This window comes from Adiantum capillus-veneris, chromosome 5, assembly GCF_014529385.1.
Source record: "Adiantum capillus-veneris isolate H3 chromosome 5, ASM1452938v2, whole genome shotgun sequence".
Lineage (NCBI taxonomy): Eukaryota > Viridiplantae > Streptophyta > Polypodiopsida > Polypodiales > Pteridaceae > Adiantum > Adiantum capillus-veneris.
In genome coordinates, this window is record NC_140935.1 from 95,652,604 (window position 1) to 95,796,782 (window position 144,179).

Here is a 144,179-nt window from a genome sequence, read left to right on the forward strand (position 1 = left end):
CATAAGTTTCAGCATCTACGTCTTCGTCATCGCCGTCGTCATTGACGGAAAGTCATAATTCAATAGTTACAAGATTTTCAGATTTCAGTCCTTAGCATTTTCAATTTTCAGCATGTCTTATCATTGTCCGCATTGTCGCTGACATCGTCAACAAGCCCATTGCACTGTAGAGTTTTGTGCAATTAGTAGTAGGTTGACCTCACCATAGCGAGTGGGGCCTTTGGAGGAAGGTTTGACAACATTTTGGTGTCGTACTCTGGGATATCCCCACGATTTACAGCCATTTCGAAGACTACATTGCTTTAGCTATATAAAAAATTAACAATCTTCAGGTGACTAGCCCTCAAAATTTCTTTCTTGTTTGGTATCATGATTTCTTTTGGATGTAATTGGTTAGATTATCCTCTCTAGTTTTGGCGACTTGTTGAATGCTACAGACTTAGCTTTGTTGGAATGAACAACTGAAAGCTTGCTACAAAAAATACAACATGCGAGCAGGGGCGTTGTCTGTCAGCTTGTGGAATAGGTAGATCGGGGTCTCGCTTTATAGACACCCCTCAGGTAGAGGATCATCTTGGGGCTTTGACTGGATTGCTAAAAGATGGAAGCTCTAGATAAATCCTTGTCTCTATAAAAATGTGGTTCCAAATGTAGGCTCACGATGCTTGCGGACTCCCATGGTGGTTACCTCAGATTGGAACATTGGCTCTGAATTAATGGGTAATGATTGCTAAGAAGATGTAGATTCAGGCCTTTCCCTTTTCAGTAAGAAGCTCATCGCAGAGACTTTTAGTATGATTTTTCTCGTCTACTTACTAGTAATGATGATGGTATTGTGTCTTACAGCCTTATTGGAGGTAAGGCGATAGGATATTACACTAGGAGAGTGATGGAGAATCACCATGTAAACCAGGATTGAAAATACAGTTTTCAATGAGGCCAATGGTAGAAAACAACGGGAGTACTTACCTCTCTTGCATCAGCATTTTCAGTTTTCAACAGTTAGATTCTGTATCACAGCCTCCAAACTTTGCATATCTCACCGTCGCGCAACAGATCCTTGCCGGACGGTCAGATTAGCTATCAGTTGCACATTCAACCCACTATTCGTATTTCAATATCTACGTTTTCGATACATCGTCGTCATCGCTTGTAGAATCAGGCTTCAACAGATACAAGATTTGCAGAGTTCAGGCCTTAGTATTTTCAGTTTTCAGTTTGTCATCATCTTCATCATCGTCGACATCCTCAACAAGTCCACTGCATTGTAGAGGTTCATGCAGTCAATAGTAGGCCGCTCTCGCCATAGAGACCGACCCTCCAAGCCGATGCCAATCCCTTTTGGAAGCAGCTGATATAATTATCATGTAAACTAGGGCTTAAAATGCAGCTTTCAATAAGGCCAATGATAAAAATCAACGGAAACGCTTACCTCCGCTACATCAGTGTTTTCAGTTTTTTTACCAGTTAGATTCCGTAGCGCAACCCCCAAACCTCGTAGACCTGACCTTCTTGCAGCAGATCCTCGCGACATGGTCAATTCAGCCAATGTTTGTAGATTCAGCTCACTGTTCGTAGGTTTCAGCATCTGCATCGCCATCGTTGCATCGTCGTTATTGCCATCGTCACCGACGTAGAGTCAGAGTTCAGCAGTAACAAGATTTGTAGATTTCAGTCCTTAGTATTTTCAGTTTCCAGCCCGTATCATCATCGTTCTCCTCGTCATCAACATCGTCGACAAGTTCTTCCATTGTAGAGATTTGTGCAACTAGTAGTTTTGACTACATGGAAATAACTGACAACCTAAAGGCTAACACAAAGCTTTGTATGACTGTCTTGACAATAGACAAAAGATGAATTAGTCTCACCGTAGGAAGTGGTGTATTCAGAGGAAGGTTTGACAGCATTTTGGTGCAGTACTCTGAGATATCCCCACAATTTACAGTCAGCACGAAGATTGAATTGCTTTATCTATGTACAAAATTAACAACCTTCAGGTGACTTAGTCAACCTCGTAGACCTGACTTCTTGCAGCAGATCCTCACCACATGGTCAGGTCAGCCAGCGTTTGTAGATTCAGCACACTGTTCGTAGGTTTCAGCCTCTGCATCGTCATCGTTGCGACGGCGTCTTTGCGGTCGTCACCGACGTAGAGTCAGAATTCAGTAGTAACAAGATTTGTAGATTTCAATCCTTAGTATTTTCAGTTTCCAGCCCGTATCATCATTGTTCTCCTCGTCGTCAACATCGTCGACAAGCCCATTGCATTGTAGAGATTTGTGCAATCAGTAGTAGATTTGTCTCATCGTAGGGAGTGGTGCCTTCAGAGGAAGGTTTGACAGCATTCTAGTGCGGTACTCTGAGATATCTAGTCATCGCGAAGATTAGATTGCTTTAGCTATGTAAAAAATTAACAGCCTTCAGGTGACTAGTCGAATATCCTTCTTGTTTGGTATCATCATTTCTTTTGGATCGGATGGAGAATCTTCTCTAGTTTTGGCGACTTGTTTAATGCTACAGACTGAGCTTTGTTGGAATGAACAGCTGGAAGCTTGCTACAACAGCATGGGCGTTATCTATCAGCTTGTGGAATAGCTACGCCGGAGTTTTGCTTTGCAGCACCCCTCAGGTAGAGACTCATTTTGGGGTTTTGACTCGATTGCTAAAAGATGGAAGCTCTAGATAAATCCTTGTTTCTGTCAAAGATGTGGTTCCAAATGTAAGCTCACAATGCTTGCGGACTACCGTGGTGGTTACCTCAGGTTGGAATGTTGGCTCTGGATTAATGGCTACTGATCGCTAAGAAGATGTAGATTCAGGCTTTTCCCTTTTCAGCAACAAGCTCTTTGCAGAGACTCTCAATGTGATTTTGCTCGTCTACCTGCTAGTAATGACGATGGCACTGTGTCTTACAGCCTTACTGGAGGTAAGGCGATAAGAGTATTACACTAGGAGAGCGATGGATAAATGAGCAATTCTAGATAATCGACGGCATTAGCGCTGACTTAAAGAACTCAAAACCAGTACAAAAAACACAAATTTGGTACTCAGAATGCAACAAATTTACCATGCAAACCAGAACTGGAAATCCAGTTTTTCAATGAGGCTGATGATAGAAAACAACAAGAGTACTTGTCTCCCTTGCATCAGCATTTTCAATTTTCAGTTTCCAGCAGTTAGATTCCGCACCGTAACCCCCAAACTTCGCATATCTCACCTTTGTGCAGCAGGTCCTCACTGCACGGTTAGATTAGCTATCGTTTGCATATTCAGTCCGCTATTCGCAAATTTCGACATGTGCATTTTCAACACATCGCCGTCACGTCGTCATCATCACTGTTCTCACCGATATAGAGTCTTATAGATTTCAGCCCTTAGCATTTTCAGTTTTCAGCCCGGCTCGTCGTCGTCCTCATCGGTCGTCGACATCGTTGATAAGCCCACTGCATTGTAGAGATTTGTACAACCAATAGTAGACTGCTTTCACCATAGAAAGTGGACCTCCGGAGGAATTCGTATTGCATCTCTCACAACCTATTTTGACATGGTATCGAAGACCTTGATGTCTTGAGAGCCTTGGATGCTCGAGTATAGGCTGATCTGGTGCCATTTTAACTTGGTTGAGAGAGGAGAAGCTTGTTGTTATTTTTTCCAGTGTCTCTTCAATGCAAGGCTGATTTGTGTATATGAGGCTATAGACCCCCACTTATGACTTTCCCATCCTTTCCCTAACCTCACTTTACAGAGGGGAATCTCACGTAGGATTTATGGTACGGAGCATTGATCTCAATTGCTATAGGAATCTCTCAAAATTGAGCCAGATCGGAATCACAGGCCGATGATAGAAATCAACGGAAACACTTATCTCCATTGCATCAGTGTTTTCAATTGTTTTAGCAGTTACATTCTGTAGCACAACCCCCAAATCTCATAGATCTGACCTTCTTGCAGCAAATCCTCATGAGATGGTCAGGTCAGTTAGCATTTGTAGATTCAGCCCGCTGTTCATAGGTTTCAGCATCTGCATCGTCATCGTTACGTCGTCAACATTTCCATCGTCACTAACGTAGAGTCAGAATTTAGTAGTTACAAGATTTGTAGATTTCAGTCCTTAGTATTTTCAGTTTCCAGCCCGTATCATCATCGTTCTCCTCGTCGTCGACATCGTTGACAAGCCAGAGATTTGTGCAATCAATAGTAGGTTGGTCTCACTGTAGGAAGTGGTGCCTTCGGAGGAAGGATTAACAACATTTTGGTGCGGTACTCTGAAATATCCCCACAATTTACAGTCATCGCGAAGATTGAATTGCTTTAGCTATGTAAAAAGTTAACAACCTTCAGGTGACTAGTCCTCTACAGACTCAGCTTTGTTGGAATGAACAGCTAGAAGCTTTCTACAGCAGCATGGGCGTTATCTGTTATCTTGTGGAATAGCTACGCCGGGGTTTCACTTTGCAGGCACCCCTCAGATAGAAACTCATTTTGCGGTTTTGACTCCATTGCTAAAAGATGGAAGCTCTAGATAAATCCTTGTCTCTGTAAAAGATGTGGTTCCAAATGTAGGCTCACAATGCTTGCGGACTCCCGTGGTGGTTACCACAGAGTCGAACATTGGCTCTAGATTAATGGCTATTGATCGCTAAGAAGATGTAGATTAAGGGCCGATGATAGAAATCACAGAAACACTTACCTCCGTTGCATCAGTGTTTTCAGTTTTTTTAGCAGTTAGATTCCGTAGCACAACCCCCAAACCTCGTAGATCTGACCTTCTTGCAGCAGATCCTCGCAACATGGTCAGGTCAGCCAGCGTTTGTAGATTCAGCCCGCTGTTCATAGGTTTCAGCATCTGCATCGTCATCGTTGCGTCGTCGTCATTGCCGTCATCACCAACGTAGAGTCAGAAGTCAGTAGTTACAAGATTTGTAGATTTCAGTCCTTAGTATTTTCAGTTTCCAGTCCGTATCATCATCGTTCTCCTCGTCTCGTCGACATCGTCGACAAGCCCACTGTATTGTAGAGATTTGTGCAATCAGTAGTAGGTTGGTCTCACCGTAGGAAGTGGTGCCTTTGGTGCAGTACTCTGACATATCCCCACAATTTACAGTCATCACGAAGATTGAATTTCTTTAGCTATGTAAAAAATTAACAACCTTCAAGTGACTAGTCCTCTACAAACTCAACTTTGTTGGAATGAATAGCTGGAAGCTTGCTACAACAGCATGGGCGTTATCTGTTAGCTTGTGGAATAGCTACACCGAGGTTTCGCTTTGCAGGCACCCCTCAGATAGAGACTCATTTTGCGGTTTTGACTCGATTTGCTAAAAGATGGAAGCTCTAGATAAATCCTTGTCTCTGTAAAAGATGTGGTTCCAAATGTAGGCTCACAATGCTTGCGGACTCCCGTGGTGGTTACTTCAGATTCGAACATTGGGTCTAGATTAATGGCTATTGATCGCTAAGAAGATGTAGATTCAGGCTTTTCCCTTTCCAGCAACAAGCTCATTGCGAAGACTCTCAATGTAATTTTGCTCGTCTACCTGCTAGTAATGACGATGGTACTATGTCTTACAGCCTTACTGGAGGTAAGGCGATAGGGTATTACACTAGGAGAGTAGTGGAGAAATAAGCAGTTCCAGATAATCGACGACGTCAGCGCTGACTTAAAGAATTGAAAACCTGGTACAAAAATGCAAATTTGGTACTCAAAATGCAACAAATTTACCATGTAAACCAGGACTCGAAATCCAATTTTTCAATGAGGCCGATGATAGAAAACAACAGGAGTACTTGCGTCCCTTGCATTAGCATTTTCAGTTTTCACTTTCCAGCAGTTAGATTCCGCATCGCAATCCCCAAACTTTGCATATCTCACCTTCGCGCAGCAGATCCTCGCCGCACGGTTATATTGGCTATAGTTTGCATATTCAGCCCCCTATTCGTAGATTTCAACATCTGCATTTTCAACGCATCTCCGTCACGTTGTCGTCATTGCCGTCCTCACCGATTTAGAGTCTTGCAGATTTCAGCCCTTAGCATTTTCAGTTTTCAGCCCAGCTTGTCGCCGTCCTCATCGTCATCGACATTGTCGATAAGTCCACTGCATTGTAGAGATTTGTACAATCAATGGTGGACCGCTTTCACCATAGAAGTGGGCCTTTGGAGGAGTTCGTATTGCATCTCTCATACCTATTCTGACATGGTATCAAAGACCTTGGTGTCTTGAGAGCCTTGGATGCTCAAGTATAGACTGATCTGGTGCCATTTTAACTTGGTTGAGAGAGAAGAAGCTTGTTGTTCTTTTTTCCGGTGTTTCAAGGCTGATTTGTGTATATGAGGCTATGGACCCCCCTTATGACTTTCCCATCCTTTACCCTAACCTCACTTTACAGAGGGGAATCTCGCATAGGATTTATGGTATGGAGCATTGATCTCATTTGCTATTCTCAAAAGTTGAGCCAGATCGCAATCACAATGTTATCAGTCATAATTCTTTCTTTGTTTTCAATGCATCTTCCAATGGCTACTCCGACATGGTTTCACAATCTTGGGTGTCTCGATAGCCTTGGGTGCTTGTGTGGAGGGTTAAGAATACATACCATTTTCCTCAAGCACTAGAGGATCCTCTCGACATTGAACCAAATCAGTGTTTATCGGATCAGAAGCCTTTCTTTGTCTTCATCGCATCTTCTACCGCCTATTTTGACATGCTATCACAATTCTTGTTGTCTCGAGATTCTTGGACGCTCAAGTGTTTACTAATATGGTGAGGTATAGACTTGATTCAAAGAGAAGAAGCTTGTTTTTTTTTTACAACGTCTTCTCCAATTTCAGGCTAATTTGGGTATATGGAGGTTATGGACATCCACTTACGACTTCCCCGTCCTTAATACTTGTTTACTCCCACCTCTGTACAAAGAGGAATCTAATAGAGGATTCAAGATATAGAGCACTCTTCTCAAGTATTCGAGGATCCTCTAGAAGGTAACACAAATCAGAGAGTCGGGTTATTCATCTGATCTTAATCCTTTCTTTGTGTTGTTGTATCTCCTACCACCTATTCTAACCTAGTATCACATCCTTGGTGTATCGACAGCTTTGGATACTAGAGTGTGGGCTAATCTGGTACCATTTTCGTCTTGATTGACAGAGAAAAAGCGTGGTTTTTTTTTTTTTGGCATATTCTCCAATTCGGGGCTGATTTGGATATGTAGAGATTGTAGAACCTCGCTTACAACTTTCCCGTCTCTTACCTTTGTTCATTATAATATCCAAGAGTAGATTGATCTGGTTCATGTTTGAACTTGATTGAGAGAGAATAAGCTTATTGTTTTTTTTTGGGTTTTTTTCAAGTCGAAGTTGATTTGAGTACGTGGAGACTGTGAAACCTTCTTTAGAACTTTTCCTATTCATACCTTTGTTTACGGCGATCTCTCTTTTCAAAGGGAAACCTTGTCGAGGATTCAGGATGCTAAACATTGTTCTTGGGTACTAGAGGATATTCTTAAAGTTAAGCCAGGTTGGAGTCGAGGCGCTCACCGAATTAGAAAACTTTCTTTGTCCCCATTGCATTTTCAGATGCCTATTCTGACATGGTATCACAACCCTAGGTGTCTCGACAATTTTCAATGCTGGAGTGTAGGTTCACCTGGCGCTATTTTGGACTTGATTGAGCGAGGAGAATCTTGTCGTTCTTTTTTTTTGTCATTTTCTCCGATACAGGGCTAATCTGCATACGTAAGGCTATGGAATCTCACTCACGACTTTTTCGTCCTTTATCCTTATTGTCTCCGACCTCGCTTTACAGAGGACAACCTCGCTTATGGCTTCTCCATCTTATACCCTCATTGACTCCGACCTCACTTTATAGAGGAGAACCTCACAAGATGCGGAGCATTGTTCTCGACTGTAGAGGATCCTTTCGAAATTGAGCCAACTTGTAGTCAAGGTGTTTGCCAGATCGAAAGTCTTCTTTTTGTCTTCGTTGCATCTTCCACTGCTTCTTCTAACATGGTATGATAGCCCTTAGTGTTTTGATAGTTTTAGACGCTCGAGTGTCAAAACTGAAATATGCTGTTTTTTTTTTGGCATCAGTATACTTCAGGGTTTTGGACAGCTTTGGAGTGCTAAATATTCAGCCATAGACAAGTGTAAATATGCATGTGTGAGCAACTCGACTACTAGTCGATACACACGATGAGTAGGAGACTTATTGCAAGCCATATGCAACTGTTCTTTCCAGGTTTTTTCCAGCTCTGCATAGCTGAGAATTTAGGGAATTCATAATCGTGTGTTGCATTTGGAGGTTGTCTATGTGCAGGTTTGGATTGACACTTAGATGCATACCGATGTACACCAATGGTAGTAGAGACATTTGAGGGGGTTTTGCAAGCATCTTGTGCATGATATTTTCAGCTTTTCATTGCTGGAATTTTACAGATTTTGCAACCATTTTATGGTTATATACGACGCCCGAATGCGGCTCAAGACATAGATAATTTTGTACCTACCTAAACCTTGAAGGGTTTGTAACTGGAAAACTTGCATGTAAAGAGAGACCTCGGCCTAGCCATTCCACAAGTTTACAAGTAACGCCCATGCTCCGACGTTTTTTGTAAAGGAGCCCCAACCATTCGTCAATCTTAGCAAGGTTCGCAGCACCAGGTAGAGAAATAGATCAGCCCTAGTATTTTCTTGTGGAGTAGCTAGCGTTTTTTGGAGTAACCCCAATATTTTTTTACTCAAATCAGCCTAGTGTTTTCAGTAGCAGCATTCAGCCCTAGCGCTTTTACCCTGCATCATCAGGTCAGTCCTACCACTGTGCATCACTGTAAATCACCCCTAGCATTTCCAGTTTTTAGCTCTTCCCTCACTGAATTGCCTTGGATCTAGCCTGGCTAGCCTCTTTTTTTTGTGATTTAGAACTTTGGCAACCCATTGAGCCTCTGCATGACCATTCTTTTGCCATTATTAAGTGCTCCCGTTGATTTCTATCATCAGCCTCGTTAAAAGCCGCGTTTTCAATCCTGGTTTACATGGTCAATATATTGCATTTTGCATGTCAAACCTGCGTCTTTTTTTGCAGCCAGTTGTTCACAAGTACTGCCTAGAATTTCCTATTGGCTGACATCTACAGCTACATATTGAACAATCAATGTTCGCTTTCCCGTAAGTGCTGAAACAATCTCTTCGCTTGCCTTGGAGCTCTCCCAATGCTGGCGATTCTTGTCAGTAAAGTCATGGTTGAGATGACACATTTGATATCGTAGCTATCACACTTGGATGAGGGTGCAACCAAAGTTTTTGTTTATGATTCAAGAACTGAGATCAAACAACTAAAATTCTTTTTGCACATCACAGTGAAGCTCAGCCAATCCTTCCTTGCAAAACTAAATGCTCGTAGACAACAAAAAAACAGCACGCACGCACACACAAACACACACATGCACGCACGTGTGTAAGCACACTCTCCCTCACAGCCTGTGTTCAGGAGCTCCTTAACTTTCCTCGAAGTAGTGTGTGCGTAGACACTTCCTGCCTCACCCGTTCTCTGTCCGCGGAGCAGCGACGAATCGCAGATTTGAAGGTTTTTCACAAAACACAATCATCTAATAAGGAAAAGGCCTTTCACCAGATGCAATCACCTAACAACGGGAGACCTTTCGCTCTATGCTGCTTTCAGAGGTGATTGCTCTCACTTGAAGGTCTGTGGCCTTGCACAAGACGTCTACATGGGTAGCAAAATTTTTGAGGAGATGGTTTCAATAGGTTGAGTATCTACCAGTCGTAATCTCGTCGATTGTATTCCAATGAAGAAAAGTCTTCCCTTCCGAGGCTTTCAAGAAAGAAATTTCCTGCATGAGTTTTTGAGAAAGAGTCTTCCTCTGTTTCTTCTGAAGTCCATGAAAAGGCATGAGTCATTGTCTTTCTCGTAGTTGTTGCTGTTCAAGCTTCTGCAAGACTTGTACTGGAAGTGGACTCGCATGGTTTTCCATTTGCAAGGGATGCGTGGGAAAGCTGTGGGTTGCTTCATTAATGCAAAGCGATGAACTCTCTCATGCTACAATCATGTATGATTGCAACTGGGATTCGCATCTGAACTTTGCAATGCATTCATCACCTCTTTAACATGTCCAACAAGCAAAAGAGAGGCTGGAGAAGTCACCTCTTTACATGCTTTATTTTTTTATTATAAATTTTTTTGGAATGGGAAGAGTGGGAAAGCTCTAGGCTGTTTTGGTCCGATGTGAAAAATATTTTCCTAGGCTGATGTCATCAGGTACAAGGCGAGCACTTTTCCGAAATTCAATCACTTATGCTTACACCTGGCATTGTTGTCGTAGAATATATAAGGCAAGAGTGATGATGCTACGGGCTGTTTCCATCAAATGTAGAGTGATAGGTTCTCTCATATTTTGATTATGTGTGGTTGGATCTGAGCAATAAAGGCAAGAAGCTGTAGACTACCTGCAGCTTTGCATTCACAAGAAGCAGCGTAAGGCTTCTCGAGATAGGCTTCTGTAGAGGATTCCTTCGATTCAGTCCAAGTCCTAACAACTAGTGTCATCGAAACTTTTCAACTCTATTTCTAACTGCACATACTGGTTTGTAGCTACGACTAACATGCACGTAGAAAACAACGGCTTTACACACTGCCCTCTGCACCGCGATGCCGCTCCAGATATAGTTGTGCACGGTCTCCCAACAATGGTCTCAACATATTCAAGCCTTAAATACATCTCTGACGCATGTAGCTGTCATTACCGTTTCCCTTACCACCCTCAAGGCTCTTACACTCATCGAGGTCGGGCAAGCCAGTAAACCTCAAGCAAAAAGTGTTTCATGCTTGTTTGAGGGGGGGGGGGGGGGGGGGGGGGGGGGATAAAGAAAGTTGCCTACGTCTCCTAGTCTCCTAGATATGTTTCTTGTGTCATCTCTTCAAGCTTGGAAGTCGAACATCTTTTCGAGCATTCCAATTGCAAGAATCAAGCACAGCTCCGGATATATAAAGACCTTCTATTCCATTTTTTTGTATAATAGCAAACTGTAAGAGTACTTGCATAGAGGACTTGCACCTGACTGGTTCGAGACTGCCTTTTCGCTGAGGATTAGCATGTATAGGACCAAAAATAGTAGCCACAAATTCTCAGCGAGGCAAGAAAAAGTTACTGACTCCACAAAAGCATATTTTCAATCTATTCTCAAATTTCATGGCAGTAATACACAAATTCTTCAAACTTTGGGCAAAAAATGTAACATGGTTCAAGGGGAGAGAGAGAAATCACTTAAACAACTTCTGACCTTTTTACTTCCCAATAGCAATAACCACCTACAACCAAACAACGTGCAAAAAAACAAAAAACAAAAAGTCGTTTGTACTCTCTCTCTCTCTCTATCTCTTTCTCTCTCTCACATACACACACACACACATTACGGAACACCATGAACAAAGGCAGAAAAAGAAGATGCTGATTAATTTTACTTAAGCGCAGACGAGGTGGGGCTATGAGTGCAGATATCTCTCTCTCTCTCTCTCTCTCTCTCTCTCTCTCTCTCTCTCTCAGTGCAGAGAGATGAGAGCTCAGATTCAGCGCGAGCTTGTACTTGGGGTGATCACATATAAACAGTCTCGGATTGCTCTTCGGTGTCTAGTACGACGGAAGAAGCGGGCCTTTTTCGCCCAGTTGGAACGTGATTTGTATCAGCTCTTTCTGAGTCGAGATTCAGGGGAGGCCTGGCGTTTCTTCCATGAGCACTCCCCCCCTCCAGTGATTACTTCTCCCGAAATTTGGGGTCAGTATGCAGCATCATTATATACAATACCGGGGCAGCCGCCTCTACCAGCCCCCCTAGAGCCATGCCCAGGCCCCAAACACCAGTACCTTCTTTACCCTTGAGATGGTGAAGAAGGCCATTGACAGGATGAAGACTAGGAGAGCATATGATCATGATGGTTCGGTGGCAGAGCACTTGATACATGCTAGAGATTTATTGTCAGAGGTTCTTGCACGGTTGTTTAACCAAGTCATGTGTGAGGGACTGCCCAAGTCTTGGAGTTTATCTACTATTGTACCTCTCTTTAAAGCAGGGGATCCCAAGGTACCAGGGAATTACCATACTATTATGGTAGGGCACACATTAGCACGGTTGTATGCATCTATCCTGGAGCAGCAACTGAGTAAATGGGCAGAAAATGAGGGCATACGAGCAGCAGGACAGGCTGGATTTAGGAGGGGTTTCTCCACCTTGGACCATATTCTTACACTCAGAGCCATTATTGAGGAGCAGGACAGGCTGGATTTAGGAGGGGTTTCTCCACCTTGGACCATATTCTTACACTCAGAGCCATTATTGAGGAGGGTAGGGCACATGGGAGACGGATGTATTGTTGCTTTGTGGATTTCCGTAAAGCATTCGACATAGTACCGAGAGCCAGATTGATGCGCAGGTTACAGGAGTTGAGAGTGCCCACAGAGATCATTTGGGGGATCATGGCTTTATACGGCTCAGTGATTGGCCACGTACGCACTCCTGAGGGGATTTCTGACATTGTGCATTCCACTATTGGTGTGAAGCAGGGGTGTCCTCTGTCCCCTACACTATTTGGTATGTATGTAGATGAGGTTTCTGACTACATGGACAGAGAAGGCGACAGAGGTGCTCAGCTAGCAGGGACATGGATCCCTTTGTTACTATATGATGATGATATTGTGTTGATATCAGAGTCACCAGAGGGCATGCAGAGACAGTTGGATGCATTACATAGCTTTGCGGAGGATATTGGTAAACCAAGGTTATGGTGTTTAACACTACTCCGAAGTGGGTCAGGAGATCGGCACCTACACTCATATATGGTCAGGACACTGTGGAATACACAGATGCATATACATATCTTGGGGTGGTATTCTCAGGACCGGGGTTTGCTCTGAGGAGAGCAGCAGAGACTAGACTGTCTAGAGCATATGCAGCACTGGGAGGGCTAGAGAGGATGTGTTCGCAGGTTCAGTTTTAGGAACCACGAACAAAGCTATGGCTTTTTGATACTTTGGTTACTTCAGCTATGTTTTATGGGGTACAGGTGTGGGGACCATCTGTGGATCATGATAGGTGGAGGAACATGGAGAGGCCCTTGGTATCTATGATCTCTCGGATGATTAGAGCCAAGTCCTCTGTACCACATGCGATTATTCGAGCGGAGCTAGCAGCCCCTCCTATAGAGATTGAGGCTATTACCAGATCCGTGTCCTTTTTGCACAGCCTATGGGATACACGTGGAGGCAGGTACGCTAGATTGGCTCTGGAGTCTTCTAGACAGTTAGCGACGCAGGGAGACACGTCATGTTGGTATGCGCAGATGACCTCTTGGTTTCAGCGGCATGGTTTCAACCTAGATAGACTGCCTCCTTTTCAGTATTCCCTGGATGCACCTTCACTACCAGTCACACGGACGGAGATCAATAGACTTATTCGTCAGGATCTTATACAGTTGGACACAAGGAGGACATGGGTAGAGCCAGTGCAGGAGTTGGGCACGAAGATGGCTTTCTACAAGGAGCATCTTCTCCAACTCTCGGGAGATGGGTTTGTGATTCGTCCGAGCTACATGGACACTTATCTGTCTCATAGTTTGCGATGCGCTATAGGTCAGATCCGCACATCCTCGCACCATTTGGAGATTAAGACGGGCAGATTCAGAGGGATACCACCGGAGAGCAAGATATGTAAATTATGCGGTACAGAGCCAGAGACAGAGTTACATTACATATGCCATTGACTGTATATTATGAGATACGAGGGCACTTCCATTGCTTATTCAGGGAGGGCTTTGGACCCCTAGATAGAGTCATGAAGTATGAGGATCAGAGATGCCTTGGCTTATATCTACTTGAGCTACAGCGGCATAGGGATAGTCTATTGAGGAAACATGGGACACGACAGTCACAGAGACCGATCACAGATTTCTTTGGATCGGGAAAGCCAGGAGAGCAACCACCAGCGCAGAGTTGTGCCCACGTGCATACCAGAGGCACCCTCATTGACACGGCGATTGAGCTTGGGAGATCGAGGCGACCACGACCGAGACACAGGAGCACACTCCATCGACGGAGACTTCAGCAGAGGATAGGGGACATCCTAGCACGACATCCGGAGTGTCATTGAGAACTTACTCTACACTTCATTTTCACTGTCACTACTCACTTCTCACTTTTATTTTTTGCATTCAGTACCTTTGTACTTTTGTATTCAGACATTGTACTAGTTTCACCACTTTGTATCAGCTGGTCTCATAGGCCATTTGGCCTTTTGAAGACGTTAATATATCATATCATATCATATCTCTCAGATAATCACCCCACTTGTGACTCGGCACCTATTTCAAGGGTTTCCATAATGTGGGCTGTTTCCAATGTGGTACTAGATATGCAAGCTCTTACATCAATCTGTCATTCAATCCAGGTCAGCAATATTACCCAAATAGCTTTGTCTAAGGGATCAGAGTAATGGTTTAGCACAAACAATTTAGAAACTTATTTTCCTTTCTCTCTAGGTCAGAATCGAGGTCTAGCAATTAGGGCGTCCTCGCCTCGTAATTGGCCTAATTGGTCGAAGGGTTCGCTGCTAGTCCTTGAACTCTAGCTTGACTACCATGGTAATCTCAATCACCTGCATCTCTGTCATCTCTTGCTATAGTGCAGGAAACACAGCCGCCTCCAATGCGGAGATCGCACTAACTCTCCACTTCATTTGTAGCATTGCAGAAAGCCATAAACTGTCTCCAGCTAATGTGAAGCAAACACATCTCTGCAGATGCAATCACCTGGTGTACGCACTAACTACAGGATATACCGAGCAGGCTGGGCCAAAAAAGCTCTGAACTGTTTTCAGCTGATGCAAAGTGAGCACATCTATCCAGTTACAATCACCTATGCTTTTGGCTTATAGACATGTAGCGCTGCCTTGGTCAACACGCATATCTAGAATGGCATCTCTTGAAGTGCGTTGATTGCGGGATATACCCAACAAGGATAGGGCTGCGAAACTCCAGCTGACTGTTTTCAAAATGCAAAGTGAAAGTATTTCTCCTGATATACACGCTGAATGCAGGATATGCCAAACAAGGGCAGGGCAAAGAAGGTATGGATTGTTTTCAGCTGTTGTAAAACGAACATACCTCTCCATATGCAAGCACCTATGCTTGCTTGAAGTACAATAGTTGTCGTATATGCCCAGCGAAGACAGGACCAGAAAGCTCCAGCCTACAGGAGCAGCTTATTGTAGGCTGGATCTTTTTGGTCCTATAGGCTACACGAATACATCGTGCCCACTAGCAAGGTGATGGGAACTAAGTGGGAAAGCTCTAGGCTGTTTTGGTCCAATGTGAAGACTATTTTCCTAGGCTGATGTCATCATGTTCAAGGCGAGCACTTTTTCCGATATGCAATAACTTATGCTTACACCTGGCATTGTAGTCGTAGAATATATAAGGCATGATGCTACGGCTTGTTTCCATCAAATGTAGAGTGATAGGTTCTCTCATATTTTGAGTATGTGTGGTCGGATCTGAGCAATAGAGGCAAGAAGCTGTAGACTACCTGCAGCTTTGCATTCGCAAGAAGCAGCGTAAGGCTTCTCGAGATAGGCTTTTGTAGAGGATTCCTTCGATTCAGTCCAAGTCCTAACAACCAGTGTCATCGAAACTTTTCAACTCTGTTTCTAACTGCACATACTGGTTTGTAGCTACGACTAACATGCACGTAGAAAACAACGGCTTTACACACTGTCCTCTACACCGCGATGCCGCTCTAGATATTGTTGTGCACGATCTCCCGACAATGGTCTCAACATATTCAAGCCTTAAATACATCTTTGAAGCATGTAGATGTCATTACCATTTCCCTTACCACCCTCGAGGCTCTTACACTGATCGAGGTCGGGCAAGCCAGTAAACCTCAAGCAAAAAAAGTTTCATGCTTGTTGGAGGGGAATAAAGAAAGTTTCCTACGTCTCCCAGTCTCCTAGTTATGTTTCTTGTGTCATCTCTTCAAGCTTGGAAGTCGAACATCTTTTCGAGCATTCCAATTGCAAGAATCAAGCACGGCTCCGGATATATAAAGACCTTCTATTCCATTTTTTTGTATTAATAGCAAACTGTAAGAGTACTTGCATAGAGGACTTGCACCTGACTGGTTCGAGACTGCCTTTTTGCTGAGGATTAGCATGTGTAGGACCAAAGATAGTAGCCACAAATTCTCAGCGAGGCAAGAAAAAGTTACTGACTCCACAAAATCATATTTTCAATCTATTCTCAAATTTCATGGCAGTACTACACAAATTCTTCAAACTTTGGGCAAAAACTGTAACATGGTTCAAGGGGAGAGAGAGAGAGAGAAAACACCTAAACAACTTTTGACCTTTTTACTTCCCAACAACAATAACCACCTACAACCAAACAACGTGCAAAAAAAACAAAAAACAAAAAGTCGTTTCTTCTCTCTCTCTCTCTCTCTCTCTCTCTCTTTCTCTCTCTCTCAGATACACACACACAATATTACGGAACACCATGAACAAAGGCAGCAAAAGAAGATGCTGATGCATTCTATTTAAGCGCAGACGAGGTGGGGCTATGAGTGCAGATGAATCTCTCTCTCTCTCTCTCTCTCTCTCTCTCTCTCTCTCTCTCCCACACACACACACACACACATACATAATCACCCCACTTACGACTTGGCACCTATTTCAAGGGTTTCCATATAGTGGGCTGTTTCCAATGTGGTACTAGATATGCAAGCTCTTACATCCAGCTGTCTTTCAATCCGGATCAGCAATATTACCCAAATAGCTTTGTCAAAGGGATCAACCATGCAAATGTACAGTTTTTTGTCTGATGCAATACTAAATTTCTTCTCATGTTAGTAACATACATTTGGCTCTGGTCCTCTAGACCTGCATAACACCATGCATTAAGCACATTGAAAATTTTGATAGTTACATCTATTGAGAGTTGTCTACTTGGGGAGCCCTTGCCATGCATATCCTCTTAAAGCACGGTCCAGCACAATACGTTTAGAGAAATTGTTGCTCAACGTCCGCTGAAACCATCCCAAAGCTTTCTAGTCCTGTTCCTATACACAAACATAAGAGATACTTACAAGAACGCAAAATTGATAGGTCTATTGTGCCCAGACGTTGCAACACCATACATGCCCCTGCTGCAAACACTCTAACTAGACCCTTTATAGCGGCAAAAAATGCAACACATGACATGCTCAGATGTATGTGGACGTATATAGAGAAATGCGTACAAAAGAACCAACCCAAACACTTTGTGTTACAGTCATGCAAGGTGCCCCCTGCATGAAACATCGATCAAAAGATAAGGCAAGAGTAAGCAAATTACTCTAGACATATATCGAATCAAGTTCTCAAAGAAGATCATGCATACAGAACCATTTCAGAGTAATGGTTTAGCAGAAACAATTTAGAAACTTATTTGCCTTTCTCTCTAGGTCAGAATCGAGGTCTAGCAATTAGGGCGTCCTCGCCTCGTAATTGGCCTAATTGGCCGAAGCGTTCGCTGCTGGTCCTTGGACTCTAGCTTGACTACCATGGTAATCTCAATCACCTGCATCTCTGCCATCTCTTGCTATAGTGCAGGCAACATAGCCGCCTCCAATGCGGAGATCGCACTAACTCTCCACTTCATTTGTAGCATTGCAGAAAGCCATGAACTGTCTCCAGCTAATTTGAAGCGAACACATCTCTACAGATGCAATCACCTGGTGTACGTACTAACTACAGGATATACCGAGCAGGCTGGGGCAAAAAAGCTCTGAACTGTTTTCAGCTGATGCAAAGTGAGCACATCTATCCAATTACAATCACCTATGCTTTTGGCTTATAGACATGTAGCGCTGCCTTGGTCAACACGCATATACAGAATGGCATCTCTTGAAGTGCGTTGATTGCGGGATATACCCAACAGGGATAGGGCTGCGAAACTCCAGCCGACTGTTTTCAAAATGCGGAGTGAAAGTATTTCTCCTAATATACACGTTGAATGCAGGATATGCCAAACAAGGGCAGGGCAAAGAAGGTCTGGATTGTTTTCAGCTGTTGTAAAACGAACATACCTCTCCATATGCAAGCACCTACGCTTGCTTGAAGTGCAATCATTGTCGTATATGCCCAGCGAAGACAGGACCAGAAAGCTCCAGCCTACAGGAGCAGCTTACTGTAGGTGTAGGCTGGAGCTTTCTGGTCCTATAGGCTACACGAATACATCGTGCCCACTAGCAAGGTGATGGGAACTAAGACTTGAAGCAAGGGCTGTATTACCCGAATAGATGCTAGGTTTAGGAAGCTTATGCTCACCTGCACTTTCACTTTCAAAGAGCCCAAACTAAAAATTGCGGTTCCTTTTTTATCTGGAAGGTCCTTTTGGAAAATCGCATCTCCATGAATCTCGGTTTCTTGCACCCAACCATTTGGAGTTGGGAAATTTTGTCCATTGAGCTACTGCTTTTTGCACACCGACATAGATGTTGTCCTTTTTCGACGTGCTACTCTTTGGCGACTGACATGGCTCCAAGAAGTACTCGCTCTTCAAATGTATGAGCACCTGCAACACTTGTGGGCTCCTAGTCTAACCTCAAGATAGGCTGCCTCCTTGGTGCATCATGCTGGTGATAATCTTGGCAAAATCACCCAAGTGGCATTTGACATTCAAATTTAATAGGTCCGGGTCAGTGAGAGGATTCACCCCTCTGATGGAAGCCATGGATCGCACCTTGGATCCCATGCTTCTCATATATATGCAAAGAGCCTCAGTTCCTGACAAAAACATTGCGAACTTGGTATGTGCAGAGGTTGTAAGTCGATGGACCGACCAAAGGCAAAATCCCGTGTTGGAGCTAGGAGAAAGGCCTTTGTTGGGCTTCCATTTACCAACTAAGCAGCACTTCAGCAGACAAGTGAGAGTGCACAAAATGACACAGTGGACTGCATAAGTCCCTATGAAGCAAGTTGTCAGGGAAAGGAATTCTCTTTTGTCAATTACCTCTGCCATGGGTTTGAATAATGTACTTAGGTCATCTTGGTATGTTAGGAGCGGAATCAGCATTGTTAGATGCCATGGGAGGACTGCAGCTAATGGCAATGAAAGGTAAACACATTCCGATTCCAAGAAAAACTTTTGGAAAAGCTGAAAAAACTTGGATTCTGACCATATGAAAAGAGAATATACAAGCAGTGTTCAGATGGTCAGCACAAAGTTTACAAGGTACAGTCCCAAGAAATGTTGAATGCATAGAGAGAACGAAAACAGTAAGCGCATTGGCTGAAGGTCCTACAACACATGAAAACTTCATTGAAGGACAGCTTCACCACATTCATCAAAAGTGCACTATATTAATGAATGCATATATTAAAAAAATATCAACTTGCTCCACACCTACATTTCCCAGATGGAATATGTAACCCAAGACTGGCAAAAGAGTAGGGTCCCATCAATGCCCCCCTTCCCACAGAAAGAGGAGAAAACCATAGAATACCCCTTGACACCTGGTGAGCTTGTATGGTAGCACCTTCAGGCACAGTGACTATCGCCAATCGTAACCAAAGCCGACTTACTAATATCTGCTGTATCCAGAAAAACATCCTCACTAACTTCAGCACCTAAGGCCCAATACCACCATGCAAGGTATATCGTGCCCTTGAGGTCACTTACTACTGATGTTGTTGCAAAGTTTTGAAGCCTATACAAAGTCCACCATTTCACAAACCTTACTGTCCAAAGTGGCACGCAGTTTTCTCAGGCATAATTTGGCTGCAAGAATTGTACTGCAAGCAAAGAAATCGTTAGGCCAAGTAATACAGCATAAGCTTCTACGTTCGGCTGTAATCAGAGAGAAATCAATACAGGGGACAGAAATCGAGCCCAGTTCAATGTATAATAGCCTTCAATAGGTACAAAGCACTACAAGTTCTGGGATCTTGCCAAGTTGCGTTGGCTCGAAAATTACAGGTCTCAAAAGCCAAAACATATTCTGGAGATTGAAGAAAAAGCTATAGAAACAATCCTCAATCTGTGACCCCTTTTGAAGTTCATCCACATGAAAAACGGGCCTCAATGGGCAAAAATAGCTGTAGAACAAATATGTCATGCAAGCAGTGTGACAATGGAATGAGGAAGCCACATTATGCACTAAGCTACCTCCTCATCATGTCACATTTCTAACGTACAGAAAGGAAACGAAACTATCAGTGTTTCTAAGTAGAGCCGCAGTAATGGCTCCAAAACCCACAACGAATAAATATATGCAGGTTTATAAGGAACTTCATGCTGCAATGGCTCCAACCTTGGATCGCTGGCAAAAGCTCTGCTAGTACCACCAACTCTCTCTAAGCTGTATACGTCAAAAGGTCTGTTGGTACCACCAACTCTCTTTATACTGTACATGTCGTTAGATGAATCCAGGCAAGACCAACCATCAATATTAAACCTTGATTGCAACCCCACATTGAAGAGCTAAAATGAGCACACCGTTATCAACGTGGTATTTCATGGATGCCGATCCAGGGAGGGTAACAGTAAGCTCTTTTCCCTCAAGAGCTTTCTCATCCTTTTCGCAAGAAAATGATTGGGTTTTTGATAGTTCAAATCGCGTATTTTGCTGGGCCCTCAATGCATTGTGTGCATGAATTCCCAAAATTGTTATGCGTATTGCAGTCATTCTTTGGCTGTCGTTATGCAAGGTCTTCCCTTGATCGTGGCTCCCACAGCTGGTGAATGCCAGTGTAGTGGCTCAGAGCTGGAGCTTTGAGGATGATCAGCTGGCCGGGAGGGATCCAGCTGCCTTCTTTAAGATCAGTGGCCCGTTGTAAACATTGTTACATCCAGATATAAGGGTTACATCCTCTTCACCTCCCTGGGTTGCACAATCGATGGTCTTTTCTATTATCAAAGTGATTTCTAGACGAGAACAATCACGACAGAGAGGAAAAAAGGATTGCACACATCATGGTGACTGCACTTTTTTTCTTCAGAAGTGGACGAAGTTGATTACTACGATGATTAGACATAATGGTGGTTGTTAGCTATTGAATGGTTGTCATTGATGGGTCTTTGGGTGAAAAACAGTTTCTTGCTGCTATTTCATTAGGGTAACATAGTTGCCCAAGCTTGTTATAAACGGGGTCGCCTTCTTGAAAGGGCAGATTCAAGGGTCTTTTTGGTATCTCTGAGTAGAGCGTGAACATTGTTGATGAAGACTGTGGTTAGACATATTGGAAGCTCAATTAGCTATCAATCATTCTGAGAAACAAATTTGAAACTTCTCTTCTCAAAGTTGTTTCCAATAGTTCTTGGTAGCAGGCCATTTCTTGTTCATCTTTACCCATTTCCCAATATGACGTTTCTACAATATAGCTGCTGTAGAGAAGAGAAGGGTTTTCACCTGTTCTTGTATGTAATTCAGGAGTATCTTTTGAGGGTTAAGAGTGCTTCATTTGCACCTGGCGATTTTATGGGAGTTCCTGGTCCCAACACATGGTGCACTGTTGCGTTTTTAAAAGGCTTGTCTCATGCACCATAAGTGATTTCAGTGTAGCCCATTGACTTGTTTACAAGGAAACATTGGCTTCTCAAGGAAAATGCAGATGGGTGTAGAGGCTGTTTTGTTAATTAATTCTCTCTCTCTCTCTCTCTCTCTCTCTCTCTCTCTCTCTCTCAAGGATTGGTATGTACAAAAGTTGACACAGTTTTGATATAAGTTCCAGGTATGTGGTGAGGCACAATTGTGGGATAGGATGTGGTTTTGATACAAGTTCCAGGTAAAAACCACATCCTCACCACATACCTGGAACTTGTATCAAAACCACATCCTATCCCACAATTGTGCCTCACCACATACCTGGAAACATCCTATCCCACAATTGTGCCTCACCACATACCTGGAACTTGTATCAAAACCACAATTGTGCCTCACCACATACCTGGAACTTGTATCAAAACTGTGTCAACTTTTGTACATACCAATCCTTGCGAGAGAGAGAGAGAGAGAGAGAGAGAGAGCACGCGCTACAGAAGTGAAGCCCCAAAAAACCTCGTTAGTACTGAAGCCGCCGCGTCCCAACAAAAAATAGAAATTTCTTTGCATGCCGTCCACCTCAAAAAATAAACCCCTCCTGCCATATTTTTATTGGCCAAAGTCCCTATGGCGATGGGGACAAATTTCCTCCCCTTAGACCCTGTCTTAACGACAGTGCCAATAAAACACTTCTATATCACCAGATGACCATTCGGCGGGGGTCGAGGGGGGTCCCAAGTAGAAAGTCCAGGTTTTTGTCAGATGTCAGAATTGGATTCTGACTCCACAGACAGCTTATAGCCTGGGTCTATACACGATGTACATGGATAGTTTCATGAAAACAGTCAAGGCAAGCTTTTGACACGGGGGATTCACTCTATATACAAAACAGGATGCCACCTGCGAGAGCGGACAACTTTTATAAAACCTCTATATACGACCCATATTAGGGAGTATGACCCCCCTTTCTACGCTTATACAAAAATCAATGAAGAAAACTATCATACCCCTATCTTACATATAAAATTTAGGTCTCACATGATCTAACGGAGTAAAACTAATCAAAGAGTGTATAGCATAGTGACTGGCAATGTACTAAGGAACCACTTTTATTAAATAATAACTAGATGTACCCTCAATGTGTCTTAGTTTTACTTTTAAACTATGTACCCAATTAGCCTACACTCTGGCTACTCTCCAATTCTAACCCATCCAAAGTTGGTGTAAATCAACCCTTGACCTGCTCAAAATCAGCCCTTATCTATGACCGGCTTGATGCAAAATTTGATGTGTGACCTGAATAAAAATTTTCCTAAATTCATGCGAGTTCTAGTGCACATTGGTGACCAATCATTACAAGTATCAACCCGGGTCAGGTCCCCCCCTCATAAATATGATACCCCCTCCCTTATTTTTCAGCTTGGGAGATAAATTATTGAGGGCCTCCCCGTAACTTATACGCTTATGTAACTTGTAAAAAAACCCCCCTCCCCTGCACTTACGTGGTGCGGTAAGTTTTCCATGGTGAATCCCCCGGGGCTTTTGAAAAGCAGAAAACGACTCGAAGGCTACAAAGCATCAAATTTGACATATGAAGTCAAACTGACGCCAAATGGGCCAAAACTGGATGGGTAGCATCAAAACTATGTAGCGGACAAGCTCATAACTTCAAAAGTGACTAACCAACTCCACAGGCCATCTAGTCATAAAAATCGATGATTTTAGAGTCGATAGAAGCACGAAGTGATGCCAACACGACAAAACTTTACCAAATTAAATTTAAGATTTGTTTTAGATGTATTGAATATGTGTAGGTCATCAAATTGTCAAGTCTTGCAAAAAAAATAACTATTGTAAATAATCGCAATTATTTACTTTTGTGCTTGTTTGGCTTGAAAATGATCTCTTCACCTCACCTATCACTTGTACACATCTATTACATGCCACATTTGAAGTATGAGCCAAAATGATCAAGAAAAACTTGGAAATTGTCAAAAAACGCACCAAAGACTTTTCAATCCAATTTTTAAGTTATCTATATTACATTTTTTGATCCAAATCACCCCATATCTCATACACAGAGTATACATCATGTCTAGAACCAACTTGCAACAAAAAATGCACATTTTGATGAAAAAGTTAATAATTACAATCATTTACTCTCTTGCAACTTTGACCTTATGGGACCAAAGAACATAATGTAACAAGTCCATTGACCAAGTTTGAGCAAGTTTGGATCTCAAAAACTCAAAATGTTAGTATATCTACTGTTTCAAAGACTAAAAACCTAAATCTAACACTATTTCCACCCATTGCACTCAAATGAGCCCACACTTCACTCAGAGCACCTAAATGCTATATGTTTCAAGCCTATGATGTCAAAAATGCAAAAAGTTGAAAAAAATCTCCAGCTGTAAATAATCGCGATTATTTACTTTTGTTATAATTTTTGCCTGAACTGCATGATTTTGATCTCTACATGTTTTTATGCATCTATGCATGCTCCAAAATGGACATCATTTGTCAGCACTTCAGACTCAGGGCATTTCAAAGTGAAATTAGCAGAATTTTCTAACTTTCATACTGTATTCCCCTAATAGGAGCAATGCAAGCTGCCGAGAAGGCCAAGAAAAGGGTGTCCCATAAAGAAAAGTTGCAAGAGCTGCCACCATACCAACTAGACCCAAGTTCAGTAAAGACGGCCAAAGCAACGTACTTGTCAAAAGAATAGTTGGAAGAAAAAAACACCATGGTTTTCACTGGAAGGTTCAAGAGCAAAGAAGGACACCAAGTGGAACTACAAATGCTACCAAGGGAGATATATGATGTAGCTGCCAAGCCAAACACCAAAGAAGCCAACAGAAGGCTAGGCTTAAGGGACTTCTACGACCAAGAACCATGTGGTGTAGATTTCCAAAAATCATATGAACTAATGTCCACAATCAAAGAAGATGGGTCAACCCAAATCACTGACCAACAAGGGAAGAAGGTAGAAGTAGTAGTCACAAAGGAGACAGTGGTCGAGGCACTGAAGATGCCGATTGAAGGTATGACAATGTGGGCCAAAGATAGAAAGACAACAGACACATTTACCAAAGGACTGTTGTTGCCACTTTTTCTGACCTCATCCAAAGGCAAGTGGAAGAACCAACGTGCCTATACCATCAACACTTCCATTTCTTATCAAAGAGACCGCCACGGTACACCACCCCAAATCATGCAGTTGCGACCACCTTCACCCAAGTGTTGAAGTCGACAACCAGGCAGGAAATTGATCATGCACTGTATGTGCTGACAACACTAAAAGGAACAAAGAAAGAAGGCAAAATCACATATCTGGGCGCTCCTGAAGTGCTAATGAGAATAGCATATCATGCTATTGGAATGGCCAATAATGTGCCGCCAGTCCCAGATCATAACACCTGGATTGTATCCACACAACCTTCTCCAAGAACCACGTGTTCATCAAAGAGAGTATATAAGTCAAATGAAGAATCTGCAAAAAGCTCACATGAAGCTCATAGCAGTGAGAGCTCGGACAATGAAGAAAGACGGGCAAGAATTGAAGAGATGAAAAAGAAAGCAGTAGCCGTACACCAAGAAGAACCTCAGCAAAAGAAGGCGAGGTTTGAAAGAGAAAAGCAGACTTATGAAAGAAGCCGCCAAACTGCAGGTGAGGACCCTGAAAGGTGGGTTTCAAGAGATATAAGGGGACCCAGAATCAAGAACCCTACTAGAAAAGGAGCAAAGGATCCCAAGGATTTTCTTGAACGCATGTATACAGAGGCAGAAGCCTTCAAGTTGAAAGAAGATCAAGAAGATGAAAGAAAAGAAAAAGAGGAAGCAATCGAACAATAGAGACAAGTAGAGGCTACTGAACAAGGTGAGTCACATCACGACCAGGGGGATGTGTCTCCAAAACCCACTTCACCCACTACGGAGCAAGCAGACCATCCCATGCCAAGCCCAAATCCTTCACCAATAGCTAAACCCAATGAGGGTGAGGAAGCCAAGGAAAAAGAGCCTGGGCAATAGGCAGCAGCAAGTTTTGAATAGCCAAAAGAAATAGAACAAACTGAGGCAGAACCTTCTACGACCACCTAACCAGAAACAGATGAGGCATCTACTAAGCCTCAAGAAGCCGCAACGTCTCAAGGAGAAGTAGAACCCCCGCCACAACCACAACCACAACACCACCTAAAGATCCACAAACCAAAACGGGAGAAACCTCTATACAGGAGCCCAAAGATTGGGAAACAAAGTACAAAGTCATCATGCAAGTCAATGAATATGCCAAGCAGATGCAGCTGATGACAGAAAAAATGCAAACAGCAGTACTTAGCCGTAGTGCAAAGGCTAGGGAACTTGAACTAGTCATCGATGCTCTACAAGGAGAGCTAGATGATAGGATGAACATAATTTTAGATCTACAAAGACAGATCAAAGAGCTAAAAGATGAAGCAGAACAACACTAGGTTGCAAAAGAGAGGCAGTAGAAAGAAATGAAAGAGCTGGGAGATCTCCTAACCAAGTTATCGGATGCCTGCAAGAGCAAATATCACCAGCTAACAGAAGTAACCAATGAACTTCTAACCACTATTCTATCAGTACAAAAGATCCAAGTCCAGCTCGATGTAGCAAATGCTTCTTTGCAGTACTCTTAGCAAAGGATCAATGATCAGGTAGCCTTTTTTAGATAGATAAGAGAAAATCCTGTTTGTCACTTCAATCAAAGGTACATATGAAGTGTATAAGACTTTGGAAAAGAGAAACAAGGATCTTCAGCTAGAGCACAAGCTAGAACAATCACAAAGATGAGACCTTGCATTGATGCGGGTCCAAAGAGAAGAGAAAATGCTCAAAGAGATAGTCGAATTAAAGAGAGTCAATCAGCTGTTGAGAGAGGGACAACCAAAACACTAGGAAGAAGCAGGTACCTCTGAACAACCAACTGTTGACATACCCTCATTCTTGTTTGCTGAAATGAAAACACAACCGTGAGAAGTGCTAGAAGGAGAACCAGACTTTCAAGTACCACTCACTGAAGCTGAGCAAGTGCCCATGGTCTAGCTTTCTAAAGCTGAGGAAGATTCACTCAAAGAGAAGATTTCCCAAGAAACAGAAACTGAATGGAAAGCAGCAATGGGAGTTGAGAGTTCTCCACTCAATCAATGTAACTCAACTCACTCCCAACCAAATCAATTCACAGTGGCATCAACAATCATCGCCATACCCCTTGATCAAAGTACAGCTACTACAGGTAAAAGAAAGACTATATAAGGATATGCAGGCAAAAGACTCCGAGGATATCCACCCCAAGTGGAGAAAGAGCTGGTTGAACAAGAATTCAAGATATCTGATTTTGTTCACAAGAGCACCTGCAGCCCTCCAAAAAGACCCAACATTCTGTCTTGTACCAAGGGTAAGGACATGGCAAGCATATGAAGCACTAAAAAAGAAGAGGTCGACATGGTTGAACTATCCACGACTACTAGCTCCAGAGCAGGGACCGACAACAAAGGAATACATGGTGAAAACCCTAACGGGCGCCATGACTTTCTTCAAGAGCCTTTCTGACCTCTCATGTGCCATGTTGTACAAGATTTGCAAAATGCTGCTCACCTGCATTCAAGTTTTTCACGAGCCAGAGCAAGCCGGAGAACCATGGATGTCTTTCCTCGAAGTCAATAAGGGTCTCTATTATGACTTAAGAGGCCAACCTTCCAAAAGAAGTCCTTTATGGCTTGTATGCCAGATGCATGTTTTTGCCCTCTAGCAAGATGTTGGCGTTTGAGGAAGCATTCTATACAGGTGTCTTCACTTGGTGAACGAAGATATTTGGGCCAGGGAAGACAAAACTCACATAGCGCTGGAATATGGCCGGAGCGTTAGTGAGGCCAAAAGGCATCACTCTATAAGCAAAGCATCCCCAAGGCGTGATGAAGGTTGCCACTTCATTGAGAATTCCATCCTGGAACGGGAGGGGAAAGTGATCCCTCTTTGTGGCTGCATTGAGAGGTTTATAGTCCACACAGACTCTCCACTTGCCATTCTTCTTTGGTGTGACTACTACTCTCTCCATTATGAGTCTTTGACGGGGTAGATGAAACCTGCCTGTAGCAAATTCCTCACTTCTTTGAGTAGTGCCTCTTGTTGGATTACCCCAAGTCTTCTGAGCTTTTGCACTACAGGTTTACTTCCTTCCCTGAGTTTTATGTGGTGTTGTACTACTGTGATTGGTGTGATCTTATCATAGCCATCAATGAACAATGTAGTGAAGTTACCTAGCATGGAGACATATTCCTTCCTTTCTTCATCGGTTAACTCATTTGAGAGCATCCGATGTAACTTACTTGCATCCTCTAAGGCTTGGTACCTGATGGTTCCTCTCGGTTTGTCGAGGGTGCTTCAGATTGTGTCAATCTTTTTGGGTCTTTAAGGATGACCCCCATCACTTTGATGCTACTGTCACTCTCATTAGTTGTTGTTGTCTCTTCTCCTGAGGCAGACGAATAGTCGCTGGTGGACTCATCTTTTGAAGCCTCCAAGATCATTTTTCGTTGCTTCCCAGTCCTCATGTCGTAGAATATGGACTTCCCTTTAGCGTCCTTCATTTGAATCATCCCGGTACTCCAGTCTTGCTTAGCTTCCAAAGCCATGTGCCAGGGTCCCCCAAGAATGATAGGGTAGCCCTCCCCTTTGTGTGGCATGACAAAGATGTCTACCTCCACTTCTGTATTGAATGCTTTTACTTTGACCGCATTCACAATGCCTACGCATTTCACTCTTACGTTATTTGCCATTTTGGCTCGGCAGGGTGCCGGCCTACTCACCTCTAGACCTAGATGGTGCATCATTTTTTCACTCATGACGCATATTTGCATGCCACCATCTATGTAGATGTTTGAAATTCATTGCCCCTTGATGTGGGCATCCATAGTTGGTAGGATGTCATCGAGATCCCTCCCAGAGATAGCCCTAGCTATCCTTGGCTTGATTTCCTGGTGCTCACTATCTTTGTCCATTGCCTTCTCATCCTTGGTGAAAGGTGGAGTAATTGGGGCCAAGTTATCTTCGAGCCCTGCATCAACACATCCTGAACCAAGTCATAGGGTTTAGCATACTCACCTAGTGATAAATCCACGATGTCTATCTTCAGACGCGGTTTAGCTGCTTGCTTGCTAGACTCGGCTTTCCCTTTCATTTTCTCTTCTCTTTGAGAGGCTTCTTCGTGCCTGGCACGCTTCACTCCCATAGCATCCACTTCTTCTACTTTTGCTTTCCCTTTGTGCTTCTCTCAAACTGGTTCTTCTACCTTTGCCTTCCCTTTAGCTTCCAAGCTAACAACACTCACCGCTTGGTTTACAACAAGTTGGGGGGGGGGGGGGGGGGGGGGGGGGGGGTAGTGGTGGAATAAGAGGTTGCGGTGGTGGTTGTTTTTGTACAGGTGGTCGAAGGATCTGGATCGGTGGAATCGGTCCTGGTTTCCTGGGTGGTGGTGGTCTTCCTCTTGGCGAAGAGATCTGATTCTGTCTCCCTTCTCTATTGAAACTTTGCCTCCTTGGATGTGGGCAGTAGTACATACCATGGCCGTCTTCCCCGCAATTATAGCAGTGATACTCTTGGTTTTTCCTTCGTTGTCCTCTTCCTTGTTCTTCATTTCTGACAGGTGCATCCCCTTGCTGCACCAGATGAACGGATAAACTCTCTAGTTGGGTAGTGATGCAACTCAGCAGGTCTTGCTGCTCTTCTGATGCCTCTTGTGGTTGGGCTCTATGAACGGCTGTTGCAGTCACAAGGGTTAGTTGGACTGAGTGATTCCTCTAACTCATTGACTCTTTCTTGCATACGCAGCTTCTTGTCTTTAAGGCAGTCTACTTCTACTGCCAACTCATATGTTGCAGGAAACCTTCCCTTCACCTTCTCCTTAAGCGGCGACCACAGGCTAGCAATGAAACGGTCCTTCTTTAGGAAATTAGGCGCTCCTTCACCTTCTTCCATTGAGGCAACCCATCTCTCCCATAAGTCCACAAACTTGGACTCGTAAGTGGCATACTCCAGCAGACTTCCCTGCTTCAATTCCGTAAGTAACTGCCATAGCTTCTCCGAAGTTGTACCTCCACCAAACCTCTTCACAAAGGTAGCACATAACACATCCCATGCATTTTTGGTAGCTTGGGGCAAAGCATTGTACCAGGGCTTGGCCTCTACTTTCATCAGTAGAGGAAAAATTCGAAGCCATGAGGCGTCGTCATCCTTGTTGGAAACCACACAAGCGATGTTGAAATCATCCAAAAAGTCGGTGGTGAGATATTCTCCCTTCTTTCCGCTGAACGTGGGGAAAGAAACACTTGCCATGGTAGTAACTCAAGAAATTACAATCTTTTTTTTTTTTATTAATGACAGTAGCGGCTCATAGCGGCTTTTTACAGAGTTGGATGGATAGATTAAAACAAGATAAAGACGAAAACATTGAAGGAGTGGTGGTAATGCAATATGGGGAGAATGATAGGGTTTGGGGAGCTAAAGATTTCTCCTAGCACCGCAGTGCCGAACAAATACACAATCTTCTGTTGGTAGAAGATCTTCCTATCTACATAGATATTCACATGCATATGCTGCAGAAATCTAAACGGGAACGTTGTTGGCCTGTTTTCCATCATGCACAGAGGGTTGAGTACTTACTTATACTCTTACCATTCCGATGTTGATGAGTCGGCATATCCACAGGAGGTCGTCGCCTTTCATGGGCTCTACCTTTCCTTCATCGCTCAGCACGTACGGGGTGATGGCGACGTGTCTGACCACTCCCAGCCTTTTGGCTAGCAGCAACTACAAATAATTACCATAGTCGGCGTGTTGCATGAATTCCACTCCATTCAGCTGGAATTCATCTCTAGCCCACAGGGTTTCACCCGTGGTGGAGAGCTTCATGATAAGTTGTACAGGGAGAGGAGGAAGACCATCTACTCGTCTTCCAAAACAGTGAGAGCAGTATCCGAACCACTCTTCCTTAGGGCATGGGAACCTTCTTACCACTTCTACTTCAGGATTGTCAAAGTGGACTGGTAGTACTCGCGTGCGTCGTGCGAATTGGTAGGCGACCTTCCGCCGCTTAGCCTCGGATGACCTTCTCTTTGGCAAACTAGGTACGACCCGGCTTTCCAAACTTGAAGCACTTGCTTGCTAGACACTTCTTCTTTAGGGGTCATGTGTTTCCAGGCTGGCTTAACCTTTCCTTACCTTTGGCTTGAGAAGCCCCTTTAGGCCATTTTGGAGTAGAGGTTATACCTTTGATTGCAGTTTCATAGGAAAGAGAGGCCTTACCGTTTTCTTTCCTCCTTTGATGTGGATGACTTCCTCGCGTTGAATGTCGATGTAGACGATTTCAGCCCCTTCGCTGCCTTTGTTGTTGGCACTCATTGACAGTGTGTTTTGGTTGACTGCAGTGATAGCACTTCATAGACCTCCCACCTGATGCTCTCAATTTGTGGTTAGAACGAGCAACACGAGATGGGGAGCTTACCTCTTGAATACTGACAACATTGCAGCATGGCAGTAGTATGTCAATGAAGGCGGCTAGTGCCTCCTTAGTCTCCTCCTCTTCCATCCTCCAGTTAGAGAATTCCTTCAGCCATTCATCCATGATTAATGGTATGCGTTACTTTCAGCATTGTAAACTAAAGGTTTCCGAGAAACTCTCCTCAGTGGGGGCACCAAATGATGGGAGCAAAGCGAGAGACGAACCCCGACGGCCTCTAAAACGCTGAGTGCATCGCACGAGCCGGTCACAGTAAAGTGAACAGGGGGCACCACCTAGCTTTGAGCGGCTAGGACGCAGACAACGGTGATTTGAAATATCACGAATTCTACACACACACACACACACACACACAAAGAATAGAGAGAATAGACAGGTGATGAAAACCCTCGGGGGTGTGAGGGAGAATTATTCTCTTGCAATATTTACAGCAACCTTATTTCCGACGAGGTGGCACATCATGGTGATAGAGATATAGAGGGAGAGATAGTGAACCTACTTGGTGCGTTCTCTAGAGATGACTCATTGACATGAAACCTTGCTAACATGAGTGTGTGTGGATCGACCGTTGGAGTCGAGATGTAGATTAGCTTCCTTTACATCATACAATTCCCAAAGCAATCCACTACGCTAAGTCCCCTCTCTTGTGATGCATATGTTGCCAATTCCTCCCACCAAAATACTACCAAGTGTTGATCTCTCATGAACTTGTCCCCCCCTCCCCCGAAAGTGACCTGTCAGTGCCTTTTTATAGGTGTTGGCTGCTTTAGATTAGGATAATCTAGTGTGATTAGGGTAATCTAATCAGGGGAGACAAAGCAAGGTGGTGGGCCCTGGGTGGTTGACCCTTGCTTTGTCTTCGGAAATATTATAAGGAAAACCTCTAGGTGGGCCTTTGTGACCATCACCTAGAGAGATGAGAATTTACAAGTTTGGGATTTTTTACAAGATTTGGTTGAAACTGGGAAAAATGATGATAATAACCTATGGTTTACTGAAGAGGGCGTCATGAACGTGATGCCGGTGAATAGCAGCTTCGTTGGTGCGTCGGTGTAGCGCGTTCGTCACTTTGAGGTCGGTCGAGACATGCCTTCGGCGCCTTTGCTCGTTTTGGTCTCGGTGTTGCGTAATTTACGTCGTCCTCCTTCTTGTCGATGGCGTCGTTGCCGTTGAATCCTTCTTTTTTTTGTATTTTACTGGTGTGTGCGTATATGTGTGTGTGTGTATGTATGTATGAGTGGGAACCGGGGAGGGGGGGGGTATATTATGTATATACATAAATATATATATATATATATATATATATATATATATATATACATATAATTTTATTTTATTTTTTCGGTGACTTATTCCTGGCGATGCAGAGACGGGAGAGAGATGGAGTGAGAGAGAGAGTGTGTGCATGAGCGTGTGTGTGTGTGTGTGTGTGTGTGTGTGTGTGTGTGTGTGTGTGTGTGTGTGTGTGTGTGTGTGTGTGTGTGTGTGTGTGTGTGTGTGTGTGTGTGTGTGTGTGTGTGTGTGTGTGTGTGTGTGTGTGTGTGTAATTACCATGCGCATGGCTCGGGTGCGGCGAGAGAGAGAGAGAGAGAGAGAGAGAGAGAGAGAGAGAGAGCTTGACTGGGCCAGCATGCACTGGGGGTGAGTGGGTGAGGGTGGGGTGTGTGTGTTTGATAGAGAGAGACAGTGTGTGTTGATGCGGCACCTGCACAGGGAAGAAAGAGAGAGTGAGAGGATAGAGAGCGGCTGCCTACGCGATGAGTGGGTGAACAGAGTGCGAGCCAGGGAGAGGACGAGGTGAGTGGCGAGGGAGGGTGCGAAGGGATAGGGTGTGGGTGTGTTTGGCGTTCTTCCACTGCGCCCGCATGGGCTGGGTCCTGGGCGAGGGAGAGCATGGCGTAGGCGGACGCATCCGACAGAGGGCGCAAACGAGGGGGAGGGGTTTTAGTCAACGGAATATTGGGGGGGGGTTAGGAGTTAGAGAGAGAGAGAGAGAGAGAGAGAGAGAGAGAGAGAGAGAGAGAGAGAGAGAGAGAGAGAGAGAGAGAGAGAGAGAGAGAGAGAGAGAGAGAGAGAGAGAGAGAGAGAGAGGGAGGGGAATAAGGGGGAGGGGGGGGGGGGTGTTAGGCTGGTGGTCCGCCAGAGTTGGGGAAGAAAACAGGGGGGGGTATAAGGCCGGAGGGGTGTGGACGAGAGGGGAGATGGGGGTATAATATGGCGGCCCGCTAGGGCTGGGATGTGGATGAGCGAAGAGAGAGAGAGAGAGAGAGAGAGAGAGAGAGAGAGAGAGAGAGAGAGAGAGAGAGAGAGAGAGAGAGAGAGAGAGAGAATATTTGAAAGATAGAGAGAGGGAATATACAATATATGTGACGGCCCGCCGGAGGGTGTGACAGAGGTATCTCATCTTATGCATCCACTGGGCCAGGTGATGCAGCGGTTGGGTAAGTGAGAGAGAGAGAACTAGCGGAGCCGAGCAATAGGAGAGAGAGAGAGTCCATCTTCTAGCGATAATAGAGTGGTGTGGCCAAATTGGTGGCGCCCCGCTAGTGGTTAAACCTAGAGGGGTGGTAAATGGTAAAGAACTTCCCTTTTTTGTTTTCTTTTTCCTTTGGTGATATGCTCTCCCCGTATGGTACTCGTGGTCGCGGTTTCGAAAACCGGTTGTCAGCGCATACAGACAATTACAACAGACGTGAATCCAAAGATAAGAATCATTTTTCCAGAAGCAGAGCCAGTAGTCATGAGCATTCCACTAATCTGAAAGTATATTTTTTCTAGTATTCAAATGGGGCAAAAAGGATGATCTTGATGTTCACATCCAAGCATTTGAGTAGTATGCTGAGCTTAAGGATATTGATGAAGATGAAGGGGAGGGGGGGGGGGGGTATTTTCCCCAAACACTCAAGGAGGCAGCAAGGAAACGGTACTACCATTACCCTTCCTGTCAGCTCAGGTTATACAATAAGCTCATTAACGCTTTGAAATTAGAATATTCAGACAATAGGGGGGATGAAGACATCCTCTATGATCTAGGCAAGGTCAAGCAAGCGAAGTTGTCCGTTAGGAGTTATGTACCAAAAAAAAAGGAACTAACTAGACAACTGCAAGAGCCTCCCTCAGAGAAAAGAATGAGAACTTGATTTTGAATGGATTCAGAAGTAAAAATCTCACGAGCAAGGGGCCCATCACCAACCAAAGAGTTTAATGATTTGATGCAGAGGGCACTGAAACTAGAGCAACAAGCCAAGGAGGAGAAATGGAATAAGAAGAAACATTCTAATGATGGTGAATTGTCCATTGAAGAATTAGAATCCAATATTTGGTGCTCAAAGTGTAGGTCAAGAGATCATAAGTCTGATGAGTGTTCACGGTATACTTATTGTGAAGCCTATGGTCATGTATGGAGCAATTGCGGCATTAAAATCCACCATTTTAAGAAGGGAAAGGATATGTCAATGATTGTACTAAAAAATCCTAAAGCAATCAAGGCAGATGGGTCTAGTTAATGAAGCTAGCACAGGTATTGAGGTACTTGTACTAGCAAGGACATGTACTAGGGGGGCACTGGTAGGAACATAGGTAGAAGAGATTTTTCAAAGCAAAGCCTCAAAGTATGGACACTTTGCAGCCCAGTGCTAGACACTACGAAACCAAAAGCACCTAGCTAAAAGGCACCAGAACCAATTAGGGTAGTGACCAGAAGCAAGGGGGTCATCATTGATGAGATCCCATATGAGAATGAGGGAAAGCAGACTATTGAAACGAGGAAGTGGGAGTAATAGACAACAGTCTGGAAGGCAAAGGGCAAGGAAAAGATAGTGGATGAATGACAAGAACAGCATGAGCTTGCAGCAAAGATCACTCAAAATCTACCTAAGAAAATGCCAGAAGAGCCAGAGTGTTCAAAAGCTCGAACAATTTAGAAGCTACCACCCCACTCTTCAGAAGGCAACAACACTAGAGTGAGAAGACATCATCTAGACCAAATGAGTTCATGGTCACTGTAGTAGAGAGTCTAGTAAATGAAGTATCATTTGAGTTAGTGCACAAGTGTCGCATTAGCCGAGTGCAATTATGCACTTGCGTATTAAGTCTCATGAGCCACTACTAGCCTTGGTTGATTAAGATTTTATTAGAGATAATAAGGGATTTTTTCCTCTATTAGTAGGTTTTTTGGTGAAAATCCCATAGTGATCCACTCCATACTCTTGAATTGAATGCCCCTAAAGCATTTCCAATGTTGGATGTTGGATTAATGCTTGTTGGTTTTTCATTGGTGTATCCATTAGGTTGATTTTTCTAGTTTTTTCACCTCTAATTACTTCCTCTTCAAATCCCCGATCAAATTTAAAATATGTGTATGCATAGAGCTCAATAAGTGATTTTTATTAAGCACTTGAGTTTTTAATTGGGAATCAATTAACCCCTTCATCCATAAGCCCTTTATTCATGCTATGTGTTAGTATGGCATTGGTTGATAGAATATAAAAGCCTTCATTTAAGACTTCCTCATGCAAGCACCCATGTGGGGTGAGGTGTATGGCCCATTTGAATGCAAAGTTCATGGTTGAAACGGTTGACATCCTATTTTTAGATTGTGTAATCAAAGCAGATATGAAACTGGTAGTAAATGGGAATATATTCCTTGGTCAACTCCAAGAGCTACGATTCACAAGGGCCAAGCCCTCTTGCCTCTATCTTTGGACACCAATCAGTCTTGCTAAATAGCTTTTAGCTATGTTGGTTCCATAAGGAACCCTTCCTACGGGCATCCCTACATCCAATAAGCTGTAAGCTCCTCAAAGAGAGGGTCTCACCACCTCATCAAAAGCCATCTTCTACCTAAGAGGTATTTCCCACTACATCCATCCAGAGCTATTTTTTGCACGAGAAAGAGTTCTCGTATTAGAACCAAAGTTTTTAATCAACCAAGGAGAAGTTCACACACATTAAGGTTGCCAGTGTCAGTTATCATTCAAAGAAGCCTATTCCACATTGAGAAGAGCTTCAAAGGGATCATCATATTCAACCAAAGTCAACTATAAAAATTGAATTGCACTACCGACATGATAATCGTGTATAGGTATTGTTCACTTGTCCAAACCGGAGGACAATGTTTGTGTCAGGCTACTTTAAAAAAAAGGTGAATATTTAAACATTTTGTCTTGCAATGAAGCATCACAAAGTGAAAATGCTAAATATATAGTGCACGTCATACAGAAGTTCCATACAAAAGTATGGTGGAGAGTTGGCACTTTGGTCTCTCTAGAAATTATAAAAAACAAAAGTCGTGCCCTGCCCCGTAGGTTTTATGTGTTGACGAAGCAAATGCATAGGCATGGGGAATTGGATACAGATAAAGAACCTTGCAGTGTTGTGGAGTTGAAGTTGTAGTTGTATAGTCAAAACCTCCAACACGAGTCTAGCAATGATGTAGCCACCAACAGGAAGGTGAGCTTGATCATCCCCATGCCGTTGCCCTAAGCTTTCCAGCCTTTCTTTGAATGCGAGCATGGCCAAGTTGGCACTCTTTCTGGTGGTTTAGCATACCAACTACACACTCTGGATGGGCCTCCAGGAGTTTCTGAGAATGTTGTAGATGAGGAAGGGAAGCTCCTCCGTCCACACACCATCCCTCTGGCAATTGAGAACCACAAAATATTCATTCATGGCCACCAGTTTATAGTCCATTGAAGCGCCATGCGCGATCATATCCATGAGGATTGCATTAAAGGGAGGAAGACGCCCCTTGAAGAACAGCTAACACGATGGCAGATCGTAGGAAACGAAGTCTAGTTTGGATGGTTGATGGTGCCGGAGACCAAGGGAAAATCTCTGGAGGAGATCATCCACAAGCTTGATCCTCCTCCTGGTTCTTTCTATCGCGGCCGTGAGGAAACAAACGTATTAACGACATGCAATTATAAAGCGTGAGCTTTTCAACGCAGGAAAGTAAATTATTTCCACGATTAGATCTCGTCGAAGTCATGCCCAAGTGGCCAATTGTGGGTTCAAGAATCCACATAACCACATTAGCCTTACCAAGTAAACATTCTTCAAATCATGAACATTGAAAAGTGAAAGTAAGGTATTGGTAATGGACAATAAAGGCTAGCCATTGAGAAAGGATGTTATTGTTGGTATGTGTGTGTGTGTGTGTGTGTGTGTGTGTGTGTGTGTGTGTGTGTGTGTGTGTGTGTGTGTGTGAGAGAGAGAGAGAGAGAGAGAGAGAGAGAGAGAGAATCATTTTTATACAACATATTGATCTTTGACTCACTTGAAAGGCTTGCAAGTGACCGATACATTGGAGAGACTGGCATATGACGGATGGGCCATTGCTCAAATCCTCTCTTTCAACAAAATGTTGTAAAACAGCAAGAGGGAAAGAAATACGGCCTCCATTCTTCAAACAGGTAGAGTTTCAATTGGCCCACAATTAGGCTCGGGGGGTACATTATGTAATTATGTTAATGTATAACGTGAGTTTGAAAGGAGGGTTTTAAAATGCATAAATTTTAAGCAATTTAATAAAGATACATTAAAATAATGGGTTTTTATATTCAATTTTAAAAAATATCTTAAAATAAGGGGTTATTTTATTCATTCAGACATATTAAAAGAGGGGTTTTTTTAATACCCCACGAATGCACGTTATATAGGGGGGTACTAAACGGTGAACCCCCCAAGCAATTAGGTTTCGGAGTTCTTGGCAACAAAAGCTTTTCACACGTGCTTCACACAAGATAGTAGCAACAGGTTTGCGCCGCATTAGTTCACCCACACACTCCTTAGCATAATATCCAAGGAATGCTTGCACCAAGGCATAATTTATGTCATGATTTGTATGGAAAGGTCCTTTTGTTGATGCTTGCCTATTAGAAAAGACGAAAAAGATCATGAGGAGAAAGACTTAGGTCTTTTTTGTAGCCATATATGAATCTTAAATAATTAAATTAAAAAAGAACTGAAAATCAAGGGTGTGGTCGTGCAAAACATAGTTATCAATTACATATACCTGGCACAACTGTGCCAAATTGGCATAGTTGCAAAAGAATTGCATAGTTATATCAAAGACAAGTAACTGTAAGACAAGTAACTGTAAGCATATATGAATCTTAGATAATTAAAAAAAAAGAACTGAGAACCAAGGGTGTGGTCATGCAAAGCATAGTTATCAATTACATATAACTGGCACAACTATGCCAAAATTGGCATAGTTGCAAAAGGATTGCATAGTTACATGTAAGCATATATGAATCTTCGATAATTTTAAAAAAAGAACTGAGAACCAAGGGTGTAGTCATGCAAAGCATAGTTATCAATTACATATAACTGGCACAACTATGCCATAGTTGCAGAAGAATTGCATAATTACATGTAAGCATATATGAATTGTAGATTAAAAAATAAATAAATTTGATCACCAAGGGTGTGGTCATGCAAAGCATAGTTATCAATTACATATAGCTGTCACGACTATGCCAAAATTGGCGTAGTTGCAGAAGGATTTCATGGTTCTATAACTTCCTTCCAATCAAAAATCGAACTGGAGTGACATTCCATCTTACCAAACTCAACCTCCCAAAGAGATGGCTGTCAATGACCAAAGGAGCAACAACATGCCGACACAAGCAGGCAAGCATAAGAGCGAACAGCTGAGTTTGTTGCAAAAGAGAGACAACAACATAGCTTCCCGAGCAAGAAAATGTGTCACAAACGGGAACGCATGACAATATAAATATACTCAAAGAAATAGAATTTATCACTGAATACTGATGCGAGATGATATAGAGAGAAATAGAGAGAGAGAGAGAGAGAGAGAGAGAGAGCAAGAAAACCCTCACTTAAAAATCCAATAATTCGTTTAGAATTATTTTTGTCGAATAAAGCCAATTTAGAAACAACATGCTAGCGCAAGTCTAAACTATTGAGACCGCCATAGCACTTGGGAGTGCAAAGTTTCTCCGTCGACATCAAACACAGGCCTTTTTTGTGAGCATGAGTACGCCACAAGTGAGACAAAATCGATGACATAAGAGAAGTGAGACAATGTTGAGGCCAATGCAACAACGGCAAATAGAACTAAACATAAGTCATCATGATACCTTGAATAATTCGCAAGCGAACATGTAATGGCCATGTGGACAGCTTTCGGTAATGCAATGTGATGTTCAAGTGCTCAATAACCCAATCCACTTTTCGAGTATGAGTGTTATTCCATCCAATTGAATACCTCAAATGCCTGGCAATTACATTCGGAGAAACAGTCTCTCCTAGCCACAACAGATCATGCCAATCACAACAGATACTAGAAGTAAATTATTGGAAATATAAGTGAGAGGGGTTTTTTCACTCGAGACATTCGAGTACATATATTTATAGTGCGTCATTCAGAGTAATGACCGGAGCAGTGTGAACGGGAATATCTGTAAAGCCACCAAGAACGGGTATTTCTAATGCGTCACATAAGATGGGGGACAAGGAGCATGAAGAAGAAGTATTCGACCATCCAAGAATGGACACCTCTGATGCGTCATAAGATGGGTGACATAGAGCATCGTGCAGGAGACTGTACAGTAAGTTCGGTAGAAAAGGACTAGGTGATGGTATTCCTGATGCGTCACAAGGTGGGTGACGAGGGCATCAAAAAATAATATTCCATAGTCAGGAGGAAATTCTGAACTGTGTTAGAATCGTGCACAAGGATGAGCAAGCACTTGAATGAAGATGGGTTTAGAGGAAACTTTGAGGAAAAATAGATGCTTTTTGAGGAGGCTCTTGTTTTTCGAAAAAGCAGATGCTTTCCCATGAAGAAATCCATAACTGCATTGCATCTGTGCATGGCATGTGGTTGCATCCAGGGACACCTGGCAAGTGCTATATAAGCATTGTTTTCATCTTATAATTTTTATTGAGTGTTGGGGCAAGTTTAGACCATTTCTAAAAAGTGGCTAGCTGCCCACTTAATAAGTGGGCTGCCTCGGATTAATAAAGCATCAAATCATCAGCGCCCCCTCTCCCTCTCTCTTTTTGGCAAAAAGCAAGGCGATCTCTCCTGGTGCCCCTCTGCCTCCCCCATTCTTGTTGGCAAGGCTTCCTCTATTCCTGCCGGTTGCCAGGAGCAATAAAAAGCATTCTCTCTCTCACTCACAGGATACAGAAAGAGCCAGCGCTAGCAAGAGGGACATGCTGCTGCGAATTTCAGCCATGAAGATGTCGTCGCTGGTGATGCCCTTGGTTGCCTAGTGTACCAGATGTCGCCAAGACCCAAGGGGCGAGTTCCATCACGAAAAAGTGCCTATGGAGAGCGTTTCCATCGTGCCAAGTTGCGATTTTTATTTGTTTTCATCCCATAAACATCGTAGACGGGGTTGATCTAGAAGAAGGAACCCGAGAGTACACCTCCTCTGTGTGTAGGATTGGAAGAGCGGATTCTCTTCAACGAGAACTCTTCCGGGGAATTTCTTTTCGTCGAGTTGCATTTCGAGCATCAAGACTTTGTATAGGTAATGATTTTCATGTATGATCTCTGAGTATTTGTTTGCAAGTAAACTTCCTCTTCGTGAGAGAGTAGGAGCAAAGGAAGGCATAAGCCTCTGCAAGAGACAAGCACTCTAAGCAAGTAGAGTCAGATCAGCCCAACGGTTCCGCACCCTGAGCTTGGGAGTAGAGCCAAGGATTGGAGAGAGCTAGTCTCTCGAGTTGTGATCCAGAAGTTGAGATTCCCAAGGAAGGACTTCGTGCCCAAGAAAGTAGAGTTATTTTGGAAGAAGAGGACTTTGGAAACCGAGTCGGGAAGGAGTTGCAAGGATGTCATGCCGTGAGTCTGGAAGGTGAGATCGAGAGGCAAAAACCTTGGTTCTCGAGGATTCAGAATAAGGAACAAAAGTTCCTTGGAATAGGGTTCTACCCAGCAATAAGAAGTTGAGGCTTCAAGGAACCATCGTCTTATTTTAGAATGAACATTGATATACGTTTGGCTCAAGTGCTTGTATAGACTTCTCCTCAGTAATAAAGATACTATTATGGGGGACGAGCCCATCTTCTGGTCTCACTATTGTGTCGATCTTCTCACTCTCTATACCTAAGGCGGCACCTATAGTAGTAAGCAAGTATTGTATCAATCATCTCACTCTCTATACCTAAGGTGGCACCTATAGTAGGAAGCAATGTTAATGGTAGACAGACATCAATTTTCACAACACAAGAGATTTCTTCAACTGATAAGAGGGACCTTCGATAGGTCAATTGCAACTTAAGATAACATAGTTTGATCAAGCAGTACAAATAAAGACAAAGTACACATGTTGCAAGAAACAATAGCAGAAGCCGCCAATTCGCGAAAGTTGACTCTAAGAACAGTCTTAAGCCCATACAGCCTTAAAGCCTCCATAATCATTCCAACATCATCCTAGTAGTTGCAAGGCATAAACAAAGATTCGTCAGCATAGGACTACCCAATGAAGTTGCGACCCGATGGTAATTGTAGGCCATGAAGACAACCATCAGAAGTCAAATGATCCAAATGCATCAACAAAGGGTGCGTGGCAATAACATATAATAGTGCACTAAGAGGATAGTCCTTTAAGAGGCCAAGATTCTGTCAGCTCACCTTTAAGGACCCATGAAGACAAACTGCGAGTATACAAGAAATAAATGACATTGGCTAATTTAGGACCAAACCCAAGACAACATGTTGTAGCTGCAATGTAGTCCCACTGCACATTTTCAATGTTAACTTGCATAAAAAAATACATCCTGCTACGTGTACTTTGCATATTCCATGCCAATTAGCACATTAGCCAAGTTGTCATTGATTTGACGACGAAGTATGAAACCATACCAAGCTTGATGTATTCCTATAAGAAGGTGATCCTTAATCCGGTTCACCAACAACTTAACCAATATCTTATAGATGACGGACATCAATGTAATTGGCCTCCAATGCGAGAATTGCTCACAAAGTGCTTGCTTAGGCAACAATTTAAGCAAACCCTCTTTCCAAGAAGCTGGAAAATGTTGTTTCTCCTATGCCACATTCATCACAAAAAGCAAAGGATCTTTTAGAGTCTCCCAAAAAGAGAGAAAGAACTCCATAGTAAGCCCATCTAAGCCAGGGGATCGCCAACGGCCCAATGAAAGCAACACACAATGCAATTCAGAATTAGTGAAAGGTTCCTCAAGGGATAGTGCATCCTGAAAAGAAATGATTCGAGAGAGCAACGATTGTCATGCTTGACACACTGATGTCGATGCTTGAGGAGGAGCAAATACTTGTTTATAATGCGAGACCATGGCATCACCAAGTTCCTATTTAAATGATGTCCAAGCACACCTGAAGGAAGCTTTACACGCTTAATGTCATCAGAAACCCTAGTGTGATGCAAATGCTTGAAAAATCGCTTCGAAGCACAAAAAGACCATTGATGAGCCCTCGTCTGCCATTTTTCAAGATTTCGTTTATCATCAAGTTGTATGCATACCCAAGCTTCACACAACTCCGATAATTAATATTCATATTTAGATAAAGTCCGCGAGTTAGCCAATTCCTGCAAATGTTGAGAAACCTGCTTAGCATCCTTAGCATTGCCTCGAGTTCAATGTATGTATTGCTTACCATAATATTGAATATCACATTGCACTCGCATAACAAATCGAAACCACGTGTCATCGAGATCAAGATGCATGTGAGCAATCAAGGGGAAAATGAGTCTGCAAATTATATCTCGAAAGACCTCATGAGTAAGATAAGCATTGTTAATATGTAGCAGACTCTTTCAATAAAGAGTCTATCACAAAGCAATTGCTCAAAGTACAAATTCAATAACACAAGGTGATGATCCCTGATAACTGCAAAGTGCAATCCATTGTCATATCACATACGAAGTCCAGATACTGTTGTCTGTTGAGAACATCCCATCTATCCTGTCGTGCACGATATGAGTGATGAGCATTATATTGAAAAGTAAAACCCGAGACATCGACATAAAGAGAACGCCATAAATCAAGCATTTGTGCAAAAGCAAAAAGATATCCCAAGCATATGCAAATTGTGTGTGGTGCTATCATACAAATCAGGAGTATTGTTAAAATCACCACAATGGAGTGCATTGGAGATCCATGGATAAAAAGAAATCTCGCCATAGGAAAGCCCTTTGCCTAGAAGTTGCATATGCATATAAAACTCCAATTTCATAAATCTGAACATTCAACAAACATTGCATAATCATCCAACAACCCTCGGGTCATTTCTCACCAGAATTGGTTGAAGCTCATGGCGAACCAATATCATTACTCTGGAGTAATCCTGCAAACAAGCATACACAATCTAATAATCCGCAAAATAGGAGCACTGACCAGCAAACTCGTGTTGATTATATTCTTGCAAAACAACTATATCAACCTACATGTATTTACATAGTGTCAGGTTAGTTGCCATTTATCAAGCTTACATAACCACTCACATAATACAAGATACAGCTAATGCGATCATGCATGAGAGATCATATGTACAAAGGCAAAAGAACAAGAGGAATTATGTAGGCGTGCCCATGTGCACGTCTACCACATTTGCACAAGGGCCAATCCGTTGATTCATTGCAGAACAAGCTTCCGCAAAATTCAAATGCAAGGTAAAGGCCTCACCAATGAGTATGTCTTCATAAGAATGCATTGATTTTTCCATGCATCGATCAACGTGCGATTATCGTTACATGGAAGTTGCTTGAACGATGCATTCTTATTTGCATGTACAGGTGGAATATAATTACGAGAGGAGAGTGGAGTGCGAATCTTCACCGTCATTTTAGGCACCACCCAAACACTAGAATCGCTAGACCCCACATTTTTACCCTTCAATGCATTGCCATTACCCGGAGTTGCTAAGGCTTGGCTTTCCCTTTTTCCACATTAGGAGTTACATTAACAACCGAGCCTCTATTTTGATTAGCCTCACTGAGAAGTTTACTTATAGAGACAGGGAAGGTGGAGGAGGGGGATTCAAAATGGATTCAAGGCATTCAAATTGTATGTGCCCAAATTTATCACATCAAAAACATGAATTTGCAAACTTCTCCCATTTAAATTTGAATGGGCGCTTGCCCACCCACGTGTCCCCCGAATCAACCATGATGCCTTCTGGTGTAGGTTTGTTAGTGTCCCATAAAATACGGAACCTATTGGTATTTGCATTCAGTTTCGGAGGACATATCACCTTCCCAAGTTGTGCAGCCAACAATGGTAGAAATTGTATCCATGTGTGGGGGAAGTCCACTATTTCCACCCACACTAGCGTGTCAAAGAATAATGGAGATATTTCAAACAATAGATTTCAGGCTTCAATATCCACCAAGAGGACTTCATAAAATCCACGAGCACCAAAGTTAACACCCCTTAACACTAGTTCTGTAATTGAACACTTAAGTGTCCTGATACACTAAAGTGTCTTGTTTTCCTTCCAAGTTTTGGCAATTTATTTTTCAAGCTAAACAGAAGTTTTTTATACCTTGTTTCTACCACAGGTTGGTTATGAGGCAAAGAAAACATTAGATTTTTCTCCATGCCAAAATACAATCCGTATAGATAGAATTCTAGTAAGTTCTAAATCATAAATTTTAGTAAAATTTCAAACTGTTTTGTCAAAAAAATCATAAAATTCTTATATCTTTTTTCAAAGATGGCCTTTTTTATGTTTATAAAAGCTAAGTGTTAGCACTTATTGTTACAGAACAATGGAATGCACTTTAAAGACAAGTTTTCAGTTCACACGCAAATTATAGATATAATTTCATACTTGAGCACGTGCTGAAGAAGAGCATAATTTTGGTCTTTCAAAGATCCCCTCGTGGAATTGAGACTATTCTAGTGTAATTTGACGATTACAAATGACTTTATATGTTGAAACCAAAAAACTACGTACTTTTTGGGCTCCTTAACTTAAATAAATTTCGTTACTTGAACTCTATCTTGATTTTTTTATCGTGCAAAACCTCTTAAAAATCTTGAGTTCTCCATAATAACATTAAAACTAAGGTTTTGGACACCCCAATTGTATATGTACCACGCACTTTGATACATTTAGTTGATCTACATAGAAAATTTGATATTATTTGAAGTTTTGAATGCTTATGTCTCAAGAATGAAAATATCAAAGTTTAATATCAAAGTTCACTTATGCAATTTTGAATATTTTAATCCAATAATTGTTGCATACCAAAGCCCTTCTACTTGCCACCTTAAGTCCTCAATGGAAAGGGTAAGCAATGTATCACTTTCTAAAACTCACAAATACATCAAAAACATATTTTTCTTTGTATAGAACGATATGCGTAAAATGGCTATAGCAAACACAGAACTTTCCATTATTTTATATACCTCCAAGTCAATTATTTCGCACATTAAACTTTCAATTATCTATAGCAAAACTAGGAAAAAGACACCTAAAATTTTCTACAAGGTCGCTTCATTTTTTCTTGAGCTTATAAAGTCGATTTCTTCAAGCCATCGATCGCAATCTTATGAGGGTCAATTTTAAGAGTATAATTGTTGATCATGGTAGATTCTAAAATGCAAGGTTATATTTTTAAAAGACCCTCTAACTAACATATTTAAGCATATCAAAAGGGTTTTCTTAAATAAACCATCTAATGCAAGTAGCATTTAATTTAAATTTGTAAAAAAAGAACACTTAAGTGTCCTGTTTTGGTACCAAACTAGTGTTAAGCACACAAAGAGTCGAACATAAAGCAAGAACACCCTACCCAAGGAGCAAACACCTAGAGAACCAAGCATTGCGAGTAGATTAGAAACTTGTAACTGTATAGAAACCACAAAAATATATACGTCAATCCACAATGGGTTTACAATCAGATTGCACCTTCCACTAGTCTGTACAAAAATACTATAATGAAGTTGATGAAGATGAAGCGTCCACCGATCAGAGACAAGAGCTGAACAATCTTGCTGAAAACTGACTGTGCTGCCTCCAAGAGCTGCAAGCTTCACGTCTTCGTAGGCTGCTCTGCCACAAAGCAGCAGACTCGTGCAGAGGTTGGAATACGTACAGGTTCTATATACCTGCCACACACACACACACACACACACACACACACACACACACACACACTATCCAGCTTGCTGACGAGGGTGACGTGAGCAGCAGCAGGTGCCACGAGCAGAACAGGCCCTCGCGCAGAGTCAGAACAAGCCCTCGTGCAGGGCAGAAGAATGCGCACAGGCTGTCGGGCGCGTGGACAGAGGCTCAGACAACGATTCGCGCAGGGAGAGCAGCTCACACTCACACCACACAAGAGACACACACGCACGCGTGTTCTGTCCTAAGCATCAATATTGAAATGTCTAGAAAATAGAGAACTTTCAAAATACTTTTCACAAGGGCTGTCTGATGAATGAGACCACTGCAATTGCATTACTTACTAAAATATGAAACCATATTACCAATATGTGATAGCAATCAAGGAACTAACCACCATATCATGTACCATCAGTGGGTCAAATGAATAATAACCTCGACCCACAAAACCACATAAAAATCACAATTTACATGAAAGACGTGTGCTTGCACACTCATATACACCTCCTTGGACTGCAAAAATTTAGTGTTAAAGAATGTTTGTTTCTTCGCATAATATGGGTATTGACTAAAACTAGGAAGGGGACTTCATTGTTGTGAACCCATCTTCCAAGTGCTATGGCCAGTATATTAGGTTTGGTCATTGTTATTGCCAAAAATGAGCTGTCAATAGCCTTACCTCATCAACACTCTTATACTGTACAAGAAGTACCTTTACTCTTGCCAGTTGGAAAAATTGAGAGGAATCAAATGGAAAAGAAGAAGCCCCACATATGTGATGCAATCTATTGAACAGCCAATCTTCATGTTTGAACACTTGAATTGGTGTTAAAAATCAATACTCCTGCAAAAATTTAAACGACGACAATGAGTAAACATGAGGGCAGTTCAGAATTGTTCCAACACTCGGAAAAATAAATAGAAAAAAAAAAGAGTGATGGAAACAAACCAAGTGTCGGCATAAATATGGACAGCATAATGATCGCAATAATCTTCAAGCAAAAGCCCGGAACAGCCATGTCCTTCACTCTCAACGACTCTATTGCAAAAGCCATGGCATTAGGACCTGTGGCAGTGGGCAACATGTACGAAAATTGTGACCCCAAGCCTGCTGGAACCATAAGAAATAAAGGGTGCTGGTCTATGGACAGGGCAATCTCTGCCATTAGTGGCACAAATATAGAGGCTGTCGCAGAGTTTGATGTGAACTCTGTCACAATTCCAGTTACAAGCGCAATTGTTGGAGTAATGGCCCAATAGGGCAGACTTTTCAATAAGCTCATCTCCTCTGATATTACGTCTGAGAGACCACTCGCCTTTATACCATCCGCAAGAGCAAAACCTGCAATTACTTTTATCCATTCCCATTAAATAAAAACTGCAAAACCTCTCTCTCTCTCTCTCTCTCATTCATTCATTCATTCATCCCAAAGCAAACCGTAGGGATAAAGATACTCTAATTAGGTGGTGAAATGTAGCTATCTGGATTGTGATCAAGTCTACCAAAGCTTTGTCCACCTTGGGCGATGTAGCGAAAACCACTAAGTCTAGTGTTATATTTCTAACGATATAGAGCATCCCCTATTAAAAAAAACTTATGTAACACCTCACAAAAGCCAAGGAGCTGTAAAACCCCTAGGCCGTGCCTCCAAGATCATTCGCATCCACTCTTAACATTTCCTGATGATGTACCCCAAAAAAGGATGGCAGATCAACGGCACAAACATACTATAAAAGAGGCAAGAGGGGCCCACTCATTGTCCAACTCAAAAGCCAAAGGAAGGTACCAAGATGCACATCTCTATCTGCTTCAAAAATCTTATCTTTGGTGCTTAGAATAGATCGAACCTTCTTAGCACCCTCGATGATCTCAAATGGCGCCTTCCCCGTAGATGTATGCATTGTGTTGTAGGCAAACTCCACCAAGGGAAAATTCTTAAAGAATACGATGATATTGTCGAAAAAGGTGCCCACAAATGAACTGTACTCTCGAAAAATCTTGTCCATCATCCTGTTGAACGTTGAAGGAGTATTTGTGAGACCAAAAGGCATCACCAAATACCTATACAATCCAAAGGACGTACTGAGCGCGGTCTTGTATACATCTCCAAGAGCGATCCTAATCTGATGATAGCCAATTTTCAGTCAATTTTATGGAAACAAGTAGAACCCTATAACTTGTCCAGTATATCATCCATCCTGGGTATTGGAAATTTGTTCTTGACGGTGATTTTATTAATAGTCGTGTAGTCAATGCACATTCTTCATCCTTAGAAAAAACAACACTGGCAAACAGTAAGGTGATGTACTAAGTTAAATTTAACCTTTTCTAGAAGTTCTTTCGCTTGGTTCATAATTTCTTCATTTTGGGCTCTGTTTACTCTGTAAGGTGGCTAGTTCGAAGGCGTACTGCCCAGAATCAAATCAATGGTGTGATCTTTTATACTTGTCGTTCCTTCTCAAGGTTGGACAAATTTGACAAAATTTGACATTTTCTTTTCATCTATCTCATGTAAGAAGATCAAGTAAACAAACAGACTGGATTTCATTAATCTAGAAATGGCCAAAGCCGATACAAGTGGGACTGACTCGCCCTCCAGTTTTACATCAAGTACAATCTCTCTACCCTTTTCATTCTTCAAAATTGCTTTTCTCACCTTGTAATCAACCACAACGTTGTTCTTGTGGAACCGAGGGATACCCACAAGGACATCACACCTCTCCAAAGGCATGTTGTAAAAAGTCCTCATGCCTCATCTGATGTAATTCCAAGTCGAGCTGCCAATTCAATCGAAATGAAGTTGGCCTTGGCTCCTCCCTCAAAGAAGATAAGCGCTTCTTGATCTTGTACTTTGCCCCACACTCTAAAGAGCTCCATACTTTCATCCATTTGATCAGGGTCCGTTCCCACGAAATCTACTACCAAACTTGCTTTTGTCTTTCCTTTCTTTGCTCGCTCCTCCGCTACTCTAGAACTCTCTCGCTTGTCTTCTGGCTGTTCTTTTGGTGCTTTCTTAGGGCACCTAGCTAACACATGCCCGTGTTCCCCACAACCGTAACATTTACCCTCTTTGAAGTATTCAGCTCGTTGCTCCGCCGCAATCGAGGGCTTGAAGGTTTCTTTTTCTATTGGTTTCATTTCCTTTTGTTACACTCCAAGCCTATTATATTGGTATCACACTGAGTGTCCAAGTCTGATACCACTGTAACAGACTTGGACACTCCAAGTCGGAAATCTACCACCACACAAGAGCAAATTCAAAGAACCGAACAAAACTGAGAGAGAGACTGTCACCTGACACATCCAACCCTATGTGTCCGCGGACAAGCTACAACATGACCAGGGTTCAGTTCAGTCAAGTCAGTCTAGGATAGGAAGTGATCTGGCACTTTTGTGAGTCTGTTCGCCGGACCGTGCATGTCCAAACACTTAGAGTAGATGCATATCCTCTGGTTGCACACAGCATGATCATCAGCATTACCATAAAATCCATCAGGATCAATTTCCAGTGCATTAAACCTATTTTCCCTATTTTTCACTTATTTATTAAGTGACTTTTGTTGGAAACTAGGTAGGGAAATTTTGCTAAGATAATATATAAGCAAACTAGAGCTAGCACTTTTTGGCAGAAGAGGCAGCAGGAACACCTTGCTCAACAGGCAACTTCTTAGCAAGACCAACCCATGCAACAACTCTAGTGTTTTCAACATTGCAGAAGGCCTAGCATTTTTGCACTAGATCAGCCAACGTTTTTACACATGCAGATTCCTCGCCGACCAAGCAGAAACCCCAGCATTAGCAGATCCTCCACAACCTGACCATTTTCAGCCTAGCGTTTTTGCATCTGCAAGGCACTTCAGCGTTTCCGCAGATCTTCGCGATGGAACCCCCACAAGCATCAACATTTTCAGTTTTCAACAGTCAGACTCCAGATTGGAACCCAGAACCTCACAGATCTCACCTTCCCGCAACAGTTCCTCACCGCACGGTCAGATTCCGCAAGGTTTACAGATTCAGCCCGGAAAACGCAGATTTCAGCATCTGCATTTTCAGCGCGTCGTCATCGCATCGTCGCCATCGACATCGTCACTGACATAGAGTCAGAATTCAGTAAATAAAGATTTGCAGATTTCAGCCATTAGCATTTTCAGATTTCAGCCCGTCTCGTCGTCGTCCTCATGGTCGGCAAGTCCAAGCATTGTAGAGATTTGTGCAATCGATAGTAGACCGCTCTCGCCATAAAGAGTGGGGCCTTCGGAGGAGGGTTTGACAACATTCTAGTGTCGTATTCTCTTCTCTCTATCTCTCAGTCTCATGCACCTTCATGCACAGTGTTCATTCACTTTGTTTGTGTCCATTGCACTCTCTCACTAAAGGAACGGAAGGCTCTCCCTTCCGTAAGTAAAAGGAACCCTCGAGCACAGTTCGGAGCACTCATCTTGAGCAAAGTTCAACATTCATTCCGCTGCACCTTACATTGGTATCAGAGCTTTGGCAGTGTTCTGTATCACTCAAGGAAAGAACCACAAGAATTGTTTTTGCTTGTTGCGGTCGCACATAACCCAAGTCCACTTGGGCGTGTCGATTCCTAATCTTGTTTTTGAAGAGTGACAAGAAAGAAGGGCTTGTCCAGCCTCCCCTTGTGCCTCTTTTCACTCATTGAGAGCGGACCGTGCAGTTAGCGGCCGGCCAATTGACGTAAGGTGAGAAAAAGCAACCTTGGTGTGAGCGCAAGGCCGCGAAGGGGTGCACCCGCAGAAAAGAGCAGAACTCGGGTGAAGAGAAGATCCTTCCCTAACATAGATTGCAAGCGAAAGAAGAACCTCAAGAACCTCCAGACCCGCAAGAACCTCAAGAACTCAAGAACCCAAAGAACCAAGAACCCCCAAGAACCCAAGTTCCTCGTGAACTTAAGAACCCAAGACCACAAGAACCCACGACTTCAGTGGATGGTCATCACTCGAAGCGGAATGGATACTTCGCTCGAAGAAGAATTTTCCCCGACAGGAGGTTTTTCCGACCCTTCCCCATCTACGCCAAAGATTGCACCAGATACTATGGAGCTTTTTGACAAGATGGTGATGGACATGAAGTTAGAACGCGAAGCACGAAAAGCAGAAAGACAGGCAGAACACAAAGAAAGGATGGCAGCCATAGAGCGTGAGCATGAGCAAGCACGCTTAGAAGCCGAAGAAAGAAAAGCAGAATTTGATTGCGAGAACAAGGCAAGAAAAGAAATGAATGACCGACACATGAAAGAGATGTTGCGACTTTTTTCTCAACTGCAGGCACAGATGCAAGAGATTCGGGAAAAGGAGACTCTCTCAGTCTCTTCTTCTCCAAAGCATGACACACAGGATTTGCATGATGATAAGCATGATGAATTGCATGATAATGATAAGCATGATGATTTACATCATCAAGATGTGATTTCTCACAAGCATGATGTTTTGCACGATAAAGATGATGTGATTGTTCATAAGGATGATGTGTTAGTTGATACTTTCTCTAGTGAAGCTAACCTCATTGCAAATTCGATCAATCACAAAGAACCGATCTTAGCTCTTGAGTCGAGGTCCACAGAACCCCCACAAGAAGATTCGACCAAACACGAAGAACCGATCTTGGCTCTCGAGCCTAGGTCCAAAGAACCCCCACAGGAAGTACTATGTGTTTGCATGATTAGTCAGCACGCATTGTTTGAGTGTTTCATTCGTGATCGTTTCCTGTATTTTAGTCAGCGTCTTTATGTGATCCCTTTCCCAAGGCATGCCAAATTGTACATTGAGCACGATTCACTCATGAATGAGCACGGATGTATGCGGATTTCGCATGAAAAGCTGAAAAGTATGCATTCAAGGAAGTCACATTCCATGTCTCTTCCTTGGCACGACACAATCGTAGAAAGAGCACAAGAAAGTATGAGCACCAAGCATGGGCATTTCCGAGTATACATTCAAGGAAGTCACATTCCATGTCTCTTCCTTGCCACGACACAGTCGTAGAAAGAGCACAAGAAAGTATGAGCACCAAGCATGGGAATTTCCGTTGTGAATTGCCACAAGATTCGATCTCATTGTTTGTGTGTGTGTGTGAAACAGTTTGGCACTCCGTCTATTTGTTCATCTACATTGCATGCACAGTCTTTGAGGAAGACAAGATTTTTTCCAGTCACTTTCATGGAATGGGTATGTTCATGTTTTTGTGTTGAAAGTAGTTTCAGGAATTTTCAGCCTCGGAGATTCTTGAAGAAGGTACTATAGACGAAGTGGAAGCATTGAAGATGACTTTGCGTCGCTTTCGGCACGGCCCAAAGAAGAAGGCATTGCAGACCTTTATGAAGTTCAAGTATCGCACGACCCACACATCAGAGTGGACAGGTGAAGATTCCTTTCCAGGATTCCGAATGTTATTGGCGATCTCCCTCGACACCATACAGTTCGGTACCAGTACCTCACTTTGAAAAGGAGGGGATGTCACGTGACACATCCAACCCTATGTGTCCGTGGACAAGCTACAACATGACCAGGGTTCAGTTCAGTCAAGTCAGTCTAGGATAGGAAGTGATCTGGCACTTTTGTGAGCCTGTTCGCAGACCGTGCATGTCCAGACACTTAGAGTAGATACAGATCCTCTGGTTGCACAAAGCATGATTGTCAGCATTTACCATCAGAATCAGTTTCCAGTGCATTAAACTTATTTTCCCTATTTTTGACATTTTTCACTTCTTTATTAAGTGACTTTTGATGGAAACTAGGTAGAATAATTTTGCTAAGATAATATATAAGCAAACAAGAGCTAGCACTTTCTGGCAGAAGAGGCAGCAGGAGCACCTTGCTCAACAGGCAACTTCTCAGCAAGACCAACCCCCACAACAACTCTAGTGTTTTCAGCATTGCAGAAGGCCTAGCGTTTTTGCACCAGATCAGCCAGCATTTTTGCACATGCAGATTCCCGGCAATAGCAGACCAAGCAGAAACCCCAACGTTAGCAGATTGTCCACAACCTGACCATTTTCAGCCCTAGCGTTTTTGCATCTGCAAGGCACTTCAGCGTTTTTGCAGATCTTCGCGACGGAACCCCCACAAGCATCAGCGTTTTCAATTTTCAGCAGTCAGACTCCACAATAGAACCCTGAACCTCGCCAATCTCACCTTCCCGCAGCAGTTCCTCGTCGCACGGTCAGATTCCGCAAGGTTTACAGATTCAGCCCGGAAAACGCAGACGCGTCGTCGTCGCATCGTCGCCATCGACATCGTCACCGACATAGAGTCAGAATTCAGCAAATAAAGATTTGCACATTTCAACCATTAGCATTTTCAGATTTCAGCCCGTCTCGTCGTCGTCCTCATTGACGTCGACATCGTCGGCAAGTCCAACCATTGCAGAGATTTGTGCAATCAATAGTAGACCGCTCTCGCCATAGAGAGTGGGGCCTTCGGAGGAGGGTTTGACAACTATTTGGTGTCGTATTCTCTTATGTCTATCTCTCAGTCTCATGCACCTTCATGCACAATGTTCATTCACTTTGTTTGTGTCCATTGCACTCTCTCACTAAAGGAACGGAAGGCTCTCCCTTCCGTAAGTAAAAGGAACCTTGAGCACAGTTCAGAGCACTCATCTCTTGAGCAAAGTTCAACATTCATTCCGTTGCACCTTACAGAGACGACACGGCATGGCGTAGTTCCGCGCCTGGAGAGATTGACCCCAAAGACTTGTGTCCCTTTCGGTATTTCTTTATTATTAATCCTTTACGAAGTACAATGTCTGAGGGTCCTGGTCTCAGCAGTACTCCCAAGCTTATCTGCCTGAAATTGAGGCCCTAGCACTTTATCTATATGCCCTAGGCCTTCCAAAAGCAATACATATGAAAAGCTTCAAGTCTAAAAGCATCTGGCCCCCAAAAGCTAGAGCTAGGGCTGCCAGTGCACTATGCGGAAATCCATACAAGTGCCACATCAGCAACGCAATTCATGGAGGTCCGTACGGTCTACCACATCAGCAACAAAATTCGTAGGTCCGTACAGCTGCCATGTCATCCGTCCTTTCCACGCCTTTATTTTAGCCTTTAGTCCCTTGGGCCCCATTGGTAGACAAGACCCATGTCCTTCCATTTTTGGCTTCTCGGATCAATTCTGCAAGTTAATACAACTTCTTCTGCATCTTTCAGTAGGGCTCTAAATCCTCTCCGTCCGGAGTCCTTTAGGTCATGCCATGTCGTCTCTCTCTCTCTCTCTCTCTCTCTCTCTCTCTCTCTCTCTCTCTCTCTCTCTCTCTCTCTCTCTCTCTCTCTCTCTCTCTCTCTCTCTCTCTTTTTTTTTTTTTTTGGAAAAATCAGTGCTGTATATTACTGAGTACAATAAATTCCCCAACAGATGCCAAAATAGCCTGTCACATGGGGTGTACAAGCTGAATGTAAGGATGATAGCCACTAGAGTGACAACTCGACGAGTACAATCTCATGGTGGTCTATGTGATGAGTGGAGGAGAAACCACTGAGGGGGGGCATAATGCCAGATAATCTGACCACCTGTAAGTGTGAAAAAGAGTCGAGCTCGGGCCCAACGCCGAAGAAAGGCAAATCGTCGAACCTCGGCTGCTCGAGATGTACCTGAGGAAGAATCCCACTGCCAAATCAGGGTGTGAATGATGTCCAACCAAATGGCAGTAAGGGTATCCTGAAGGAGCTGTGGAGCCGCACTGAGAATGTGAAGACAACGAGCTCTCCAAATATTCCATAGTGTAATGCTAGTGATGACGGAAAAAACTTCATCACGTGTCTGAGGATCTCCCTGCCATGCGATCTGTGGTAACATAGCCAAAGTCCCTCGCCGATAACCAGTCGAGGTAAGCATAAGAGCTGGATCTGTGTCTGAGCCCTCGTAGAAAAGATGCGGTCCAGGCATCGGCATCAACCATGAGACAGAGCCCTAAGTGAGAAATCCATCCTGAACACCTGCTCTGCTAAGTAAAAAGCAAACTGGTAGCCACACTATATGAGAAGAGGAGCATGACCAAAGACAGTGTGCAGGTGACTCATGTAGTCGCGAAGGACATCGAGCGCATAACGGATCATGACCCATAGTAGCAAGCCAAGTCCCAACTGGAAGTCCTGCATGTGCAATCATTCACATGAAAAAAGAAATACGACGAGCCGCATGTAAATCCCAGATGGCTGACCAAAACTGCTGTAGATAGGCATGGGAGAGACCTGAATGTAACCAGAAACGCATACGAGTGGGCTGCTCTGGGTGCTGTCTCATCAATGCGAATCTTCCAATTCTGACAGTGTACTCAAAAAATGATACATGTGCACCGGTGGGGTTAGAGTGAGGCTAGTGCCACTCTCCTGGGTCCCAATAAAGCTGTGATAAGGCACGACCCTCCCACACCCAAAGCCTCCAAAGGGCGGCATCAGCGGATGCGAAGCTAGGGTCAACACAACGACGCTTCCCGCGAGAGCCAACTACTCGTATGGCCTCCCATCGAGCGCGAGGGTAGACAAGGTGCGGAGAGGTGGTAGCATATGTCAATCTAGCATGAATCCCCTGAGAGGAGTCTGAATCAACTGTGAACAGCATGGTGTCGAAACGAACTAATAAGAGAGTGCTCTGAGCAAAGAGACCTTCCCAGCCACTACGTGGAGGCATCTGAACCGTGCCTCGCATGACTGCATCCCACTAGGAAGGAACGGCGGAGTCAATCTCAAGAAGTCTATCTGTCACCCCGCGACCAATGTCATAATGTTCTGCTATGAAATCTGCATCCAGCATACGCGTCTCATGAAACAACCGCATAGAGGCAGCAGGGCCAGTGTCCCAAGCAGCCCAGTCAATGTGAGTTCCTCTCCAAGCTGACGGGGTGGGTTAACCGAAGAATCAAGAACTGCATCATTCCAAATGAGAGGCTGGCGCTCAATCTCCTCACGACATGAGGGAGGTGAGCGTATGAGAGCTCGTCGCATGGAAACCCAAATCTGAAGGAGTGATCGGATGAAGGGTGAGAGAGTGCGGGTGGTCAAGGGGGCATCCGTAAATAAAAAACGAAACCCTGTATGCCAAGTATGACCATCTCTAGTGCCGAGGCGTGGAGTTGTTGTGCAAAGAGCGGCCTGAAGAAGCATCTTCCAATGTTCTTGGCCGGGAAAAAGACCCCGAACAATAAGCTTGGTAAGAAGGGCGCAACTCTGTAATTCTGGATCAATAACGCCAAGGCCTCCCTCTGACCTAGGTCGAATAATCGTGGACCAGCGAACTCGAGCACGAGTATCAGTAGTCCCATCTGTGCCACTCCATAAAAAGTTCCGCACTAATCTGCGGAGCTGAGCTATCACTCCAGAATGTAGCATCCAACAAGAGGCCGTATACCATACTGTAGCCAGAATGACCTGGTTGACGACCAATGCACGGCCAGCCAACGACAGATGACGTGAAGACCAATGACATAGCTTCCTGCGAATAGACTATAGTACGGGTGCAAACAACTGCTGTAAGGAAACATCAAATCCAACCTGAAAGCCCAGATATCTGCATTTGTGGCCCGGCTGCAACCATGTGAAACCATCAGCTACCCCCCAAATAGGTATGTGATCACTGCCAACCAGTAACCCATAGGATTTATGCCAGTTAATACGTGCACCACTGGCAATGCAAAAAACCCCCAAGGCCTCCCGCATGGCATCAAGCGCTGCTAGCAGATAGTGCAACATCAGCATAGTGTCATCAGCGAGCTCCTGATCGATAAGGTCCGGAGCTGAAGGTACGGGCATGGTCAAGCCATGAAATGCATGACTCTGAGCACGAAGAAAATCTGACATAGTCTCTCCAACAAACAGATACAGATATGCTGCTAAAGGACATCCCTGTCGTACAGATCGAGAGAGCTCAAAACTGCGACTGACACGACCACCAATAGTAATAGCACTGCTGGCAGTCCTAAAGAGAGCAGAAATGCCTACTATCCATCGCGAGGGGAAACCCATCCTGGCTAGTGATCCTTCGAGAAAGTCCCACTCAACACGATCGTATGCTTTCTCGAAGTCAAGAATGAAAAAAGCGAGAGGTTCAGAAGATGATCTGGCCTACTCTACTGCCTCATAAAAAGTGAAGATATTATCCAGTATACATCGATCCATGACAAAGCCTGTCTGAGAAGTATGAATAATATCTGGTAAGAACGGTCGCAAGCGATGGTTGATCAATAACGCTAATATCTTATAGACCGAAGGGAGTAGGGTAATAGGCCTCCACTGGCGGAGCTGAGTGGTATCACCCCCTTTCGGAATAAGAGATATTAGACCTGAGCAAAGATCCGGATGCATATATCTTGATGCAAAGATGTCCTGACAACCGCGAAGCAGTGGTATATGCAATACATCCCAATAAGTCAAAAAGAAAGCTCTAGTGAGGCCATCCTCTCCTGGACAGGAGGATGGATCGAGACTCTCGATAGCAGCATGAAGCTCTGCAAGTGTGAAGGGTGCCAACAAAATGTCGGCCATAGTATCTGTACAACGGCGTCGGGTGTGATGCCAGATCTGCTCACGGGCAAGTAAAACCTCAGTAGTGCATACATCAGCAGTGAACAATGCCTCAAAATAATCTGCAGACATATCAAGAATAACATCAGGATGCATATGAAGTGTCCCCTGAGCATCACACAAAGTCCGGAGGGTGGTGCCAGGAGGGCGCTCTTTGTGCGCGGCGAAGAAGGCTTTATTCATTCGATCAGCTTTAGCTATCCAATGAGATACCGAAGCATGATGAGTGAACTCAGACCTAGCCTCCTGGACGCGACGAATTTCCTCTGTGAGCTCTGTCTGTCTAGCAGCGAGATAAGCATCCTGAGGCGACTCCTCAAGCAAGCGCTGTGTGGAACCAAGAGGAATGTGAACATCAGATTCGCGTACTCTCAACTGTCGATGAATAATAGCAGTCTGATCACGGCAATAAATACTAGACTGAGTAATGCAATGAGCAAGGAACTCGCCAGGGGGACCACAATAAGAAGCACCCGTGGACCATAAGTCACAAATCTGTTGCTGCAAAACTTCAGTGTTGAGAACACTGTCAGGGATGCGGCAGCCCCGTCTCTGTGCAGAGGATCTAGTGAAGGAGATAAACAATGAGATGGGTAAGTGATCTGAGAGGCTGGTCCCTCTCCAAATAGTAGTAAATCCACCTAGAGCAGCTGCCCAAGGGCCAATGTAAAAACGATCAAGTCGCTCTAATAATCTCCCTTGCTATCTCTGAAACCCCCACGAGTAATGAAGTGTAGCAGGGTGATGACCAAAAGAGGGTATGTGCCATGCATCAACACCTTGAATAGCTAGAAGAAATCGATCCCAAGCTGACTGCTCATCGGGAGAAATGGATGATAAAACAGGAGGTGTGATAGATCGCCAATCAGAGTCGCTTTCAACATTGTTGAAGTCGCCTCCAACAACCCAAGAGTCTACGGCAGGTAGAACAGTAGCCAAGGAAGTCCAAAAAGTAGCCCTCTCCCGGGGAGTAGTGGGTGCGTAGACTGACATAAAACCAATGATAGAGTCCTGAATCCGAAGAGACACATAGACTGCTCTGCCAGCGACAAGGGTGCCATGCTGCTGAACTGAGGCCAAGTAACGTGGCCCCACTGAAATGCATACACCGCAACTCTGTCCATGAATGCCCAAAGCAGGCTCCCAAAAAGTGTGAGCGCCGGAGGGCATGAGATTACCAAAGGGAGTGGCAATCTTATGCTCCTATACTAATAATATATCCACAGTGCCTACTACATGAGCGTGTAAATCTCTGCGAAGTAAAAGCTTGCGGGAACCTCTTACTTGAGAAGTCTGTAAACCATTAGCATTCCAAGAAACTACATGTAAATCCATAGTCTGCATGAAAGAATTGGTAAAGCATCTGACTAACTGCGCATCTTCTTGGAGGCAGCTGGGCCATCCAAGGGGTGAGCTTCAGGCGGGAGGAAAGCAACCCTCAAGCCCTCTCTAAAATATGGCGTCTCATTGCACCAACTGCGGACCTCAGCTTGTTTACATTGCATTACCGATGCTGCAGCTTTGACACCCCAAATGCGCATAGACATAGAAAGCACCACATCTGAGGATACATGAATGACCATAGGCAATGAATAGCAAGCATAAACATCACTCCATTCCATAGCACCAATACAGGAAGGGAAGTGTGGAGACAGTACATCCGGAGCGGAAGTAGACAACCATGAATGAAGCTGAGCCATAGATTGGGCATGCACAAAATGTAGAACCTGATCCTCAGACCATTCCTGAGCTGCATGGAATGGAAGGAAAAAGGAATGGGTGGGCTGAGAGCGACTGCCTATTAAAGAGGGAACACAACCTGGCTTGTGATGCATAAGGTAGAGCTGCACCCGCAGTGGTCCTTCTGAGTCACCGCACATTTCGGCCCGATGAGTGCCCCAGGAAGGAGGACAAGAGCTGAGGAAACTGCGTGGGACGTAAGTATGAGCGGCGAAGGGAGGGGGGGGACCAGAAGGTGGTGGGGGGGGAGCAAGGGCGAGAGGGAGAGGAGGAAAAGGGAGAGGTAATAGCGGGGGATGGTCCATCTGCATGGGAATAGGGATCTCGGGAGGAGGGGAAGGAGCGAGCGGGAGAACGGCATGAGAAGGGGGAGCGGGTAGCAGAGGTAAGTGATCCTGTGCTGAAGAAGAAGAATGGCGAGGAGAAGCAAGGGGTAATGGGGTGGTGGAAACTTGAGAGGGAGCAGGAGAGGTAACACTGGGGACTGCATGCGATGGAGGTTGTTGACGAGGACGGAATGAATGGTTACGACCCACTGTCTACCATGCAGTCTCAGTAGGAACTAAAGCGGAGGGAGAGACATGGAGGGTCGAAGCTCGAGGAGCACCTGCAGGCTGTCGAGGTGCTCGTGTAGTAGTAGGAGGAACCGGTTGTTGACACTGACCACGTGGCTGAGCATGAGTGCCAGGAGCCGGCTGTTGTTGTCGCCGATGGCGTGGCAAGGTGGGGCAATCTCGTGCCAAGTGTCCCATCTCGTGACAACGTAAGCACTGCCCTGGGCGGCCAGTGACTACCATTCGGCAAGAGTAGTCTCGATCGCGCACAGCCACAGTAACTGTATCTGGTAATGAAGTATCCCCAAACACCAAAACCTGAATGCGAGGTGGACCAGAGGAGAAGATGCAGGATCCTGGAACTACTGTGCCAAAATGAGCAGCAATCATCTGAAGGAGATGCTCATCAATAAAATGGAGAGGCATATCCGAGAAGGAGAGCGTCAGAGGGAATCTGGGAATAAGGTGTCGACTGTCAAACTCCTCAGTAGTAAACTCGGGATACCACCTCGTCAAGTATATCATCCTGCGATCAAAGAGTATCGGAGACCGAGCAAGGAGAGCTGAGGCAGTGGCGGGATCTGAAAGACGTTCCATGAAGATGCCTCTGCCAAGAAATGTAAGCTCCGAGACCCGTCCCTGAGTAGTACCTAATGCAGTCTGACACCAATCACGTATAGAAGAGCGAGGTGGAGACTGTCCAATCATCCGGCCAACCAAGGCATGTTGTGCCAAGTGTTGTATTTTGGAGTCAATGCGTGTCAACAGGTCGCCAGTACAGTCCACGCGACAGGCAAGTGGTGATGGAGCGCTGTGTGTAGCACTCGAGATCGGCAAAGCCGCCATGAAGAATGGGGTAGACTGGCGAACTGGAAAAGAAGGACCCGAAAGGAATCTTGGACGCTTTCTCTCTCTCTCTCTCTCTTTCTCTCTTTCTCTCTTTCTCTTGCTGGCGGTAGAAGAATGCGCACAACCAGGGTTTGGGGCTGAGGCTGGTTTACGGGATTAGGGTTTCCGGGATTAGGGTTTTTGAGGAATTAGGGTTTGCAGGGCGCGCACAGGCAGCAGCAAGCCAGCAGCAAATTATGCGCGCAGCAAGTCAGTAGCAGAGACGCACGCGAAATCTGACAGGCAGCAGAGCGCGTGCGTTGGTGGCTGATGTTGCGCGCGCAGGCAAGGCAGTAGCAGAGACGCACGCGAAATCTGACAGGCAGCAGAGCGCGTGCGTTGGTGGCTGATGTTGCGCGCGCAGGCAAGGCAGTAGCAGACGCGGCAGGGCTGCAGTAGGTCGCGCGCGACAGGCAGGGCAGGCTTCACGCGATAGGCCGGTCTCTCTCTCTCTCTCTCTCTCTCTCTCTCTCTCTCTCTCTCTCTCTCTCTCTCTCTCTCTCTATATATATATATATATATATATATATATATGGACCTAGGGGAGGACTGAGAGTCAAAAATGTGGGCACTTTGAGCCTTTCACATGGTCCAAAATGTGATATTCCATATTGCGGTGAAAACTCTCCCTGGTAAAAATCTAAGAGCTACATCTGGGTCATCTGTGGAGTGCCTAGTCTATATCCTAAGGGAGTAAGCAGGAAGACCATATCTGTCGGCAAACCGTGAAAAAAGGGGTGTGACCCCGGAAATTGCAAAAGCCATGCAACTGCCCCCCATGTCACAAACCCATCATGGATTCCCATTCTAATTGTCATGATGTGACGTATTCTTTATGTTTGTATTACCTTCCTTGCTTGGTTCTCTTGCAGATACGAAGATGTACTAGATCAGAGACCCTTGTTCTCGAAAGGATGTGCCTCTTTGCCCAAGAGTCGCACCCATTCGACGAATAGCCATGACTCTTCAGCGAATGGCTGCACCTCTACGCCGAATGGTCACGACTCTACAATAGAGGGACACGACTATTGGCCTAGAGTCATGTCTTTTGACCTATGGTTATGTCTCTTCATCGTCTCTCTTCAGATTCTATATAAGAATGCCCTTGTAAAACATTTCAATCAATAACACACTCAACCTCTAAGTCTCTTGTTATCAAGTTCTGTTCAGAGTTCAGTTTTCATCTAAGTTTAAGCAGGAATAGTAAATGTGTTCTTCACAGTGGTATCAGAGCAAAAAAAATTCATGGGCCTCTGGACTTGGCGTCTACCTAACCTCACCGTTGCCTACCCTTCCTACAATCCTCACTTTGTGATTTATATGGCAGCAACAGGAAGATGGTACACACGACTTCTGCGAACCTATGAGGTAACTCGTTATTTAATTTGTTTCATACTATAAATATAACAGACATGGGTATAATGTGTGTGTACGATGTATCCGAAAAAGTATTGCACCGGCCGGTTACACCTATTGGCCATCAGCGCTCCCACACTTTCCAGTAAAAGCACATCAGGATGGGTCGCACCCGTTGGGCAACAGAAGGCACCCCTTTAGTAGCAATTCACCAAGCGTCGGCACTTTTCCCAAGCGACAGCTTTTTGGCAGCGCTTGACGTTTCTTTTTTTCCATTGGCTGAATTGTACGTTGCTTGCGTTTTATTCTTAGGTTGGCTGAACTTTAATATTGCACCTTAACATTTTTAAATTAAGTTACCTCCCCACCCAAAATTGGGGCCCAAAAAGGGGGTGACTTGGTGTTAATTGACCAAACGACAACTTATCAAATGAAGCCAACAAAACAATATATACTAGCGATCCTTGCAGAGAAGCGCTTCAACGCTGGCATTCTTGCGCACACTTCCTCTCGCGGCGAATCACGCGTCCCGGCCTTACACTCCTCATGGATGATGACGCCTACGATGTGTCAATTCCGTACTTGTCGTATGTAGACCATGTACCTGAAGACATCCTTCCAGAAAAATATACCTTCATAAGTTCAAAATAGTCTGAACTCACGAATTATAAGAGGGAATAAAGCACTCATAAAACTATAAAAGCAAGGGACACACGAAAAGAAAAGAAAAACAAAAACAAACAAACAAACAAACTAAATCACTTTGTTTGCTACGAAACACAACTAGATAAAACAAAACATTATGAACTTAAAAATGTTTTTAGAAAAGGCATGTGTAAAATAAGTTGACGCAACTTACTTGGCTTAAAACAAGTACTCAACTTTAAGCAAAAAAAAAAAAAAAAAAAAGGATAAGACATCTTAAAAACTTAATCCTAGAAATCAAACTTCACACAACAACTTATAACGGAACACATTCTTAAGTCCTCAGGTAAGCTAAATATGAAATCGAAAAATGAATACTACTACAAACCTACGAAGAGCAAAGAACCAAACTTGACAATATGTGATCTCAACTTCACCGCTTTTCCAAACAGGAAGAATAAGATTATCACCTTTATCATGCATAGCTTGGACAACAGCTATGACATCCCTACTCACGTCGTCAGTGCCCAAGAGTAGGTGCAGGTTTATATAGAGGCCATTCATGCTTTGAATGTACTCTACAAAACCAACGAGCTGAGTTTCTATCACCCTCCGGAGGTGATGGGCATACTCAACCATGATAAAAGCTAGCAATTGTCAAGCTATAGTGAAAATAATAGAAGCGCTAAAGATCAAAACAACAACATAAGGTGTTATTAAGTCAAACAATAAGTGGGCTTTTTAGCTCCCCACTTCTATTGAATTTACTACTGATTATCTTGAACATTCCAAAGGAAGAAACACTAAAAATAAACTTACTACGATGCAAAAATGAACGAACTTTTTTCATGATTCTTTTGAATGAGTATCCTTTTTCAACTAGTAAAGAAATAAGATGGCAAGATTGAACAACAAAAGTAGATTTACTAGAACAAAGACGAGAAAATCTAAATAGTTGAGAGCAAATGACACCGTACTTAGCTAAAAGAGAAATGTTCGAAGAAATGTGAGGCATGTGGATGATTTTTAGATTGGCATATTCTGGTTCAAGGCGCTTATCATAGATATCTACTTCTAATCCCAAGGGAGTCTGAAAAATCTTAAGGTCTAAAAAGGCACAACAATCACTATTTGTGGTACAGTTAAGTTCACAAAACTCCTTGGGATAAATTCCTCCGCCTACAGAACTCGAATTCAAGTACATAAAATCTTGAAAAGAAGGAACGTCAGGGACAAAAAGAAAATCCTTTTTTGCCTTCGCCGGCTCCTGCACCAAAACATCTTGCCGCCCGTGAGATTATCATCATATTCAATTCACCGGAACTTGACATTATACTCATTCCGAATTCTCCAGAGCCCGAACCTACAAAAATCCCTGCACCCGTACCCATTCCTGCACCCGTTCTTGAGCAGGCAATTCCGGACGTACCCGTGGAGATTCCATCTCCCACATACTCTCCCAAACCTCCTAACCCTCTAGAAAGAGAGTACCTGGTGCACATCTCGCAACGCCGTTTCGGGTTCTAGAGATGGTGAGTTTGGTGGATTACTATCAAGTGTCAACAAGAGGAATTAACCCATTACGAGTTTATCTTAACTCGTTTTCCTTTCCTCGCATACCACATCACGGCATGCTTCGTGGAAAGCGTATCGGAGATCTAGACGGCACATACACTCGTTCCATTTCATTCTGAGGAGATAGTGCCGGACTACACTCCACTAACTCCACAACTCGACGAGATCGAGGATTTCACAGAGGACGACCCGGCATTTGCCAAGTTTGCTGAGCCGCTACACACACCGCCAACTTTGGCTACAGGTTGGTCTGTTCTAGCCTCGCCTCGCTACAAGCTGTGACTTCGCCATGTCGGACACAGGGACAGAGCAGCGACAGGTGGACTGTGCCACACTCTTGGCCGCTATTCAGCAACAATTTGCAGCCCAAGCTTCACGACAGGGCCAGTTCGAACCCATGCTCCAGTCTTTATCAAATGAAATCAAAGCCCTGACACAGCCGACACCTCAGCATGATGTCAGTTCTACTTCATCAATGCGTGCGGCGAAGATCAACCAATGCCAAATCCACCTGATGAGGTGAATAATCCTGAACTTAAATATTTGATTCGATTAATCACAGAATCGAATAAAAAAAAGTGGACATAAAACCCCCAGAGCCTTGTGATGGTCGTCGCAATAAGCGGATGAGGGCTCAATAGATATTCAAAATGGACACTTATTTCAATAACTTGGACGTATCGGAACAAAAAAAAGTTAGCTCTAGCTGCTAGCCTCCTGAAAGACATTGCCTTTCTTAGGTGGCAAAATCGGGTTGCCTTAGGGAAACAAACGCCGACGTGGGAAAAATTTAAGCACGCAATGTGCAAAGCTTTTGTGCCATCAAGTGCTGATTTTCATGCACGCTCCGCGCTGCGCCACTTAAAGCAAGTAGGCTCAATGGCTGCTTACATATCACAGTAGACGACACGGCATGTCGGGTCCCAAACACCATCAAGGGCCCCCTTGCTCTATTGCCAGAGTAAGTACGTGCTTGTGACGGGTGCATCGGAAATGGGATATCCATAGTTGAGAGGAAATCTGAACTGGAAAACAGGAATACGCATAAAGACGCAAGCACAAGAATACAGATGGGTTCTGAGAAGCTTTTCTTAAAAAGCGGAAAATTTGAACGAGTTTTCCGGGAAGAGCAAACGCTTTCCCGCGAGGAATCTATGTCTGCATTGCATTTGTGCATGTGGTTGCATCCAAGGACGCTTGGGAAGTGTTGTGAAAAGCATTGATTTAAACTTATAAGGTTTTATTGAGTTTTTTGGCAGGTTCAGGCCAATTTTAAAATATGTCGGCCGCCCACTTACTTAGAAAATAAAGCAACAAAACCAGCCAGCGAATTCTCTCTCCCTATTTCGGGTAGAGCAGCGCAAAAAAACCAAAAAAAAAAAAAAAAAGGCCACGATTTCTACGCGAGTAGCTATTCGTGCAGTGGCCAAGGAGCTATAAAAGCACCACATGCCCTCACTGAAAAGAGGTTACCAAAGTCAGCAGAAGAAGACTCTACCGCCAAATACCGCACAAGAGATCGCGAGACTACGAAGCACGGAAGTCGCTTATCCCGCGCAAGAGCGACAGGTGTCACGGGGACGTGGCAACTGTTAACTATGTCACGAGGACGTGGCAACTGCTAACTTTAGTTGTTGGTTTCTTTCCAAGGGGTTTTGTTTTGTTTTTGAGACCCTCTTCTTGAAGTAGCAAATGGACGGACATTGCATGGCCAATGTGAACGGTACTTTCACCCGCAAATGGGTAGTGGTCGGCACTGGAATTCGTATGGTAAGAGGATGTCTAGGCTCAGAGCAAGATTATATAGGTCCCCCCGTCGCACTTAGCAAGTTGGTGGATACTAGGAAGTGAACTTTTTTAAGGCGTAAAGTCAAGGTGGGACTACCAACAAAAAGTATCCGACAGTTTGGCCACATTGCACTTTTGGATGCGGTCCCAATGAGGATAGATGGTCAGAAGACCAATGGGAGCCCAACGGAAGCATCTCCTAAAATTTAGGGAACTGCTATTTTGGGCCGTGAAATGTGTTCACGTCATTACCTCCGGTATGACTAGGGGAACATTTTACAACTCTGCCGTGAAGTCAACTGGGCAACCGGTCAGGATATTTTTAAGCGGCGAACCCGAAACGGGAAAATGCTTGTAAATGCACCAAGTGGCAAATTCTCATGCACTTGCCTCTTCCAGAAAAATGGGCGCTGAAATTTAAGCTGGGAGGAGCTCCATTATGCATTTTGTCACAGGTTAAGAGCTATGGAGTGCTTCCTTTCCCTCTCATGTACAATGTGGTGCTAGGAGTGATGCCCTGCACACTACACACTGCTCTCTCTCTCCCCTACGTGCAATTATGTGATGCCCCACAAGAGGGCTCCTCATTTGACTGATATACAACTGTGTGGGTTCATGCTTTTGTGCTGAGGCAAGAGCCTCCTTGAGAAGGAACAGGGGTAGCTAGATGCTACTCCAAAGCAGGCATTGGTGAGGGTCATAACCTCAGCATACAGGTGCAAAATCAGCGCCGTGTATGCACTGTAATTTTACTGTTTTTCAGCCATACGGATGCCAGAACCTTTGGGAATCGTGCCCCACTGACAGAGGACAGTTAGGGGACTGTTTGGGACTGAAAACAGGGCAAAAACCAGTAAATACAGCGTGCTGAATTTACTGTTTTTGGGCAGGAATCAGAGGGTATACGCCAGTAGAAGCGAGTTCCAACAGGGGAATTGGTTTCGCGCAGGTTTAGGGGCTGTTATGCTGCCGAAATTTGGCCAAAACAGGCGGTATCTTGTGGGATACAGTCAAAGGATTCCCAAGACTCTTCTTTGTACTTTACCCTCCTAAAGAATAAAGAAATACCGAAAGGGGCGCCAATTTTGGGGCCTACAGGTTGTCGGTGCCGTGTGTGTGATTTAAGTGTTAAGTCCCGTTACAGGTCTCCTTTGTAAAGTGCTCTGTGTGTGTGTCTAAAGTAAAGAATTTTGGGTGAAAGCCAACGCCTACCTCCCTACGGGCCGGTTTCATGGTTCCATTGCCGGGATATCAATCACTTTTTCCTTAAAGAGTGAGCCTGGATTGTTTAGGGTAAAGACAGAGTGCAGGAACGCGGGGATTACACTATGGTCGACAAGGGGAAGGAAATTATGGAAGAGGGTTCCTCTTCAAAGGACAGGCAGGAGATTCCTATGGTTTTTGAGATTGGCGAGAGCTCACGGCCACGTCAGTCTGTACCTCTTGTCAACGTGAATGTCCCTCCAGTAGTACAGGGCTTTATGATTGGGCAACTTGAGGATGATGCGTTCAAGACTCAGTTAGTTGTCGCGGTGAATGTCTTTTCGCAGCTGGTGCAGAATCCGAGGTTTATGGAATTCTTGCAAGCGCCACCAGTGCAACAGCAAAATAGACAACCTACGCCGCGTACGGAGCTTGTTGATGCTCAAGCCCAGGTACTTCATGTGGCGTAGGAGGAAAGGGAACACTCGCATGTTGCGGAGTCGGGGGCTCCAAAGCAGGTTCCTCCCGTGCTTGAACAGGTGGCTAGAACGCCTATTCCACAGGTTATGCCAGTTCAGCCCGCCACCTTTCAGAGCCAGCATGCTGTCTTGAATGGACAGGGAGCTGGATACCAGGCAATGCACTCAGTTTTTCCACCACCCACGGTACATCCTGGGTATTTCGGGGATGGATCAATGTTCCAAAGTATGGCTGATTATGCGCCTGGAAGTCAGTCGTACATGCTAGGAACAGTGTTCGGGGGTATGCAAGGCATCATGCCAAACCCCATGTATGGTAGTATCGGCATGCAGCAAGGTTTCCACTGCAACCAGGGCCAGTTTGGGGTGCCACAGGGTCATTTTGGCATGGCTGGTTTTTCTGGACAGCACCCAGATATCGCACCTTTGACGCAAAATGTGAATATCCAACACGTGCCGATCATGCCTACTACAGTGCCCACGTTGCAGACCATTCCATATGACAACTTGGGGGCACTAGAGAAGCCGAAGGCTTACAAAGAAGGTGGTGCAGCGGTAAAGTTCAGTACCTTCAGCGGTTTCGAGGATAAGACAAAGGCCCTCACTTTCCTCCAACAGTTTGATACAGCCTATGCGAGAGGGAATTTTACAGAGGCCTCGAAGGTGGGGAAAGCTGCCACTTTCTTAAAGGACAATGCGCTTACATGGTGGACGACTTTGTTAATGCAAGGACACGCACCCGCCACTTGGGTTTACTTCAAGCAAATGTTTGCATCTGCTTGGCTATCAAATGAATTTGAAGCCGACGTCATGACAGATTGGCACCAGCTTACTTCAGCTTCGTGCAAGAGCTTGCTGGAGTACAATAGGAGGTTTTGTAAAGCGTTACTCTTAGTGACCTCCTACAGATTTGTGCCATTGACAGAGCAGATAGAGAAGTACTGTTGTGGGCTGCCTAAAGGGCTTCGCGATTACTGTACAAAGAACAGAGTGGCTACCCTTACTCAACTTATGGAAGTTGCGAACACTGGTCTTGCCTTGTTGAAAGGAGAGGACAGTGGATTTCCGAGCAGTGACAAAGAAGGGCAGCAAAAGAAAAATTCAGGGAAGAAGCCCTTTGTGAAAACGGCTCCTCATGCATCACGGGGTCAGAAAAGGCCACCAAAGACAAGGATTCAGTCGGGACTTCTGGAGCGCAGGCAAAGAAACAGAAAAGGAAGCCTTTTGTGCGCAAGTCGCTCGAGGAAAAGAAGGTCCTAATGGCTGAGAACAAATGCTTTATATGCGAGCAGCCTAGTCACTTTTCTATCAATTGTCCACAAAGGAAAAGGCCAGCTGACTCAGAGGATAAAGAAGATCAGAAAGGCAAGAAGCCAAAACCCACAGCAGGTTTAGTGCCAGACATGGTGGGTGACAGGCCCAGCACTGATGCCAGTGAGTTATACAGGGCATGGGGTAAAGTTAGGGATCAGACGGCACTCATCTTCTTTGATCCAGGTGCCAAAGCCAACTTTATCTCACCAGAGTTAGCTATGAAGCTAGGCATCAGAGCTGAAGAGATGGGGTACACAACAGAGGCAAGGTTGGCATGTCCTGGCCACTCAGAGTGTGTTACTCCCATCATTGGAAAACTACGTTTGCATATTCAGTCGTATGTGGACATTGAAGAGTTTTACATCATGCCGCTGGAAGGTTGTGACGCCTTGTTGGGGATCCCGTGGATGTTCCGAGTGCATGGAGTCTTGGATGCCTACAACAAAAAGACCACTGTACAGCATAGGGGCAAAACTCACATCTTGGATGTAAAGCTTAAAGGAGAGTCAACCCCTATTGTATCTGCTTCTGCTATCACTTCTGTAATAAAGAATCATCTTTCTGTGTACTTGATTTTAGCACGTGATGTCTCAGATAGTGATCAGTCAAATTTATATGTGTTAGATAAAGAAAGGTCAGCATTTTTGCAAAAGTTTAGTGACTATTTTTCTGATTCATTACCATCGCAATTGCCGCCAGAGAGACATGAGGACCATCGGAAGGATTTGGTGCCAGGGTGTAGCCCACCAAATAGACCTCCCTACAGGGTTAGTGTGGCGCAGCAGAAAGAGATTATGGGCCAGGTTGAGGAGTTATTAGAGAAGGGGCTGATTCAGCCTAGTTCTTCACCCTTTTGCTCCCCAGTGCTCCTAGTGCAGAGGAAGGATGGCTCATGGCGCATGTGTATTGATTATCGTACGTTGAATAAGAATACCATCAAGAATAGGTTCTCTATTCCTAGAATTGATGATATTCTCGATCGTTTAGAGGGTGCTGCAATTTTCAGCAGGATAGACCTTAAGAGTGGGTACCATCAGATTCGTATAAGGCCAGAGGATGTGCACAAGACTACGTTTAGAACGACATTTGGTCTTTATGAGTTTTTAGTGATGCCGTTTGGGCTAACAAATGCTCCTGCCACGTTCAACAGAATGATGGACCGGATTTTCCGCTTGCATGAACAGTTTGTTGGAACGTTCTTCGATGACATGATAGTGTATTCGAAGAATGAAGAGGAGCATAGGCGTCACTTGACCATTGTGTTCAAAGAGCTGCGCAGTCAAAGGTTACTTGTCAATCCTAAGAAAAGTGAATTCTTCCTCGAAGAGATCCACTTTCCGGGCCACATAGTCTCAAAGGATGGTGTTAGAATGCATCCCGCAAAGGTCGAAGCTATCAAGACATGGCCAAACTTGAAGACTGTGCACGATGTCAGAAGCTTCTTGGGATTGTGTTCCTACTATAGAAGGTTTATCAGAAATTTTGCAAAGATAGCATCGCCTCTTCACGCATTGCAAAAGAAAGAGGTCACTTTCAGATGGACCCAAAAAGAGATTTCAGCTTTTAGTCTCTTAAAGGAAAAGTTGACTTCACATCCAGTTATTGTCTTGCCAGATCTCAGGAAGTCATTTGTGGTCCAGTGTGACGCGTGTGGCAGTAGCATCGGAGCAGTGCTAATGCAAGACGGACAGGTAGTAGCTTATGAAAGCCGAATTTTGCAAGGGCCAGAGAGGACTATGCAAGTCTATGAGAAAGAGCTCTTGGCCGTGATTCATGCGCTTTCTAGCTGGAAGCACAACCTCTTAGGTGCTGCTGATTTTGTTGTCCAAACAGATCATCAGACCTTGCGATACTTCTTGACACAGTCAAAGTACTCCGAAAGCATATGCGATGGGCAAACATTCTTTCCATGTTCCACTTCCAGATTATACATGTGGAAGGCAAGAAGAATGTTGTGGCTGATGCGTTATCAAGAAAGCCACAAATTTCGGCTGTGTCATTTCCTTATCATCATGAGCTAGATGACATGAAGGAACAGTATACTGTTGATGAAGATTTTGCAAGGATCTTTGAACAGTTACAAGAGGGGCAACATCACGAGCACTACCTCCTCAGAGATGGTTTTATGATGATGCATGGCAGACTTTGTGTCACTAGGCCACTGCGACATAAGGTCATGGAAGAGAGTCATGTCCCACCGTATGCAGGGCATCGTGGCATTGATGCGACAGTTAAAGCGGTAGAGACATTCTTCTATTGGCCTACCTTGAGGAGAGATGTGGATGCCTTTGTGCGAGCATGCATAGTTTGCCAAAAGGTCAAGTTTGATAGGCAAAAGGCACCAGGGTTGTTACAACCACTGCCGATTCCGGATAAGCCATGGGAAAGCATTGCTATGGACTTTATCTTTGTTCTTCCAAGGACACCAACAGGGAATGATGGTATATGGACCATTATCTGCAGGTTCAGCAAGCAGGCCCATTTTATCCCTCTCAGGAAGAAGATAAAATCTGATCAGATGGCACGCTTGTTCATGTACAATGTGTTTAAGTACCATGGTATGCCACAATCGATTATCAATGATCGTGATCCTCGCATGACCAGTTTGTTCTGGAGAGGATTGTTTGAGAACATGGGCACTACGCTCAAGTTCTCGTCTTCGTTTCATCCACAAACTGATGGACAGTCAGAAGAGGCTAATTCTACTGTCTTAGATCCGCTGAAATGCTATGTGTCAGATAATAAGGGCAAGTGGGAACAATATTTGCCTATGCTTGAGTATGCGTACAATAATACAGTGCATTCGTCTACTGGCAAAGCACCTTTTGAGATTGTTGAAGGCGGCAAAAAGGTTCCTCCGATTTTGCATACAAAGGACAAGATCTTTGAGGCAGATCGATATGTTGAGAACATGGATGAGATGTATAAGAAGATTAAAGTTGCCTTGGAGAAGACTGAGGCAAAGCAGAAAAAGGCTGTTGATCGTCACCGTCGTGAATTGCTACTATCACTTGCTGATTGGGTTCTGTTAAGGTTCGAAAAGGCAAGGTTAAAGAAGATGAAGGGCAAGGAACGGTTGTTTCCTAAGCTCAGCATGTGTTACTATGGGCCTTTTCAAGTGCTTGACAAGATCAGCGATGTGGCTTACAGGCTGAAATTGCCTGATGCGTGGAAGATTCATAATGCGTTTCACGTGAGTCTTCTAAGACCCTTCGTGGGTGATGTGTCAGAAGATATGCCAGATGAGGATCAGCCAAAAGTTGAGGAACTTGATGAGATCCTGGTACCTGAGCAAGTTTTGGCACATAAGGACAGAAAAGTTAAAGGACAAGTTGCAAGACGCTATTTGGTGAAGTTCAAGAACTATCCGCCTATGGATGCAAAGTGGATGGAAGAGCATGAACTGTCAGAGTCACCAAATGTATTGCAGCTTTACCTTGAAGCCTTTGGGTTACAGCCTACTTATGCCCCAACCCAACATGTGCAAAGGAGGGGTAATGATAGAGCTAGTACATCAAATATACATATGAATTCAGTGTAATAGATAGAAATGCCAAAAGTATGAAGGCCTCATTAAGTCATTTGTATCTATATGTTATGACCTTTCTTGCGGATACATGCGATGATAAAAGAGTGTTAATAGCACAAGATCATCAGTGGCGTGTATTTATGGTATGCAATCGAGGACGTTTGCGATTTCAAGAGAGGGGTATGTCGCGAGGACGTGGCAACTGTTAACTATGTCACGAGGGCGTGGCAACTGCTAACTTTAGTTGTTGGTTTCCTTCCAAGGGGTTTTGTTTTGTTTTTGAGACCCTCTTCTTGAAGTAGCGAACGGTCGGACATTGCATGGCCAATGTGAACGGTAGTTTCACCCGCAGATGGGTAGTGGTCGGCACTGGAATTCGTATGGTAAGAGGATGTCTAGGCTCAGAGCAAGATCATATAGGTCCCCCCGTCGCACTTAGCAAGTTGGTGGATACTAGGAAGTGAACTCAATTAAGGTGTAAAGTCAAGGTGGGACTACCAACAAAAAGTATCCGACAGTTGGGCCACATTGCACTTTTGGATGCGGTCCCAATGAGGATAGATGGTCAGAAGACCAGTGGGAGCCCAACGGAAGCATCTCCTAAAATTTAGGGAACTGCTATTTTGGGCCGTGAAATGTGTTCGCGTCATTACCTCCGGTATGACTAGGGGAACATTTTACAACTCTGCCGTCAAGTCAACTGGGCAACCGGTCAGGATATTTTTAAGCGGCGAACCCGAAACGGGAAAATGCTTGTAAATGCACCAAGTGGCAAATTCTCATGCACTTGCCTCTTCCAGAAAAATGGGCGCTGAAATTTAAGCTAGGAGGAGCTCCATTATGCATTTTGTTCACAGGTTAAGAGCTATGGAGTGCTTCCTTTCCCTCTCATGTACAGTGTGGTGCTAGGAGTGATGCCCTGCACACTACACACTACTCTCTCTCTCCCCTACGTGCAGTTACGTGATGCCCCACAAGAGGGCTCCTCATTTGACTGATGTACAGCTGTGTGAGTTCATGCTTTTGTGCTGAGGCAAGAGCCTCCTTGAGCAGGAACAGGGGTAGCTAGCCGCTACTCCAAAGCAGGGACTGGTGAGGGTCATAACCTCACCATACAGGTGCAAAATCAGCGCTGTGTATGCGCTGTAATTTTACTGTTTTTCAGCCATGCGAACGTCAGAACCTTTGGGAATCGTGCCCCACTGGCAGAGGACAGTTAGGGGACTGTTTGGGGCTGAAAACAGGGCAAAAACCAGTAAATACAGCGTGCTGAATTTACTGTTTTTGGGCAAGAATCAAAGGGTATACGCCAGTAGAAGCGAGTTCCAACAGGGGAATTGGTTTCGCGCAAGTTTAGGGGCTGTTATGCTGCCGAAATTTGGCCAAAACAGGCGGTATCTTGTGGGATACAGTCAAAGGATTCCTAGGACTCTTCTTTGTACTTTACCCTCCTAAAGAATAAAGAAATACAGAAAGGGGCGCCAATTTTGGGGCCTACAGGTTGTCGGTGCCTGCTCGGAGCATTCTCGCTTTCGAGCCGAGCGTGTGTGTGATTAAGTGTTAATTCCCGTTACAGGTCTCCTTTGTAAAGTGCTCTGTGTGTGTGTCTAAAGTAAAGAATTTCGGGTGAAAGCCAACGCCTACCGCCCTACGGGCAGGTTTCAACAGGTATCTATTGTGGATTCGCGATACGAATTGTTGTCGCATGTTTGCGTGTGTGTTTGCAGGTACTTCATCGCGAAGGAGAAGCGAGAAGGCTTCGGCCTACGCTTGGGAATTCTGGGAACGGAATTCGGAAATTGTCTACAGAGTCTCGACTCCGAGTACAGACGGAAAAAGGATTGAGAGCTCGTCTCTCGGATTTCCCTTACGGGAAGGAACAACCATCGACTCAGAAAATTAGAACGGAGGGGTTTTCTCCAGTTCTTGTGCTTGTAAAAAGATTCTCCCTAATAAAGGATTCTCTTTAAGGGGGAGGACCAGCCCATCTTTTGGTCCCCAGTACTGTGTCGATCTTCTCACTCACTCTCTTTCTCTATTTATTTCTCTCTATATCCTCTAGCTTCACTATTAAGTGATAAATTCTATTTATCTGAGTATATTTTATATTGTTATGCGCTCCCATTTGTGACAGTGGTATCAGAGCATGGTCTCCTCTCTTTTTCTGTAAAGGAGGACGACTCTGGGAAGATACGCGAAGAAGCCATGACAAGCCAAGAGAGAAGTAAGCAGGCGGAACCCTAAGCCCTGCAGGAAAAGCTTGCAAAGTTGGAAAAAAAAAAATTCTCTCTGCAAGAAGTTGACACAAGACTTGGGATTCTTTGAGAAGGCCACAAGAGCATTATGCTCAAGAACCTAGAGAATCCAAGGAGCGGAATGCTCGAGATCCTTCCGAATCTAGAAAATATCCATGAACATCAATCCAGAACCATAGCCAAGAAATCATGTCATTCTGGGAAGGATATGAAGAAGGTCTTTAGACCTTAGAACACTGCGGTCAAGTTTGATACTTTTGACGGAAGGGAAGATGTCCCGAAAGCTACTGCTTTCATTCGACAGTTTGAAGTTGCCTTTGCAAACGGCAATTTCTGAGAAGCGTCAAAGGTGAGACATTGTGACCAAACACCTCAAGGGGATTGCACGTACTTGGTGGTATACTAAAGCTCTACAAGGAACTTACAACAAGACTCGGATTCAATTCGAGGCTGAATTTGAAGTTGCCTTTGCAAACGGCAATTTCTGAGAAGCGTCGAAGGTGAGACATTGTGACCAAGCACCTCAAGGGGATTGCAAGTACTTGGTGGTATACCAAAGCTCTGCAAGGGACTTACAACAAGACTTAAATTCAATTCGAGGCTGAATTTTCTGACAAATTTTTTTCCTCTACGCTTTGAGGAAGGCATCCAAGAAGATTGGGATCGGTTTGCCCAATAGGAACATGAGTGAGTCAAAACAAGTAGTGGTTCACTCTTGCCAAGGTAGCTCCACTCTTGATCCTCTCTGAGGAAGGAAAGATAATGAAATTTAACGAAGGACTTTTGCCCGAATGACTTGGGCATTCCCTATGTGGGAGGACACAAGAGGTTTCATACCCTCTGGACTAACAGCGCAGGATTATGCGCAAGGATAGATACCTAGATTGATTTTTAGGAAGATTATTCTTATCGAATTTGAGAAGACAGAATCAAGTTAACAGAGTCTCCGATAAGGAAACTTTGGACCAGAACAATTGGCCTACCCAAAGCAAAGGCTCCGGGATAAGAACTTACTTTGGTAAGATGGTACACTTTGTCTGCCACAGGAAGATTCACATGAGCTTAATGCTCTCGACATGCCCTATGCGAGAGGACACAAGAGGTTTAATATCCTCAAGACTAATAGCGCAAGTTTATGTGCAAGGGCAAAGACCTAGATTGATTTCAAGGAGGATGATTCTTCTCGGGATTGAGAAGGTAGAATTGAGTTAGCAGATTCTCGGAAAGACGCGAATGATGAGTTCTTACATGGCTCGTAAGTTTAATGAATGGTGAAGGATATCCTCGAGGTACTAGAGGAAGGACATGAACTCGTAAGGTAAGTATTGAATTATGAAATTTTAGTTTAATTTACTTTTTAAGTTCTCTTTTGAGAAAGGACCAACTCAACTCACCATTGAGCAAGATTTGGAATTTGTTCCGGTTTCTCCCCGGCAGTTCAGTTCGACCTCTACAGTTGAGGACAACTGTTTATAAGTGAGAGGGATGTTGCTAAATTGGCTTTATATGACATAAAAATAACTCTAAATGAATTATTGAATTTATAAGCGAGAGGGTTTTCTCGCTTGGAACACCAAGAAAAATAATTCTAAATGAATTATTGGAATTTTAAGTGAGGGTTTTTCTCATTGGAGACATCCGAGTACAGAGTATCCCTAGTGCGTCATTCAAAGTAATGACAGGAGCACTGTGAAAGGGAATACCTGTAAGGCCACCAGGAACGGGTACTTCTGATGCGTCACATCGGATGGGTGACAGAGAGCATCAGAAAGAAGTATCCGACCATCCGAGAATGGACATCTCTGATGCGTCATAGGATGGATGACATAGAGCATCGTGAAGGGGATTGTACCGTAAATTAAGATAGAGAGAGAAGAGAGATACGACACCAGAGACTATTGTAAAACCCTCCTCCAAAGGCCCCACTCTCGTCGGCGAGAGTGGTCTACTATTGATTGCACAATCTGGTACAATGAATGCAAGTGACTCATGCAAGTCTAAGCTATGTCGACGATGACGACGGTGATGACGAAGTAGACCTAAGGGCTGAAATCTGCAATCTTTCTACTGCTGTCCAAAAACGCTATGGGCTGAAATCTGCAAATCTTCTATCTGCTGAATTCTGACTCTATGTCGATGACGACGACGCGCTGAAAACGCAGATGCTGAAATCTGCGTTTTTCGGGCTTAAACTGTAAAGCTTGCGGAAACTGACCGTGCGACGAGGAACTGCTGCGGGAAGGTGAGATCTGCGAGGTTCGGGACTTGATCTGCGAAGTCTAACTGCTGAAAACTGAAAACGCTGGTCCTAGGGCTGATTCTGTCGCGATAGATCTGCAAAAGGCTGAGGTTGCTGGCAGATGCAAAAACGCTAGGGCTGAAAATGGTGTGTCTGTCGCCGCGGTTCTACAAATGCAAAAACGCTAGGCTGATCTACTAGGGTCTTGTCGCCAGGGATCTGCAAGGGCAAAACACTGGCTAATTTGTGGTGTCTGGTCCAAAAACGCTAGCCAAACTGCTGAGGAGCAAAAACGCTGGAGTCCTTGGGTTCTACTGGGGTTCTGTTGAGAAGGTGCCTGTTGAGCATGTGCTCCTGCTGCCTCTTCTGCCATTTAGTGCTAACTTGGGTTTGCTTATATATTAACTTAGCAAAATTGCCCTACCTACTTTTGTTGGAAAGTCACTTAAAAATAATAAGTGAAAACGTCAAAAATAGGGAAAATAGGCTAAATGCACTAGAAAATTCCCTTGATGGAATCTGATGGATTCTGATGAGAATACTGATGATCATGTTGTGTGCAACCAGACAATATGCATCTACACTAAGTGACTGGGCATGCACGATCTACGAATAGACTCACAAAAGTGCCAGATCACTTCTAATCTAGACTGACTAGACTGACTGAACCTTGATCATGGTGTAGCTTGTCCATGGACACATGGGGTTGGATGTGTCACGTGACATCCCCTCCTTTTCAAAGTGAGGTACTGGTACCGAACTGTATGGCGTCGAGGGAGATCACCAATAGTATCCGGAATCCTGGAAGGAAATCTTCGCCAACCCACTCTGATGTGTGGGTCATGCGGTACTTGAACTTCATAAAGGTCTGCAACGCTTGCTTCTTTGGGCCGCGCCGAAAGCGACACAAAGACTTATGAGGCTCCTTCGATGCTTCAACTTCGTCTAGAGTCATACTTCTTCCATCTTCAAGAATCTCCATGGCTGAAAATTCTGTGGGGGAGCAGGAGAGAGAGCCCACTTGCTATTCTATGCAATGAGGGTGAAGGAGAAGAGGAGAGTGGCGCAGAAGAAGCTCACGCAGAGAAAACGTGAGAGAGAGAGAGAGAGCTCGTAGAATTTTTGGGAAAAGCCACGCTAATGACATTTAGGCTTGACCTTTGAGTATATAAGTAAGTGACTAGGGGGCCATTCACACTTGGGCCCCCTCACTTATAAGTCTTTTAACTTATAAGTTAATAAGTACAAGGCACTTAGGCCTTTATTCCCTAACAACCTCCCACCTAAAGGCAATGTACCTTGGGAGATCAAAGAATCAACTAACTATAATACATCAGCTGATCATGCACTTACTCATCCAACACCCATCATCTGTCGGCAATATGCAAACCGCTCTGCTGGAAGACTCTTGGTCAAAAGATCTGCAGGATTGTCATCTGTGTGCACCTTGACAAGTGTAATGCTCTTGTCATCAAGCACACTCCTGATAAAATGATACTTCACCTCTATGTGCTTTGTCTTGGCATGAAAAACAGGATTCCTTGCAAGCATAATAGCACTCTGACTATCACAGTGTAGCACAGGAACCGGTGACTTAATGCCAAGCTCTTCTACCAAACGCATGAGCCACAAAGCTTCTTTACATGCCTCAGTGGCAGCCACATACTCAGCCTCAGTGGTAGACAAAGCAACACATTTTTGCAGTCTAGAAATCCAAGAAACTGCACCTCCTGTGAATGTAAACACATATCCAGAGGTAGACTTCCTGCAATCTGGATGTCCAGCAAAATCTGCATCTGTAAAGCCATGCACAGATGTCTCACTCTTCCCAAAACAAATGCACAAGTCTTTAGTGCCTTTCAAGTATCTCAAGATACACTTCACTGCTTCCCAATGCTTTTTGCCAGGATTGCTCATGTACCTGCTTATCACTCCCACCGCAAATGCAATGTCCGGACGTGTAGCAACCATAGCATACATCAAACTGCCAACGGCTGATGCATAAGGAATCTTGGCCATTTCAGCCCGCATATCATCTGTGTTTGGGCAGTCATGTGCAGTCAGTTTTACATATGGAGGCAGCGGAGTACCAAGTGCCTTTCCCCCATCCATATGAAAACGATGTAGCACCTTATTAACATAATCTCGTTGAGATAGAGACAGACGCCTGTTGGGTCTATCTCGAGAGATACGCATGCCCAAAATATGATTAGCATCACCAAGATCCTTCATGTCAAAGCGATTCTTTAAGCTTTGCTGTAATGCATCCAACTCCGTGACATTGTTACCCGCAATAAGCATGTCATCAACATACAAAATCAGCAATAGAAGAGATCCATCACTTGCCGTTTTGATATACAAACAGTGATCAGAATTACTTCTTTTGTATCCTTGAGACCTCATGAATGTATCAAACTTGTGATACCATGCCCGGGGAGACTGTTTCAAACCATACAAGCTCTTCAAGAGTCTACATACTTTCTTCTCTTGCCCTTTTGACACAAAACCTTCTGGCTGCATCATATAGATAATCTCAAGCAAATCGCCATGCAAAAACGCTGTTTTGACATCCATTTGCTTTAACTCCATATCTTCAGAAGCAACCAGGCCTAAAACAAGACGTAATGTGGCAAGCTTTACAACAGGAGAAAAAATCTCATCAAAGTCAACACCATGCTTTTGCTTGTACCCTTTAGCAACCAAACGTGCCTTGTACTTTGAAGAAGCATCAGATGTGACCTTGGTCTTGTAAACCCATTTACATGGCAGAGCCTTATGCCCTTTAGGCAAATCAACCAAGTCCCATGTATGGTTTTTCTCCAAAGACTGCATTTCCGAAACCATTGCTTTGAACCATTTCTTACTGTCTTCCCGTTGCATAGCCTCTTTATAGCAAGATAGCTCACCACAATCAGTAAGCATGACATAGTCCAAAGACGGTTCATATCTATCGGGGGGCCTTGTCACCCGAGTAGACCTACGCACCCAATGATCCATAACAGGTGGATTTTCAGCCTGTAAATCATCAAAAACAGCAGGCTGTTCAGCCGGTTGCATCGCAACAACGGGCAGTCTAGGAGCATCAACCTGTTCCCCTACCTGTGGTGCATCAATGGCAACTTGTTGGGGCTGATTTTCAACAGCTAATGGCTGATTTTCAGCACCATTTTCAGCATGTAAAGGCTGCTGAACATTGGGCCTTCTTGGCTGTCCATATGTAACATCTTCACGAAAAACAACCCGGCGCACTTCCTCGACCTTTGTGGGCTGTTTGTGCATGTAATTCTCATTGAAGATGACATCATTGCTGCGTATGATTTTCCGTAATGCGGGATCCCATAATCTATACCCCATTTCACCATCCTCACCATATCCTAGGAAAATGCATTTATGAGACTTTGGTTCTAGTTTGGTGCGGAGTTCACTCCGGATGTGAACATAGGCCTCACAACCAAACACTCTTAAATGTGCATATGAGGGTGGCTTGCCAGACCACACCTCCTCAGGCACCTTTCCACCCAAAGCCTTGCTAGGTGAGCGATTAATCAAGTGAATAGCTGTTTGCACAGCTTCTGCCCAAAAACCATGAGGTAATGCAGCATGTGACAGCATACTCCGAACTTTCTCTTGGATAGTCCAGTTCAACCTCTCTGCAACTCCATTCTGAGAGGGATTAAAAGGAGCCGTGAGCTCTCTTTTGATACCTTTAGTAGCACAAAAGTCAATAAATGCTTTTGATACATACTCCCCCCCATTGTCTGAGCGCAAAGACCTAAGCTTCTTGTCAGTTTGATTCTCAACAAACGCAAAAAACTTCTTGAAAGTATCCAAAACATCGCTTTTAGCACGTATTGGATACACCCACACCTTACGTGTAGCATCATCGATAAACGAGACAAAATATTTCTTTCCCCCTAAGGACAACTGTGGCATTTCACATACATCGGAATGCACTAAGTCTAACCTGTCAGACTTCAAAGAAAGAGACCTTTTGTGCGGTGTTTGACTGTGCTTACCATAAATACAGTGCTCACAATGAGAAAAATCAGCATACCTCAAACACGGCAAATAACCACAACGAGACAGAGTTTCCATTCCTCTTTTACTCATGTGTCCCAACCGGCCATGCCACAAAGAAACACTTGGCTACTCGGTTACGGCAACAACATGGTCACGCACACTAGATACATGCAAAGGATACAAAGTGTCCGATTTACAACCCTTGGCTACAATCCGGGCCCCTTTACAAATTTTCCACTTGCTATCACCAAAAGTGGTGTGATAGCCTGCATCATCTAGCTGCCCTGTACTAATCAAACTCTTCTTGAGTTGTGGCACATGGCGCACTTTGTGCAAAACAAAAGTCATACCATCATCAAAGGAAAACTGGACACTGCCAATACCTGCAATGTCACATGCATAGTTGTCTCCCAAATAAACAGTGCCTTGCACCTCACCTGAGTACTGTGTAAACCAATCCCTATGAGGTGTTACATGAAAGGAGGCACCTGAATCGAGAATCCAAGTATGCATGTCCACATCAGAACCCATAGCAAGGGTATGTGCATCCACAGAAGAGGCATTGAGTACATCAGTGCTGCTGTCACTGTCACAACTACTAGCAACATTGATTTCCTCAATCAACACAGTGCTCTTCTTGGCATTTCCCTTGTCCTTTGCATCAGTTTCAGCACCCTTGTTCTTCTCTTTCTTCCACTCATAGCATTCCCGTTTATAATGCCCTTTCTTTCCACAATGATGACACACAACATCTTTCCTACGAGATTTGCTGCGTGCCCTGTCTTTACTGTCAGATTTCTCCCTCTGTTGAGACCTGCCTCTCAAGTGCAAAGCATTAGAAGACCCACCTGTGGTGTTCTTCCTGTTCATCTCTTCCATCAAGAGAGAACTCTCTACATCTGCATACTTAAGTGACGCACTTGAGTTACTAAGAGCTGTCCGGAATACATCCCAACTCTCGGGCAATGTGCATAGCAGAAAAGTAGCTTTGAACTCCTCATCAATCGTGAATTTCAGCTCTGTCAGTTGGCTGAAAATAGAATTGAATTCATTGAGGTGCACTGACATGTGCGTGCCCTCCTTCATACGGAGATCCATAAGCTTCTTAAGCCGATACACTTTACTGGCAGCACTCTGCTGTGCATACAACTCGTCTAAACGCTTCCACATGCCCCATGCTGTCTGTTCATTCTCTACATTGAAGAGTAAATTGTCAGACACCGAAAGCATAATCGTGGAGCGAGCCAACTCGTCCACTTCTTCCCATTCTTCAACCTCCATATCAACCGGTTTCACACCCTGTAACTTAATAGGTTTCGCCTGTTTCTTCTGCAACATCACATTATAACATTGCTTCTTCCATATAGCAAAGTTATGGGCACCTTCAAGCTTGCGAATGTGCAACAAATTGCCACTTTCACTGCTAGAAGCCATTCTGAGTGATTGCAAACACTGAAACCCTGTTTTGCCGACCTAAACACGCCCAAATGTGCGCAATCGAGCAAAAAACAGCTTGCTGTTACAGAAAAACAGAGAGCAAATTTCACGCGAAATCACCCCAAAACGGCGTACATTCACTGCCAAACCCTTACCAAAGGTTTCCACAAGGTGTATACATCATTTTCTTGCTGAAATTCCCTGTTTTAGGGCAAAAATCAGACCTGTAAACACCTGTTTTGCTGAATTTTCAGAACCTCGTTGGTGGAAACACCTGTAAGATTGACTTGTGAGACTTGCCCTAATGAAATTGCATCAAATTGACCCCGAAATTGGTCAATTTCAGCAAAAATAGGCTGCTGTTCGCCAGTTTTTGAAACCCTAATTTTGGGGAAACTGTCACCGGAGGTCGATTCTACACGGTGAGAGGATCCCTTCGCGACAGAGTTGATCGAAAACGGTTGAATATCCTTTCCGCAACGAGCAAGAACAGAATTATGATCTGTGTTGCGAGAATGGCTCTCTTGGAAACCCTAAAGCTCTGATACCACGTGTGGGGGAGCAGGAGAGAGAGCCCACTTGCTATTCTATGCAATGAGGGTGAAGGAGAAGAGGAGAGTGGCGCAGAAGAAGCTCACGCAGAGAAAACGTGAGAGAGAGAGAGAGAGAGCTCGTAGAATTTTTGGGAAAAGCCACGCTAATGACATTTGGGCTTGACCTTTGAGTATATGAGTAAGTGACTAGGGGGCCATTCACACTTGGGCCCCCTCACTTATAAGTCTTTTAACTTATAAGTTAATAAGTACAAGGCACTTAGGCCTTTATTCCCTAACAAATTCTTGAAACCATTTCCAACACAAAACCATGAACATACCCATTCCATATAAAGTGAGTGGAAAAAATATTGGCTTTGCTAAAGACTGTGTATGCAATGTAGATGAACATAGAGACGGAGTGACAACCCGTTCATCAAATACATGTAAACAATGAGATCAAATCTTTCTCTTATGATCTAGAGCAATCAACTGTGGCAAAACACAATGGAAATGCCCACGCTTGGTGCTCATACTTTCATGTGCTCGAGCAGAAACTGTGTCATGCCAAGGAAGAGACATGGAATGTGTCTTCCTGACATACATACTTTTCAGATTTTCATGAAAAATCCGCATACATTCGTGCTCATTCATGAGAGAAACGTACTCAACATACAATATGTCATGCCTAGGAAAAGGGATCACATAACGATGCTGACTAAAATACAGGAAACGATCACGAATGAAACACTCGAACAATGCGTGCGTATCAATCATGCGAACACATAATACTTCCTGTGAGGGTTCCTTGGACCTAGGCTCGAGAGCCAAGATCGATTCTTCTTGAATGATCGAATTGTCCTGTGGGGGTTCTTTGGACCTCGATTTGAGAGCCAAGATCGATTCTTCGGGATTGATCGCATCTACAACAAGGTTAGCTTCGCTAGAAAAAGCATCCACTAACACATCATCCTTGTGAACAATCACATCTTCTTCATGCAAATCATCATGCTTGTCATTGGCATCCAAATCATCATGCTTATCTTTGCCATCCAAATCATCATGCTTATCATCATCATTCAATTCATCATGCTTCTCATAATCATGCAAATTCTGTGTGTCATGCTGCGGAGAAAAAGAGACTGAGAGAGTCTCCTTTTCCTGAATCCTTTCAATCTTGTTAGCAAGAAGAGATGGAGAATGAGCAATGTCCTCTCCATGAATGATAATGGGAGAACCACTGTCGGCATCGAGAGTTACAGTGTTAGCCGAAAATTCATGAGAGCGTCATTATCACGAAACCATCGAATGCCCAAAATCATATCACATCCTGAGAGAGGAGAAACAACAAATCTTCTAGTGAAGGCAGTTTGTTGAATTGCAAACAACACATCAAGGCACTCCTCCGTGATGAGAGCGTCCATACCGGGACGAAAGCTAGAGACCTCGATAGGAGATATCGGACTAACTTCGAGGCGGGCTCTCTCAACAAGAGAGGAATTGATCACACCATGCATACTACCTAGGTCAAACAATATGACAAAACGCTGCCCCGACATACGACCATAACATTTAATATAGAGAATCATCAATGGAAGGATCGGGAGAAACTTGGGGCACACTCGTGTTATCATTAATTGCATTGACAGAGGAAGTGGGTTCTGTGGATTCTTTACATTCATTCGATTCAAGCTTAGGACATGTTCTTTTTATGTGACCCTTAATGTGACAATGAAAACAACGACCTTCCTTAGAATAAGTGCTTTGCTCTTCCGACGTGATGTATCCTCCTATAATTCCTTGTGCTACCTTTTCATCTGGAGTAAGCTTAGGTTTAGCAATTGTGTTAGCGTTACCCTTAATTTCATTGGAAGGATTCTTTTCTGAGAGACATTTGGAAGATTGGTGAGAAGAGTTACTATTCTTACCGTTCTTGCGTTCTGAGAAGTCTGCAAGGTACTTGTGGAAGTCTTGTTCTCCTTAGGCTTTCCCTTGTTGTGCTTCATCTCCTGTGCAAGAGCAATCGCTACCGCCTTGTTGAGATCGATTGGATCGAGAACCTCGACATCGTACTTGATATACTCGTCCAATCCAAAGAGAAAAACCTCTTTACGCTCATCATCCGATTTTCGTAATTGAGTGCCTAGCTGCAAAACACGATTAGAAAAAGACATGACTGGCATACCATTTTTCTTGAGAGAGCGTCAATCGTGCGAGGTACTGAGGTGGCATAAACCGCGCCTTGAGCTTGTCTTGGAAATCAGCCCAATTGAAGGAAAGGGACGTGAATCCGTCAGCTTCCTCTAAGTGCACAGCTAGCTGTGCCTCTTGCCATGCGTGGTACCAATTGATGGCATCACCGATAAGGTACATAGCTGCCGTCAAAACTTTGCTATTTCCTGTCTTCTTAGTTGTCGCAAAATAAGCATAAAATTGATGCAACCAAGAACGAATAACCGTAGCATCCATCTTACCGTCATACTTTTTGAAAGTCAACTTCTCTGTGACTGGATGGTTGGAATCCGCGTCGTGGTGTCATGTGACACATCCCAACCCTATGTGTCCGTGGACAAGCTACACCACAGCAGGGTTCACTCAGTCCAGTCAGTTTAGATTAGCAGTGATCTGGCACTTTTGTGAGTCTCTTCATAGACCGTGCATGCCCAGTCACTTAGCATAGATGCATATCCTCCAGTTGCACACAACATGATCATCGGAATTTCCATCAGAATCCATTAGCATCAGTTAGGGGAATTTTCTAGTGCATTTAGCCTATTTTCCTATTTTTTGTTATTTTCACTTATTATTTTGAAGTGACTTTCCAACAAAAGTAGGTAGGGCAACTTTGCTAAGTTAATATATAAGCAAACCCAAGTTAGCACTTTCTTGCAGAAGAGGCAGCAAGAGCTTCCCGCCCAACTGGCAACTTCTCAGCAGTACCCCCCCTCATGACCCCCTAGCGTTTCCAAGCAGTACAATCGCCACCTTCACCCCATCCCTTGCGTTTCCCCCACAGCATTCAGCATCGCCATAAAATTGCTTTGCCTGGCGTTTGCCCACCATTCAGCCCAACGTTTTTCTTGCAAAAACGCTACACCTTCAGCCAGCATTTTTCTTGCAAAAACGCCAGCAAACCTCAGCCACATCCGCGTTTTTGATTCTCAGTCCTCACCGCAGCAGATGCTCTCAGTCTTCAGCCTATGACACAGTAGAAGATAAGCCCAAGTTGGTTGTAGATGTTCCCCCATTTTCAGCCATAAAAGCGCAGCCAAAACAGTCATTTTCAACCACCGAAACAGTCCCGAAATTCAGCGATTAGAAGATCTCAGATTTCAGCCATCAAGTCGTTCAGCCATCAAGTCGTCGTCGTCATCACCGTCATCGTCAAGGGCATAGTCCCATTGCATATGCATTGTACACCTTTGTGCAATCAAAGTAGACCACTCTCGCCGACGAGAGTGGGGCCTTCGGAGGAGGGTTTTACAACCTCTCAGGTGTCGTATCTCTTCTCTCTCCTTCTCTCAGTCTCATTCACTTGCACGCACAATATCCACTCACTTTGTTCGTGATCATAGCACTCTCCACAAGACGAAAGGCTCTCTTCTTCCCTAAGAACTAAAAGGAACCTTGAGCAATAAAGATCACTAATCTTGAGAAAATACAACATTCATTCCGCTGCACCTTACATTGGTATCAGAGCTTTGGAAGTGTTCTGCATTACTCAAGGAAAGAACCACAAGAATTTCTTTTTGCTTGTTGCGATCGCACGAACCCAAGTTTACTTGGGCGTGGCGATTCCTAATCGTGTTTTGTTGAAGAGTGACAGGAATCCCAAGAAAGAAGGGCTTGTCCAGCCTCCCCTTGTGTCTCTTTTCACTCATTGAGAGCGGACCGTGCACTTAGCGGCCGGCCAATCGACGTGAGGTGGGAAAAAGCAACCTTGGTGTGAGCGCAAGGCCGCCAAGGGGTGCGCCCGCAGAAAGGAGTAGAACTCGGGTGAAGAGAAGATCCTTCTCCGACGCGATTTGCAAGCGAAAGAAAACCTCCACAACCCCAAGAACCTCAAGACTCAAGAACCCAAGATTCTCACGAATCAAGGACCTCAAGAACCTCAAGACCCTCAAGAACCCAAGTTCCTCGCGAGCTTCAGACCCCAAGATCATAGTGCATGGTTGTCACCCGAAGCGGAATGGATACTTCGCTTACAGGTGATGAGCATGAGAGAGGCAACGAAGACTCGTCCCCACCCGGAGATGATTTCTTCAACCCCCCCCCTTCGCCATCTACGCCACCAAGTGCACCAAACCCTACGGAGGCAATGGTCAAGCAGATGATGGCCATGATGGATAGACAGGAAGACAAGCGCCTTGCTTTAGAGCGCGAGAGCCTTGCTCAGGACCGTGAGCGCGACGACAGAATTGCAAAAATGGCCGCAGACCAAGCAGCCAAGGACCGTGAGCGCGACGACAGAATTGCAAGAATGGCAAGCAGCCAAGGACCACGAGTGCGACGAAAGAAACGCAAGATTTGCCGCACAACAAGAAGAAAATCGACTTGCTCTCGAATGCGAGCGCGATGAACGAAATGAACGCAAAACAGAAAGGGACGCTGAGCGAGAAGCTCAAAGGGAGATTCGCAATCAAGAATTTATTTCCCCATTGCTAGCCTCGAAGACCGAACCACCCAAAGATCGTGGGAGTTCGTCGAGTGGCGCAAGCCACGACGCGGATTCCAACCATCCAGTCACAGAAAAGTTGACTTTCAGTAAGTATGACGGTAAGATGGATGCTACAGTTATTCATTCTTGGTTGCATCAATTTAATGCTTATTTTGTGACAACTAAGAAGACAGAAAATAGCAAAGTTTGACGGCAGCTATGTACCTTGCCGGTGATGCCATCAATTGGTACCATGCATGACAAGAGGCACACTTAGCCGCGCACCTAGAGGTAGCCGACGATTTCACGCCCCTCTTTTGTTGGGCTGATTTCCAAGACAAGCTCAAGGCGCGGTTTATGCCACCTCAGTACCTCGCATAATTGAAGGACGATTGGCGCGCTCTCAAGCAAAATGGTATGCCGGTTATGTCTTTTTCTAATTGTGTTTTGCAACTAGGTACCCAACTACACATGTCGGATGATGAACGCAAAGAGGCTTTTCTCTTTGAATTGGACGAGTATATCAAGTACGATGTCAAGGTATTCGATCCAATCGATCTCAATAAGGCGGTAGCGATTGCTCTCGCACAGGAGATGAAGCACAACAAGGGAAAGCCTAAGGAGAACAAGACTTCCACAAGTACCTCACAGACTTCTCAGAACCCTCAGAACGGTTAATACGGTAAGAATGGTAAGAATGATAACTCTTCTAACCAATCTTCCAACAGTATCTCATCAAAGAATTCTTCCAATGAATCTAAGGGTAAGGGTAACACAACTGCTAAACCTAAGCTTACTCCATATGAAAAGGTAGCACAAGGAATTGTAGGAGGATACATCACTTCGGAAGAACAAAGCACTTATTCTAAGGAAGGTCGTTGTTTTCATTGTCACATTAAGGGTCACATAAAAAGAACATGTCCTAAGCTTGAATCAAATGAATCTAAAGAACCCACAGCACCCACTACATCTATCAATGCAATGAATGATAACACGATTGTGCCCAAAGTTTCTCAGGACCCTCCCATTGATGATTCTCTCATTAAATGTTATGGTCGCACGTCGGGGCACCGTTTTGTTATATTGTTTGACCCAGGTAGTATGCATGATGTGATCAGTTCCTCTCTTGTTGAGAGAGCCCGCCTCGAAGTTAGTCCTAGATCTCCTATCGAGGTCTCTGGCTTTCGTCCCGATATGGACGCTCTCATCACGAAGGAGTACCTTGATGTGTTGTTTGCAATTCAACAGACTGCCTTCACTAGAAGATTTGTTGTTTCTCCTCTCTCAGGATGTGATATGATTTTAGGCATGAAATGGTTTCGTGAACTGAACCCTCTCGTTGATTGGGAGGCTAACACTTTAACTCTCAATGCCAAAAGTGATTCTCCTACCATCTTTCATGGAGAGGACATTGTTCATTCTCCATCTCTCATTGCTAATATGCAGGACAAGGTTGAAAGGATTCGGGATAAGGAGACTCTCTCAGTCTCTTTTTCTCCACAACATGACACACAGGGTTTGCATGATTGTGTGAAGCATGATGATGATTTGATTGACCATGATTTGGATGATAAAGACAAGCATGATGATTTGCATGATCAAGATGTGATTTCTCACAAGCATGATGAGTTGCATAAAGAAGATGTGATTGTTCACAAGGATGATGTGTTAGTGGATGCTTTTCCTAGCGAAACTAACCTCGTTGTAGATTCGATCAATCACGAAGATCCGATCTTGGCTTTCGAGTTGAGGTCCAAAGAACCCCACAGGACGATTCGATCCTTCAGGAAGAACCGATCTTGGCTCTCGAGTCTTGGTCCAAAGAGCCATTACAGGAAGTATTATGTGTTCGCATGATTGATACGCACACATTGTTCGAGTGTTTCATTCGTGAAGGTTTCCTGTATTTTAGTCAGCATCGTTATGTGATCCCTTTTACTAGGCATGACATATTGTATGTTGAGCACGTTTCTCTCATGGATGTGCACGAATGTATGCGGATTGTTCATGAAAAGCTGAAAAGTTTGTATGTAAGGAAGTCACATTCCATGTCTCTTCCTTGGCATGACACAGTTTCCGAAAGATCACATGATAGTATGAGTACCAAGCATGGGCATTTCCATTGTGATTTGCCACAGTTGATTGATTTCGATCAAAAAGAAAACATTCGACCGCATTGTTTGCATGTGTTTGATGAACGGGTTGTCACTCCGTCTCTATGTTCATCTACATTGCATACACAGTCTTTAGAGAAGACAATATTTTTTTTCCTTAACTTTACATGGAATAGGTATGTTCATGGTTTTGTGTTGGAAATGGTTTCAGGAATTTTCAACCATGGAGATTCTTGAAGAAGAAAGAAGCATGGCACTTGACGAAGTTGAAGCATCGAAGGAGCCACAGAAGACTTTGTCGCTTTCGGCGCGGCCCAAAGAAGCACGCGTTGCAGACCATTATGAAGTTCAAGTACCGCACGACCCACACATCAGAGTGGGTCGGAGAAGTGTCCCTTCCAGGATTCCGAATGCTATTGGCGATCTCCCTCGACGCCATACAGTTTGGTACCAGTACCTCACTTTGAAAAGGAAGGGATGTCACGTGACACATCCCAACCCTATGTGTCCGTGGACAAGCTACAGCATAACAGGGCTTAGTCAGTCCAGTCAAGTCTAGAATAGAAGTGATCTGACACTTTTGTGAGTCTATTCGTAGACCGTGCATGCCCAGTCACTGTAGATGCATATCCTCTGGTTGCACACAGCATGATCATTAGTATTCCCTTCAGGATCCATCAGATTCAGACAGAAAATTTTCCAGTGCATTTAGCTTATTTTCCCTATTTTTGGTATTTTCACTTATTATTTTTAAGTGACCTTCCAACAAAAGTAGGTAGGGCAATTTTGCTAAGTTAATATATAAGCAAACCCAAGTTAGCACTTTCTGGCAGAAGAGGCAACAGGAGCACATGCTCAACAGGGACCTTCTCAGCAAAACCCCCACAGAACCCCCCAAGTGACCTAGCGTTTTTGCTCCCAAGCAACAGCCTAGCGTTTTTGGATCAGACCACCGCAGATCAGCCAGCGTTTTGCCTTTGCAGATCCCGGCGACAACAGTACCTCATATCAGCCTAGCGTTTTGCATTTGCAGAGCCACGGTGACATAAGCACAGATTTTCAGCCCTAGTGTTTTTGCATCTGCAGCCAACCCTAGCGTTTTGCAGATTCTCCGCGACAAAAAGTCAAGGAACATCAGCGTTTTCAGTTTTCAGCATTTAGTACCCGCAGATCAAGTCCCGAACCTCGCAGACCTCATTTTCCGGCAGTAGTTCCTCGCCGCACAGTCAATTTCCGCAAGGTTTACAGTTTCAGCACGGAAAACGCAGATTTCAGCATCTGCGTTTTCAGCGCGTCGTCGTCGCATCGTCATCATCGACATAGAGTCAGAATTCAGCAGTAGAAAGATTGCAGATTTCAGCCCTTAGGTCGACTTCGTCATCACCGTCGTCATCGTCAACATAGCCTAGACTTGCATCAATCTCATGCATTCCATTTGTACCAGATTGTGCAATCATAAGTAGACCACTCTCGCCAACGAGAGTGGGGCCTTCGGAGGAGGGTTTTACAACGTCTCTGGTGTCGTATCTCTCTTCTCTCTCTACCTCTCAGTCTCATACACTTGCACGCACAGTGTCCATTCACTTTGTTGTGATCATAACACTTTCCATTAAGAACGGAAGGCTCTACCTTCCATAAGAACCAAAAGGAACCTTCAGCACAGTTCGGAGCACTCACCTTGAGCAAAGCGCAAACAATCATTCCGCTGCCCCTAACACCATCCCTCAAAAGTGTAATTGGAAATCTTCACGGGCCAAGACCATGAGTTTGTTTGGTCCGCGGTGAAATAAAACACTAAATAGAAATGGGCTGGCAACAACATGGATAATGGAACTATTTGAAGGACAAACCAAGCCTACTGAATAATCAAACTCCTCTGCTAAGAAATGACTCACAATAGTGCCTACTGTGAGAGGCACCTATGACTAGATCTCCAACGAATCGGTCGACTGCTTAGTTGGCCTCTCCTGGGGCACCTCAGGATCAATCTGCCTGCTGATCCTTGTGGTCTATCTGCCTGTCAAGTTGCTCCAAATCAACCTCTCGATCCAGCCTCTCAAGATGCTTTACCTCCTCAACCCTCTGTTCACTACTTGCAAAAAGCTGCCCCTGACCCTGCCTGTCTCTGTCTCTCTCTCTGCTCATCACTCTGACTATTCTGCTGATGACCCCTCTGATCCCTGTCGTGCAGAGTCCTCCTGCTGGTCTACTGTGGTTAAGATGGTCAGGGTCTCCCAACGATCGATCTGTCTCTACTGTGTCCTCTAGGGAAATCCCTCATCAGATGGCCCATCATATAACATTAAAGACACTAATTTGGTCTGTCGTGATCCATATTCTCTAGAGAATCCGTGGAAGAGGTGCCAACCGCCTTAATAGATGAGACAAATCCCTCAAGCGCATGAAAGGTTTTCCAAAAATATATCCCATTTACATCAACAGATCAGGCAACCTAAATTGTGCAAGTAGCTCTGGGAATTTGGGAAAGCAATTTTTACTAGATATTTCAGGACTTGATATCTCTCCTCAAAAGTAGCCAATGCAAATCCTTATACCACGGAAACAGAAAAATCAATACGCCCGGAAGAGTGACAGGGTAGAAAGTAACCACGGAGAATGGCCATGAGAGTACCTCTACCCAACAAAATGATGTCCTTCACTCAACCACAATCCTCAACAAAATGATGTCCTTCACTCAACCACAATCCTCAATAGCTACTGACAACAATAACCAGAAACTCTCGGGCCATCAGTCCTCGCAGCTACCACTCAAGATTATCCAAAGAGTGTGAAATAATGCAAAGATAATATTTTGCATAAACTAACAGCTTAGCATATAAATGACGAATAAAACTTGAAAGCTCCACTAACCTCCTCCAACAAGCAAAATGATGTTCCAAGGAATGTCTTTGCATTGAGACCAATTCATCAGCTTTTGTTTCATATCCGCTGGGTTGGGAAGCACAAAGAGAAGGATTGCCATCAGGATCTGCCAAAATTGACATACAAGTTATCGAAATGGAAAACATTGACACAGAAGAACTCACTGATTTTTCAAGGAACTTGTAAGAGCACATATTCAAGGATTTGTATCTATCTGCAACACTTACTGTCACGGAGCCATTTGCTGGGTAATCATCAAACAAAGCTGCCCATCCAGAAGCATTGCCAGTTAAGGACTTTGTCATCCAAAGAACTATGAGAACCTGAAATCAATGTAAGGAAAATGTGGCCTCTGTATCTGAGTGTTGAGAGAGAGAGAGAGAGAGAGAGAGAGAGAGAGAGAGAGAGACTTACAAGAAAAATCAACAGTATTGCGATTTGATCCGATGTGATCGGGCCTACAGAGAAGAGAAAAAAAATCAGTGTTAGAAAACACTCCCCTCCTCATTGAACAAAAAAATCCCAATTTTACAAGGAAATGAGCCGCATTACCGAGCCTATCAAGCTCATCTTCCAAGTGAAGAGAATGTAGCGAAGCTGACACAGGCTTCACGGCGGAGGGCGGGCAAAAGAAGATGCATACCAACACCCACAACGCAAGTGTGAGTATAATTGCGAGTGGGACTGCAAACAACATCCACTGCATATAATAAATTACTTTCTCTTTAGGGAAGTCTGTCTCCCAAATGCCAGAAAGAATCAAATTCACAGCGTTTCCAGTGAGTGTAGACATGCCACCAATTGTCACCGATATTGCAACGGATATGGCCACCCCCCTGCAAAAATCAAGCTCTATCTTGAGAGCATCTTCAGCAGCCATATTTGACAGCACATTTGACAGGTGCTTTTCAAGAAACATAGACGATTTCCTCTCAAGTGGATTCAAAGGCCCATCAGGTTCCTGTTGTTGTTCCCACGTGTTCTCAAAGTCACCAGGTGGGTTATTTGCTAAGCTCCCTTCCTGCAACTGAAAGCCTGCATGCACTTTCTGTTGCACCGCAATTGCCATGGGCATGAGCATAGCTGCTGCAGCTGCATTGTCAACCCACATACTGATAAACGCGGAACCGATGCAGAACCCAAAGAGAAGTAAGCGAGGATCACTCCCAAACATAAGCACAATGTGGAGAGCCAGACGCTTGTGAAGGTTATGGAACCGCACTGCATTCGCCAGTATAAAGGAACCGAGTATGAGGAAAATCGTATCGTTTGTATATGATTTTGAGACAGAGCTTGCTGTCTGGATTTCCAGAAGAGGGAAGAGGAAAAGAGGGACAAGAGCGGTGACTGCCAGAGGGACCGCCTCCGAGACCCACCATATAAACATCCATGCCATAGCTGCCAGCATAGACCCACTCTTGCCAGTGTCGTCACCTATGTCTACCGTAATGTAAAGGATAGCAAACACAACAGGACCGACTACAAGGGCAAAGTCCCTGCCGTGTGCTCCTAGAAAGGAGGTGAATTTCTGTAGACATGCAGTTGTAAAAGATTGCAGTCTCCTGATACGCAGGAGAGGCTTGGTTGCATCATCGTCTGCCATATCCATGTTGGCAACAGCTGCTATCTACGATTTTTTTGCTCGGTGGTGAAAAATCTTTTCATAGTGTGGACTGCGCGCTCTCTCTCTCTCTCCCTCTCTCTCTCAAACTCACGGCTTCTTTCACAACCGCAGCCCGGGATTCCGTTGCAACTTGCCAGAACTCAGAAGAGAGACGAGTGTCCGAAAAGTTCTGTACAGAATCTGTACAGAAGCTGATGGGCGAGGTGCGTAGAGACGTGTTGCTTTTGCATTTCAGGGCTAATCACGAGAGAGAGGACAGATAACCATACTTTTGTTTATTGCTCCTCTCAGAGAAAAGAGAGAACTCCTCAATTATGGCCCGATCCGTGTCATATAGACGCATATGCATGCCCGTGACAATGACACTGTGTGATAAGAATATTGTTTTTAGTACTACCAGACCCTCCTCTTTAGGCCTCGTTCCAGCAAAAGGCATGCCCACAGCCTGTCACCATCACATGAATAGCCAAGCAGTTCAAACTTCACACACAAAGCCAAGAGGGTAAATTGAACAACAAATAGACGTTGATAGCATGGCTAAATCCTAGACTTTTTGAGTGGGATGTCCTAAGATCGACGCACGTTTGCTTTTGAAGCTGCAAAAGTACGCGGACGAGCTCTTCTGGTTGATGAGGCTGCTCAGCCGGTAAAACGGACTCAAAGTTTTTGGCAAATGAGCCAATGCCACATCTAAAGTATGTCCTTGCTTGCTACAATTGTCCTCGCAATCTAAACCACCCCTTCTTTGCCACAACCCTCTAAAGTATGTCCTTGCTCGCTACAGTTGTCCTCGCTATCTAAACCACCCCTTCTTTTCCACAACCCATGGGGTGTTGGGCATGGAATCAAGTCTCATTGATCCCAAGTGACAAGCACGCGCAGCACGCAATTGAGGCCATCGAGTAATGCAAACTACTCTCGCGTTGCCCACATAAGTGGCAGAAAAATGAATGGCAAACGCAAGATGAGGTGGAGGTCTCAAGATTTGGTGTGTCCCCCACAATGAACCCCTACCCCAAGGATGAAAGTCCAACACCTTGGCCAATATGCCTAGGTGTGTTTGCTTAACATAGATGTGGGTTCGTGTGGATATGAATCGGAAAAAAAATAGTAGTGAGATAAAAACCAATCTTAAAATCCCAAGGTTAGGTTTTATTCGAGAGGCCAACAATCACGATTAAGCGATGGGCCTATTCTTGCATGGGGATCATTGATCCCATGCACATGAGACAGTGGCAAATAAAGTTGAGGCTACTTAGGTAAAAGCCCCTAATTAAGGGCACTGAGGTGAGGAAGCTCATAGAAAGCGCTATGGTGCCCTAATTTGAGCGGGAGTTGGTTCTAAAGATAGCGGAAGATGTGCCAATCATGATAAGCATGGCGGTTGACGATCCGGCAATGAGCAAGAAAATTTCCAGGAAAGTTTTCAATCAGTGCCAAAAGAGCCCACTTTGGACACAGTTGCACCAGTAAAAGGTCAACACTTGCTAGGATTTGAACCCAAAATTTCGTGAATCATTTGCGCACACGTCACGCTAATTGTCCCAAGACTCACCTGTTTGTGCCTTTGTTAGGGCCCCGCTAGTGCTTTTTTTATGTCCAGCTTTTGGGGGTCGTCCACGTATTCGCACCTTTACGCTAGACCATTAGCACAAGAGAGTTTGGGGTCTTGAGTGGCGGGTACTTGCTGTGATCTACAAGAATCAACTCCAAAAAGGAAAATGAGCGTGCAAGATCTAATCAGATATAGATCAAGCCTTTAAGCTCACAAAGATTGTGGGGGGGGGGGGGGGGGGGGGGGGGGTAACTCACAAGGAGTTGGGCTCATGGGCTTTCTTTCTAAGCCGTCCATTCACCTGGGGATCTACGCACACAAATCCCTACCCTTGATCACATGCTAGAGTCTTTGTTTAGGACCCCAAGCCTTTTAGGCTGGTTACACATTCACCAATGTTGGCTATTTGTTGATTCCACAACCAAGGGTTTCTCAGCACATCGACTTGGGCACCTACTACACATTACACAATGTCGGTTGCAGCTTCATGCCATATCCTACTTGGCATCCATCACACATCCAAAACCGTGAGGGTTTTGGGGCTGCCCAATCTATGGTGGAGCCTTATTTACCCAATCAGCGAGCGCTACTCTAACATGCTTTACTCACTATGGCACTCAAAAGCTTCCATGCAACACCCCCTTGTGGCAGTGTGTAACTTATGCAAGTAAATTCTTGCCCTCCATGTGCAGCTCAAGCCCGTTTTTGTGAATAGGCAGTGTGTAAACACTCTTTATTGTCCAAAGTTGTATCCTATGGGTTTGTGTAGATGCATTCTAAGTTCAATTCCCACGTGGATACTCCACAAAGAAAAATTGTAATTAGTTGGATCAGCATAAAACATATGTATGTAAGCAACTTCTCGAGCTAAGAGAAAAACATTGTGTTATGGGTCATGAACACCCACACATTCATGTGATCTAGCATGGCATGACGCATATGTATGTGCTACAACTTCTTGAACTAGGAAGAAAGTAGTTTATTGTGGGTCTTTAAAATAGGCACCATAGTGAGACCCTTTATTTGTCATGTCAATGGTGTTGGAGATGACTCCAACCTTCTTCATAGTATGGAATTTCCTCTTAGGTGTCTGTGTGGGGGTATGTATGTGTGTGTGAAGGTCATGGTGGTGCAACCACAAATCGGCTTGTTTTGAGGCGCATGCACCAGCTACTAGCCATTTTCAGTTGGTCTCCCTTACCACAAGCAATGGCTTACATGATTTTCCATTGTTACCTTTATTTGTCATTGTGGCAAAAATCAACTCTTCTTAATCTTTGATGAGTGTTAAGCAGCTCTAAGTTTCTAGGGGGAAGTGATTGGGCTATTGTCCCTTATGCGTGCCACCTTCCCTCACCACTCATAGTTGCAGTTGTCCGCTTGCTTTCATTTAATTTGCGATTTTTTCTTTCTTGTTTTTAGTGGTTCCCCCCTCAATGTCTTGGTTGAGCTTCTCTAACAACCCTTTGTTGGGGTAAAGGCGTTGCGCCTTTGCTTGGGGTCGGACGTCCGATGTCCGACCGCCCGCCCATCGTGTGTACATACCCTTATTCTTTGTATATGAAGAATAAGGAGCTCCTCACTCATTACACTTCCTGAGTTTGCTCCACCGACACTCTCGTGCTCCTCCCCTTCCATGCATCGCACCGCAGACACGCACTCACAAGTGGTATCAGAGCTACAGCTTGGCGACAACGGTGGTCTATCAATGACGGCAGAGCTCAAACGGAGCTTGACGCTTCACGGCACCTGATTGGAGTGGTTCAGGGCGGATCGGCACGAATCGAGCAAGATCATGAATCTCGGCACCCCAGCGCGTGCAGCCCCTCTCAAGCATGTGGAGAATCTTGAAGGAATTCGGGACATTTTTGCAAATACAGGGGAAGGAAGCTTCTGGCAGAAGACATTAGGTGCCATCTTGAGATTGAAATTGAGAGGTTGAGGAGAAGCAGGCTTTGAGCAGCTGACAGGCAGCAAAGCTTGGGAGTGTGTGGTGGTGAGGCGCGCACACACACATACACACACAAAAAAGGGGTAGCAGCTCAACATGTGCAAAATCGGGCCAGGACCTCTCGGGCAAGAGCAGCAAGGGCACATTTTGCTAGCAATTGAGCAGTAAGAGAACTAGCTGGCAATACTGGGTGAGAAAATGAGCAGGTGAAGCGGGTAGATCCGAGCTCTTGAAGCAAGGAGCTTGGAAGAGAGAGAGAGAGAGAGAGAGAGAGAGAGAGAGAGAGAGAGAGAGAGAGAGAGAGAGAGAGAGAGAGAGCCTGAGGATAAGAAATCGAGCAGAGCCATGATCGGTTGCAATTCGGGAAGTAGACTCATAGGGGAGCAGCCAGAGGAGCCCGTAGATCTTGTGAGCAAGAGGACGATCGGGTCCCTCTCCCCGCAACGTTGGAGTCACACACACACTCTACTCACGTCAGACTGTCTATAGCTCGCTGTCTATAGCTCGTTGTTATCCTCTGCCACACACAGCCAGTTGATAGGCTCTGCAGGTTTTTGATAGAGAGATCAGTAAAAGTTGACTTTTAAAAAAAATTGACTCACACTGAAAGTGTGTGTGCAAGCCCTTGTTCCCACCTCGATCCTTCGATCTCCTGTCCCCACACACACACGCCCGAGAAAGATTGAGAAAGAGAGAAAGATCTTCTCGGCAAGGGATTGAGAGAGTGCGAGACTTCAGGGATTTCATTAATGTAATCACAATCGTGTGATTACGTCAATAACTCCAGTATTTACACAAGAAAATCACGTGATCACGTTAATTGTTAACGTGACTTTAATTATGACCTGCAAAAACCCATAGAGCCTGTTAGCCCTCTAGGTTTTTGATTTTTCCCTGCGGGGCCCGCCGGGCTTTTTCATTTTTTCGGCGGGCCCGTCGGGAAAATAAAAAAACCCAACGAAAGTACTTATATATAGTAAACAGTGTGCTAACTGCGGTCCTTTAGCTACGCACATCTTTGGGGAGTGTATCCGAGTGCCGGGTATAGTCATCTCCTTGTGAATTGGCCTAAGGTTACAAAGTCACAGGTCCTTTTTTTGGGCCGAACGTGATTCTTAATTCAATAACCACTTCTTTTTTAATTTGTTTACTGACATAAAGGTACGAAACCAAAACGATTGAAAACTTTGAGAGTCATGCTCATTGCGAAGAAGCCATTGGTCCAAATGAGGGCTGTAATTGGTTTTAGAAAATGAGCATATGTAAATGACGAGTCGATAGTCAAGGGTCGGATGTCTTGTACTAGTGTACTAGGCATATAAAGATCCTTGAAGTCTTGCATTTTTCACCATCATAGATTTGAGTTGATTTACACTGTCACTCCACAATATAAGAGCTATAATCCTTAATTGGGTTAAAATAGCTTTTATATAGTAAATTGGTTGCACGGGGGGGCTACAATCCTTCAATGGGTATAAGTAGTCCTCAATTGAGTGATTATATTGAAGATTTATTTGCGTTAGTTCATGCATTGGTTTATACAGAGAGTGCATTATGTATTACGATAGATTATTAGTGCATGAAATGACCAATCATATATTTTATTGCTTTCGTTGGTTTTTTGTAGCAATTGAAATTAGATGTGTCTTATTGTTTGCAAATCAAAGTGGACATATAAATAACCATTATAATAATAATTTCATTGAGAAATTCATAGCATTGTTGTAGTTATTATGCCGTGCATAGACTGTATTGCAATGTGTATGTTTGCGCACAATATAGGTGATCGATATGTGGATTGACTAGCGTGCATTGAAAATCTCATATTGTGCATCATGGTTATTTTCATATTGAATGGTTGTAATATATAATGAAAATAAGAAAAATGTTCCAAAAACTGAACATCTGGTTCTTTTGTCTTCATTTTTAATTTAAAAGCACTAGAGCAAAATGTGGGCACAAGTGGTACGAAGAAGCCAAAGAATAAAAAAGCTCCTGGCAAAGAGTGGGATTATACTCACAACATATGCGGCTGATATATGGAGTGGCAATGTAAATTTTTTCACATCTGGTTCTTTTGTCTTCAGTTTTAATTTAAAAGCAATGGAGCAAAATGTGAGCACAAATGGTACAAAGAAGCCAAAGAATAAAAAAGCTCCTGGCAAAGAGTGGGATTATGCTCACAAAATATGCGGCCGATATATGGAGTGGGCAATGTAAATTTTGTCACACAACAAAATCAGGTTATTAGGGATCATTTTCTGGGTAGCGTTAAAAAGAGTTGTAAGAAATGTGAACATCCTCAGGCACCTGCAGTTGCAAACCGTTTGAGAGAAGAGCTCGCCAAAAAGGGTGGCAAGAGACAACAGATATATAGCTCTATGGCTTCGAGCCAAGAGTTCTCAAAGCCAAATATTAACTCTGTAGATCCTGTAGTGATGCCAACTAACCTTAGAGAACAATCTGCCCATGGAGAGGAAATTACAGGCAGTGTTCCTTTTAAGCGTCACAATGAAGGTAGGCTTGGTCAAATGCATCAAAAATCATTACATCAAAGATTTCGAGTGCAGTCTCTAAAAGAAGCACAAACTACACTCACCAAAGCAATATTCTTTACTGGAAGTGCTTTGGTCATGGTAGATATCAATCATTAGAAGGCTGCTTGAAAGAAAATCAGTGAGTTTGGCCCCAGGATTTTCAACTCCTTCTTATCACACGATATGAAATGTTTCTTGGACAAATGTTACATTGAAATCAAAGAGCGTGTTGGCAAAATAATACTTGGGAATGTTACACTCTCAAGATGTACAATTGTGAGTGATGGTTGGTCAAATGTTCAAAGAAGACCGCTGATCCATGTAATGCTGGTTTGTCCAAAGGGAAACGTTTATAAAGGTGATTGATAGTTTTGGTGCAATTAAAAGTGACAAATACATTTATGAGGTCTTGATTAATGTAATTAAAGAAATTGGCGTTGAACATTTCGTTCAAGTAGTGGACAACGCAAAGAATTGTAAAAATGCCAGTAAATTAATAAAGAAGCGCTTTCCACACATTTTTGCCAATGGTTGTAATACGCACAGCTTAAACTTGGTGCTGAAGGATTGGTACACTAGCGAAGAAACTGCATGGTTCGTCAAAATAATTGATACAGCGCGTCACATTGTGAAATTTATCTTGAAATGACAAATAGTGCTCAATTTGTATAGGATGCGCATGTTAGTGATGTTGAAACTTCCTGCTGAGACTCAGTTCTGCACGCACTTTTATACCTTGGAACCAGTTCTCCGTAATAAATGCGCTGACTAACACATTCAATTGCGCGGCCTTTGATGAATGGCAGCTTGAGCTCAGAAAGAAAAAGTAAAGATAAAATTACATGTCTATGTGGCAATGTAAACAAGGCTTCTTGGTGGAGGAGTGTAATGGATGCATACTATGTAAGGCGCCAAACTTGGGCAAAGTGTGGATGACATGGTAGTCAGTCCAATAGAGTCTTGAACATCCCGAAGAGCTGAAAGAGTCTGTAGTAGAGAAGGAGTGGCGACTATCATTCTCTAGCAAACAGCAAAATTTTTTGGCCAAGTGTTTTAATGCAAGCTGGAAGAGCGCTCATAGTCCACTTGATAGTGTTGCTTACATGCTCGATCCGGAGTATCGGAATATAGATCTGATGTCCAATACAAAGGTGGTAAGCGAGTTTTATCATGTGGTCAACACATTCTACTCCAACGTTCATGACCGAATTGATTGCATCAAAGAAATGAGTGCATTTAGATTAAAAGAAGGTCCTTTTGCGAATGATTTTGTACAGGTAATGGCAAAAGAGAAACCTGCATGGAAGTGGTGGATGATGAATGGTGGAGATCATTACTCTACCTTACGTCCCCTTGCAATGAAAGTACTGGCACAATGTGCAGCAAGCTCAAGTTCAGAGAGAAACTGGAGTATGTACAAATATGTTCATAGCACTATTCGCAACAGACTATTAGCAGACAGAGCGGAAAAATTATTGTATATATTTTGCAATGAAAAGATATTGAATCACATCAAAAGTGCTGGCTACAAGGAGGAAATGCCAACCTGGTTGTATGATTGTCAAAACGAAGACGAAGAAGAGTTCAGTATTGGTGTATCTCAATGCACTATAGACAAAATAGAAGAGAATTTGATAATAGATATGGAGTTTGAATTACAAGGAGAATCACAACACTCAGACTTAGAACCAGATAACAACTTTATAGATTCAATATAGCTTGAGAGTAGAATGAAGATCGTGTCAAAAACCATTGTAAAAGACATTATATTCAAATGTGTTTTGATCATATACAATGCTTCATATTCGCGATTACATAGTTTGTCGATCTCAAATGTGTTGCTCTGAAGCAGCATCTTGTTCACTAAACAAATTTCTAATTGTGATAGGGTATCTTGGCGGGCTTGCTTGAATTTATACTCATTTGCCATGCCAAATATAATATATATGCCTTGTGGAATATCTTGTGAACAGATTGCGCATAGGCTACTATTTTGCATTAAACAAATAAGACAAACAAAGTGATAATAATGACCGCATGTCAATGTATAATATCCACTCCATCCATCAAAATTCTTGTAGCAAATTGGACATTGGGAAGATGAGGATGCATCTGAAGTAGACGAGGGGACCAAATCTGGATGCAGGACAAGGTGGCTAATGTGTGTCCCTTGTACAGGTGTTGGATTCACTCGATGGATCAGATTTTGAACGTCCTGGCTTAAGCGCTGAATCTTTTCTCCATCCGGACCTGCGAGGGTTGGGGTGTTTGGGTGGCTATAGAAAGCCGTGTTATTTTTGCATCTTTCTCTGCTAATTGTGTTATGTAAATATCCTTCTCTCTCTTTAATTGTAGGTTGGCGCCTTCCACTACAATGCCAGCTCATTTCGGGTGAAAGTACATAACTCTTCCTTATATCATGAATGGCAACAGTTGTCTCCTTTGACGAAAAGTCTACTGGTCGCTGTTGCACAAAGTGAACATATAACATTTTTGCAAAATGTAATGCACAATCTGCATTGTGCATGGATGGATGGCCATAAACTTCCAAGTAAATCCTCTCAGCGTTTTCTTTGATCGCATCATGGTTGCACTTTGAAAACTTCCACCTTCCTTTCTTGATATCTGCATCCTCACATGGCCATGTTGTTTTGATCATGTCCTTTGTCACTTCTTTATTGATCTCTTTCCATTGCATGTGGTTTGGATTTGCCCATTTTGAGAGTGGTCGAGTAGTGTGCATCGCTTGCGGTGCCAACATACCGTGTGCTAGACACTTCATGTACAAAAATGCATTAATAGCCTCTTGTTATTGATCATCGGGCACCGATTGGATGCCAATATCTTGTTCTTCATCGGCCATTTTCTATATCAATAACAAGACAAATAGACAAATATTCAATATCATTGGCAAATATATATTCTCACGATTCAACAGTCTCATAGATGCACAAGATAGCAACTTCTCGTCCACTACATAAGACGTTAGAATCCACTAAATCAAACCTCAACTAATGCGACTAATTGAACCATAAGACAAATTTAAAATACCGACAGTCAATACGACAAATTTGAACTGACTAAAGATAATTGACTCAAGGAGGTGAACCACTTCAAACCAGATAATACAGTTTAATAAAAAATAGAACACCCTGGACAAGACAGATGTAAATCATAAAAATGTTTAGATCGGATAAAATGATGGTGCAAGTTCAACAAGGGGACGTTGGACAGGGTTAGGATCAACAATATATTGTAATCTGAATAGCCCTCATAACATCTTTGTCCGGGTGGTGAAAAATAAACTTTTATGGCTGCACTCCAAAAATCTTCCAGCATGTCGATAGATAGCCCAATGCATAAATGTCGCTCACTTTTGTGTATGCATTTGTGCACCGTGGATCGTATAGTTTTGGAGCAATCCATGGTCACTTACCCATCTCTGCATCCCTTGCTCTCTGTGCCTCCAAAATTGTAGATTCCGGCTGTGCGCTTGGATGCAGATAATTAATTGCTACGTGCTTAGCTGGCGTTCTGAGCATCATCCCCCAATCAATGATGTCAATGCGAGGTTTATTTGCACGAGTAAAGTCCAACATTATGTAAAACGATTGCGGGTGCAGGTCACTTTGCACTATCCTGACCGAGTGGACAGTCGCAACGCCATCGATTAAGGCATGACAAATGGCTGGCATCTTCTCGATCATTGCTTTGATCTACGCCATGCTTATCTCTTGTACAGGAAGATTTGCTCTGCAGGCAATGACCTCCAACCATGTTGTATCCTGTGCATGTGTCGTCTGAACAATCCGTGAGCGAATGGTAAGCAGCACATCATGTCGCCCACGGTACCCCCATTGTATGTCAGGACACCGGCAAGGCCGGACTAGACAAGGCAGGGCCGAGCTAGGCCGTGTGGAACGGGGAGTCCAACTAGGGCAAAGGGCCAGGGACATGCCTATATAAAGGGTGGTTGGGTGGTGGACTCTCAGGCTCTAGTCACCCCTGTCTTACATTGGTATCAGAGCATGGTCTATTTTGGGCAAGAGGGCGTGGAGCCACTGAGAGCTTTTTGCATGTGAAGGGCCGCCTGCTAAGGGAGGAGCTGAAAACCCTTGACGCGTGCAGAGCCGCTTGTGCCAAGGAGGGAGGAGACCTCGACCTCCACCATATCTCGTATGGCTTGGCTTGGCGGATGCGCGCTGCCGATCGGGAGCATATCCCGTCACTGTAGAGACGCCCAGGGCGCATCGCATGAGCATATCTCTCTCTCCCTCGCTATTGGACGAGAGCGACTCACACACCCATGAAGTGCATGCAAACACTACCTAGATCAACATAATGTCAATCGAGGACACAGATGACACGATAGGCACACGGAGGAAATCTCTTTAGCTTGTCAAGCTGAGACCATCTTACACATACAACACTCTGGAAGGCCAACTAAACCACAATCAAGAACCTCACTTCTCTCAACTACACCACCTAGCCACATACACACATACGGAAGGTAACTCACCTAATCATGCCAAAATCATATGAAACTTAAGGAACACCATCCCCTCACTAGGATACACCTGTCCCTAAGCTTCTACACTCAAAACCCTCACTCTAAACCCATCTGCAGAAACGCGTAGGATGACAAAACAGAATTTTGAAAGTGCCCGAAACTGAAATTTATGAGTACCTATGCGTAGCTTATGTCGCAACGATTCTATAGACTACTAGCAAGTAGAAAACAGACATCGTTTGATACACTTACGGCCACAAATAGCTTGTAGATGCGTCGGCATGTGCACTTCGTCCCGCGTGGAATGCTTGGCGTTGTCGCGTAGCTCTCCTCGAGCCTACATCAATGGTGCAGTCGGATCTCCAATGTGTTGAGCGAGCCGGGCGTAGCGAGAGGATAAAGCTCATGCTCACTCTCTTTCTCTCTCACACACAATAGACAGCAACGCTAAGTTTTGATTATGATAAAAGTACTCCTTACAAAATGACCTAAGTACCTTATATACTAAGGCTACCTTAGGTTTAACCAAAAATGGGATTGAAAGGGTCAAATGGCTTTGTATTTACAATTTGGAAGTGCCATTGCACCCCGGCTTCTGAAACTAGAATAACTACTCATTACAAATGACATTTATAGCCATAATCCGCAGCATTTCATAACTCGCAAAAGATAAGACTTTGGTACGAAACTTGAGTTATGTTGTGTTGTTGACCCAGCGGTCAACATTCCCCCCTTCCGTGTTCATGTCGTCCCCGACATGACCTGATTGTCGATGGCGATGTGGTCTTTGTTGTCGTTTTGGCTTCATCTGTTGCACTGCTTGTAACTTTGTCGAACCACAACATGAACTATTATCCATTAGAGCTGACGTCTATCATCATAACCATTCATCTTTTGAGATCCTCTGATTACTTTTGTGTCTGCTCTTCTTCATTGGTAACTTCTTTGTTCCTGTGCAATCATGTTGTTAGTGTTGTCTGCAGCTTTGTCATTGTAGGCCATTCTTCGACTCGCCATTGAGGAGAAGTATGCTATGATCTGAAATTGGTGCTCCAATTCATTTGTCAATTGATTTGAGTAGCATTTCCTTATTGTTGATTAGAAGGAATATGTACAAGAGGATGGTGATAGGTGTCTTTAGATTAGGGTCTAAAACCTGGATGACCAAAGGGAAAAAACCCGGAGGGAAAAAAATGCCTTTGGTATACGCTCTTATTGGAGTTGAGCAGTTGAACGTGAAGTAAATGTTCATGAAAGGTGAGTGCTTGGGTGAAACACGGAAAGAGTGCCTGATGTAAGTGCCAATTATGAGACACTCTATATGCATATGAGAAATTTGTCACCAAAAGCATGCAATGTGAAAGAAGGATATGATGGGTGTTTCGAGGAATAAATGTAGCACATGTGACATCAAAAGATGTCTCAATAGCTTCCACCTTTCCAAGATCGAAGGGTTTTCGATGTAGAAGTTTCTCCACTCGTATCTCACTGTGCTCAGTACGTGTGTGTCTTTTTGACCTTCTCCTTCACTTCACCAGACTTAAGTACTTAGACTTCGACTCTTTTGCTCACCTACACCAGCAGGAGCGACACAACGTAAATATGCTCAACTCTTCCAGCTTGAGCAGTACCTAGAATAGCTAAGACGCTAAGACCACAGAGAATATTACTTGAAGCTTTGGGACTAACACCTCACTCATTTTGTGGCTTAGCTACTCGACTCTGACTTGTATGACTTGTCGGTTGTATGTTGACACTGCTTTGTGACAAGTTCTTCGGCTGTTGTAGTGGCTGCTGAGACATACTTCGTGAAGTTTCATCATTTTCCTGTACCTTCTTCTCTTTTAGTGCTCAGGCCTTTCGTCAGTCTTTTCTTCATGTGGATTATGGATTTTTAAAATTTTTTTCTTAATAATAAACAAAGAAAATCTTAAAGCAACTCAACAACAAAAAAAATCATTCAAATAGAAATCTAAATGCTATGTACACTATACACATGTCCCTAGGGGCTCATATATGGATTTTGTCCCCATACTCCTCTGTAACACTACTATGAGGGCATATACTCTAAATTTCGTCAAAAAATTATAACAATAAAACGCAAAAATTCAATGCATCTCACAAAACATTGCCCTCTAATAGTTATAATATTAGGTCCGCATTCAGATTGTGCCTATGCAAGCCTCGTAATGTAGCCCTATTATGCATACACAGTCAATGCATGGAAAAGATTTATGTTGTGCAAGATGTGGGTATAAGCAATTTGCTTATTGGCATTTGTTGGCGAGGCTTCCTATTCTAAGTAATGTAATGGTGTTTGAAGCTCCTGTATCGTTGCTTGATTGAAGCGAATTGCTCTCTTCTAACTGTACTGTAATCGTAGGAAGAATTCAAGCGGCGATGCACTGACAGTAGTTTTGTTGTTCTTCTTTGGGACCCATTTCTTTGTGATTATTGGTTGTTTTGTTGCTGGCTCTCGTTTGGGAACCCATACTTGCCCATGCTCGTTTGTGTTTGAAGAGACTTCTTTGGGATCCACCTTTTTGTTGTGTGAGTCAATAGTGGTCTTTGCTTAAGCCCTTGTACGCTTGGTTGGGGACGGGATTCAGGCTTTGAAAGTTGATACTGTGGTTGTTTTGGAATCCAAATGAATTCCTGACTTTTTTGGTGCTTGAATCAACTTCTTTGGAGCCCAAACCTGAGTTGTGAAAGCTTGCAATTTTGTGATATTCTTGCCTGTTCGTGCATGCTTTCCTTGTTTTTGTTTTGGTGTTGGATCTTGTGATTTTTCATTAGAGATCTTTGTCTTCTTGATCCATATCTGTTTTTGGCCGATCTGGCTTTTTGGTATCCAGATTTTTCGAGCTTTTTGGCTTTGACTTGTTGTCCTGTTCTTTTGACCTGTCATGGTTGTTGTTGAAGGGGTTGGTGATAGTGATGGCCTGAGTTGATGATAGGGGATGTCGTAAGATTCATCACTATCATTACTATCCTCAATAAGGTTGACTTCTTGTACTTTCCCTTGATTTTTTGGCTGGTAGTGGAAAGTTACTGTCTGTTTGCTCGTGGGTGGTAGTTTCTTGGAGGACTTTTCTAGTCCATTGATTAGAGCATTGTTAGCTTGTTGCTCTGGTCGTATTCCTCCTAGGTGAGTCTTTGCATCCTTATTAGGAGCCATGTATGAGGATGCTTGTGGTGGCTGTGTCTTCACGGAGGACTTTGGAATCCACTTTTGATGCACTTTATTCGTGTAGCGATGACATTGATTCCCGGGTTGTTGATCTTCTTGAAGTTTGAAGTGTTCTACATAGTCATAGAACTTGTCGTCTTCTTCATCTTTTGATTCTCCACATTTCTTTGTTTGCTCCTTATGTCGCGAGCTTGTTGATGTCTGGTTTTCTTCATTTTTCTGGATTACACTTACTGCAAAATAAGAAACGACATCATAGCCATTTTCATCACAAAACTTTGTTGTGGGAGCATCCTCCATGGCGCACATGGCCAGAGTAGCCAAGATGTGTTCCCATCCAAAAGGATCTAACTCTTCTTCAGGAAATGGTTCTGGGATATAGTCCTTATCCTCTATAACCCGCTCTAGGATACATTCCTCACGTTTCAAGCTACCACATTGTGAAGCTCCACACATCCACAGTTCTTTAGGCTTACCTAACCAAGCTGGAAGTTCTGATCCTGCTAATGTGGTGGAATCAAACTCCTCAACCAGTGTTCTCGACACATCCCTATAGCCATGGTCCCTCAAGTTTATCTTTGTTATGGTTTCCATATGTCTCAGGTATATATGGTCATAACCCCAATCTTGGACCATTTTCAATTGTCGCTCGAATGGTCTTCGCAGAATGATGTCATAGTTGTTCTTCTTGCCAAAGTCAACAACAACAAAAGTGTGTTCATATTCAATGCCACAAGAAGTAACAAGTACTTTTTCTAGCAGTCCTAGGGGCTTTCCCTTGTGTCCGTCTGCAAGCTGCAGGGTCATTCGTGTGGATATCAAGGCAGGTTTTCCCCATTTTTTCCACACCTCTTTGGTTGCAATGGCCACACCAGCTCCACTGTCAAGGATTGCCATGGTTTTTACACCATTGAATTCCACAGGAAGGGTGGTGTTTCCATCTTCTCTCTCGTAATACTCGCCTACCTTGTTTAATGGAACTGGCCTAGTATTTAGTTGAGGCATTTCAAGCTCTTTGATGCCTTCCTCGATTTGAGTCATTGGGGTTTTTACACCAAATTTCTCTAGACATTTACCCACATTAGCCCACATGTTTGGTCTTATTCTAAGCAACTCGGCTAACATTATTGTACAGGTGACTGGGGTAGATAGAATATCTACTAGCCCCTTTGAATCGATGGCCTGGAGATAGTCTCTTTGATGGGACTGCAACCACATCTGACTTGGTCTCGTACTGTCCCATGTAGGAAGGTAGTGTTCTTAGAGAATGGGGTTGACTATCCATAGATTGTACAGATCCTTTGTCGCCCCAATACGATCGCACGTCTAGATTCATTTGAGATCCAGTCTCAAATTCCTCTATTGGTGGTAGAAACACTCCTCGTTCATCACCAGTCTTGTCTACTCGTCTTCTTGGGTCATCGGCTTCATTGGCCTCTCTGACTTGTTTCCACAATTTGTCAAAACCATCTATCTCTTTACAATCCTCAGGTATAGCTTGGTGAAATCCCTCGGAAGAGTTATCCGTGGTATTCAGTACTATCCTTGGTTCTAATGCTGGGTCTTTGAGGTTTGGTATGTGCTTATGACTAGAATCTGGCTCTTTTAGTTCCTGGTTTGGTGGGATTACTTGTGTCGGCATGACACGGATCACATCCTCAGGTTTTGCAACTGGTGGTTCTAGTAAAGTTTGGGCTGTTTGAATCATTTTCTTGCACATTTCAAACCTTTGCTTTTCTAGTTCCGCATCGGGATATGTCATCCACCTGTGTTCTTGGGTTTGGTTGTTTTTGAGCTACACATCATAGGCTTTCAAGAGGGCATCTAATGTCTCATTAACCTTCTCTGCCAACAAAGATCCTCCTGAACTAGCACTTCTCGGTTTCTCATCCGTGGATGGTTCTTCTAGAGGTTTAACCATCTGTGTAAGAGAAGGTGCCTCCTTTTCCTCATGTTGTTTTATCTTCTCCTGAGCTTCGGTAAGCTTCTCAGCTAGGGATTTTTTCTCTTGTCCCCTGTGTGCTTTCATCCTAGTCTTTCTAGCTTTCCAACTATTTCGTTTGCTCTTGGTTTTCTGACTAGGTGCGTCTGTCTTTGGTCCATCATCTGTCTTTGGACTCGTGTCACTTTCCGTGTTCTTTGTCTCTGGATTCTCATCAGCTTTCTTTTGAGCTTGTGCTCTCGTAACCACTTGAACCGGTACGAAATTTTCATTTTCTGAGCTACTAGGTAGCTGAACAATCCCTAATACATTTGTCATGATTTTCCTGATTTGGTTTGGTTTTTTCGGGCAATCAGGGATCAAATGAGTGATGCCACACTCAAGACAATAGGCATTTACTTCAGTGATCTCCGTATGAGGACATTGTTTGACCAAGTGGTTGTCACGACTTTCGTGACAATCTGTCTCTGGTTGAGGAGATTCTTTTAGCATTTCCTATTGGCTATAAGCAAGCTTTGACCTAGATAAGCCGCTATTTGCAATGAATCGCAATGTCCTTTCGTCCATTTCATACCTTATTTCTTTCGACTGAAACCCAAGAGGTGGAGGTTGTACCGACCTCACCACTCCATGTGTTTCTCTCACATTTTGTTGCTCCGAAGGGTAGTAATCACTTTGGTTGCTATACCACATTGTAGCTGGTACTGGCGTTGGTTTATTTGATGCTTCCATCATTGGCATGTATCTCATGTCTACCTGCATTCTAGCACCTGGCAGCAACGGAGGTTGTTGTCCTAAGACAAGCTGTGGCCTTAAAACTCTTACTGGTCCTGGCGCATTCTGCGTAATGTATCTAAGTGGAGTAGGTGCTGCTGGAACAAGTTGTACATACCTCTCCCTAGCATTTTCCATGCTATAATAGCACTCTTCCCCCGTATGGTTCGTCCATTTTCTCTCAATTTCACACCACTTTGGCTCTCCCGAATCAGACCTTAAAAGAGGAATCAACCTCTTGACCAAGTCGTCGATAAGCTTTTCTTGATCAATAGGTGCCGTTGGCTTGGCAATGGACTCACTTATCTGTGAAACACTGTGCTGAGAGGATGTGTCATCTCCTTGACTCTTTAAGTCCGTTTCTTTGTATGCCTCACAGTTATCCACTAGATAAAGAGCTTCTTTGATCAACTTGTTTAGCGTCATCCTCCTTATCATATGCAGATCCTTCTGAAGGCCCGCATGTCTCATTCCCTGGATAAAGATCAGCATCAGTCGTGCTTGCGTAGGTAATTCCGCTCTCGGACAGAGCTTAACATATCTCTTGAGCCGTAATGATGCTTTGCGTACTGATTCATTCTCTTTCTGTTTGAATCTATGGATTTGCGAGACCGTGTTGTGAGCAATGCCTTTTGGCGAGAATTCTTCAATAAACTCCTCAAACAGCTCATCTAGGGTCTCAAAATCCCATTTTTCCACCGAGTCGAACCATGTAGCTGCATCGTCTTCTAGAGTCAATCCAAATCCCACAAACTGTGTCGCAAAATCTGAAACTTCCTCTGCTCTAATCACTCTTCTAAAAGCCGTTACGTGATCTCTCGGATCTTTATCTCCGGAGTATTTTCTGTTTACCCATTTCTGGACTTGGGATGGTCTAACTCGTCGATTGTATACAAGTCTAACCAGAGACTCTCCCAATCCTTCTCTCGTTATCGCTCTTGAAGGGAATCCTGGTGGCTCTCTTCTTGGGATTCCTATAGGAAGATAGCATCCTTAATCTTTTGAAAAGATTCTTGTAGGTCTCGGCTATACTCATCTGCAGCGAAGATCTTCCCATGTACCTTAAGTAGCAAGGGACTTTTTGATCTTCCCTCAATTACCTCGAAAGGTGCTTTTCCCGTGGAAGTATGTACAATGTTATTGTAAGCATACTCCACTAAGGGTAAGTACTTCTCCCATTGGGATCTTTGATCTACTTCCGTTACTTAGGCTTTTAGTAGATCGAGAATGGTTAGGTTAGCTATTTCACTTTGGCCATCCGTTTGTGGATGATAGGCCGAAGAGAAGTTTAGCCTTGTCCCTAAATTCTCAAAGAGACCCTTCCAGAAATTACTGGTCATTCTAGGATCTCTATCCGACACTATGGACATTGGCAAGCCATGGTACTTGAAAATTTGTGAAATGAAGAGGGTTGCCATTTGATGGGCTTTGATAGTCTTTTTGACAGGTATAAAATGAGCTTGTTTACTGAACCTGTCGACTATCGTCCATATTCTCATATTCCCATGGATAGACTTAGGCAATCCAAAGATAAAATCCATGGATATGCTCTCCCATGGTGAATTAGGGATTGGCAAGGGTTGAAGTAATCCAAGTTGCTTCCCTCTATCAAATTTTGTCTTTTGGCATACCACACATTTAGAAACATACTCTTGTATGTTCACTTTCATGGTAGGCCAATAGAAATATGTTTCAATTCCCTTTAAGGTAGACTGAATCCCTCTATGCCCCGCATAAGGTGGAGCATGAGATTCATACATTACTTTCTCACGTAGTGAGTTAGTAACGCATAGTCTATTGCCATAGAGAAGATAACCATCTTGTAAGGTAAATGGTTCTTCTTTCTTCCCTAATGCAAGGGCTGAAACCACATCTCTAAAATCGGGATCAATAGCGTACTCATCTATCATTGAAGATAGATCATTGTGAGTTGCTATGGAAACCGCATTCACTCTCGGTCGTCTTGAGAGTGCATCAGCTACTTGATTATGCTTGCAAGCAATGTGAGAAATATGAAAATGAAATTGCGAAAGGAAATTTGCCCATCTCATTTGTTTGTCCGAGAGCTTGATCTGCGTCAAGAAGTACTTAAGACTTTGGTGATCCGTTCGCAGAATGAAAGGAGTCCCCAATAAATAGTGCTTCCATGAGTCTAAGGCATGTAGAACTGCAAGGAGTTCCTTTTCGTATATGCCTAGAGCTTGCTCAACAGGGTCGAGCCTTCGACTCTCATAGCCTATGGCGTGCCCTTCTTGGAGCAATAGCTCCAAGGCAATCACCACAAGCATCACATTGGACCTCAAATGGTTTTGAGAGATCCGGTAGTGTAAGCACAGGTTGAGAGATAAGCTTTTGTTTAAGCTTTTCGAAAGCATTGTTCTCCTTAGCTCACCATATATACCTAACGCTTTTCTTTGTTAGGTCATGTAATGGTCCCGCAATTTGTGAGAACTTTTCTATGAAGCGTCTATAGTATGCACACATACCTATAAAGCTTCTTAGTTCATGAAGATTCCTTGGTTTAGGCCATCCTTTTATTACCTCTAACTTTGATGGATCCATTTGGATGCCATCTTGAGAGATAATGTGACCTAAATACTGAATCTCTTGCAAGAAAAATTCCTTTTCTTTCGATTAACATAAAGTTTATTCTTTCTCAAAACTTGAAATATTACCTGGAGGTGTTGCTTGTGTTCATCTAATGAATTAGAGTAGATGATAATATCATCAAAGAATACTCCAGTGAAGGTTCGATGAGGCCTGAACAGCTTCTCCATCAAGCGGTTGAATGTAGCTGGTGCATTGGTCAAGCCAAAAGGCATGACAATGTATTTGTAAAGACCAAATGTGGTGCGAAATGCGGTCTTTACAATGTCTTGATCAACTATCCTTATTTGATGATAGCCACTTTTTAGGTCAATCCTACTGAAGTAGGTCGATCCTTGTAGCTTATCAAATAGGTCTTCTACCCATGGAACGGGAAACCTATTCTTGATAGTGATCCTATTTAGTGCTCTATAGTCGACACACATACGATATGTGCCGTCTTTCTTTTGCACTAATAGCACCGGTGAGAAAAATGGAGATGAGCTAGGCCTAACCATGCCCTTCTCAACTAACTCATGGACTTGCCGCATAATCTCCTCTTGTTGAGCTTGAGAAACTCTATAAGGAGGTTTGTTAGGCGGTGAAATTCTTGGAAGAAGTTCAATTGCATGGTCATCATTGCCTCGTTTAGGAGGTAGCTCACAAGGGATGTCATCAATAAAAACATCTTGAAACCCCTTGAGAAAATTGGATAACTCTAATTCCTTTTGGTTGCTTTTATTTTCTTTTGCTAAAGCATCAGGTTCATTTTGAGAGTCTTTAACAAAAATCATGTACACGGAAATAGAGCTCTTTATTGACTTGTTGAGAGCTGGTGTATATACAATGGGGATAGTGTTACCCATTTCCTTAGCATCTATATACATGTCTTTTTCCCTGAACTTAAAGGAGATTCTCCTTTCAGGAAATTTAACATCGGCAGCCAGGTGGTCAAACCATGGTGCCCCTAGGATTACATCCTCATGCTTGAGAGGAGAGATAAAGAATTCCTCTTTGTCCACATAGCCTTGGACATGAAGCCTCAATTTCCCAATTAAGGGAGTGACTGAAGCTTCTTGCCCCTTGAAGGCACTGTCTGTGGGTAGGACATCTCCCATCTCGTAGGATTGTATGCCTAGCTTAGTGGCTAACTCCATAGATATAAAATTGTGAGTAGAACCAGGGTCAAAGAGAATAAAAGCATCATGTTCTCTTACCTTTTCCCAAGCATGGCATAGAGGAGATCCTTTGTGGTGAGTTTGGTGAGTCTCATCCTCTTGGATTTCAACCAAGGAAGCTCTAGGAGAATCTTGGTGGTTGTTCTTTTGGGGACAAGCACGGTACGCATGCCCTTGTTCGCCGCACTTGAAACACTGGTTATCCTTACGATAACGCTCAAGCTCTTCAGGAGAGAGTTTATTCTTACCTTTGTAAACTCCCTTCTCTTTAGCTTTGTTGGAGTTGCCCTTAGGAGACTTTTGGACATTTTCCTTCCCTTTAGGCTCATTGGAACCCTTGTTTTCCGGGGGCTTATTATTTCTTTTAGCCCCCGTTTGGAAATTGATTCAAGAGGCCACCATAGTATGGTGTATTACCGCCGATATGGTACGTGGCCTTTGGGAGTTGACATACTCAGCCATTTCTTCAGTTAAGCCCGCACAAAATTGTTGCTTTTGCTCTCCAAAATCCAATTTTTTGAAGACAGTGGTTTTGAGTTGTAGGTCCCAAAACTTGTTTACATATTTGTGGATGGATTCATTGGGAGAGCTTTAAGCTTCTCCATTCGGTGAGTACTTTGTCTTTTGCATCGGTGGCCAAAAACTGCTTCATAATGGAAGCTCTTAAAGCTTTCCATGTTGGTGGAGCTTCACCGTTGGCTCGTAGGCTAGACCACCATTGTCTGGCGGACTTTTGAAAGTGCATAGCTACATGGCGTAGCTTAGAGGACTCCATGAAGCCCTCATCTCCAAACGCCGCATCAAATTGCTGGATAAAGGCCAAGACTTTGTCCGTAGCACCAAAGGTACCATCATAGGTAAGGCAAGAAATGCTCTTCCCTCCCTCTTTGAATTTCTTCAACTTGGATGACCTCTTCCATGCGGCATAGGATTTTCTATGGCCTCTTCTTTTTGATGGTTCAAAGGTTGCACCATCACTTTCTTCAGAAGGTGAAGAATTTGAAGAAGGTGGAGAAGAGGGTGACCTCTTTCTTGCCTTTTTCTTGTCTTGATCTTCGTTGTCTTCACCATCACTTTCATAAGAGGAAGAGGATGAAGAAGATGGAGAAGAGGGTGTCCTTTTTCTCGCCTTTTTCTTCTCTTGCTTTTTATCATCCCTCTTTGAGTTATGGCGTGGAGAAGAGTGCGATGGTCTTCTCCGCTTTGGTGGTGATGGAGAGCGTTTAGCCCACCGTCTTCGTGGAGCCATCTCCACCGAGGTGGCGGGAGACTCACTTTTTTCTCGTTGCTTCGGTGGAGGCTCTTGAGTTCTCCTTTGGGAAGGAGATGCATCATCAAGAAGTCAATTCTTGAGCCCTTCGTACGGATTCTCTTCTTCTTCCCGAATCGGAGAGAGACCTCTTTTGGTAGTCTCACAAGGAGGCTTCCTAGGTGTTCTCTCGTCATGGTGATGAGCTTGGAGAATCCCGTGAGCACGGAGCTGTCGTTGCACTTCGCTTTGGAGAGATGGATTGCCCATGGCTTGTTGAAGCCTAGAAACAAGATAGTTAACAAGCATTGAAGCATCATTAGTAGCTTGCTCATGAGTAAAATCAAAGTTATCAACATTAATTTCACTCTCTTTACTATTGTCAGCCATTCTAACAACTTTTAGGTGTAAACATTTTAGGTGTACTTTGGCACTTCAAGCCCTAGTTGCTACTCCTCTTTACCCCTTTTGAAAAAGTACTCAAGCTACTGTACTCACGGCTCGAATACCATTAATGGCAAGGAATAGAAGAGAGGGTCTTTCGACACCAAAACAGCACCGGCTCCTGTCAAGCTTCTAATAGCTCAATAGTGGTTAAGCCGTAGGCAAGCCCCGTAGGACTCCACTATTAAGACCATAGCTCTTGATGGTGATGCCCCGTTAACTGCACGAAGGCAGGCGCACTGCAAGGCTGAAAAATCCCTATTCTACTTACTCACAGGCAATTAATAATACCAACCATTTATAGCTAGCTTGAGGACCTCCCTTCTTGAGCAAGAAAAGAGAAACCTTGTGCTCTGATACCAATGTAACATTTAATGGCCTAATAACTTGTGTGTAGCGGAAATGAGCATGAACATAGTGGGCATTTCATTAGAATAGATTCCTAATGAGAATTACAAGAGTGCTTGGGTGGAGAGAGCAACAAAAAGCATTACACCTAGTTAGATAGCATCGACAATACTTTCAAAAGAGAGAGAAATTAAGCTAATGACAACAGTTGAGGACCGGATTTGCATGGAGCCGGTCCCCCCTCCAAAAGGCTTTGTATTATGGTTTCTCCCATCAAGAGAGATATTGTACAATACAATTCTTTGTGTTCCTTCAAGACTAGCTAGTGCAATGAAGATGAAAGCTTCATGCACTAAGCAAAACACTTAGCAAACACAACTTGAATTATCCCCGTTCTCAGACCCAAGACCTCACACACCTTCGAAGATGGTGAGAGCTAGCAGGGTATGAGAGTAGATTGAGAGGAAGAAGGAGTATCTCACGAGAAAGATGTACATCTCCTCACATAATCACTCATATTAGCATAGCTTAGCTTAGTAATTAGCTTGGTAGAGGAGATGAGCATGCATTTAAGCTTGGCTCTTGGTTGCATTTGCATCCACATGCCAAGAGTGTGTTGATGTAGGCTTCTATCTCACAAGCTTGGAGTTGGTGATGAGCTCTCCATTAAAGCTTGGGAAGAGATAGTCTTCTCTTTCTTGACACATGAGATTGTGTGAGTGTGTGTGTGATAATGCCTTGCAAAAATCAGCCCCCTCTCTCTCTTGGGCGAGCCCTCTTGCTAAATGCTCTTGCCCTCATCCCATTGCACCTCCCTAGAGCTAGCCTATCACCATTAAGCAGCATAAGTGATAGTTGATAGCGGGAAAAAGAGTAGTGCAATCGGGTGGCCTTTGTACTCGTGCACACTCCACAAACCACGCCTCATGCAAACAAGCAAAGAACAAAACAAAGGGGGCACCACCCTAAATTAAGAGGTTTAGGGACCTCACACATAGTGCACATAGGCAAGTGAGACTTCTGGCATTATGATGGCATCAAAACATATGGCAAAACACATAGAAACGAAGCTTAGGGACCTTATGTAGCATATATAAACACAAGACATCAGCTTAACAATACAACGACATCTGATCATACATAACAAGGATATAGAGAAGCAAGCCAAGGATGGCATAATCCCTTGTCAAAAACAATCAACCCAGCAAGTAGGTATGATCCTACTAGCAACACATCAATACCTTAGAGAATGATGGCGAGGATGGTGGCCATGGAGCATGAGAGAAGACTCCTTATTTAGGTTTTAGGGCTAGTAATGTAGCATACTAGAGGGAGAGAGAGAGAGAGAGGGAGAGAGAGTAGAGCTCCATCCATAGCTCCTCGTTGTGAGCAATGTCGTCATAGCTTCGTTGCTTGGTGAAGTGGGTGAAGTGTTGTTTTTGAGTGAGAGAAGGCCTCCTTATATAGGTTTCTGAGAGGGTTTAGGATTAGGGATAAACATGCTTAAATCCGCTGATTGGGGTTACTTTTTGCTTAGGGTGGTCAACAGCTTGAGGTCACCTGATATGTCACCATCAAGATATTCTCTAGAGTGATGTGAGAGGGGAGGATAAATGCTGATTTTTTTGATTGTGACACATGGGGATAAGGCCTTGACGAGCATTTAAGAGCAGGTAAGGTGGCTGTTGAAACTGGAGGTTCTGCACATGTTAAGGGGGGACCTGCGGAGGGGGGGGGGGGGGGGGGGGTGGTGGCAGCTGGGTCCTCCTGAATATCAAATTCTCAAAAAATCCTCAACCATGGCTTCTTTTGACATGTGTTCTTTGAAAAAATCAGCATGTCTCTTTTCAACTCAAAAGTCTTTATCCCTGTTGATTCACCTTTACCATAAGATTTTCTCCTTTTCTCCTCCTGTAACTGCATTGTTGATGCCCAATCACTGCTTCTAGTAACAGTGAACTGTTACCTACCAAATACTTATGGTGCAATAAAAAATATTTACCATGGGTAAAAAAAGTTACTGTAGGTAAAAAGTGATTTGTATTTACCATGTCGGTGAAAAATATTTACTGTAGGTAAAAATATTTACTGTGGTAAAAAATATTTACTGTCGGTAAAAAAGTGAAAACGGAGTATGCTGTGCTGTGAGTCCACACGAACATCCTCGTGTAAATTTCACTAGAAATTCACACCTAGAATGGGCTATTCTGTAAGATATAGGTTGTAGGAATGCATAAGAGCTCGTTCCCACGTATCTTCTGTCCATGGCACTTTTTACTCTTTGGTGCTTGTGAAGTAGATTTTTCTTCTCTTTCGAGATCTCTTGGACTAGAGTATCCTCATCTCCCCAACAACTGACTGTGCCTTTATTGCATCTTCAGAAGGGGTCCTAAAAACCATGCATCATATAGCCCTCCCCCTTAAGCTAGAGGTATTTGATGCCTCTAGCTGTAGGTTGTGCTACAATAGGGTTCTCTTGAATACTTACCCACCTGGTACCAATTGAATTTGCCATGTTACTGCTTTCTTGGCTGATGCACCCTGTTTAGTCCTTTCTGATGAATAATTGTATCCATCCATGACTAACAACTGGTCTCCTAGACCCTTGAAAGCCATACCCCATCCATTGTCAATATCCGCTTTCACTGGTAGCATTCTCTTTTTTTTCTTTTTTTCTTCTCTTTTTTTCCTTTTTTTTTTTTGAAACAACTATGTACATGATTGTTACCTTAGTTGGAGCTCGAATATGATGAGCTCTCCTCTGAACCATCCTTAGCATTGATTTCACCAGCATATGGCTGTGAAAGACGACATTGGTAGGCCTTCAATCGCCAACCATTTACCGGGGTCTGATGTACCTTACCATCTAGGTCACCTAGTTGGTAACTACCATTTGAGAACCTCTGTATCACTACAAAAGGGCCTTCCCACTTAAGCAAGAACTTACCATCCTTCCTGCGATCAAAGCGATTGTCGTATCTGAGCACTAAAGAACCTTCCTTGATACCTTTCTTGACAAGGTTGCGATTGAACTTCTTTTGTTTCTTCTCTGCCTGGGCTGCATAGTACTTCACTGCTGACTCTCGATCTAGCCCTAACCTCTCCAAATCGATGATTCTTCCTTCCACCTGCTTCTCTTGACTATCCTCTTGATGTGCTTTTAGAACTCGGAGGCTCGCTAGCTCCACTTCTATAGGCAATAGTGCCTCTTGCCCGTAAACCAAGTGAAAAGGTGTATACCCCAAGGATGTTTTAAAGGATGTTCTGTAGGCCCAAAGTGCTGCATCTATGTGTTTGTCCCATGCCTTAGGATGTAAATGCACTTGCTTAGTGATGATTTTACATATAAGACCATTTACCTTTTCCACAAGACCATTGCACTGAGGGTAGTATGGTGTAGAGTGCCTGCGCTTGATTTTTAACTTGCTCATCAATTGCCCGACTAAATCAGCTCGAAATCCCGGTCCCCTATCCGAGAGAATCTCCAAAGGTGTGCCAAAACGGCAACAAAGGCATTCAAAAATGAAATCACTCACGTCCTTGGCTGTGATGCGCTTTGTGGGACGAGCTTCTGCCCATCTGGTCATGTACTCCACCCCCATAATGATGTATTCCTTCCCTGATTGAGTGCAAGGTAGTGGCCCTATTGCATCTATTCCCCATTTTTCAAATGGCCCATAGGTTTTGATTGGATGCTGATTTTCATGGGTAAGACGCCTTGGTCCAGCTTTTTGGCAAACCTCACATGTGCGGCACCAATGTTGTACATCTCGATGGAGGCTTGGCCACGTGAACCCTGCTTGTAAAATCTTTCTGCTAGTCATCTCTTGTGCAAAGTGGCCACCACACACACCTTCATGACAACTAAACAAAATATCCTTTATCTCTTGGGATGCAGGAACTCTCCTTAAGACAGCATCTTTCCCTCTACAATACAAGTCCTCATTCACTAAGCTATAGCTAGTAGCCTTTTTTGCCAACCACCTACGTTCACTTTTACTCATACCAGAGGGTGCTTCACAATGCTCAAGAAAGTAAAGTAAATCATGCAGCTCCTCCTTTCCCTGGTATAAAGGACTTTTCACAAGTATAGCACCTACTATGAGAGTTTGTAGTTCTTCACCTGCTAAGGCATCTGCTTCTTGATTTTGATCTCTAGGTACAAAGTGCACTCGAACTTCTTTAAAACCCTTCAACAAGGTCTTTGCTTCCCTCATCTTAACAGACAATTTGTCATTTTTACAGGCCCATACACCAACCATTTGCTTAACAATCAACATGGAGTCACCAAAAACATTTAGCTTTGTGATGCCCTGAGAAAGACAACATTGAAACCGTAAAACAAGGGCATGGTACTCTGCCTCATTGTTAGAATGAACCTCTTTTAGATGAAACCCTTTTGCAAAGATCTTCTCCTTCTCTGGACCTAATATTACTATGCCTGCTGATGCCTTGTCTTTGGTCCTCTTGTAAGCCCCATCAAAATACAGACTGTGTGCTCCCAGTAGAACTTCAGGCTCCGGGATAGGCGGTACCTTACTAGGCGCCTCTTTCTTGGCCTTCTCATAACACCTTTGTGTGAGGACATCTGCCAAACAAGCACGGGTGGAATCCGCTACTTGTAGTGTGTAGTCAAACTCTTGAAGCTGCACCACCCACTTTGCTATTCTTTGAGACAATTCCATGTGTTGTAGGGCATATGGAAAAACCTCCTCAGTTGTGATCACCACAAATTGTCTCGGAAGTAAGTAAGCCCGAAACTTCTCCACTGTAAACTTAAGAGCTAGCACCAATTGCTCAGTTGCGCTGAAACCCTTTTCAGCAGCTGTCATCACTCTACTAGAGAAGTAGACTGGTCTCATGAGAGATGTCTTTGGGTCTTTTTGCATCAAAACAGCTCCTAGAGCTTCTGGACCTACACTAGGATTTACATAGAATAATTCACCCCATGTGGGTTGTAGGACGACAGGCAATGAGCTCAAAATGGTTTTAACTTCTTGAAAGCACCTTTCACCCTCCTCACTCCATGTCAATGTAGTGTGTTTAGTGATCTGCTGCAAAGGATAGATTTCCTGAGAAAGGAGATGTATGAATCGTCCCATGTAGCAAACCTTTTGAATGAAGGAGACTAGTTGCTTCACGTTTGAAGGAGTAGGTAAAGCTAACAACATCTTTACCTTTTCAGGGTCAGCCTCAATACCATCTTGAGACACAACATGGCGTAGTAGAGTGACCTTGCTCTCACCTATGTGGCACTTGTCTTTATTCAATTGCCCACCCAATTGGGCCAGACGGGTGAAACCTTCATCAACCTTGGACAGATGTACTTCCCTAGAGCTGTAAATGCAAAAATCATCAATGAAGACTCGTATGGACTTACCAAAGTAAGGTTGAAACACCAAGTTCATAAACCTCTGGAAAGTAGCTGGGGCATTAGTTAAACCAAAAGGCATAACTCTATAAGCAAAACACCCCCAAGGTGTTATGAAGGTAGTCTTTCTTTGGTCTTCATCTGCAATTCTGATTTGGAAGTAGCCTGAGTACCCATCACACACTGTGTACCTTTCATGACCAGCCACTTCATTTAGTATTTCATCTTGAAAAGGCAAAGGAAAATGGTCCCTTTTTGTGGCTGCGTTTAGAGGCTTGTAATCCACACATACCCTCCACTTCCCATTTTTCTTTGGTGCTACCACAACTGGAGACACCCACTCAGAATCTTCCACTGGGTAGATAAATCCTGCCTTGAGTAATCTTTTTACTTCTTTTAAGAGTGCATCTTGTTGCACTAGCCCTAATCTCCTTAGCCTTTGCACCACTGGTTTGTCACCTTCCTTTAATTGGATATGGTGTTGGGTTATGGTCACTCCTTTAATGTGCTCGTAATCAGTTATAAAGAGGCCAGCATGCTTCTTTAGTACCTGCAAATAGGGTTCTCTCTCTTCTTCTAGTAGGTCCTTAGCTAGCATCTCCTCTAAGCCTGTGGCTTCTTCCTTGTTTAGAGAGTCTTGACCACCTTCTCCTTCTGGGTTTCGCAGTATTATACCCATGACTTCCAAAGATCTAGCATCCTCCTCAGATGACTCATCCTCAGATGAAGAGCAGCTGCTTGTGCTCCATTCATCCATAGAAGTCTCCATCTCTAGGTCTTGTTGTCTACCCTGCTTCATGTCATACACAATTTTTTGTTGCTTGCCACCTACCTTATGATTTGGTCGCAACTCAAGGGAACCTGTCTCCCAATCTTGCCTAGCTTTCATAGCCATAAGACAAGGTCTTCCAAGGATTAGCGGATAGCCCTCCCCCTTAGTTGGGATCACATAAGCATCAATTGAGATTGCAACACCAAAAGCTGAAACCTTCACTCCATTAACCTTTCCCACACAAGCCACCCTTACATTATTTGCCATCTTAGCTTGTAAGGAAGTTTGCTCGTTTACTTCCAAACCCAACCTGTGCATTAATTTCTCTGTCATAACACAAATCTCGGCTCCACGATCTACGTACACATTGGAGATTCGCTGACTCTTAATCTCTGCATCAATGACTGACACGATATCCTTCATGCCTCTTGCACTAATAGACCCAACTGACTTTTCCTTAGCCCTCCTGGTGCTGACCATCTTAGACCAGGTTCTACGCATCTTTCGGGAAAGGTGGAGGAGTTGCTGCCATGAAATCTTTGGTCCTTGCTTACTCACATCTGCTACCAGGTCGTAAGGTATGGATTCTACCCCAAGTGGAAAGTCTTCTACTCCTATGTGCCTCCTTGACCTACTCTTCCTTTTCTTGTCTCCTATCACTTGGGGAGGAACCCTCATTCCCTTTATCCGGCTCTGAATCTTCCATTTCATCAGTTCTTTGTCTCCTAACTCTCTTTATTGGCATGGCAACAGCTTCCTCCATTTTTTCTTTCCCTTTATCCTTACCATTGTCAAGACTTATGACAGAGACAGCCCTGTCCTCCCCTCCCGATGGTAGTGGAGGGATCTCTGCTGGTGCTTGTGGTGGTGGAAGAGGGGGTCTCAATATTTGGATTGGTGGAGCCACGTGTGCATTTTGTCCATTTAGTGGCCTAGCTTGAGGAGGAGTGACTTGCTGGCGAGGAGGCTGTCTTTGATTACCATTTCCTTGATAGCGTCGTGGATGGGGGCAATAATACATGCCGTGACCTACCTCTCCACAGTTGTAGCAAATGTAGTCACGTGCTTGCCTTTGTCCTTCTTGTCTATTTCGTTCATTTCCTGGCCGGGGAGCCCTTACACCTTGAACCAGATTGATGGACAGGCTCTCTAGTTGATTGGTGATTTGTTGAAGTAATTCTTGTTGAGAGGACTCTTGGTCTGTTGCTCCTGTCCCTGCTACTACCCTTGCCATAGGTTGAGCTAGCGGTGGAGGCTCCATTTCCCCTTGTAGTTGAGCTTGGAATTTTAACTTCCTATCCTTCTCCCTTGCATAAGTCATAGCTTTATCAAAGGTATCTGAGAATTTACCTTTTACCTTTTCTCAAAGGATGGGGTAAAGCCCTGCCAGGAAACAGTCCTTCTTTAGGCATTCTGGCGCCCTTTCTGCTTCACTTAGTGATGCACACCATTTCTTCCACAGGTTGGAAAACTTTCCTTCATAGCTTCTATAGTCATTGGGTGATGTTTGGCGTAGCTCTAAGAGCTGTCTCCATATCTCCTCTGGAGGCTCATGGCGGCGAAATTCTTCGATGAAGGCCATCTTTAAGGACTCTCAGTCTCTTCTTTCTTCAGGTGCCAAAGTTTGATACCATAATTTTGCACCTTCCCTCAAGACCAAAGGAAAGGCCCTTAACTTAGTAGCTTCGTCATCCCTTCCCGATACCAGAAAGGCCATTTCCAAATTATCCAAAAAGTCTGGAGCAACCTCCCCAGGCTTACCATAAAAATTAGGGAAGGCCATAAGTGAGAGAGAGTAAACAATTACACAAACAGCTCCAATTTATTTTAAAATAGAGTATGGTAATTACAATTTGGAGCTTTAGCACAACTTAGCTCAAAATAGGATGAAGATCGACACATCAAAGGAATGGTAATAGTCTAGTAAGGGTAGAATGACAAGATGAGGAGAGCACAAGATTTCCCCAAGTCTCTCGGCTCCAAACAACAGGGCTATTCTTTGTTGATAAAAGATTTTTCTATCAATACAAATATTCACACGGATATGACGCACAAAATGGAAAGGGAACATGCGGGGATCATCATTCTCATTATTGGCATCCATACTTACACACAAGAGCCTAGCTTAGTTGCACCACCTTGGGACCAATGAGCCTGATCAGCCACAGAAGGTCAGCACCTCGGATCACTTCGACTCTTCCTGATGCATCTGTGAAGACGTAAGGCGTGATGGCAACACTTTGTACAATGCTGAGCCTTTTAGCAAGCAACAATTGGATGCTATTACCATAATCAACATGACGAATGAAAGTGACACCATTAATGTGCAACACATCATCAACTAAGATAGTTTCCTTAGATTGAGATAACTTCTTGAAAATTAGTAGCAAAGGTAGGGCAGGGAGGCTTTTCACCCGGTCTACAAAGCACTTTGGACAATATCCAAAGTGATCTTCACGCGGACAGGAGGTTGGCTTGGGAGTGGTGGTGTCTGGATTCACAAAGTGCACTGGGAGCACTCGCAGACGGGCGGCAATCTTGTAGGCAAGCCTTCGCCTCTTTGCTTCAGGAGGATTTAGGGGTGAGAGTCGTGGTTGCAAGTTGGAGGTTGAAGTTGGTTGCTCACTAGCCTTTTTCTTGCCTGTAGTGGTCATGTAATCCCTTATTAATGAGATTAAGCCAAATGTTACCTTACGCTTGAGCACGCGTTGCGGCCTTGGGCCACTTAGGTGTAGAGGTGATCTTCCTCCTCTTAGTCGGCTCCTCAGGAAAGAGAGGTCTGGTGATGCTTTCTCTTCCCTTAATGTGTGTCACAGTACCTTCGTGTATGTTGATGTAGAATATTTCAAGCTCGTGTGCGTTGGAGGTTTCTGGAGCACTCATAGGTTGAGAGGAGAGGTATATCAAGCTCTTCTTCTCACTCTCCTTCGTTGGCGACGATCACGAACAAGGCATGTAGAAGAACTTACTTCTTGAATTTCAATGACACTGCAACCTGGTAACAAGACCTCGATGAAATCTTTTAAGGCCTCTAAAGCCTCCTCCTCTTTTGTTCTCCAATTTGCAAACTCCTCACGCCATTCGTCCATGTTGTAGATTGCACATCTTCATTGCTTGTGGACTGAAGGTCTGTGTAGCCCTCCTCAGTGGGGGCACCAAAAATGATAGCGGGAAAAAGAGCAGTGCAATCGGGTGGCCTCTGTACTCGTGCACACTCCACAAACCACGCCTCATGCAAACAAGCAAAGAACAAAACAAAGGGGGCACCACCCTAAATTAAGAGGTTTAGGGACCTCACACATAGTGCACATAGGCAAGTGAGACTTCTGGCATTATGATGGCATCAAAACATATGGCAAAACACATAGAAACGAAGCTTAGGGACCTTATGTAGCATATATAAACACAAGACATCAGCTTAACAATACAACGACATCTGATCATACATAACAAGGATATAGAGAAGCAAGCCAAGGATGGCATAATCCCTTGTCAAAAACAATCAACCCAGCAAGTAGGTATGATCCTACTAGCAACACATCAATACCTTAGAGAATGATGGCGAGGATGGTGGCCATGGAGCATGAGAGAAGACTCCTTATTTAGGTTTTAGGGCTAGTAATGTAGCATACTAGAGGGAGAGAGAGAGAGAGAGGGAGAGAGAGTAGAGCTCCATCCATAGCTCCTCGTTGTGAGCAATGTCGTCATAGCTTCGTTGCTTGGTGAAGTGGGTGAAGTGTTGTTTTTGAGTGAGAGAAGGCCTCCTTATATAGGTTTCTGAGAGGGTTTAGGATTAGGGATAAACATGCTTAAATCCGCTGATTGGGGTTACTTTTTGCTTAGGGTGGTCAACAGCTTGAGGTCACCTGATATGTCACCATCAAGATATTCTCTAGAGTGATGTGAGAGGGGAGGATAAATGCTGATTTTTTGATTGTGACACATGGGGATAAGGCCTTGACGAGCATTTAAGAGCAGGTAAGGTGGCTGTTGAAACTGGAGGTTCTGCACATGTTAAGGGGGGACCTGCGGAGGGGGGGGGGGGTGGGGGGGTGGTGGCAGCTGGGTCCTCCTGAATATCAAATTCTCAAAAAATCCTCAACCATGGCTTCTTTTGACATGTGTTCTTTGAAAAAATCAGCATGTCTCTTTTCAACTCAAAAGTCTTTATCCCTGTTGATTCACCTTTACCATAAGATTTTCTCCTTTTCTCCTCCTGTAACTGCATTGTTGATGCCCAATCACTGCTTCTAGTAACAGTGAACTGTTACCTACCAAATACTTATGGTGCAATAAAAAATATTTACCATGGGTAAAAAAAGTTACTGTAGGTAAAAAGTGATTTGTATTTACCATGTCGGTGAAAATATTTACTGTAGGTAAAAAATATTTACTGTGGTAAAAAATATTTACTGTCGGTAAAAAAGTGAAAACGGAGTATGCTGTGCTGTGAGTCCACACGAACATCCTCGTGTAAATTTCACTAGAAATTCACACCTAGAATGGGCTATTCTGTAAGATATAGGTTGTAGGAATGCATAAGAGCTCGTTCCCACGTATCTTCTGTCCATGGCACTTTTTACTCTTTGGTGCTTGTGAAGTAGATTTTTCTTCTCTTTCGAGATCCCTTGGACTAGAGTATCCTCATCTCCCCAACAACTGACTGTGCCTTTATTGCATCTTCAGAAGGGGTCCTAAAAACCATGCATCAATAGCCTTTTGACATGTGTCCCCCTTTCCCCTTTTGTGAGAGCTTTAGGTTAATTAATAATTCAATTAAACTCTCATTGGACCCCTTTGCCTACTGGCCAATAGGAATCAGGCAAGCCATTGGGCTCTTGAAGGCTCATTGGACCCCTTGGGAGACTGCCCATTAGTCATCTAGGAGACTTAATTCTCATTGGTTCTTTTATTAAGTGTTTTTTTAAATTAATTAAACTAGATTTACTCTAGCTTAAATTTCATTGGTCCACCTCGAAGGCCATCCAATAGGAATTGGGCACACCTTGTGGGCATCTGGGCTAGGGAGCTGACATGTGTCCCTAATTCCCTTTGTATAAAGGGATCCTGTGTGTGTGTGTGTGCGTGTGACTTTCTCTCTCATCCCCTAGAAGAAGGGCTCGCCCCCTCCCATGTAGGGATTGCAAAGACTTTTTTTTTTGGTACACACAAAGCATCCAATTTCCCCTAGGGTTGAGCTTTGGACACAGCCTTTGAATTTTGGAACCTTAGCATTTTGGAAGTCTTAATGGGCTGAACCTTAGGGTCTTTTTAGCCCATTGTTGCACATGGCTCTTTTGCAGATGCCCCCCCCTTTGGATCCCTATTTTCCCTCCTTTGGATCCCTACTAAGGCCGGTCTGCTAGCTTAACCAATATTCTAGCTTTTTCTCCCCTGGAACTTCCCCACATTAAATGATCAGTTTAATATGAGAAAATCATTTAGGAGAATTAGATATTGATTATTATGACAGCACCTAAGTGTTGGACGGTTGGAGACTAATCAGGAACTAACACTGACCTTTCATTCTACATAAAACAATAAGGACTCATAACCCTAACACTATTGTGTTTGGAGTCCACCCAAAACCTGTGTCTCCTCTCTTCGTCTCTCTTCTCCATTGTTGCACACACATACACGCTCTCGTAGGTGCACTTCAACTGGTATCAGAGCTCAGGGATTTGGAGCACCATTGGAGCTCAACATGGAAGCAGGCGGAGAAGCAGCAAAAACTATAGAACCTTTTTGCAGGTCTATTTTGACCTATCAAAGCGTCTTCATTCAAGCTGATTCTTGCCACAGCTGAACGATTTTTTGTCCTCTTCAACTTTGTAGAAGAAAACTCTCTCAAAATCCTTATCAATTTTGAGACATGTTACTCAGACTGCCTGTAGGTCGTGAAGTACAAGCTGCAAATTTTTATAGATCTATTTTGACCTGTAAAAATGACTTATTTCATGTCCATTCTCGCAATTCCCAACCGTTTTCCCGTGGTTTACAACTTTGCAAAAGGAAGTTTCTGCAAATTTTGCACGATTTGAGACATATTCAGTTCAGACAACAGGGTGGTTTACCTTCGTCAGTTCTTCTGCGTACTGGTTTTTTGTTGCAGACTCATTCTGCAATCTCTGTCACACGCATATTTGATGTAAGATCTTGAGGGTCTGTTAATCAGACAAACCGCCGCAGCGGTTACAGAAAAGGGTTTCTGTGGTTGATGTAAGATCTTATGCGGTTTATGTAAGAAAAGGGTTTCTGTGGTTGATGTAAGATCCTATGCGGTTTATGTATTGTGATGGAAATATGCAAAGCCTATTGTTGAGGGTTGTGGTAAGGTTTTATTGAGCTGGGGGGCTCTCAAATGTGGAGATCCTTTTGGTGATATAGGTTTTGGAGGGAGCCCCCGACATCCCCATAGTTTTGGTATTGACATAGGATGTATGTTTATGCGGTTAGTGTAGTATTGGTGTGCATCTGCTGACCCGCCATTGTTGGCATTGCCGTCATCTTTATGCGTAAGTGTTTGACAATGTTAGTTGGTAAGAGACACTCTTCTAGAGTTGGAGACACTGAAAGTGACAGTTAATTTAGCCACTTTGATCAGTGTTTTAGTCATTGTACACATTTGTTTTGGGTTCAAAAGTCAATTTTGCAGGGGAGACTCTGTCGAAAATTTTCAGGTTTTCTATCATCTTCTTTAATGCGGCAGATCTATCACTTTTGTTCCTTGTCGAGTGATGGATTCATCATCGGAGAGCTCTTTGTTCAACATTGAGAAGTTAGATGGCACTAACTTCCCATTTTGGAAGGAACAAACTTACAATGTTTTAGTACAAAAGAAGGAGATCCGACCAATAAAGATGAAGGGGATAAAGCCTGAGGATATGGATGAGTATGATTGGCAGAAGTTGGATGAGCTTGCTAGGTCCACCATCATGCTGACTTTGTCAAAGAATGTGTACTTTGATGTGAACATGGAAAAGGCTAGCTGTGAGCCGTGGAAGAAGTTATGTGATCTGTATGAGAAGCAAAGTGTAGCACCATAGGTTTATTGGATGAAAATGTTAGTTGATTTGAAGATGGATGAGGGCACACCCATGTGTAACCATCTCAATGAGTTCAACACAATTTTCAGTCAGCTTTCTACACAAGGAGTCAATTTTGACGATTCTATCAAAGCAATGTTCTTGCTAGTTACGTTGCCAAAAAGTTGGGATACTTTTTGCACAGCCATAAGTAACTCAACACCTGCAGATGGTTTAACATGTGTTGATGTTGAGGGCAGTTTTCTTACTGAAGAGGTTAGCATGAACAATTTTGATGCTTCTCATGGTACTAGCAATGCTCTCGTTGTTCGTGGTCGATCATAGGAAAAGGACAAGTAGAATCAAAGAGGAAAATCTCGTAGAAAATCACGTGGCCGAAAAGACATTGAGTGCTATCATTGTCACAAAAAGGGTCATATGAAGAAAGACTATTGAAAGTGGAAACAAGAGAAAGGTAAAGACAAGAAGCAGGAAGAAGGCAAGACTAAGGACAGCAATATAAAGATTGAAGAGATCAACAATGTTTTTGTTGAAGATTCTGATGGAGACATTTATCTCACATCTGCCATGGATTCAACATTTTTGGTTGCCACTGATGACTATGCTTTACAAGATTGGGTTCTTGACTTAGGTGCATTGTTTCATGTGACTCCTCACAAGAAGTGGTTCAATACATATGATGCAGCCCATAAAGGTCATGTTCATCTTGGCAATGATTTTTCTTGCGACATAGTTGGTGTCGGCAATGTGCATCTGAAATTTCAGAATGGTTCTTCATTCATGCTCAAGAATGTGAGACATGTGCCAAAGCTTACCAAAAGCTTGATTAGTACAAGACAATTGGATGACGCAGGATATTACTGCACATTTGGTGATAGTTCGTGGAAGATTACCAAAGGTTCTTTAGTGGTAGCACATGGTTCAAAGTTTGGGACTTTGTACATGCTACATGTATCTAATGCTAGAAACCATGTAATTTGTGTAACCGAGCAGCCAAGTGTTTCTTTGTGGCATCATCGGTTAGGACATATGTCTCAAAAAGGAATGAAAATATTGTCTCGTTTTGGTTATGTTCTTAGTTTCAATTTCTCAGACTTTTTAGTTTGTGAGCATTCTCTTAATTGTAAACAAACACAATCACCACACAAAAGGGGAAGCACTCAAAAAAAGTGAGCCATTAGAGTTAGTGCATAGTGATGTGTGTGGACCTATGCCTAACGTATTTATGGGAGGTTCATTGTACTTTGTTACATTCATTGATGACTTCTCAAGGAAAGTGTGGGTATATCCTCTCAGGAAGAAGGATGAAGTTCTTTCAAAATTTCAGAAATTTGTGGCATTAGTGGAGAATCAGTCTGGCAAGAAAGTCAAGTGCTTAAGGTCAGACAATGGTGGTGAGTATGTCACTAAAACCTTTCAGAATTTTTGTGATTCCAAAATCACCAAAAGAGAGTTGATTGCTCCATATAACCCTCCACAAAATGGTGTTGCTGAGCGGATGAACTGTACCATATAAGAGAAGTTACGTAGCATGTTGTCTAATGCAGAGTTGCCTAGTGGATTTTGGACAGAAGCGTTAGCAACTGCTGTCCATCTTATTAATAGATATCCTAACAAGGCTTTAGATGAGAAGGACCTGAAGAGCTTTGGCTTCTTACAGGCATCTTAGAGTCTTTCGCTGTGAAGCATATTGCCATGTTCCAAAGGAGTTTCGAAGCAAGTTGTCTCCTAAGTCAAAGAAATGCATATTCCTTGGCTATGGCAATCCTGCGAGATGGGATTTTGGTTATGGGATCCTGAAGCTAAAAAGATAGTTCATAGCAATGATGTATACTTCAATGAAGAAAAGATGCATAAGAAGCCTGTGCATATAGTGGAGGTTAGGAGAGTTATCTTCCAAGAAGATGGAATTGTCCACAATAGGGTCGAAGTGCCTAATGTCAGACAACAAGGACAAATTCCTTATGTAGTTCAAGATGTTGCTGAGGGATAACTGGCTCGAGTAGTTATTAGAAGGTCTACAAGAGTTTCAAGGCCTCCTGATAGATTTACTCCCTCATTGGACTACACTATGTTGACAAATAGCGGAGAGCCTTCCTGCTATAAGGAAGCCATGTCAATGGATGACAAGGCAGAGTGGGAGAAAGCTATGCAATCATAAATGGACTTGCTGCATAAGAATCAAACTTGGAAGCTGGTTTGGTTGCCTAAAGGTAAAAAGGCATTACCATGCAAATGGGTGTACAAGCAAAAAATTACACCACATGATAATAAACCCAAGTACAAGGCACAACTTGTTGCTAAAGGATTTAAGCAGCAGCAAGGTATTGACTTTGATGAGATCTTTTCTCCAGTTATCAAGATGACTACTCTGCGGTGTGTACTTGTGTTGGTTGCTAAAGACGACATGGAACTGACCAGATGGATGTCAAGATGGCGTTCTTGCATGGTGATCTTCAAGAAGAAGTTTATATGCAACAGCCAGAAGGTGTTGTTGAGAAGGGCAATGAAGACTTGGTGTGTCAGTTAGAAAAGACTCTTTATGGTCTAAAACAGTCATCAAGGGAGTGGTATCGTAAAAATTCTACTCGTTCATGCTCTCTCAAGGCTACAAACGTAGCGATAGGGACCATTGCCTCTACACTAAGCGAGCTAAAGATGGCAGTTTGCTGATTTTGGTCCTTTATGTGGATGACATCTTAATTGTCGGGAAATGCAGGGATGAGATTTCAGTCTTGAAGTCAAAGTTACATACAAATTTTGAAATGAAAGACATGGGTGAAGAAGGCCATATCCTTGGCATGCGCATTAGGAGAGACAAATGCAAAAAATTGGTTTATTTGTCTCAATCTGAGAACATTGCTAAAGTGCTCAAGCATTTCAATATGGAGAGGGGGAAGGCATTGAGTACTCCATTGCCTCCATATGTGAAACTTTCTAAAATTATTTCCCTAAGTCTGAAGTGTAAAAGGTTGAAATGGCACAAGTGCCTTATTCATCTACAATTGCGAGTTTAATGTATGCTATGATTGCTACAGTCCTGATATTGATTTTTCAGTGGGAGTTGTTAGCAAATATATATCAAATCGAGGCAAGAAACATTGGGAGGCAGTGAAAGGGGTTACACAATATTTGAATGGTACAAAAGACATGTGCATTTGCTTTGGAAGAAAGGAAGAATGTGTAATGGGTTACGCGGATGAAGATTATGCAGGAGACTTATACAAGAGAAGGTCCACTTCAGGCTATGTTTTTGAATTCACTGGAGGTGCAGTTTCATGGAGATCTCATTTGCAAGATTGTGTTACCTTGTCTACTACTACAAAGGCTGAATATGTTGTAGCTTCAGAAGCTTGCAAGGAAGCTATATTGCTTGGTTGGCTAGTGGGAGACTTGGGATTCAATGTTGAGATGCCTGTGTTACATTGTGATAGCAAAAGTGCTGTACAATTGGCAAAGAATCCACAGTTTCATGCAAAGACAAAGCACGTGGATGTGAAGTATCACTTCATTAGTGAGGTGCTTGAGGACAAGTGATTGCATCTTGCCAAGATTCACACCACTAAGAATCCTGCTGATCTCCTAGCAAAGGGATTACTTCAGAGCGGTTTGCACATTGTTGGGCACTCATGGGCATTTGGTAGATGATCATGGTCATCGTCTACCTGTATTGTATGTATATATACATTGTCACCCCAGCTTAAAGACACATTGTCCTTTAAGTGGGAGGTTGTTGGGGTGGTAAATCCCAATTCGTTGCGCCTAAGTTTTGGGCGATTGGAGACTAACCGGGAACTAACACTGGCCATTCATTCTCCATAAAACAATAAGGACTCATAACCCTAACACTATTGTGTTTGGAGTCCACCCAGAACCTGTGTCTCCTCTCTTCTTGTCTCTTCTCCATTGCTGCACACACACACACACACACACACACACACACACACACACACACACACACACACACACACACACACACACACACACACACACACACACACACACACACACACACACACACACACACACACACACACACACGCTCTCACATGTGCATTTCAATCGGCTTTCCTCTAGCCCCCATCCGAAGCGGCCTGACTCCGACATAGTCTCCTGTCGCTTTCGACCTTCAACAATTAGTCAGTTTTCGGCTTTGATGACATAAATACGACACATTTAGCTCCCACGACCCATTCCAGAGAGTGTTTTTTCCTCGAGCATACTCAGCTCTTGGCAAATGTTTTCAATCGATGGGTTTACCGGTTGATGAGGTAGTGTGTGCCAGTTTCCTAGTGGTTTTGCTCACAGGTTGCACTGTCTTTCAAGCACAGCTGATGCGGTACATGTAGTGCTCATGTACGATTATGTGGAGCATTCCAGAGAGATTTTGGCACGGTTTTGTGCAGTTTCATGCTATGTATGCATTTGTGGATACAATTTGAGCTAGCTATAGCTTGCAAGTAGCAGGTTTGCAGTTTTACAGGTGTTTTTTGGATAGGCATACGTCCATAGAGCCACTTGGTCAAGAGAGAGCTATTTTGCCAGGCTTTTGGCAGTGTATGTAGACCATTCTGTGGATCTATTTATTGAGACACCGAGTGTCTATTTTGGTGAGATTTTTTGAGCTTTTGCTTAGTTTTCGAGTGAAACTCTACTGGATTTTTCCCAGATTCTTTCCATGGTTTATTCGTATTCACAATATACTCTCTAATGGTTTAGCAGTTGAGTTTACTACCACTCTGTCAATTATCTATAGTTTTTTGGCTTGCAGTTTTGTGTTGTGTTTTTGCTCATTTTGCAAAGGAAACTTTGTTCATTTTTCCCCGTCTTCTCGCTATAAAAGTTTGCAGTGTTATGCCATCTTGTACAATGGTTGATATATTCCCACTTTGGCAGTGATCGAGTGTTCACTCTCACTTTGACATGTTTTGTCAGCTTGGAATCAGTTTGTGTTCTTGTACCCACTATTGTAGGAGTGAGGATTGCATATGCTTGTGTGGCTACAGATAGATAGTCACACATTTCAAAAGTTTTTGCATATTTTTGAAGGTAATTTCTCTTTTGGGATGCTTTTGGTGTCACCATTTTGGCATTCACTTATGACATCAGACATGTGTGACAGTGAGAGGTACGGTCTCGTTCTTGTCGATACTTATGATGTTGGCATTGTGGTCACACATGGCACGTTAGATGTTGTTGTTTCAAATGTATGAGACAGTAGCCGAGATGTATGCGAGATGTAGATATCGCTTTAACACATGTTACAGAGGCAGTTACAATGGCAGTCTATTCCAGTGACGGTGTAGGGGAAAAATAGGTGTTGTTAGTGAGCCGGGATCAACACCGGGTTGTATGCTGTGGGAACTGGTGAGGGAAATGACACAAAATAAAATCTTGGATTCAAGCGACACTTTGGAAATCAAATTCTTCGCTGTCAACTTAAAGATTGGCCAGAATTGAACTATACACGGAAAAAAACCCCCAAAAAATCCAGCTAAATGCTCAAACACGAGAAACAAGTACAAGAAACGGTACGGTGCCCTTTGTCGATAGACCACAAGTTCCTTTGACGTTGCACTACCTGCTTCTGTGAACCTCTTCATATCCAATCTTACTTCTTACTATCGAAATATCCTTCCAAACTTCCCATCAACCATCTAGTTGATGCTTTAAAACAATCATTTAGTCACGTCTATAATGGCTTGTAGAGCCAAGAATCGGTGCGGGAATCACCCCTTGGATCTCTTTAAAAAACTTTGAGTTGTAATTTAGAAAAAAACACTGCTTCTTCGCATCCTCTCCTCATTTTCTCGCTAACTGGTTGGCGGCCCTCCTTCTCTTGCAGACCATGAGCTCCTCTTTGATATGCTCCTTAGTATGGTCTTCAAATGTGTACTCTCTGCAACTGCATGATAACCTCTCTTGGTCGCCATTTGTCAACCCTTTGGCCCTAATTTCCTGATTCGACCACCTTAGTTGCTTCTGACAACGACGATTCCGTCAGAGCACCACTCTCACGGCCCTTGTAGCGATCACTTCCACTCTTCTTTCTTGTCTTTGCTCGCAGGGATGTTTTTTTTTTTTGAGTCGATGTTGCGCTATTTTATTTCCTCTCAGAGCCTCTTTAGCTCTTCTTTCTTGTCTTTGTTTGCAAGAGATGATCCTTCTTTTTTTCCCCCCTGTAGTCGACACTGCACCTTTTTATTTCCTCTCAGAGCCTCTTTTAATTAGCTCTTCTTTGCCTTCTGAGGCCCTTAGTGGCTTCTCGCTATCTGCTTGTCGATCTCGGTCCTTGATGATAACGATCAACCTGCCGTCGATTTTGCCCCTTTCATTTCCTCTCAGAGCCTCTTTAGCTTTTCTTTGCCTTCTACGGCCCTTACTGGATTCTCGCTATCTGCTTGTTGATGTTGTCCTGTAGCTCGACCCTTGATGATGACAATCCACCTGCCATCGATGTTTCTTGTTGATTTATTCTCCTTGCACTTGATAATTTTAGCTACTCATCATGAGTGATCAGCTTTTTAGTAGTGTTGCTCATCCTGAAAATAGATTTAGCTTTGTTTTTATAAGAGAATGTTCCTGAAGGAGTACGAGCGGAAGTGCGACGCGAGAGAGAGTGCGAGAAGAAGAGCACGACGATATGGTGAACTCTCTCTACTGTAATGTGTAGAGCATAGTGAGTTCTTATTAGGTTTTTACAAAAGAATATGTGTACATACCTGGCGGCCCGCCCACTTACCTGGGCGACCACATTGGGCTTTATACCCCAACAACCTCCCACTTAAAGTCCAATGTGGTACTTTAAGTGTGAGAGAAGCTACTATACAAGCTAATATACAAGAGATGTAGAGAAGTGATGTACTACCCTACACCTAACTGCTTGCAAAAATGCGCAAAGCTCTCTGAGGGAAGTCCTTTTGTAAGTAGATCAACAGGATTTTCTGTGGTGTGAACTTTGACAAGCTGAAGTTGCTTATCCTCGAGCATTTCCCTGATGAAATGATACTTCACATCCACATGCTTTGTCTTTGAGTGATAAACTGGATTGTGAGCCAATTGTATAGCACTTTGACTATCACAATATAACACAGGCATCTCTTCTTTGATTCACAAATCTGTTACTAGTCGATTAAGCCAAATTGATTCTTTGCATGCCTCTGATGCTGCAACATATTCAGCCTCTGTAGTAGACTGAGTAACACAATCTTGTAATCTAGAACGTGTTGGAATTAGGGTTGTAGAGAAACACACACAGCTTGGAGAAGACGAAGGAAGCTCAAGGCACACAATAGAGAGTGTGTTACTTAGTGTGCAATGGAAAGATAGATAGCCCTAGAGTGATGGGCGTATATACAATGCACGGGGGAAAAAACCTCCTAAAGAGGGAAAAAATGCCCCGGCGGTACTAGTGTGTTCACACACATCACTACCACATGTATATGGTAACAAATCCCCCCTGGAGTGATGCGGTGAACGAGAGCTGGCACATGAGTAAAGGGAAGTGCCATGCCCTGAGGACATGATCAGTCCACAAAGGGGAGTAAGCCCAAAGCTTTGCGGAAAGCTTCAAGCTTCTCACGAGACAATGCCTTTGTGAAAAGATCTGCAAGGTTGTCCTGTGTTGGCACATAAGCCAAGCTGATCTCTCCTGCTGAGAGCCTCTCCCTGACATAGTGGTAATGCACCTCAATGTGCTTTGTGAGAGCATGAAAAACTGGGTTCCTCGCAACTGCCAATGCGCTCTGACTGTTAGTGTAGATAGTGTTGGCAGTGTCCTGTCCAACACCCAAGTCAGCCATAAGGCGTCTGAGCCATACACACTCAACCGTAGCTTTGAAGACTGCCCGGTACTCAGCCTCACAACTCGAAGTGGCCACAGTAGGTTGCTTCTTGCTCAACCATGATATACATGAACTGCCAAGCATGAAACAAAAACCACTTGTGGACACTCGCGTGTCAAAACAACCAGCCCAATCTGAGTCCGAAAAAGCATGTAAGTCTGGCGGCAATGATCCCCCCTTGGGATAAAACAAGCCAAGATGTAAAGTGCCACTAAGGTAGCAGAAAATCCTCTTGACAGCCTGCCAATGCTTAGACCCTGGGCTATGCATAAATCTGCTGACCTGCGAGACTGCAAACTGAATATCTGGCCTCGTGTTGCATACATAAATGAGGCAGCCAACAACAGTTTGGTAAAGAGTGACATCAGCAGGATCGCCAGCATCATGTAGACTCAACTTCAAACCTGTTTCCATGGGAGTGGCAATAGGTTTGCAATCCACAAGTCCAAACTTACATAGCAATGTCTCTATGTAACTTTTCTGACACAAGGCAATACCACCATCACACTGCTTAAACTATATACCCAAGTAATGATGCAACAGCCCCAAATATTTCATCTTGAAAGTAGCATTCAAATCAGCCTTAAATTCAGCAATATGTCTCTCATTTGGTCCAGTGATCAGCAAATCATCAACATAAAGAACCACAATGAGAAATACATCATCCTCACGCTTTACATACAATGTGCTTTCTGTTGGACTGTTACGAAAGCCTCGTTTAACCAAATGAGTGTCAGCTTTCTCATACCAAGCACGAGGAGATTGCTTCAACCCATACAAAGCCTTCTTACATTTGCACACTTTGTCCTCTTGTCCTTTTATGACAAAACCGCGAGGCTGCGTTACATAAACTTCCTCAAATATGTCACCATTCAAGAAAGTAGTAACAATGTCTGATTGATGTACATCCCAACCAAAATGAGCTGCCAATGCACATAGAAAACGTACAGTAGTCATACGACAAGTGGGAGCAAAAGTCTCTTCATAATCTATGCCTTTTTGTTGTGCATAACCCTTTGCAACAAGTCGAGCTTTATGGCGATCGATCTCACCATCCGGCTTGCGTTTCAACTTGTAAACCCACTTCGTACCAATGGCCTTTTTGCCAGGAGGCAAATCACATAAAGTCCATGTGTCATTCTCTATAAGTGCATCATATTCTGATTTCATGGCAGCAATCCAATTTTCTGAATTCTGTGCTTCATCAAAAGACAGAGGCTCCTCAACATCATGTAAACTAGACACAGCCAAAGCATAACAATCTGATGCATAAGATGCATGGCGAGAGCCTAAACGAGTACGACTAGATTAAGGTGCATCCAATTTACTGTCACGCAAAGTGTGCACCAGCCATTTTGGCATACCTCTAGCCTGCTCATTTTCAGCCCTTTCCTCATCAAGTACATCATGTACATCTGCATCAGTAATAGGCTGTTCTAAAACATTTTCAGAAACCCCCATAGGCTATACATTTGCCTCATTGGAACTTACATTCGTATTTCCACCACTGAAAAGAGGCAACAAAGTGTCATAAATGTCCTGTGAGCTTACATTACTGTCTCTAGTACATGACAGCAAGGGCTGAACAGAATCTTCCACAAACACTACATCCCGTGAAACCAGAATACGTTTTGTTTGCGGATGATACAACCTGTAACCTTTGCTTTCAGCAGTATAACCAACAAAAATACATTTGACAGCCTTATCATCCAATTTTCTACGCTGCACTTGTGGCACCAAAGCATATGCCAAACAACCAAAAACACGCATGTGCTCAATAGAAGGCTTTCTATCATGCCATGCTTCATATGGAGTAATAGACTGCAAAGCTTTCGTAGGACACCTGTTAAGTACATAAGTGGCACACATGATGGCCTCAAGCCAAAAAGAATGCGGCAAAGCTTGACTTTTGACCATACATCGTGCCATTTCCGTTAGTGACCTGTTTTTCCTCTCAGCAACACCATTTTGCTGAGGTGTATAAGGCACTGTACATTGGTGTTTTATCCCACGACTAGCCAGAAATGCATTAAATTCATGAGACATATACTCCCCCCCTCGATCGGAACGGAGGGTGCCCATAGTACATTTTGAGACATTTTCAGCCATAGCCAAAAATTGTTTGAAGCACATAAAAACTTCGGACTTCGCTTTAAGCGGAAATACCCATGCATGCCTGGAGTAATCATCAATGAAAGTCACGAAGTACAGGTAATTGCCCAAGGACAGAGTTTGCATGGGCCCACAAACATCACTATGCACAAGCTGCAACCTGCATGTGGCCCTAACTGAACCATCCTTTGGAAACTTAGAACGCTGCATTTTACCTAGAATACAGCCTTCACAAACATGTTTGACAGGTGCTTCAAGAGGCGGCAAAGAAGCAACCATATCAGATTTCTGCAAACGCAGCAAACTGGCAAAATTCAGATGACCAAAACGTGCATGCCAAAGTTTTGCATCTGAAATAGCCCTTGAATCTGCAACAGCATTTGCAAAATTTTGTCCACACTTGTCATACAAAGTGAGCTTATATAGCCCACGGCACAAAAGCCCAGATGCAACAATTTCATCACCAAAACTGAGATCATGAACTGTACATCTGTCATCCACAAATTTGACTACAAGTCCAAGTCTAGCAAGTGCGGATACAGACAAGAGATTCTTCTTAATCCTAGGTACATAAAGTGCATCAACAAGTGTGAAGGAACTGCCATTAGCAGCAATGAGCACAATCTTTCAACTCCCTGAACTGGATAAGAGGCGTTGTTGGCACAAGTGACTGAATTCCCATGAGGGACAGACTCGAGAGAGGTAAACAATTCACGATGTGAGGTAATGTGCTTTGTAGCACCACTGTCGAAATACCACACATGTGAATCTGCAGCAACTGACAAGCATGCATCATGGACAGCAGGATTGTAAGTGCACTCTGTGGTAAAAGCCCATTCTGCATCAACATCAGCATCACAATCTCCGTTCACAGAAGACTCAACAATGGCTGCATTTGTAGTGGAACCAGCATTTGCAGTGGAACCACCCTCTTTCTTCTTAGCCTCTTTGGCCTTCAACTTAGGACACGACTTGATCAAGTGATCATTGGCTTTATAATAATGGCAACGCATCTTCTTTTTGCCCTTATCACCAGAATTGCCAGACGAAGTGCTGCCAGCAGAAGCATTAGGAACAGAATTTTTGCCACTCGCAGCAGAACCATAAGAAGTGGCTGCATTACTGTTACCACCCTTTCTTTGAGAAGCAATAAAAGCCTGTTCAACTGCACGCTGCCTAGTCCTGTTTTTTCTAGAAAGTGACTCTTGCAACAGCAATGTGCATAATGCATCAAACTTGACAACTTCAGGATTTGCTTGGGTCATGAGTCTCCAAGTACTAGCAAAAGTCTGGTAGGAATCTGGTAAGGCATCAAGAACAGTCTGCACAAGGGAACTGTCCGAAATGACTTCACCTGAAAAAATGAGTTGCTCATTGATATCCTTGACACTAGCAAGGAAAGTGTCCATATCATCTTCCTCATGCATAATCTTCGACTCTAGCTCTTTACGCAGCAAAGCAATTTTAGCCTCATTGCGGCTTGCATAAAGACCTGCTAGAATATCCCAAGCCTGTTTTGCAGATTTTGCTGAGCGGATGTGAGGAATAATGGTGCGCTTCACAGACAACGCAATCAATGCATGAGCCTGCGCATCCTTAACATCCCAACGAGCTTGTTCTGCCGTAGGCAAAACAACTCTAACAGCTGCAATCCTTGCAGCAAGACCTGCAACATCCTCAACATCGCCTACATCTTCAGAACGAGGACATACATCAATGCCCTGCACAATGTTCCAGACACCTTTTGACACAAGAACATGTTGCATCATATAAGCCCACATAGGGTAGTTGTCTCCATCCAACCTGTCCTCAGTAGCAAACATCTTGAACACATCTGTGTTGTTGTTGTCAGCCATGGTAAATGCTGCACCTGATGTGAAAATTGCCCGAAAATAGGAGAAATGGAGCGGGAACAACTTGTGCTATATAGCACAAACCGTAGAAGACTATAAGGCACCTGTTATGCAGAAAACGGCACTGACAAAAAATCTGCACAAAATGACGAAAGAGCCTGTGCAGTACTGTCCGTAGTGGAAACGGAGGCCGAAATGAGCCCAAATCCCAAAATATTTGTCGACCTGCGAACGCTCGCCAAAGCTCACTGAAATCGGAGAAAGTGAGCAGGCGTGTGCTGGAGCAGCTGGCGACTAAGCCTGAGAGGACGTGACCTGCTCTGATACCAATTGTTGGAATTAGGGTTGCAGAGAAACACACACAGCTTGGAGAAGACGAAGGAAGCTCAAGGCACACAATAGAGAGTGTGTTACTTAGTGTGCAATGGAAAGATAGATAGCCCTAGAGTGATGGGCGTATATACAATGCACGGGGAAAAAAACCTCCTAAAGAGGGAAAAAATGCCCCCGCGGTCCTAGTGTGTTCACACACATCACTACCACATGTATATGGTAACAAAACGCCATGATACTGCTCCACCAGCCAATGTAAAGATATACCCTGACGTAGACCTTCGGTTGTCTAAGTCACCTGCATAATCTGAGTCTGTAAAACCCTTTACACTTAGCTCCTGACTCCCAGAGCATATACGCATACTCTTTGTAGCTTTCAGGTATCTCAATATTCCTTTCACTGCCTCCCAATGTTTCTTGCCTGGGTTTGACATGTATCGAATTACTACTCCCACTGCAAATGCAATCTCTGGGTGAGTAGCAATCATTGCATACATCAAACTACCCACTGCAGACGCATATGGAATCTTATCCATTTCAGCCTGTTCTTCCTCAGACACAGAGCAATCTTGTTTGCTAAGTTTCACATATGGTGGCAATGGAACACTCAGTGCCTTTCCCTTCTCCATATTGAAACGTTGCAAAACCTTGTCAATATACTCTGTTTGAGATAACCAAATCAACTTCTTTGATCTGTCTCTCTCAACGCGCATACCAAGTATATGACTTGCCTCACCCATGTCTTTCATGTCAAACGATTTTGCCATCTTTGACTTCAAAGCTGAAATTTCTTCCAAGTGCTTGCCAGCAATCAACATGTCATCCACATACAAAATAAGGATCAGCCAACTACCATCCTTAGCCTTCTTTGTATATAGACAGTGATCGAACTCACTATGTTTGTAGCCTTGAGAAAGCATAAACTTGTGGAATTTATGGTACCATGCCCTCGGTGATTGTTTTAAGCCATAAAGACTCTTTAACAACTGGCATACCCAATCTTCCTTGCCTTTCTCAACAAACCCTTCTGGCTGCTCCATGTAAATATCCACATCTAAATCACCATGCAAGAACGCTGTCTTGACATCCATTTGGTGCAACACCAAATCTAATATGGCAACCAATGCAAGAAAGCATCTCAATGTAGTCATTTTGACCATCGGAGAGAAGACTTCATCAAAGTCAATGCCTTGTTCTTGCTTAAAGCCCTTGGCAACAAGCCTTGCTTTGTTCTTTGGTTGACTATCATGAGCGGTGATCTTATACTTGTAAACCCATTTACAAGGTAGAGCCTTTTTGCCCCGTGGTAATTTAACTAGCTTCCATGTCTGGTTTTTATGCAGAGCTGTCATCTCTGACTGCATGGCCAATTGCCAATTCCCGGAGTCCTTCATTTGCACTGCTTCCTTGTAACATGAAGGCTCATTGCAATCAGTCAACATGACATAGTTCATAGATGGAACAAACCTATCAGGAGGTCGTGTGACACGTCCAGATCTACGCACAATAGGTGGCTCAGGCTCAGCCACAACCTGTGGTTCCACTCTATCCTGTCCTTGCTCCTCTTGAGCCCTGTCATTTTGTCTTGCACGTGCAGGTCCATCTTCTTGGAAGACAACTCTTCTAATCTCCTCAACCCTCTCTGGTTTAGAATGATATTTGGATTCATTAAAGTGAACATCATTGCTGCGGAGAACCTTTCTGGATTCGGGATCCCAAAGTCTGTACCCCATCTCACCAGAATTACCATAGCTTAGAAAGATGCACTTTCTACTCTTTGGCTCAAGTTTGTTCCTAAATTCCTTTGGAACGTGAGTATATGCCTCACAGCCAAAGACTCTGAGATGCTTGTATGAGGGCATTTTTCCTGACCATACCATCTCTGGCACTGAATCCTTCTGCAAAACCTTGCTAGGAGATCTATTTACAAGATGAATAGCTGTTGATACGGCTTCAGCCCAAAACCCATTTGGCAGCTGTGCATTAGACAACATA

The 144,179-nt window shown here is 43.7% G+C and overlaps 1 protein-coding gene across 1 annotated transcript; it reads right to left on the reverse strand.

Annotated features, from left to right (window-relative positions):
• Positions 1–46,642: 46,642 nt before the first annotated feature.
• LOC147457768 (tonoplast dicarboxylate transporter-like) lies at positions 46,643–94,863 on the reverse strand. The gene is made up of 6 exons (XM_086512581.1): positions 93,518–94,863; positions 93,380–93,423; positions 93,193–93,288; positions 92,954–93,071; positions 47,166–47,558; positions 46,643–47,060 (listed from the first exon to the last, which is right to left on the reverse strand). The coding sequence occupies exons 1-6, from the start codon at positions 94,572–94,574 to the stop codon at positions 47,020–47,022; spliced, it is 1,749 nt and encodes a 582-aa protein (XP_086368707.1). The 5' UTR covers positions 94,575–94,863; the 3' UTR covers positions 46,643–47,019.
• Between the last annotated feature and the right edge of the window lie 49,316 nt (positions 94,864–144,179).

Excerpts from the sequence above, each read along its gene's own strand:
- LOC147457768 (XM_086512581.1), bottom strand. The coding sequence starts at position 94,574 with ATGGATATGGCAGACGATGATGCAACCAAGCCTCTCCTGCGTATCAGG. Across the intron at positions 93,424-93,517 it reads AGATGAGCTTGATAGGCTCG|GCCCGATCACATCGGATCAA; the intron begins GTAATGCGGCTC and ends TCTTCTCTGTAG. Across the intron at positions 93,072-93,192 it reads CAGCAAATGGCTCCGTGACA|ATCCTGATGGCAATCCTTCT; the intron begins GTAAGTGTTGCA and ends CAATTTTGGCAG.